The sequence below is a fragment of the Lycium barbarum genome, chromosome 5 (assembly GCF_019175385.1).
Source record: "Lycium barbarum isolate Lr01 chromosome 5, ASM1917538v2, whole genome shotgun sequence".
Lineage (NCBI taxonomy): Eukaryota > Viridiplantae > Streptophyta > Magnoliopsida > Solanales > Solanaceae > Lycium > Lycium barbarum.
The window spans coordinates 3,355,893-3,500,071 of NC_083341.1; the positions used below are offsets into that span (position 1 = coordinate 3,355,893).

At 34.5% G+C, this 144,179-nt stretch overlaps 6 protein-coding genes, 7 non-coding genes and 3 pseudogenes across 16 annotated transcripts; 15 read left to right on the top strand and 1 right to left on the bottom strand.

The window, feature by feature from the left end:
- Positions 1–4,418: 4,418 nt before the first annotated feature.
- LOC132642127 (NAD(P)H-quinone oxidoreductase subunit H, chloroplastic-like) lies at positions 4,419–5,027 on the bottom strand. Its single transcript, XM_060359396.1, has one exon. The coding sequence runs from the start codon at positions 5,025–5,027 to the stop codon at positions 4,419–4,421; it is 609 nt and encodes a 202-aa protein (XP_060215379.1).
- Positions 5,028–8,365: 3,338 nt separating this feature from the next.
- Positions 8,366–11,444, top strand: LOC132640169 (F-box/FBD/LRR-repeat protein At1g13570-like). Of its 2 annotated transcripts, XM_060356644.1 has the most exons (4): positions 8,366–8,583; positions 9,410–10,188; positions 10,265–10,423; positions 10,510–11,444. In XM_060356644.1, exons 2-4 carry the CDS (start codon positions 9,418–9,420, stop codon positions 10,834–10,836), a joined length of 1,257 nt encoding a protein of 418 aa, XP_060212627.1. In that variant the 5' UTR covers positions 8,366–8,583; positions 9,410–9,417; the 3' UTR covers positions 10,837–11,444. The 2 variants fall into 2 exon arrangements, with proteins under 2 accessions (XP_060212627.1, XP_060212626.1); XM_060356643.1 differs by having other exon boundaries at positions 8,366–10,188; positions 10,510–11,443.
- A 2,060-nt stretch (positions 11,445–13,504) lies between these two features.
- On the top strand, positions 13,505–16,428 carry LOC132642201 (putative FBD-associated F-box protein At5g56390). The gene is made up of 4 exons (XM_060359458.1): positions 13,505–13,631; positions 14,846–15,677; positions 15,748–15,897; positions 15,982–16,428. The coding sequence occupies exons 2-4, from the start codon at positions 15,186–15,188 to the stop codon at positions 16,300–16,302; spliced, it is 963 nt and encodes a 320-aa protein (XP_060215441.1). The 5' UTR covers positions 13,505–13,631; positions 14,846–15,185; the 3' UTR covers positions 16,303–16,428.
- A 21,196-nt stretch (positions 16,429–37,624) lies between these two features.
- On the top strand, positions 37,625–47,970 carry LOC132640170 (beta-hexosaminidase 1). The gene is made up of 15 exons (XM_060356645.1): positions 37,625–38,019; positions 39,336–39,419; positions 40,228–40,263; positions 40,390–40,501; positions 40,621–40,691; positions 40,775–40,905; positions 41,861–41,877; positions 42,031–42,079; positions 42,823–42,923; positions 43,005–43,064; positions 44,687–44,720; positions 45,273–45,371; positions 46,405–46,464; positions 46,550–46,800; positions 47,536–47,970. The coding sequence occupies exons 1-15, from the start codon at positions 37,660–37,662 to the stop codon at positions 47,709–47,711; spliced, it is 1,641 nt and encodes a 546-aa protein (XP_060212628.1). The 5' UTR covers positions 37,625–37,659; the 3' UTR covers positions 47,712–47,970.
- Positions 47,971–57,932: 9,962 nt separating this feature from the next.
- Positions 57,933–64,297, top strand: LOC132640171 (protein-tyrosine-phosphatase MKP1). 3 transcript variants are annotated; one of them, XM_060356649.1, is made up of 4 exons: positions 57,933–58,062; positions 59,087–61,569; positions 62,908–63,095; positions 63,963–64,297. In XM_060356649.1, exons 2-3 carry the CDS (start codon positions 59,269–59,271, stop codon positions 62,956–62,958), a joined length of 2,352 nt encoding a protein of 783 aa, XP_060212632.1. In that variant the 5' UTR covers positions 57,933–58,062; positions 59,087–59,268; the 3' UTR covers positions 62,959–63,095; positions 63,963–64,297. The 3 variants fall into 3 exon arrangements, with proteins under 3 accessions (XP_060212632.1, XP_060212629.1, XP_060212631.1); XM_060356646.1 differs by having other exon boundaries at positions 57,936–58,085; XM_060356648.1 differs by having other exon boundaries at positions 58,012–58,147.
- A 1,426-nt stretch (positions 64,298–65,723) lies between these two features.
- On the top strand, positions 65,724–65,883 carry LOC132642933 (U1 spliceosomal RNA). Its single transcript, XR_009583410.1, has one exon. It is a non-coding gene; the product is annotated as a U1 spliceosomal RNA (small nuclear RNA).
- A 291-nt stretch (positions 65,884–66,174) lies between these two features.
- On the top strand, positions 66,175–66,391 carry LOC132643128 (small nucleolar RNA U3). Its single transcript, XR_009583572.1, has one exon. It is a non-coding gene; the product is annotated as a small nucleolar RNA U3 (small nucleolar RNA).
- Positions 66,392–68,057: 1,666 nt separating this feature from the next.
- Positions 68,058–68,217, top strand: LOC132642938 (U1 spliceosomal RNA). Its single transcript, XR_009583415.1, has one exon. It is a non-coding gene; the product is annotated as a U1 spliceosomal RNA (small nuclear RNA).
- Positions 68,218–68,462: 245 nt separating this feature from the next.
- Positions 68,463–68,675, top strand: LOC132643127 (small nucleolar RNA U3). Its single transcript, XR_009583571.1, has one exon. It is a non-coding gene; the product is annotated as a small nucleolar RNA U3 (small nucleolar RNA).
- Positions 68,676–69,477: 802 nt separating this feature from the next.
- Positions 69,478–69,638, top strand: LOC132642934 (U1 spliceosomal RNA). The gene has a single exon (XR_009583411.1). It is a non-coding gene; the product is annotated as a U1 spliceosomal RNA (small nuclear RNA).
- A 2,176-nt stretch (positions 69,639–71,814) lies between these two features.
- On the top strand, positions 71,815–72,030 carry LOC132643130 (small nucleolar RNA U3). The gene has a single exon (XR_009583573.1). It is a non-coding gene; the product is annotated as a small nucleolar RNA U3 (small nucleolar RNA).
- Positions 72,031–72,087: 57 nt separating this feature from the next.
- Positions 72,088–72,215, top strand: LOC132642940 (U1 spliceosomal RNA; annotated as a pseudogene).
- A 14,214-nt stretch (positions 72,216–86,429) lies between these two features.
- On the top strand, positions 86,430–86,570 carry LOC132642939 (U1 spliceosomal RNA; annotated as a pseudogene).
- A 997-nt stretch (positions 86,571–87,567) lies between these two features.
- Positions 87,568–87,728, top strand: LOC132642932 (U1 spliceosomal RNA). Its single transcript, XR_009583409.1, has one exon. It is a non-coding gene; the product is annotated as a U1 spliceosomal RNA (small nuclear RNA).
- Positions 87,729–88,371: 643 nt separating this feature from the next.
- Positions 88,372–94,919, top strand: LOC132642128 (large ribosomal subunit protein uL23-like; annotated as a pseudogene).
- Positions 94,920–99,707: 4,788 nt separating this feature from the next.
- On the top strand, positions 99,708–102,991 carry LOC132640172 (receptor-like protein kinase THESEUS 1). The gene has a single exon (XM_060356650.1). It carries the CDS (start codon positions 100,189–100,191, stop codon positions 102,754–102,756), a length of 2,568 nt encoding a protein of 855 aa, XP_060212633.1. The 5' UTR covers positions 99,708–100,188; the 3' UTR covers positions 102,757–102,991.
- Positions 102,992–144,179: the final 41,188 nt, after the last annotated feature.

Genomic DNA, 144,179 nt, shown 5'->3' on the forward strand with positions numbered 1-144,179 from the left:
AAATTACAGAAGTATAACTTTCCCGAAGTCATTCCGAGTGTCAAATAATTTATAATATTTAACAGAATATTTAAAATAATATTCGTTAAGCGATTAGTAGGGTAATTAAAACATTTCTTTCAAAAATCGCTTAAAAAGGAAGCTTTAACACATTAGGGGCAAAACCGTAAATAGTGGGCCCGCCTCCGAACAAATAAGGCGGCGGGCTCAAATTGTGCCCTCTAAACATATAATATCATCTACGAAGGTTATACAGACATTCTATGACTTTCTGAGTAACTTAGAGCACAATTGCATAATTTCAGAAAAAAAATAGCGTATCAAAATGGTTCAATTCTACTGAAGGAAAAACTGAAATTTTGTCTTGCGGATTCCGAGGGCCAAGAGGTCCTTCGAGGCCCGGATTCGACCCTAATACACTAAGGGCATGCCAAGGGAAGAATTGGGTTTACTTTACATACCTTTCACGCTCCTTAAGCCTTTCCAATCTCACTTCCCGTTTCGTCGAAAAACTGCAATTGGTCAAGTTTACCAATTGTGAATTATTAATGCCATTATTTCAACTTTAAGCATATTTGGCTACCGAAATTTCGGCAGCACTTCCCCTATACATATGACACCCCGAGAATTCAACTCGGCTATAAATCATCAACAACAACCCAAACGACAACAACAATATCAACAATGAACATTAAAAACACAAATATCCTTCAACTAGTCATTTTTCTCACAAGTTAACGTAATCTTCAATTCAACCCAACTTTCAACTAAGATCAATAATTTCATATTCAACAACCATCATGATCATCACCATATAAATCTAAAGACATCTCATACCATTTCCCTTAGGATATACACTTGATATACATGATATACACTTTTCCGCCAAAAGCATAACTTATGCAAAACATCAAATCTTTGGCATATAATTTCATAACAAGTTTCCAACTTCCAAATTCATCAACCATAATCATAATTCACATCTTAACAACTTCATTTCCATAATATCACAAAATTATTCTAAAGTGACATAATCATCTACATTCCAACTTCAACCAAAATTCATTCAACTTTCATTCCCAATATAATTTCCATCATAACCACAACTAGAATGCAACATAAAATTCAACTCATATATGTATACAACATATATACACCCATGGCTACATATATATATACATACCCACTTTGCAAACTTCCTTATTTCCATAATTTCTACTCATTTCCACATACCACAACATAAACAAACCTTCATAACATAAGAAAAAGGAATTGATTCTTACCTTTTTCTACAAACTTCTTCACTTGAACAAGTTGTCAACTTGAAGAAATAAGTGCTCCTTCTTCCAAAACAATTACACCAAGTTGTAGAGGACACTTAATTTAGTAGGAATTCAACAAGAAAATAATTTTAGAGGCAAAATTTTGAGGGGTGATTTTTCTATGGCCAAACCCGAAATGCCCTCTTTTTGTTCTTGTTTTTCTCTTGTTTTTCCTCCTATGCTTTCTCTTGAAAGTTCTATGGAATTTGGATGATTAAGTGGTCTTTTATTCATTGACCACATGACTTAATTCCATGGGCTTGGATCCTTTTTATGGACCATGGCCGAATGGCTCCTCACTTGGGCCTGAATTTTTTTTCATTTGTTTTTGGGCCAACTCGGTTGGTCCCGAGTTGGGCCTAGCCCACTGACCTTTCGACCTTAAAACGTTCATATCTCCTTGTACCGACGTCACCTGGGAACCCACGACCTATGGATGGAAAGCTAATTCAATTATCTACAACTTCTAATTCAAGGTATTTTCGAAATTCCAAACTTACAATACAGTTTTTGCCCCCCAAAGTCAGGTCACCCGAAAACGTTTTCTTAAAAAATATTCGTTTGGAGGGTTTCCACTTTGATTTGGTCCAAAGGTACTTCATGAGTTGTGTTTAACTTTACATATGTGATTCATATGACTTTTCAGATGTTCCAAAAAAAATCTCGGTATGTGGGCCCCACCCCAGCAGATGCTCCGAGGTTCAAAAATACGGGATATAACAATATCTCCTTAATGTACTTCCCACCAAGGTCCTTGGGTATAAATCACCAACGCAAATTCTCTATCAACGAACCCCCTCCTATTCTCATTTCCGGGTTTTTGGGTGTCTATGTTATCCTCTTTTCCCATCTACAACTATTAATAAGTTGCAAGCAAGGTCCACCCCGTGTGTATTTTTGGGATATCCGTTGAACCATAGGGGATATAAATGTTATGATTTATCAAGCAACAAAATCATAATATCAAGGCATGTCATCTTTGAGGAAACTCAATTTCCCTTCTCAAACTTACACAAACCAACACCAACTTCTTATGTTTTTTTGGACCATGGAATTTCTCCATACACTTTGCACTTTCTGTCACGGCCCAATCCACCAATTGAGCCCACGGCCCACCCGACAGCATCCCCAAACCACCCGTCTAGTAGCACGCCAGCTACGGACCCGTCACCTCTGGCCCATTCCCCTGCGGTCCAGTCCAATCCTTTGTCCATACCAAGTCCAGCGTCCCTTCCCCCCAATGCCGGCCCAATGCCATCCGGTCCAATCCCTGCACCTGCTACCACTGCCCAGCAGCCCACCCGCATGGTCACTAGAAGCCAACATGGGATTTATAAGCCCAAACGACCATTCAACTTAAACACTTCCACCACTACTTCCATTTCGCCCATCCCGCGAAATCCGGTGAGTGCTTTAAATGACCCCAATTGGAAAGCTGCCATGGTTGATGAATATGATGCTCTAATTAAAAATAAGACGTGGGAGTTGGTACCCCGTCCTATTGATGTGAATCTTATTCGTTCTATGTGAATTTTTCGTCATAAAAAGATATCTGATGGTTCTTTTGAGAGGCACAAAGCTCTTCTTGTAGGTGATGGCAGGTCTCAACAGGTTGGAGTTGACTGCGACGAGACTTTCAGTCCGGTTGTCAAACCGGCTACTATTCGTGTTGTATTGACCATTGCACTTGCACACTCTTGGCCCATTCATCAGTTGGATGTCAAGAATGTTTTTCTACACGGTAATCTTAATAAGACTGTTTATATGCATCAGCCTGTTGGATTTAATGATCTAAAACATCCTCATCATGTCTGTCTCTTGAAGAAATCGTTATATGGGCTTAAGCAAGCTCCTCGTGCATGGTACTAACATTTTGCAGACTATGTCTCCACTATTGGCTTTTTACATAGCCGATCTGATCACTCTCTCTTTATTTATTGTCGAGGTTCTGACATTGCTTACATTCTGCTATATGTTGATGATATTATTCTCATAGCTTCTTCAGATGCTCTCAGAAAATCCATCATGTCTCTGCTTAGTGCCGAATTTGCTATGAAGGATTTGGGCCCTTTAAGCTATTTTCTAGGTATTGCTGTTACCCGTACTTCACATGGCATGTTTCTCTCTCAGCAAAATTATGCAGCAGATATTATAGAGCGTGCAGGCATGACTGCCTGTAAGCCAAGTCAGACACCGGTCGACATCAAAGCCAAACTTGGCGCCACTGCCGGGCCTTCTTGCGATGATCCCACTCAATATCGTAAGTTGGCCGGCGCGTTGCAGTACTTTACGTTCACAAGACCAGACATCTCCTATGCAGTTCAACAAGTATGCCTTCACATGCACGATCCAAAAGTTGAACATATGAATGCTCTTAAACTTATAGTACGATACATTCAGGGTACTATTGAGTTTGGTCTCCATCTGTACAAATCCTCCATTGCCTCTCTTGTTTCTTAGACAGATGCAGATTGGGGTGGGTGTCCAGACACTCGCCGATCCACATCCAGTCACTGTGTTTTCCTTGGCGATAATCTACTCTCATGGTCATCCAAACGGCAACCCACTATGTCTAAGTCGAGTGCCGAGGCCGAATACCGTGGTGTGGCTAATGTCGTTTCTGAGTCTTGTTGGCTAAGAAACCTTCTTTTGGAGCTCTATTGTCCCATCCGGACAGCTACATTGGTTTATTGTGATAATGTTAATGCCATATACCTATCAGGTAACCCAGTCCAGCACCAACACACTAAACATATTGAGATGGACATACATTTCGTACGTGAAAAAGTTGCCCGTGGAGAAGTTCGTGTTCTTCACGTCCCATCCCGTTACCAGATTGCAGATATTTTCACTAAAGGTTTTCCGCGCGTACTTTTTGATGATTTCAGGGACAGTCTAAGCGTACGACAACCTCCCGCTTCGACTGCGGGGGTGTGATAGACTATGAAATAGTCAACGTAAATATTGGCATAATCTTTTCATAATTAGCAAATGTATATTATGCGTGATCTCTTCCTTATGTATAGCTAATTAGGTCCTCTAATTTAGCCTAGTATTATGCTGACAGTTAGATACCTACTTTGTATATATTGACTATCATACATCAATACAACGATCAACTTCTCCCATAATGATATCTATGCTACCTAGTATTGTCATAATATCAGCCAATTTCATTCTTTTAACTAACTGAGGAAGAATTTGCAAATTGATAAAACTTGGTGGGCGAATTTTCCATCTCCAAGGAAAAACGCTCTGATCTCCTATGAGAAAAATTCCCAATTCTCCTTTTGGGGCTTCAACTCTCACATAAAGTTCTTGTTTCGACAATTCAAAAGTTGGAGAGGGTTTTTTACTAATAAACCAATATTCAAAATCATTCCATTCAGGATCTTTTAATCTGTCAAAACGTCGGATTTCTAAATTTTCGTAAGGCCCTTCTGGAATTCCTTCCAGAGCCTGTTGAATAATCTTTATGGATTCTGTCATTTCACCAATTCGTACTAAATAACGAGCTAATAAATCCCCTTCTCGTTGCCATTGAACCTGCCAATCAAATTCGTCGTAAGACTCATAATGATCAACTTTACGAAGATCCCATTCTATTCCGGAAGCTCGTAGCATTGGTCCCGATAAACCCCAATTTAATGCTTCGTCTCCCCCAATAATGCCATTACGAATGGATAACATAAGAATCAGATCCATGCTTTAGTAAAAATCAGCTTTCTCAAGCTATAGAACAACAGCCTGCTGACCTCATTAAGAAACCAAATATCAATCTAGTTAAGTTGCATTCATGCATATGATAAACAACCATTTCAATAATGTGTTTATTTTAATTCACAAGTAAAGAATAAAAGTAACGACATGAAAAAAGGATCACCAACAACACTTCATACACACCTTTAGAGCAAGATGCTGGATACTAATGAGGTGCAGGTGAACGTCTAACACATGCGACTATAACCTTTGAAAGCAGCAGAGAGATGCATGATGATGAAGATCCGTAGGACTTGGAGCTATACGCCTTGTCAGGTTTACAAATACCCCCAGAACTCAAGGTGTATCCATTTAGGATCATATTCAAGCCCTTCCAGAAGATCTAAAAAGAAGAAAAGCACATAGCACCGTAAATGCACTGGAATGCGGGTTAAAGACCAAGGGGATGAAAATGGAAGGGTCTCCATAAACTCTCCAAAGAACAATCTGCACCAAACATTTCTGTGTAAATTTGAAGCACCATTGTCTAGCACACACAAAACCAACAAAAAGCAATATCAACAACCCGATTGAATTGAAATAGCAATTTATAATCAATTGCAAGGAGCCCTATGAATGTTATGAGAAACTAACTGATAATTTTCAAATGGAAAAAAAAAATGAAATCAAAATGTGAACTTTTCTTATTCTTTTTTTATGATAAGGGAACCCGTAGTCGCTACCCTTTGGGTGCGCACAGGGTAAACCCGCTCCTATGCAATAGCCCGCAAATCACACAGGAGGGATAACCTACACTAGGCAAGCCTCGTGTGACGAACTTGACTAGAAGGCAAATCCCTGTTGTCGTAGGCAAGAGGTTTCGAACCTGAGACATCTATTAGAAAAAAACCTGAATTTAAACCCATAGATATTCAAATGACAGATTCAACAATATTACTTATAACTATCAGTTTTTTCATGATTGGCATCTCATCATTACAACCCGTATATTTCAGAGTTACAATCTGGGAGCCAACAAATAGTTTTTTTTGAGAAACAACCAATGGTGTGGCCTAGTGGTCAATAAAGTGATTGTGAACCATGAGGTATCGAGTCTAATTCCTAGCAAAGGAAAAAAATACTAAGTGATTTCTTCTTATCTATCCAAATCTTGGTGGACAGAATAACAAGTGCTTCATGAATTTGATCAATGATTTGAGATCGGATCTTCGGACCTTTATGTCATTTTTAACAATTAAACCAGGTTATTACCATCTAAGACATTAATATTCAAATCTTTGAACTGAGAGAAGACATTATAAAATTCATCTTCTTCCTTGTTGCTTTTACTAAAACAGGGCTGTCCTATTTGACAAGGAACACATTCTCCTGATACCTTTGTTTAGAGGTACCCATGAAATTAGTCGAGGTTCCTCAACGTTCTGCTGTCTTAATGTACCAACACCCTTTGTGGGATCTAGGTTAGCGTGCCGTTGACTTCTGGTCCATCACGCGTGGCCAGTTTTGAGCTGACTCTAACACCACAGTTATACTAGTTTTTTTGAGAAGGAAGCCGACAAATAGTTGTAAAGGCGAAAACTATAAAGTCATCACAAAATATTGTTAACACTATGTTATTGAGGAACAAAATTCAATAATAACATTAACAATGCACCCATTTATGCTTCAAAAAGGCCCTCCTTCCTCAAAAAAAAAAAAAAAAAAAAAAAAAAAGAAGGAATAGATACCTAACTGAAGGGCATAAAGAAAATGTAACAGAGAGGTATGTACAAGTGTAGAGTTTTTATCTGCTCAGCTAAGGATTTCATGGGCCCCCATTAGTTTTAAGAGACTTTTACATTGTATAGCGAGCGGCCCTCCAAAAAGGTAACCGACAAATGTTTACTTTTTTGTATATTTTTGATGTAATATATACATATAATATACATATGTATACATATAACAACATATTCAGTGAAATCCGACAAAGTGAGGTCAGGGTAGGGTGTACGCAGACCCTACCCTTATCTTGGCAGGTATATTTTATACATAATCAGTAGTATATATATATATATATATATTTTGTATATTTGACTAGTAGATGTAATTATTTTGGCCGAATGGCCAATGTGTTAAAATCCCGAGTTTTAAATGGGAAAAATTGGTAAATAGCCACTATGAACACCTGAAATAAATTCGGCTCAATTAGATTTTCAGTTTGGGCATTATTAAATGTAACAATTGGGCTTTCGAATTTGTTGATTTTTTTTTTGTGGAATTTTATAAAATTAAAGAAAATGAAGCATATTCATATCATAAATCATAAAATAAATAAGAAATCAAACTTCAAAGGCAAACTGGAATAAATGAAGAGTGAAGTCCAAATAGCATCTTTAATCTATAGAAAATTAAGAACGTAAAATGTTTTTTCTTATCTTAGTTTTTTGATATATCCTATGCGAGAAAATAATAAATATGACCCTAATGTTTGAGGGTAGTTCAAAATGATCCCTAAAGTATGCACTAAAGAATTTTTGGTTCTAGCCGATTGGGATCTTGGGCGTTGGGTTGGGCCTAGTTTGTTACTTTGTCTTGTCTCAATTTATGGGATATCACGTAGATTAGGCGTAAAGTTTTAGAAAAAGGATTTTTTTTTTTAAAATTTGTAATATAAAACAAACCTTAGATACTTGTGTTTTCATAAATCATTTATTAAATGTAAAAGAATAATTTTAAAGTTACGTTGCTCCTAAGTAATATTCGTGTTGTAACATATTAGAAAGGAAAGACTGTCACATTCGTAAAAGAAGAATTTTAAAGTTAAGTTATTTCTCGTTGAAAAAAACTAAAAAGAAAGGAATGCAACATAAATTAAGACGGGAAAGTATTACTTATATATGATATTGAGTTTACACAATTAAGAACAAGTACACCACCATCTATCAAGCCGGGGTTTTCAAGTTATAATTCAAGTAATATAAACAAGACATCGTTTAAATATGAAACTTGCAAAAAGATGTGAAAGTTGAAAAGGCTTTTAACAATCAACTCAAATAATAATTTTAACTTTATATATACATTTTAATTTTAATTTGATACCGCCGTCGAAAAATGATACAGGGAAATTTTAAAAAATATACAACTTTTGAGAATTATTACGCCACGTAGCTCAATATACTACGTTATACACGGAGAAAGCATTATACATAATATATCAACCTTTTATAAAAGTAAATAATTATGCATAAAAGATGTTAATACACAAATATGAGCTACATCAGGTAACAAACTCAAAGTATAGGCTACGTGGCCTAAAATTTTTTAAAAATAGACATAGAGCCTAATTTTCCAATATAATATAAGTGACACAACACAATTAGAACAAAACAAAAATTTCCACGCGTGTGGGGAAACCAAATCCAATCCCTAATCAAATCGGAAAGTCACAGGTTGTCGGTTCCATGTCTATAAAACCTTTATTGTTATTCATACTTAATTTCTTGTTCTATAATAAAACATCAAAGGATTCTCCTAAACTGTTTTGCTGCCAACTCTTCAAATTGTATGTTCTCCTTTTTCTTTTTGTCTCACTAGTGTCTCTTTTTGTTAATCCCATCCCCAGACCAACTTTAATGTTAAAATATGATTATTCACTGCATAGGTATCTATTTATGGGTTGTGGTAGAGTTCCCACTTGTAGTTATAAAGTTTAAATTCTGAATCTGCCTCTAGTTATAGTTGCATTACCTGGATTATGATTTCTAAAGCTTAACATGTGTAACATTTTATGTGTTCCCAAAGTTATAGTTGTACTTCTTGTCCAAACATGTCTTTCTTCAGGCATACTTAGTAATTGGTACTTAGTTTGTACAAATGAATGTGTGTAGTGATGAATACCACCAAAGGTTACGGTGGACTGGTAAGTACTCTTGTATCCTAAACCAGAGCTTTCGAGTTCAAGCCTCGAGTATAGAGTCGCCTTTGGTAGAGAGCGCTTTTACTCCCAAAGTGAAACTTCCGGATGCGAATTTGAATTTTTTCGGGCCCCAAATGTGTCGTGATTAAACGTTTAGGGAGAAAGTGAATCAGAATGGTCCTTAATGCATAATGGCTGCTTTATTTTGCTCCTTGATGTATACCCGTTGACATATATAGTCCTTAATGAGGTAAAAAGGTGGCTAATTTGGTCCGGAAATTTAAGTTTAGCAGAATTTTTAGAACAAACTGTTAGGGTCAAACCTAAAGTAAATCTCCAACATACATTCAACATCTTAAAGTACGACATTACTTTCTTGACTAGAATTTAAAGTTGGATTTGTTTTGTGCAGCATATTGAAACATGTTCTCACTTATGTTTAAGTTCCTCTTTTTTTTTTGCCAATGATCAGAAGTCAGAATGGCGATGACAGATAGCGGTAACATACTTGCAGTTGGAGGGGACGAACTAGATAGACTTACGGATCTTCCTATTAATGTCATACACCAGATTCAGGATCACATGTCCATTGAGGACGCTGCAAGAATGAGTGTTTTGTCGAGAACGTGTAGATATATTTGGGCTTCAAACCCGAAGCTCGTATTTGATACAAAGTTTTGCACAAAGAGAACGTCATCAAATACAATAGACATGATTAACACAATTCTATTGCAGCACCATGGAGCCATTAAGATATTCCTCCTGGATATTCCAAGTATTCATTCTTCTCAGCATTCAGTTGTTGACCGATGGATGCTATTTTTGTCAAGAAACGGCCTCGTGGATCTAGTTATTAAAAATCGAAACAATGTCGATGCTCCTTACAAATTGCCTTCCTATGTGTACAGTATGGCACTAGAATGTTTGTCCTTGTTAAACTGCATTTTCAAGCCGCCATGCCGTTTTCAGGGTTTCCACAAGCTCAAATGGCTTGACCTTAGACGAGTTACCTTTGAATTAGATGCTGCAACTTCTTCCCTCTGGATGCCAAACCTTGAGAAACTGGGTTTTATATTCTGCAGCGGGGTTCATTTCTTGAATATATATGCCCCAAAACTTCATATTTTGTGTCTCTATGGCTGTGGCGCCGACACCCTAAACAGACAAGATAAAGCAATGAAATTGACAGATCTCATCATCAGCAGCTCGCCTAACCTTAGTAGTCTTACACTGGGCAGATACTTCCTCAAGGTATGCAAAAAATTGGATATATTTGCATGTATTTGTAGTGTTTAACCTTATTCTTTTGTGGTTGTTTGTTGTCTAGTTTTTTGCTTCTGGTACTAAAGCAGAGAGTCTTCCCACTCGCCTCACCAGATTGAGATGTCTCTTTATTTGGGATTATGATTTTGACAGTGATGATCAATTATTTGCCCTTCTAAGCATTCTTAGAAGTTCTCCCAATTTAAAGACACTTCATTTTCGTGTAAGTAGTTGACTTCATGAGTTCTTACTCATTTTTCCGGGTAAAGAGTTAAAACGCTACTTATTTTACTTGTAATCTACTTATAGACTTTGCTCCAGTGGAAGGAAGGTGACATGGAAGTGGATGTAAATAATTTTCAAGGACTAGACTACGGTTCTCAACGACTCAATAACTTTCAAACATTGCAAATAAACAAATTCCGTGGTTCAAGAGCTGAATTGCTTTTTGTGAGGTTTATACTAGCCTCTGCCCCTTTACTCCGGAAGGCCATCCTTTTGGTAGATACAAGTTTGAATGAAAGCCAATCCTTGAAGATCTCACAAGAGTTGATGCGGTTCCCTCGGGCATCTCCTAAATCAGAAATAATATTCGAACCATGGTCAATAGAACGAGCCAGGCTATCAGTAGCGTAGAGCAGAGGCGGATCCAGGATTTGAAGTTTCCGGGTGCCATGCGTCATTCAATCAATTTGGGCTTCGGGTCGGATTATTCGTCTTTTCGAACTTTGATTCGGGTTATTCGCCTTTTCCGATGAAACATTTATTTATAGCAATATACAGAAGAGAAAAGCATAAAACTTTCAATAATATTACTAATATCATAAATATCCATCATTCATTTACAATTGTCCTCGACGAGGTTTCATCTTCTGAAAATGATCAATGACGACATCATTACTTACATTTGTGAATACATCACGCTCTATGTAACAAACTGAAGTAAAGCACCGCAAATTTAAGTAGCCAACAAAAAACACACAAAGCAATATGTCAACTTCTTTACAAAAATGTACATACCTACAAACAAAATTACACTTTTATACATAACTCTACAAAAAGCACAAGCAAGATTACAACTTTTCTATAAAACAGTACACACCCACAAGAAATTACAACTTTTATACATAAATGTACAAAACCCACAATCAAGATTACAACTTTTATATGTAAATGTACAAAACCCACAAGCAAAATGACAACTTTTATACATAAATATACAAAACTCACAAGCAAGATTGCAATTTTAACACAAAAAAGCATTTTTGTAAGAAACAAAACTCAAAAGAAATCAAGAAAGAAAGACGAAAAGATCCTTACAATAGGTTAATGGAGGAAGCAGCCGAATGGGATTTTGACTTTGGAGCAATGAAGAGGGTTTGTTTAGTTGATGAGAATTGAGAAGAGAGAGAGGGTTTGTGTCTTTTTTTTAATGAGAAGGAAGAGGGAAAGTTCTATTTTTAACTTTAAGAAATAAACAAGTCAAAGATTAATAAATTAAATTAAGTCAACAAAGATTGCTACTGCTCATTATTATCTGTTGAGCAGCACTGCAGCAAGGGTTAAAAAAATAAAAACATTTATGCAATCGCTGGGGCTCGATCCCGCGATCAGAGAGCAGAAATCAAAGCCACTATCCACTGGCACCAGCAGGTTACTTTGTAGTGGGGGTGCCACTTTAAATATTTGTACATAGCTTCTGTATATATACATATATATACACAGGGTTTCGGGTGAGGCTTGCGGGTGGCGTGGCACCCTCCCGACCCTTAATAGATCCGCCCCTGGCGTAGAGGATCCTTTATTTTGTGTCATGTACTGCCTATCAGCGTTGGATAATTATACTTTTGGTTCCTTAGTTGTCCAGAAATTCTAATATTGGTTCTTGTGGCGTCCTACTTGCATAGCTTGAAGGATTTTGTGTTGTTTATACTGAGATTAATTAAAACACTCGGTGCAACTGTTGAATGACTGCATTTCTCTGAAGAATATACCAAGCTGATGCATGAAGATATATGCACATAGATATATAACTAAATATGCACGCTAGTACTTTGTTTGTACACCATCAAGTTGTGTGTTGATCCCAGTGGCGGAGCCACCCTCGTCCAGTGGGCGTCAATTGTTATTCCTTCGCTGGAAAATTACAGTGTAGATAGGTTATTTTCTTTTAAGTATATATACTATATGTTGAAGAGCTCGCCAATCGAATAAACCTTGTGCCTTGCCAAGAACACATAGAATCCAATGAGCACATCATTGCTGCATATCTATACAATAACAGAAACAAAGGAAAAAGAGTTAACCTCTCAGACATGAGAAATTTATTGCATGTGTTGTATTGTGTGTCTTATTCCTTACGTATTTATTGTCTCTCTTGTAAGATAGATATATCCTAGGCGAGAAACAACAAAAATGACCCTTATATTTGAGCGTAAGTTCAAAATAGTCCCTTGAATATGCACTTAACAAATTTGGTTCTAGACCGGTTGGGATTTTGTACATTGGCTTGGGACCTAGTTTGTTACTCCCTCAGTCTCAATTTATGTAACACTGTTTTACTAGGCATAAAGTCTAAGCCAGAAAGAAAAACTTTTATATTTGTAGTTTAAATAACCCTTAAACATTTGTGCGGCCATGAATCGTTTAATTAAGAATAAAGGGGAAATTTTAAATTTAAGTTGTTCTTAATTATAGAAAGGTAATGTGTTTTTTGGAACAGACTTAAAAAAAAAAAGGAGTGCCACATAAATTGAGATTGAGCGTTTATTACTTATATATGATATTGTATTTACTTTAACGCAAAATGCAAAAAAAATGTACCTCTAAGAACAAACACTTCGCCATCTATTAATGACAAAAACAAAAAATAGTTCAAATATGAAACTTACGAAAATATATTGTAATAGTTTAAAGGGGCTTTTAATAATTCTCAAATAATAATTGTAACCTTATATATGCACTATAATTTTGATCACCACCATTAATGATCGAGTGACATTATTTCTTCGGCCCGAATCGAGGAATCCCTTAGATATGATGCAAAAGGGTTCTTGTTCTATCCTTGATCAGAGATTTCTCTATGAAAAAATATGAATCGGAATTTGAAGAAGGAGAGGGAGAAGGAGCCCTTGACACGCGCAGGAGGATTTATTCAATTATATAGTTTGGACTAAATAAAAATAAAAAAAGAAGTGACACTGACACAATTAGAATAAAATAAAAACCCCCATGCGTGTGAGGAAAACCAAATCCAATCCTTAATCAAATCAGATAATCACAAGTTGTCGGTTCTCATGTCTATAAAACCTTTGTTATACTTTCTTGTGTTAAATTAGTATAAAACCTTTGTTATTTGTACTTTCTTGTGTTCTATTATGAAAAAGAACATCAAAGGATTCTCTTAAATTATTCTGGTGCCAACTCCAATTGTATGTTCTCGTTTTTCTTTTTGTCTCACTGGTTATGTCTCTTTTGATAATTATCCCCCCAACACCGCCCCCCACCCCCCCACCCCCACTTAATGGTAAAATATGATTCACTACATAGTTACATAATAGATTTTGAACCCAGTAAATTGAATGAGTTCCGGTAGCTAGAGTTCCGAACTAGTAGCCTTGCAGTTCAAATTCTGAATTTGCCTCTGGTTATAGTTGTAGCTCTTGGATTATGATTTCTGAAGCTTAACATGTGTAACATTTTATGTACTCCCAGATTTATAGTTGTACTTCTTGTCCAAACATGTCTGTCTTCATGGCATACTTTGTAATTGGTACTTGGTAGAGTAGTTTGTATAAATGAATGTTAGAGTAGTTTGTATAAATGAATGTGTGCATAGTGATTGCCACCCAAAGCTGTGGTGGACTGATAAATAATCCTACATCCTTAATTAGAAGTTTCGAGTTCGAGCCCTGTTCATAGAATCACCTTTGATAGGGTGCGCTTTTACCCCCAAAATGAAACTTCCAGATGCGAATATGAATTAGTCACGCCCCAAATTTTTAGTGATTAAACTTTTGGAGGGAAAGTGATCAGAATGGTCCTTAATGAATAAGGGCTGCTTTATTTTTGTGCTTGATGTATACCCCTTGACATATATAGTCCTTAATGATGTAAAAAGGTTACTAATTTGGTTCGGAAACTTAAGTTTAACAGAATTTTCAAAACAAAACTGTTAGGGGCCAACCTAACGTAAATTGAGCATTGGTCTAACAGCTATTCTGGCTGATGCCTGACAAGTTTTACTCTGACATACATTCAGCATACGACTTTACTTTCTTGACTAGAATTTAAAGATGGATTTGTGTATGCAGCATGTAGAGGTGAATCTAGAATTTCTAGAGGATGAGTTTACCTTAGAATTTAAAAAAAAAAAAAAAATGCATTTAGTAGGGTTCGATCCCACAACCTTAAGAGATTAAACCCAACACTTAACTAGTGCTCCACTCAGTCTAGTTTGACCATGTATTCTTTCAGTTAATATTAGATATATTTTAAGGATTATATATATAATATACCGAGTTTAGTCGGGTGACCATGTGTTCACGTGACCCATTTTTAATGCATAGATTTGCCCCTGGCAGCATGTTTCAACATATTTTCACTTATATTAAAGTTCCTTTTTTTTATTTTGGCCAATGATCAGAAGTCAGAATGGCGATGACTGATAGCGGTAACATACTTGCATTTGGAGGGGATGAACTCGATAGACTTACGGATCTTCCTATTAATGTCATACACCAGATTCAGGATCACATGTCTATTGAGGATGCTGCAAGAATGAGTGTTCTGTCCAGAACGTGGAGATATATTTGGGCTTCAAACCCGAAGCTCGTATTAGATACACAGTTTTTCACAAAGAGAACACCATCAGACATAATAGACATCATTAGTACAATTCTGTTGCAGCACCAAGGAGCCATTAAGTCATTCCTCGTGGATATTTCAAAAATACATTCTTCGCAGCACTCAGTGTCGATGAATGGATGCTACCGTTGTCAAGAAACGGTCTCATGGATCTCTCTATTGAGAATCAGAACAGTGGCAATGCCCCTTATAAATTGCCTTCCTATGTGTACGGTGTGGGACTAGAAAGTTTGGTCCTGTCGAACTGCATTTTCAGGCCGCCGTGCAGTTTTAGGGGTTTCCACAAGCTCAAACGGCTTCACCTTATGCAGGTTTCCTTTGAATTAGACGTTGCAACTTCTTCCCTCTGGATGCCAAACCTTGAGAGACTAAGCTTAACACTCTGTAGTGGTCTTCGTTTCTTGAATATATATGCACCAAAACTTCTTTCGTTAACTCTCCTTGCATGTGGCACCGACCCACTAAACATGGGTCCTTGCATGGACTCTGAGAAGTTGCAAATATTTTCCATTGTATCACTAAATAGACAAGATAAAGCAGTGAAATTGACAGATCTTCTCAGCAGCTGGCCTAACCTTAGTTTACTTATATTGGGCAGATACTTCCTCAAGGTAAGTTGTAAAAAATGGATATATTTGCAATGTTTAACCTTAATAATGTTAGTCATCTCATATTGGGCAGATACATCCTCAAGCAGAGAGTCTTCCCACGCGCCTCACTAGATTGAGATATCTCTATCTTTGGGATTATGATTTTGACAGTAAAGATCAATTATTTGCCCTTCTAAGCATTCTTAGAAGTTCTCCCAATTTGAAGACACTTCAATTTCTTGTAAGTAGTGATTTCATGCGTTGTTATTCAGTTTCCGAGTAAATAGTTGAAATGCTACTTATTTTACTTCTAATCTTCTTATAGATGTGGGGCCAGATGAAGAAAGGTGACATGGAAGTGGATGTAAATAATTTTCAAGAACCAGACTACGGGACTCAACGACTCAATAACTTTCAAACATTGCAAATAAATAGCTTCTGTGGTTCAAGAGCTGAATTGCTTTTTATAAGGTTTATACTTGCCTCCGCCCCTCTACTCCGGAAGGCCGTCCTTTTGATAGATACAAGTGTTAGTGAAAGCCAATCCTTGAAGATCTCCAAAGAGTTGATGCAGTTCCCTCGGGCATCTCCTAAACCAGAAATAATATTCGAACCATGGTCAATAGAACGAGCCAGGCTAGTATAACGGTAGAGGATCCTTTATTTTGAGTCATGTACTGCATATTAGCGTTGGATAATTATATTTTTGGTTCCTTAGTTATCCAGAAATTCTAATTTTGGTTCTTGTTGCGTCCTACTTGCATATATCATTAGAAGGATTTTGCTTTGCTTATACTGAGATTAATTGAAGCACTCGGTGCAACTGTTGAATGACTACATTTTTCTGAAAAATATACCAAGCGGATGCATGAAGATATATGCGCATAGATATATAACTAAATATGTACAGTAGTACTTTGTTTGTACTCCATCAGTTGTATGTTGATCCCAGTGGCGGAGCCACCCTCGTCCAATGGGCGTCAATTGATATGAAAATTACAGTGTAAATAGGTTATTTTCTTTTACATATATACATTATATGTTGAGCTCGCTGATTGAATGAACCTTGTGCCTTGCCAAGAACACACAGAATCCAATGAGCAAAACATTGCTGCATATATCAATAAAACAACAGAAAACAAAGGCAAAAGAGCTAACCTTTTATCTGCATGTGTTGTATTTTTTGTCTTATTCCTTATTTATTCTCTCTTGTAAGTTTCAAACCGGCTAAATGATGTTCTCTTTTTTAGCATTTTGACAAAAGGAGCAGGAGCTGTTATTAAAGTTTTGGGAGGTGCATGAGTGTAGGCACGGAATCCCATTAGCGTTCTCTAAAAATAAAAAGAAATGGACCTTGGGCCTAGCTCCTCGGGCCAAGACAATATAAAGAAGTTTTACTTGGCATAACTTCCATTATTATCTATTTATAGAACATAACTAAACTTTTCAATAATTATATTTAGTAGCTAAAATATAACATATTTACTTCATATAGCTACCAGTTTTTTACTACTTATCTGATAACTTCCCACACCCCTAAATTTAAGCCAACAAAAACGTCTCTCTCTCCTATCCCCCTAAATACACGCCATTATTCACAATATCCCTTAATTTCCTCCAATTTCAAATCAGTTTTACAATACTTCAACTTCCTTTTTTATCTCTAATTAACTACTCATTAATTTCACTCATGATTCAAATCTAATTCCCAAAAAAAAGTAAGATTCTATACTGATTTTTAATTTTCACCGTGTATTTAATCTATATTTTCGGGGGGGGGGGGGGGGGGGGGGTTCGTTTGAATCAGGAATGCAACTCTAAATAATTAATTATCAGTGTTTGTTCTTGGTTGTTTTTTCTTAGATTCAAGTGAAATGGCTAAGAAAGCTTCTACTCCGATGAGAAATAGAGGTATAGAACCCGAATTTGAGATTCCTAATTTTTCTTTGGAAATTTCTCAACATGAAACTGCCATTGCAAGCTCTTATGCTGAGAATCGTTCAAAAAGAATTAACGATCCTAGGCGTTCTGCTGATTATGTTGAGTCGAAGAGTAAACAACAAGAAAAAGTGAAAAAGGTTTCTCAAATGGAGAAACAAAAGAAGAGAAAGGCTGGTGACAATGTTGCTAATGTTAAGGGCAAAAAAATTGCTAAAACCAAACATAATGTGGATGAGGATGATGATGCAGAGGTATATTTATGTTGTATTTTCAGTGTATTTAGTTCGTTTTTTTTTAGTTCAGTTATTACAGATCTGTGAATTAACCAGATCTATATTTTATGTGCATTTTAAGTATATTTTCTATTGTTATTTTTTTCACATGTTTCTTCAGTTAACTCGTGTTTATTGTTCTTCACCATAACTGTAATTTTTAAGATTTTTAAGTATATTTGTGTATATTTTGTTGACAGTTATTACAGATCTGTAATTTACATATTCAGCCAATATATGTCATTATATTTTCAGTATATTCATATATATTTATTGTTGAATTACATTATATTTTTTCATTGTCAATCACTGTTTTGTTTTATATTTGTATATATTTTTGGTTGATCCCTTTTTTACCTGATTGTGTTCACTGTTTTTTGTCAATCATATGTGTTTTTTGGCATGTTGTTTCAGGTATCTAAATTTTTGGTTACCAAGCACCCTGTTGTGGCACCATCTATGTGTAGATACACGAATGTTAATGTAATGCAAGATATTCGAGGCAAACTAACAGACCCACAGATGGATATGTTTAGGAATTCTTGTTTTGGTAAATATCTCAGAATGCAGCAATTGGATGTACAAGCACAGATTTTTTGGTGCTTTATGGTCAAAGAACTTAGGGGCAGCACATATAGGTGCTTTACATTTGAAATAAATGGTAAAGTTCTGCGTTTCGGCCTTAGAGAATTTGCACTGATCACTGGGCTAGATTGTGTCTCTGATGAAAACGATTTTGTTTATGATAACTCAAAACCGAATAGGCTTATGGTTGAATATTTTGGTAGAAATGAGGAGAACCAACTGCCAGTTAAAAGACACGAGCTTATTGAGCGTTTCAACAAGACAGTTTGGGATGATAAAGGGGATGACGCAGTCAAGATGACAATATTGTATTTCATAAATACGTGGGTACATTGTGGTGAGCCAAACTCAACAAACATACCAAGGATCCATTTTGATGTTGTAGAGGACGGGAGATATAATGAGTATCCTTGAGGTAAAGATTCGTTTAGAGAGTTGGTTGTAAGCATCGGGCAGAAATATGCTGGTTTTAAGAAATATTATAGGATTCATGGGTTGCCACTTGCTATGCAAGTCTGGTTGTATGAATGTTGCTCAAAAGTCCCGTCCACCATTGCAGTTAAGACGGGAAATTTAGTTCCTAGAATTTTGAACTGGCGGACTACGGAAGGAAAACCAGAATTCAAGAGATTGATGGATGGCATGTTCAGAGACGACAAAAACCCGGTAAACCAGTTTTTTAACAAACTGAACAATTATATTTGTTTGTGTCCTTTACCATTTAACTGTTTTAATATGTTTGTTTTTCATAGTATATTTTGATTATATTTTGACTATATTTATGAAGTAAGTCATTTGTGATCAATATATTTTGACTATATTTTCCTCATATTTTAGTATGTTACCAATGCAGATATATATGGTAATGTAGTTTCTATATTTTGTTGTTCACAGTCTTGTAGATTTGAGGAAGTTGTGCCAACACCCCATGAGTTGAAAATTCTTAATTTGCCTCCTGTTGCACATGATATACCAGACGTCAAACATGGAGTTGATGGTGTACATGGTACTGATTTGGTAGACGATGATTACGATAATTTTAGTACCACACCATCGCATCTGTCCAGTGGCAAACAACAACAAAGGAGTGCCAATTCTGATTCCCCGCGATGCAAGAAACGGACACAGTTTCCCGTTTCTGTTTCTCTTTCCAGGAAACAACCATCACGGAAGGAATCTCGGATAAAAGGGACAAGGAAACCAGATGCACCTACAAGACCCGGAACAAATGAGTTTAAACTGATAAGGGAAGAGATTCATATTTTCAAGAAAGAAGTAGGCGTTTTGTTTTCAATATGTTTTTTTTTTTTACTTCATATTGCTTGTGTCAAGTAATTAACAATTCTAATTCTATTTTTTGTGTTTCAAAACTGTAGGTGTTTGACTACACGGATAACAACTTCAAAAAGTTGTTAGATGCAATAAAGGGCAATCAAACACCAGATAAGGTAAAAATCAAAACTAAAAATTATGTTCATTAAATACATTACAGGCATTAACAAGCCGATTTACTTTTTTATTAATAAGATATTTTTTTTGAAGCTCGCTGATAGTAAAGCCCCGTCACATCAACATGATGTTGGCATACAACACTCACATGAGAAAAGCCAACGTCATCGTTCTGATAAAGGCACACCAACTGTCAATGATGTAGTCGAAGACAACACGGTAAAAATGGAAATTATTAACTTTTTAAGTTATTTTGATATATTTATTGGAAGACTTTATATTTTTTTTTTGGAAAATTTTAAAGGTCAGAGACACAATGTTGCAAGCTGACTTACATACTGATGGTGGGATTTCTCAAGGCAATCAAAGTGGCGGTGCAGTAAAGTTTTCAACCAAAGAGAATCAAGGTGGTGGTGCAACTTCCGCGCAGAGGAGTCATCCAGTGGTACTCATTTTTTCTCTCACTTTGCTATATTTGCAGTATATTTTTAAAAGTAAAAATCTTGCAATTTATTTGTGTTTAGTATTAACTATAGTGTATTTACATATATATTTTTCACATAGTCATTTGTTAGTGTGTCCTATTTGTTGTATCTATTTGTGCTATATTTGTTATGATTGTGTTTATATATAATAGTAGTGCTATATTTGTTTTGGATTGATATTATAATAGTTTTTTTTCATATATATTTTGGCTATATTTTAATTGTATTTTGATTATTATGTTCAAGGTTACTTATTCTGGTTTCTGTTGACTATATTTCAGATATATTTTTCATATATTTTGTCTATATTTATATGAAACTTTTAACTTTTATAGCAGTGTTATATATGTGTATATGTGTATTTGTTTTACTGATGCCTTTAAATTTATTTGAACCATGTTTTTATTGTTTTAGGTTGAGGCAGTTGGGTTGCCAATTAATGATTCGGTTTCTGTTGTTGATGTGGATAAAGAAACCGGAGTTAAAAGTGATGCACAAACAGATGGAGTGCCCATAACACCAATCCATTTAAAATTTGATGTAAGTACTGAAATGTGGCTTTTAAGTGCTAATCACATATCGTTTTGATAAGTAATAATTGACAAACACCAGTCGTTTTTGTTTGTTTTTTTATTTCACGAATCTCAGCAAACTGGTGATATGGAGAATACTAATGTTGAATTTATCGCATCAGAGGAAATGATAGCGGACTTGCTAGTCAACTGTCCTTTAGCATTTGTTATTCCTCTCGGTCCTCCTCCAGTACCACGCGATGATCAAGCTGATTTGTCAAGTTAAGGACCCCTCAGAATCCGGACGATAACCCGGTAACGATCTCTCAGTGGATGATTCCTGATTCTCAGTTACCAATCCAACTTGGAGTACAACCAACAACTGGACAAAGTTCAACTAATGAAACTGAACAACAAGTTGGAGTACAACCGATCGTTGGCCACAGTTCAAGTGATGAAACTGGACAACAAGTTCATGTACAACCAAATGCGGGTCAAAGCTCAAGTGGTGAGACTGAACAGCTTTCAAACCCTGAAAAACAGATCATTGTCCATCCAGGGGCTGCCCGAGAAAGGAAACCAAGCAAATATAACCTGTCCCCTTACTGTCCCAATTTCAGCTCAGAGGGTTCTTCTGCCAAAAATATCAGTACTTGCATTTATCAGAAAAAACACTCATTTGTTGAGCGCCCTATCAATGCCCCGTTAGATACTTCGTTTCTTCAAGAATATCAAAAGTGTCTTGAGAAGGATCTGTTGAAATCGCACGACAAAAAGTAATTATTTTCACAACTTATTTTTTTAGTTTTCCAGAAATCAATTCTTAATAAACTTAACGTATGTTCTTTCCATTGTTGATATACAGGAAACCAAAGGAAAATCATTACAGAAAGAACAAGGAAGGACTGGATCCTGCGGATGCCGAACTTCGGTTACATTTAGGCGTTACAGCCGTATCCGACAAAAACTGGTTCTACTTGTTATCTATGGATGGGCAAATTTGGACTGATGAGGTTTGATGTCTTTCTGCTTGTTATCTAAGTTTTTTATGTTTTATAATAGAATTACAGTGTGATGTATCTAGAGTATATTTTTTACTATATTTGACATATATATATAGATCACAATTTTGTACTTACATTAAGACGGTATTGTATTTTAAAAATATTTTCATCATTATATTTGCACTATATTTAATATAGTGACATTAATTTATTAGTTGAGCATAGTACTGATTAAGTATACAGAATTGTATTTTTGCTATATTTAAGAGTAATTTCACTATATTTAATATATATACATCAATAGTTTTATTGAACATAGTATTGATTATAGTCACTGAATTGATGCTTTTACAGCATATTGACGCTATTTTCTACTACCTACGCAAGAAGGGCAAGTATCACAATAACAACAATTATAGATTCACCACTATCAGTTGTATTTTTCACACTTTAGTTGCTGAAATTTACACATCTTGGGAAAACCCCGATTCATCCACATGTGTCGCCAGTAAGGAAGATGAACTTTGTGAGTACATTAACGGGCACAGGCTGTTAGCTAATGTACCATGGTATACTGTTGACAACGTACTAATTCCTGTCAACGTAAAAGGGGAAAATCACTGGATTTTGGTTTTGATATCATTCACTGACGGGTGTGCTCTCATCCTTTGAAAAAATCATTCATTTTTCTACAAAATTTATATGTTTGTTGTTTTCGTATTTTTTCTTTTTACAAACAGGTGCATCTACGTATACAACTCATACCGAGTTGCAGGGCATGATGCTGTCATTAGAGCCGGAATGAAAATGTTGGCTACTTTTGTGACACACAGTCTACAAATGATTGATTTCTATGAGAAGAATGCGGATATAGATTTTGCCACACATCCTTCTTACAGAAACAGAGAACAGGCCGACAACTCTGACATTGTGAATGTAGACAATCTCCCGCAACAAGCTTCCGCTAGCATGTAAGAATCTCTTCCAACAAAAAACACAATAAATACATCTATTTTTTCTTGGGTTTTGATCAGTAAATTTTTTGATCATTTTTTTCAGGGATTGTGGTATGTATGTGGCAGCCTTTGCTGAATACTTGAGCTCAAGTGAAGTCATCCCAACCGAATTCGATGCAAGGTTACTCCATATGAGATACGGTGCCCTTTTATGCGACTATGCATGGGATAAGTTAAACAACAATGGATCAAGTGATAACGAGCAGCCTCCAAGACCAATTAGACCGGCAGTTGATTACGATGCAGTTGATAAAGAGGATCTTGATTAGGCCACCAAGTCTTTTGTGTTTTTGATTTTCATGTCGAACAATAGCATAGTTGGTTGCGACTTTTGTTGCTGTTTTTTCATTTTGGACATATCGTTTCATGTGCAGTAATGTTTTTTAGGATGATTAAAGTTGAACACCACCTTATGATTTTTATATGGTTGTTTCTTTTCAAGTATATTATTTTTTCAATGTATAAATTCCATTTTCATTTTCTGTGAAATTTATTCATTTAACAAAGTAGTATATCTAACCATTTAAATACAGTCGAAATATACAGAAAATATAACTTAGATATATTCCATAAGTCCACTTTTAATGTACAGTGTGTTACAAAAATTAAAATTTCATCTAAATACACTTCAAATATATGTAAAATATATATATATGAAATATAGTTAACAGTAAACCAGAATAAGTATTATCTACCAGATCAGACAAAATGCAACTAAAATATAGCCAAAATATATACGAAATACAACTATTAAAGCATAAATCTAAAACAAAAGGTCAAATCAGTTTACATAGAGTAGACTTTTCAAATCCCATTAAACCACCAATATAGCATAACATCGAAAAACATCGGATGTTCAACCATGTGAAATACAATCATACTAGAATAATATGAATTCAAGATGAATTCATTTTTTATTTTTAACAGAAATTTAAAGTAGAATTTTCTTAACAAATAAAATCAAAATGGACTAATTTATTCTTCTTATTGAGTGGCGGATTATCACACGAACGCCTGTTATGACCAAGACGTCCACATTTACCGCAAGCATTCCTGCGTTTACCAATCATCAACTCCTGTAATGGTTTGTCCCTCTTCTTTTTTGGCCTCCCAGGGGGTCTCTTATAGATCGGTGGCATAATAACTTCATCTGATATACTTTTAGGAACATTCCACTCGGTCTCATCGGGAGGAGGATCAACCGGCACATCATATGTGTTCACAATTGTTTCTGGCTTGAATAATTCCGAACAATATACATCAGCAGTCAAATTTTTATTCTTCAATACTGCCCATGCATGAGAACACGGTATCTCGTCCAGTTGGAACATCCTGCAGCTGCAAGTTTTCTTCTTCAAATCGATTATGAAACGCCTCGGTCCAGTAAACATATTCAGTTGATGCTTCAACCTGAGAACCATTTAACCAATAAACAAACATTAACCTGAGCAGTTTTACCATATTGGGAATATAGATTAGATATAGTAAAATATAGATTAAAATTTTGTGTTGCAAACAAAGATACCCTCATTCGTATTAATTTGTACTCGTTGATCGACAACATCTCTTGATACCGCCTCATCAGTGTTGTGAAAGTGTAGGTACCATTTTTTCTATTTGTGCAATTCAATCTACCAAACATCTTCCTCACTTCTTCAAGGAAATCAAAAATATGTAACTCTCTTGCAGCAACCAGTTTTCCATTAATACATTCGGCTATATTTGAAATCATTGTCCATCCTCTGTTAACAGGTGAATAAAGCCTAGACTATTTATCCCTTCCAGCATCTTCTAGGTATCGTTTTACCCGAATATCAACATTCCCAATCTTCTCCATCAATTTATCGAACTCATCCTGGTTGTATGCCTTCGCCAGTGAATAAAATATAGGACTCAACACCTCACTGTTTGTTGTGTATTGCTTTGTCACATTTTTCCACAAATGCCATATACAAGCCAAATGAGGACAGTAGGATACACCTTAGAAACTGCGTGTATTATGCTTTCATGTCTGTCGGACACGACACACATATTTTGCCTAACACCATAAGCTTGCTTGAGCAGTTCAAAGAACCACTTCCAGGACTTTTATTATTCTCAAAATCTATCACACCATACGCTAGTGGTAGGATATTACCTACAAAAATCAGTATATATTTATAATATATTCAACACATATTTTGACTGAATTGATCTCACACTGTGTTTTTAGCAACAGTATTTATAAAACAACAGTATATATTTACAATATATTCACCACATATTTACAGTGTATTTCAGCATATATTATTCTCAAATTAACACCAGCAATATATCCAGAGTATGTTTTTAGCAGCTTTATTTGCAAATCAATAGCACATTGTTGTATTTATATATATAAAAAAAAACATTCATAGAATAGAATTACACATACCTGCTCCATCTAAAGTACTTGCCGACACAAATGTACCATTATATGTTGATCTAAGGTGTGCACCATCCACTACAACTATTGGTCTACAACACTCGAATCCCTTTATGAATGCTTTGAGTGCTACAAACAAATACATAAACTCATTTTCTGGTGATTTATGCATTTTAACAAGCAATCCAGGATACGTTTTATCAAGGATGTATATATATGCCGGCAAGTTCTTGTATGAATCAGCTGGGTCACCTCTGAAATATTTTATAGCCTTCTCTCTAGCTCTCCATGCCATCATATAAGAAACATCTACGCCGAATTCATTTTTGACATCGTCTATTATATCCCCAGGTGTGACCTTCCTTTTATGGTTAGTTATTTTCGCCTTGACAACTGTTTCTCCAATAAACCAACTTGTTGGTTGTCTTTGTGAATACACCTTGTCCTTCAACAGACATGTATGTTCGTCATCAAAAAATCTAACCCTGAACATTTCAGAATCCCCAATTCTCGACGCTCTGAACTTCCATTTACATTCCGGCGACCAACATGCTAGAGTATAGCTACATAATACAATGCAAATAGTACATACTAAATCAATTAAATACAATAGAAATATACAAAAAATATATCAGAAATATATTGCATCAAACATTTTTTAATAAACAGTGTGATAAACAAGTTAATAAATCATCTCAATATAGTACAAATATAACAAAAGTACATCTGCACTTTCAGTTACCAGAATACATTTAGAAAGTCATACCTTATAGCATTTGATCTTTCTGTTTTGAAATTGAATCTTTCACGAATTGCATATTTTGTCATCACAATTTTCAAAGTTTCCTTATCTTGGTAAATTTGATCGACAAAAACTCCTTTCGCTTCCGGTTTCGAAATTACCAAATTGTTATCATTCTCAAACAAAACAACAGCCTTTCCTGTAGAATCACAAACTTCCATACCATCTCGATTCTCGTTATATCCAATTTTCAGCACATCATCTCTAATAATACGATTACCAGTTGCATCATCCTCAACATCAAAATCATGAATACTAGCGCACATTGGATACATCCCCAAAACTCTATTTTCTCTCTTAGGCTCAACATACACACGAACTCCCATATTGTTGTGTATTTCAATTGGTTGAAAATCGCCTTCAACAGTATATTTTATTGAAATAGTTTTTCTGACAGTATCCACGCCTAATTGATTTGTAATCGTAGAAACTAACTCATCGTAATTGCAATTATCAGTGAATACAACATCATCAATTTTGTAATTCACAAAACAATTCTGATCGTTCCAAAAACCAGAATGACGGATCAACGCAGTTACGCTTGTCATTATCCTGTTGTTTTCGAATACAGCAATGTGTTATATTCAATTTAGCTGAAACAATAATTTTTTGAATCTATGAATCTGAGTTTTCGTATATTCAAAATTTCAGAAAAGGCGAAAAAATAAAAAGGTTGCAGTGAAAACGTTGTTACCTCAATTATGAACTCAACTTGAATTCGATATTTCAACAGATGAAATAAACTATACATTCATCGTTCTAATCGAGCTCTGTTCACTGGTTTGATATTGTTATTTTTCACAGATTTTTGATGAACTAGTTTTTGAACCTTTTTATTTTTGGTTAAAAATATGAATGTACTTTTTTGAATTCAATTTTTTTTGAATTTTTTAGCTTTTTGAATGCGATATGGGATCAGATATGGAATGAGAGGATATTTGCGTGAATCAGGGAACAATAAAACTGATTATAATTTAAATTGGAACAGATTTTGTTTCCATAAATATAGCACTTTCAGTTAGCCCAGTGTGTGTATTTCCGTTATATTTATACTATATTTTAGTATACCCATCTACTAGCTAAATATAGAGTCATCTATCTACGAATTGTAAATATAGTACATGTAGTTATAGGTTGTTAGAAAGAGCTAAAAGGTAGTTGTTTGTGAAAAAATTTCTATAAAGAAACTTTCTCATCCTTCCGTCGTCAATGTGGGACAAACTCAACACTCCACCCCTTCCCCCCCCCCCCCCCCCAACCCCAACACCCAAAGGCGGAGACATCATACTGTTACCAGGTTCATCTGAACTCAGTACTTTTGACGCGGAGCATAAATTTTTATATAAAAAATCACTAAAATTGCAATAAATAGTAGATATAAACTCATAACTTTAAAATATAATTTGTTCAATACTAAGAACCTTCGATTTTGAACTTATAAAGCTTAAATCGTGAATTTGCCTCTAACCCACTGTCACGCCCCGAACTATGGCCTGGGCGTAACACGGCACTCGGTGCCTGACTGCATGTGACCGAGCGAACCACATGGCTTGCTGAACCATCATGAGGCATACATGAGCGGAAATATAACGTGAAGTGCATGTTGACACCTAATTTTGCCCCTCCTTTATTCTAATTTATTTTCTTGGGCTTCTAAATTTATTAACGAGCTAAGTATTTTATTTTCACTACTACTTCTATTACTATTGCTATCGTTACTTTCATCTTCACTATTCTACTATTAACATTACTATTATTACTTTATCACAAACTTTTAAATGGTTCGTCATCGTTTCATTTTAGGATTTGTATTCGTTAAATCAATTTTACTTTATTAAATCCTTTACTTTCTACATACTAGTTATTAATTATCTTCACATAATATATATTGTACTAATCTAAGTTAAAGGCCCAAAGGAATTAAATTGAAGGAGAAAAGGCTATCATTTTAAATTCGGCCAGCCCAACTCAAAATGAGCAGCCCATGTTTAATTTTATCTGGTCCAGCCCAACTCCATTACCCGACCCTAATCCCTATCTTCCTCTCTCTTTCTTCAACCCACACCAGCCGCACCTTCTCCTTCTCCTTCTCTCTCATACGCTCCTCTTCAACCACCCCCTCTCTCTCTCTTCCTTTTCCAGCAAGAATCCAAACCCCTTTAGCCATGGCAGATATGCGCCACTCCATTTTTCGTGCAATACGCACAGCTCACCTTGTCGTCTTCTCCTCTTTCCCCTTTTTTACAAAGATCTGTTTCCTCTTTCACCATCACAGACTGTGAAACCCCATTTTAGTGCAAATGTTCTCTTCTTTCATCTTCACGAGCTAGTCAACACAAATGGCCAAAATACTTTCCAAATTTTCTGAGAAAATCAAAGATTCGACTGTGGGATTCAAACGGCTCTTTTAGCTTTTTGTTTGGAGCCAAAAAACGAATTCAAAAAACCAAAAACCTAGTTCTTCATCTACTATAAAAAGGGCTTTAAGTCCTCAGCCGAAAAAAAAAGGAAAAAAAAGGATCCCTACTCTCTGTTTTGTTAGTATCTGATTCGATTCATCAAGAAAAAAAAAACGTTTTTTTATCTTTCCATTACTACTTTAAAGTTGGGAGTTGTTCGAATTCCGTTCTGTTCAGTTCGTTTCACTCTACTGTTAATTTAAGATCGAGGGTAGATCGGAGACCTTGACGTCCCCAGTTCACTGTACATCAAAAGGTAATTTCTTCCTCGTCTCAACTTTATTTATTTATTTATTTTAAAAAAAGGGTTCTGTGTGTTTTCAATGTTATGGTAGATTAGATTATTATTTTCGAAATCCTGTTAGAACCAGATAAATAAATTTCCTTCATTTTAGTTTTGTTATAATTAATTTAGTCGATAGTCTGTTTCTGGTTCAGTTTCCTGTTTAATGTAGCTAAATACGGCTTAAAATTAGTCTGAACTCTATGAATAGGTTGATTCTCCCCTTTTACATTCTGAGTTGTTTGAAATAGTATCAATATTAGCATATGGTAATCTGTCTCTTTTTTGGTATTTTATAGTTTTTGTTTCACATTGTGGGCTTCCTTATTGTTTGTTGTGGTTTTCTTTTTTTGATTGTTGTTTCTTGCTTAGTTAGCTGTATCCTGTTAGTTATAGTGCTTAAATTCTTGTTTCATGTTTAGTTAGTATCGTGTTCAGCATTAGTGTTTAATTTCCTTTTCTCGTTTGGTTAGCCATACCCTGTTGGCTGTAACATGAATATTGACGTATTTCACGGGCTGTTATGATCCTCATGGTTGCTTATTATTTTTTGCTCGATATCGACAAGAATACTTACTCCCCTGTTCTAAACCTGCCGCTGCTGTTTGTATTCTGTGTATGAAGAAGGATGATTCCTGCCCAGATTTCATATTCGCCAACACTTGTTTTTACCTCGCTTATTCTATTGGGAGTTGGGTTTAGTTTATAGTTAATAATCTGAGTTGGTTAACTAATCGTTTAGTTCAAACTAGAGCCTCCCTTTTCTTCTTTCCTTCCTTTCCTTTCCTCATCTATCCCTCACAGGTTTCCAAATCTTTACTTCATCATTTATCAGCTTTCTTGATTTCCCTTTCTTGATGTGTATGTTTGTTTTAATGTTTTCTCATAGATCCCCCTAACCTCTGTTTCAAACAAATGCATTTAAGATGAAAGACAATTGAAAAGATTTCCAAGAAATCGTAATCAAAGGGAAAGCATAAAAGACGTGTACTGTTTTACAAGAAATTTATACGTTTGAATGATGCATACTGTTTGGCGTGCTTAGATTGTATGAGCTTAGTTTCTAGCTAGAACTTCTTGTCCTTCTGTGTTTAGTAGCTTATCTTGGTTTTGCGTTTTTGTTGGCTGTGAGTATGTGCCAAAATTTTGACTTACGAACTCCACAATTTTCATGTGTACATCTCGTGAGTGATATGTTGAGCAGCCTAACAGTTAGTCCATCAAACAACATTGTCTCCATGAGGTTGGCTTTGAAATAAAAATCATCACTTTTAGTTAGGAATGGTTTAGCTAACGTCTTCGTTAACATGATATGTAAAGTTATTTTCTTTAGTATAAGTTCTTCAATTTTCTTCTTTATCCTCTATAATTGTTTTTATCGGGTTTTCTTTCTAATCCTTTTATTCTCTTTGTTTTCTTTGCATGAACACCGGAGCCGAAGAGTCCCACTTTGAGACTCAACGACACCGCTACCACATGGAATCCACAGCAATATATTAAACTCGCTGGGCCGAAACTCATCAGCCCATCCGCAACAATCTGCTAAACAATTTCGTTGGGCCAAAGCCCAACAACAAATAGTCGCAGCAGTCCTCTAAAATGGGCTGGGCCCATTTAGTTTATTTGTTTCTTTGCTTTATTTTGTGCATCTTAATTTGTATTGTGCAACTAGTATTTTATTTGGTTAGTCTGCCTCTATTTGCTTGTGTGGTATTTATTGATCAAAAGACTAGTGATTGGTTTTATTTTAGTCATACTATTTTCATCTATAACTAGTAATATCAGGGAGCCTAAGTTTAGTGGGATGCAGAAGTGTTAAAATAGACGCTGCTAGTTTTTGAAGCAAGAGAAGAAGAAATTAAATGTTTGGCTATTATTCGTAGGAACTAGAGGGATTATTAGGAAGAAGCTTCAACGGTCTGAAAGAGGTTTGATGTTGTCAGCAAAGAGTTAAAACCCCCACAACATTTTAATAACGTCAATTGGCTTCAAATGTAAAGCTAGTCACAACTTTTCACCTTTAACTACTAATTTCCTCTTGTTTTATAATTAACCAATTAGTTTATACATTATTACATCACTTTAGCCCTCTTTCAAAACTTGAAATATGTACTTGTTAAAACAACCTTTGCATAGTCTATAAAATCTTTCATAAACCCCACTTTTGAATAGCATTTAGAGCCTTCTTTCATGCATATGATTATACTTTCCTACAAGTCTTATTTTTAATAACATTATTACATTTTCCTTTAAAACTTTAGCAATACTTACAAAACTATTTTCTTTTCTATAATATTACATTTACACTTAGCCTAATTAATTATAAGTCCGATCGGTTAACCGTCTTTTAACGAATCTTAAAGGGTGCTTAATAAACGTTTGATGTTCCTTTTTTGAAGAAGCCTAAAGGTTTTCCTGTCTTGTTTAGGACTGGACAACTTTTAGGTTATTACGCCTCTTGGGACCACAATAAATAAGGGGAAGTCAACTATTGCCTCTAAAAGGGCCCGGATACCGCCTAAACCAGTGCAAGGTAGTATTCCCAAGGAAGCTAGCATAGCAATAGGGAATCCATCTAGTATTTACTAAGGAAAGATGGTGCTGGGGGGTCCCACTAAGGTGAATGTTATTGAACCCAAACGTTAAAAGCCATGCAAAGAATTCCTTCTACGTCCATTGCTACTGTAAGACCACCAACAGGGGGAAATGTTCCCTTTAGATTAATAGAATCCTTACCTAGAATTTTGGTTTCGTAGACTTTAAAATAGAGTGAACTTTAGATAACTACTTTAATAAACTTTAGGTGCCCTAATTCACCGTAAATAATTAGGTGGCGACTCTTAACTTTAAATAACCCCGGAATTACCGGAATGTTATAAACTATTTTGACCCCGGTTAAAATAGGGTATAACAGTGCATGATGAGCTTTTATAAAATATAGTAAGTCATAATATTAAACATAAATACTTGATTAAGTCATGAATGCGGACAATATCATAAGTGAGCCAAACCGGCTAACCAACTCTGGAAGTCTAACATGACACTTGTCTTGTCTATGAAACCTCTAACATGAGTCTAAAAAACACGTAACATACTTGCTGGGACAAGACCCCCAGCATACCTTTAGATGCAAAACTAGATAAAGAAAGATAATGCCTAAACCCCGAATGAGATGGGGCTCACCAATAAGCTGGTACGTGCAGATCCTAATGAGCAGAGGCGTCGTCCTGTAAATCCATACCTGCATCGTGAAATGCAGGCTCCCGGGCAATAAAAGGGGACGTCAGTACATTGAATGTACTGGTATGTAAAGCAACTGAAAGAAATAACACGGGACATGGAATAACATGATAAGAACTGAAACTGAAAACCTGGACATGAACATGAGCACGAGCATGAGCATGGGTATATATATATATATATATATATATATATATATATGATATAAGTAAAACATGATAAGTAGGGAGAGCATTTCATAAACCGACATGTGATGTCACCACGTGGGTACATGGAGTCTGGTACCTCGCCGGACCAGCAGAGCCTCATACCTTGCTAGGGTATAAGGTGGTAACGTGCCTGATGGATCCATTCAGTGTAAAATTAAGGTATCGTCCTATCTGGGCGGAGCGATCCTTGTCCTACGGTGGCTACATAGTTTCAGGCTATCTGAGCCTTCTCGGTAATTCGTGCAACTCCCAAAAACATGAACATAATATAGTTGGCTAAGAAGCCCATGATTTTCGTGAATTAACTTGTACTTGTCTTACAATCATGATTTCACGAAATAACTTGTAAACATGGTTTCATGAAATAACTTGTAAATATAGTTTCATGAAATAACTTGTAAATATGGTTTCATGAAATAACTTGTATTTAGTATGTATGTATCTTGTATCATAGCATGAAAGTAATTATATAATATAGTTGCATGAAAACTTGTAGACATGTAGGATATTCATGAAATAATCATTTTTATTTAAAAACATGTATGCAAGAACCCATGAAATACGAGACATGGGTTTTCATGGATTACGGACGGATTCTCAATAATCATAAAGAAATATTAAGAATTCAATGATGGAATTATAATAATTCATACATAATATAATCATGGACATGGACCTAGGGTTATCATGAGCATGGTATAGAAATCCTAGTTTTAGTAGAGAATCATAATTTATGGATTATGAGGCGTGGGGAAGAACAATGATGTTCCCACACGTAGATAGTAACTTTATATACTTGGTAATGCTCCAAACTTGAATTAAAGACTTTAACTTTGAAGAAGATTTCCAAAATCTTGAACCTTGAGATGGGTTTTCTTGAAAACCCTAGGTTAGGAATGATGATTCTTGTTTAGATTACAAGGATATATATTAGAATTGACTTGAAATGATTAGAATAGGCTTACCTTAGTGTTCTTGATGATGGGAGAGAATAGAAGATCGTTCTAGGGCTTGGGGGTGTGAAGAATGAAGTGAAAAAGCCTTAAAATGAAGTTTTAAAATTGCTGTCGGACCCATTTTACGCCCTATTTTACGGCCCATAAAAGTTTTACGGACCGTATATCCCACCGTAAATCAATTACAGTGATTTGGGATTTCTGGACCAATTTTAAGGCCTAAATATACGGCTCGTATAATTTTCACGGCCCGTATATTCCACCGTAAATCGGCAGAACAATATTTTAGTAAAACGGGCATAACCTTTTGTACAGATGTTTGTTTGACCTCCACAATATACCGTTGGAAAGGTATTTCAAAGATCTACAACTTTCAAGAAGGAAATTTTCCCAAATTCCTTACAGATATTTCCGTATACTCATTTTAATTTAGACATGGTGCAAACTCACTTGAAAACACGTTCCGTAGGGTAGCTTTCGACTTTCCCTTGCTCAAGGACTCTTCTCATGTCTTGATTGGGTTTCAAACACTATATATACACTACTCAAATTGGGTTCATTATACCCCCGTCTTATGAGTCAAATTTTAGCCCGAATGCACGAGGTGTTACACCCACCCCCACGACACCTGCCTAGACCTGCCAACTGGAGCATGGATTTTTTTTTCTTTTAAAAAAACTATGAGCAATATTAAGAAAGGAAAATTGTTTTAGATACTAATATGAAATTTGTGGATTTCAAATTTATGTCAATCGATAGAGAGTTTAGACTGCATCCAATGTTCTTTTATAGTGTTGATTGTGAGCTGTATATTGATAGTTAAACATGTCCTTTCTATGTTACACTGATCGTTCGCTATTTTCAGTTTGTATTTGTCCCTTCAAATTTTATGTTACCACTTACATTCATGTTTCAATACTATAATTTATATTATTTGTATTCTATGCACGTGCAATGCATATGTTTAAAGACTAGTCAGGGGCGGCTCAACACCATTGGTGGCCTAAAGCCAAACATCGATGAGAGGCCTTAATAATTTTATTTAAAGAAAAAATATATAATATATAGTTTTTATTTGAAATTTATTTTCTAGCTTTATGAGGTGCAAAGCTATGAATAACCATCTTATAATCGATTTCTTCTAATAATTATTTTTCAATGAATAGCATACGTAATCCAGAGTAACTTGTTCATCTAGAGAACGCTCTCCTATAATTTTTTATTTTTTATCACTGTATTTGTTAAAATTTTATCAATAGCTCCTTTTTGGATTGTATCAAACTATTTTCCTTTTTCTTTTAAGTTTTGAATAACCCGATTCATATTTTTTAGTTGACATATTTAAATTTCAATACTAATAAAAGATAAATATATGCCTATGTAATAGAAATATCAATCACAATAAACTTTAATTGAAAAAATAATACTAAAAAATGAAAAAACAGAACCTGATTCAAGTGTTGTTTCATACACTTTCAATAATGCTTGATATCTAAGAAAATGCAGATCAATAATTATTTTGCCACACACTTTTGCTCTTGGTTGTTTCAAGAATAATATAGCTAAAGAGGAATCTTTTGAAGCTTGAAGAAACAAAAAAAAATATAGATAAAGAGAAAATTTATGTTGATGTTTAAGAAAATGAGTGAGTTTTGCATAGCCCAAGAAAGGAAATGAAAAGTCTTACTTTCATTGAAAAGGTAAAAATAAAAATTTAAGATTACTTTTTCATTTTCCTTTTATAACTTCTTTGTTTTACACCTTATCAGCTTATTTTGAGGCCCCCTTTATATCAAATCAAAGTAGAAAAGACACATTCCTTTTTTTAGTAAAAATCTACAATTTTTTTTTTTTGTTTTTAAAAAAACTTAAATAACTATAGTGGCAGTTTTACCCAAAGGCCACCGCTGAAACTAGTACACGAGTAAAAAGAATATAGCCAATTTCTTTTAACCAAGTTGCAGGTTTTAGGTTGATAACAACTAACAAGTAGGGAGATGTAGCTTTAGGTGTCAAGTTCATCTGAATCTAGTATTTTTAATGTGAAATATAAATTTGTATGTAAAAGTTTATTAAAATTATAATAAATAGTATATATAGTTCATAATTTTAGAAGTATTGTAGATTTAATGTTAAGAACCTTAAATATTGAAATTTTGTAAAAGAAAAAATTATGCGACGTGTCAAACATTTAGATTCTATTTACGAGACGTAGCTATAGTCTAAAAATAGTTATGAAACGTAGCTACTGTATTTACGAAACGTAACTATGATACATTACATGCTGATACAGCTCTTTCGCTCGATTTCAGCTAATACAATATGCGTTGATACCCCCCCCCCCCCCCCCCCGAGGTAGGCCGAAGAAGTACTGGGGAGAGATGATTCGACACGACATGGCGTTTGTCCAGCTTACCGAGGACATGACTTTAGATAGGAGATTATGAAGGACACAAATTAGGGTAGAAGGTTAATAGTAGTTGAGTGTTGTCTTGTTTATCATTTCATACTAATAGTTGTAGTATTATCCTTGTAGGTCCTTGTCTTTGGATTCCTGATACTATTTGTTATTGTTTGTACTTCGAATATCAAATTGTTTTTACTTTCTATAGTATTTTTCGCCATTCCTTTTATACTGCTTTAAATTGCTTGTTCTTATCGCTAGTATTATTTGATTGCTTCTTTTACTATGTTAGTTATCATATTATCATTGAGCATTTATTATATAATTAAATTAAACGCATAAAGTCATTTCCTTTAATTACACACATCAACCTCAAATGAAACAACATGAGATTTTATGGCTTAATAAAGTTAATTGTTATAATTAATGAATGTGATATATTTTAAGTGATTAACTTATCTACATAAAGAATATAAGAAAACACGCGCAAAATTTATCTAAAATTTAAATCGTAATTAGCTAATAAAAATAATTTATTAAGTGTCCAGGTGCTCAATTGAAATAACTACAGTATATTAAGCCAAAAAAAGGGAAAAATGAACATCATTATGCTTCCACAATACACCAAATTGTTTTTTTCCATCAATTATTGACCCCATTGCAATCATATCATATATACCCAAAATTTCCGATAAGCATTCCTTTTCATCCTCCAAAAAAATGTCCTCAATTTCTACTCAAAACCCTTTTCTTCTTCACATTAATTTTCCAATTAGTCAACTCTCGTTCATTAAAGTCAACGCATCAAACTACAAAGCTTGATGAATCACTCACACATCTATGGCCTTAATTCACTTCCGGTAACAATACACTCACCATTAATCCCAATTTATCACTTATTATAAGTGGAAATTGTGTGTCATTAAACATCTATTAGATAGTTAAAAATAAATTAAACACATAAAATATGTCAATCTCCTTAATTACACAACATCACCCTCAAATGGAACAACAAAAGGTTTTTACGGCTTATTGAGATTAATGCGTATAATTAATGAGTGCGACATATTTTAAGTAGTTAACTTATCTACAATGATAAAACATACGCGCAAATTTTATCTCAAATTTGAATGTAAATGACTAATAAAAATACTTTATCACGTGTTCATATGCTTAATTGAGACAAGTACTACTATATTAAGAAAAAGAAAAAAAACAAAGGAATATGATCATCATTATGCTTCCACAAAACACCATTTTTTATTTTTTTATGTTTTTGCATCAAATTATTGACCCCATCACAATCATATCATGTATACCCAAAATTTCAAGTAATCATTCCTTCAATGCCTCCAAAAAAAAGTCCTCAAATTCATCAAATACTTCTCAATTTCAACTCAAACTCCTTTTCTTCTTCACCTAAAATTTTCCAATTAGTCAACTCTAATTCATTAAAGTCAACCCATCACACCACAAAGCTAGATGAATCATTCACATATATATGGCATTTACCTTCTAAATTCATTTCCGGTAACAATACACTCTCCATTAATCCCAATTTATCACTTGTTTGTCGTTAAGGATTTATTAGATAATTAAATAAATTAGACACATAAAATATGTCATTTTCTTTAGTTACTCATAACAGCTTCAAATAAAGGTTTTATGACTTATTAAGGTTAATGCATATAATTAACATCTGTGACATATTTTAAATGGTTAACTTCTCTACCTGAAGAGCACTAGAAAATATACAAAATTTATCTAAAATTTTAAATTGTAAGTATCTAATAAAAATAAGTTATTATATATTCAGATGTTTAATTAAAACAGATGTTGTGTATTAAGCAAAAGAAAAGAAAAAAGAAATAATCTTTTTTTTTTCCCATCAAATTATTGACCCCATCACAATCATATCATATATACTCCCAAAATTTCCAATAATCATTTCTTCAATTTCTATCATCCAAAAAAAAAAAAAAATGTCCTCAAATTCTTCCCAAAATTCACTAAAAACCCTTTGCTTCTTCACATTAATTTTCCAATTAGTCAACTCTAATTCATTAAAGTCAACCCATCAAACTACAAAGCTAGATGAATCACTCACATATATATGGCCTTTACCTTCTAAATTCACTTCCGGTAACAATACAATTACCGTTAATCCAAATTTAACACTTGATTTTACCGGTAATACCGGTAGTGGGTCAGGTGTTATTGAAGAAGCATTTGAGAGATATAAGAAGATTATTTTTAAACATGGTTCTAATAAGTTATCTAAAACTGGTGATTATTTTGATGTTAATAAAGTTACTGTCATTGTTCATTCCGATAACCACGAGGTAATTTTTTTTTAAAAAAGTTTTTTATAATAATTATTTGTTTCAATTTGCTTATCTTATTGTTGGGATTCATACTGTGTTGAATTGTATAATACTCCCTCCGTCCCAATTTATGTAATGGTGTTTGACTGGTGCTAAAATAAGTAAAAGATATTTGGGTGGCTATACATAATTTCATTAAGGGTATAATGGACATTCTAAAGTTCTAAGTATTTTAGTTTGATTGGCCACAGAGTTTAAAGAATGGAAAATGCTCAAATATGCCATTGAACTATTGGAAATGGCTCATTCATGCCATTCGTCAATAGTTTGGCTTATTTATGCCGTCGTCATTACAAAATGGCTCATCCATGTCATTTTTCCATGTATGTGTCGGATTTATTTTATTAATTTGGGATTAAAAATTGGGCTGGTTTAATTAAACAACGTTGACCTCTAATTGGAGACCACGTGTCATAGCTGGTATTATAAAATCGATGTTAATGAAAAATGGCATGAATGAGCCGTTTTGGTAATGACGATGGCATTGATGAGCCATTTTGTAACGGTGATGGCATAAATGAGCCAAACTATTGACAAGTGGCATAAATGAGCCATTTCCAATAGTTTGATGGCATATTTGAGCCTTTTCCGTTTAAAGAATAAAAGGTAACTTTTGAATGTTGTGGTTCTAAATTGAAGATGTGTCTAATGTACTAAAATGTCCTTTGAATCTTGTCGTTTTGAGCTTGTCATGTAGTATGTTTGAATTGTCAACTTACTAAATATAGAAAAAGACACTTTTTTTGGGACAGACCAAACAGGAAAGTGAGACAGTTAAATTGGGATGGAGGGAGAATTTGTTTTGTTTTTTCTTTATCTCATTGTTGGGATTAATATTGTGTTGAATTGTCTAGTCTAAAGATATGATTTTTTTTTATTTAAGGATTTAAGTTATATAAACTGACAATAGGTCAATTTTAGTTACCCACCAATATATTTTAGTTAATGGTCGTATAGTAGATATACCAAGTTATGGCTACAAAACCCGAGATATATGGCTCTAAGTTATCTAAAGCTGATGAATAGTTTGATGTCAATTTTAGTTACCCACCAATAGTTTATCTATTTATGATTGCGACATGACATTTCGTATGGCCTAATTCTGGACCTTTGATCACATATCGTATTGAGTTGTGTGAACTACCTTAATTAAACGTTTCTGCTGATAGAGAGGGGGCATATTTATTTATGTTTGCAACAACTTGAACCTTTTGACACTTAATGGATAAATTAGGAATTGGTGTGTTGAATCGTGCTTTTTTTTTTCTTCTCAGTTGCAACTTGGTGTTGATGAGAGCTATTCGTTATTGGTGTCAAAGAGCAATGAACATTCAATTATCGGGGAGGTCTCTATTGAGGTAAAGTTACAATTGAGTAATGTTATCAACATTGACGTGGTGTAACTTTTCTTTATTTCTTGTTCTAAGTGATTTGATCTCTATTCGTGAATCCTTTTTCTGCCCACACGCTCTCAGTTTGAGAAGCTATGTTTTGTACCATACAATAGGATGGTGGTTGATGAAAGTGATATAAAACGTAACCAAATAGGAAATAGAACTAGAACTAAATCTCCATGGAAGTTAAAGAATACGTATAATGCTTAGGATGTAGAGAATGATTCGCCCATTCTACTTCAGAACATAAGTTGATCTCCAACGTATCTGGAGAATCTAAAGAAAAAGTTTATGCTGATAGAAAATTAGTAGGGAATTTAAGGAGTCAGAGGAATGTCGAGTAATGGTTCCTAATAAATTGTTTTTCATCCCAAGTGAAAGGTAAAACACTATGCTTTATATAAACTTTCCAGTATTTTTTTTCCTTTCCTATCGATGTTTTCTTCTATTGCTACTCTTTTCCATATATGTGGAGAATTTTGGTCATAACTATTGCTCTAGCTCTTGATAGTAACCTTTGCCTATTTTATCATCTCTTTTGTTTCTCTCTGATAGCTGGATTAACTAGCTAGTCTAACTTTATCATAGTGACTTAACTTCTCCAATCCATATTGTTAACCCACTTATAAAATAAAAAATTAACAGAAAAGTCTTGTCCTGTAATCTCTTCGTCTGACTTTGCCTGTTACATGATGAGGTGCTAGATTGTGCATTCTTTAGTTGGAGTTCTATAACTAAGAGTACATAAATAATTTTTTCGTCAACTTTGCAGGCAAATTCTGTTTATGGTGCACTAAGAGGACTTGAGGTACGTATGTCGAATGAATATGTTACAGGGGTTTATGCCACTATGATTTATCTTAGTGGAATTTGGGATTTATGACTGGTAATTTTGTATGCTTACTTATAACAAAAAGCAAACCCTTTTATGCAGACCATGAGTCAGTTATGTACCTTTGATTATGGGGTTAAAACAGTACAAATTCACAAGGCTCCGTGGTTTATTCAAGACGAGCCTAGATTTGCATATCGCGGGCTTATGTTAGGTAAGACCCAATCTTTCGTGCTTTAAGCTGATCCGGCTAAATTCTTGGGATTCAGTTGGATATTGCCTTCTGTAGAAAACTAACTGATCTACATGCTGTATTGCTGAATTGTTTTGCAGATACGTCACGGCACTATTTGCCAATTGAAATTATCAAGCAAATTATTGAATCCATGTCCTATGCTAAACTTGTAAGTTGTTGAATCTTATTTTACTAATCAAGTTTTGTAATAGGTGATTCCTTATTTCTGATATTGATGATTGGAATCAGTAGAATGTTCTTCATTGGCACATCATAGATGAACAGTCATTTCCTCTAGAAGTGCCTTCATACCCAAACTTGTGGAAAGGGGCATATACAAAGTGGGAACGCTACACCGTCGAGGATGCTATTGAAATTGTTGAGTAAGAACTTTTCCCCCAACCCGGATAATTTGAAGTCTTTTTGGTATGAAGGATTTCCCCCTAACTTCTTCAATAACCTTGAGCACAGAAAGTGATTTTTCCTTTTGTTGCCTATGAGTTTTGAATAAAGGCCCCAAAGTGAATCAAATACTTTGAGCATTTTCTCCATATTTCTGAGAGAAGAAAGTAAAAAAATCAAAGGGTGGTGGCTGGAGGTGTTAAAATCTTCAGCTCAAGTGGCTGTTAGAAAACCATATGTAGTAATCTAAACAATTGGTTATATGGTTTAGTGAAGAAATGGACATATGAGCGATCGATTATGAGAGCTCGACCGATCAGACCAGGAAGAAGAGAAAGAAAGGTCAATCGCTGAAATTAATGAATTGCTCCACATTCTAGTTGCTTGATCATCTCTGGCTGAAAGATTAGAAAGGTCTCGAGTTCTTCGCTTTTGGTTAGTCGTATTATGTGCCATTTTGGCCAAACCAAATATTGGATCCCATTATAACACTTACATTTAGTCAAAAAGTGTATTATGAGAATTAGTTCAACACATTAACTGGATCATATTTTACGGGGAACTTTCAAAGAGAGCCTTCTTCTGTGTTGTCTTGAACAAATGCTATGAATTTAAAGTTACAATTTTAATGATTGAGTCAAATAAATTGAAAAGGAAGATTGCGGCAGAGAGATTGTGGAGGTGTGTAAGGTAAAAGAGCTAGCGACTTTGGTTATTTAATTCTAATATCTAGGCTTCCATTCAATTAATTGTTCTGGATATTATTAAAGTTTCCAGAAAAAAATGATACAAAGAAATATAATGTTCTTTTACGTTATTATTTGTTTCAGTTGTTTGTTCTGTTTTTGGCTTCTCCTCAGATGTTCCTATATTATAAACTGACGCTGACAGAGTTCTCCTTGTTTCCTTGTCTTCATGATGTCACTTCAATTGAAGCTTTGCAAAGATGAGAGGTAAGTGGCATCTTTGAAGTCTATGCAAATGTTTTGTTACCTCATCTAAAGCTTTTTGGTTGTTGGTTAATGCAATGCAGCTAAACTTTTCTTGTTAAGTAAATAAAAAGAATGTTTTGTCCTTTTCTAATTCCGAAAGTGTTACCTACACAGGTATCAATGTTATGGCAGAAGTTGATGTTCCCGGTCATGCAGAATCATGGTAAGTGCTTTAGAGTATTGGTTTATTCCTCATACTGTTTTGGGTCTATAGAGCGTCTTTTAGAAAACTATGGATCTTTGGATTTTGAATTGCTGCTGGTTTGCCTTAATTGCTCTTCTCTCTTGTCTGACTAAATTTCCGGCAGGCTTTAAACTAATTCCATTAGTGTGGTACTTTTTTGGTATTGCAATAAGATATCAATGCTTTGGCAAAAAGCACAAAAACTTTGAGAGCTGTACTTTTGAGGTGATAATTGGAAGAGTTTTTTTGTGCATATTGAGTTCTTTTACTTTTCAGATTGGTCTTATTTGGTCACCATTCCAACCATCAAATTATGATTTCTGAAATAAAGGAAGAGTCCTACTTATTTTGAAAGCAAAATGTTAAAAGACAAAAACAGAAAGAAATATGGAAGCATATGATATTTGCATGGCGAAAGTAATTATTCTACTTAGCCTAATTCTTTTGAATCTCTGCCCTCCCTCCTAACTAATAAGCTTAGAAGCATTGAAATTTCAACAAACTTGGTTTATTGTGTGTGTGTTTTGGGGGTGGGTGGGAGTGGTAATAATGCTCCAGATAAACTTTTTCTAATTGGTTCTGCTTGACTCCTTACCAGTGTAATTAATTTAGTTTCAACATTATCTTATTCTTCAACTTTCTTATTCACGCTAGGTCGTCACTCCCTTCAGTTTGTTATAAATTTATGTTAATGTCTCAGTTTGGCTTTATTCACTCTACAGGGGTGCAGGGTACCCTGATCTTTGGCCTTCTCCATCTTGTAAAGAGCCCTTAGATGTTTCAAAAAACTATACTTTTGATGTGATATCTGGCATCCTGTCAGGTTAGTTTGGAAGGTTCTCCTGAAGAAATCTACCATTTTTTCTGGAATGGGATGTTGAATTTTTCATTTTCTTTTTTGCAGACATGAGAAAGATTTTTCCATTTGAGCTCTTCCACTTAGGTGGTGACGAGGTCAACACATGTTAGTATTATTTTTCTATTTTTGCAGTAATTCCATACATTTGTTGCATTTCTAACTTAGTTAATATCCTTTGACCAAAAGAATAGAAAACAATTATGTGTATATCCGCTAATGTCAAGTTAACGCAACTTGTTGCTTTAGAATCAAAACTGTGAAGATTAAGGAATCATTAGCTCTAGAAGTATACTAATTCAAGATACCAAAACTCCAGAAAAACCAATAGCAAAAGGACAAAGTGTCTTAGAATTGAATTCTTTTGTATTTTAGTTCCTGCATCTTTGATTATGCAGTTTACTCTTGTTTTCTTTGTAAGGTTTAAGTTACTATCTTCTTCAGTTCTTCTCTTAGATAAAGCAATTGCAAAATAGATTGACTATTTTAATCAGTTTTGTTTTTCTATGTAGTCTTTTTATTTGTTGAGAGGCAAAAGAACTGATAACTTAGGATTTCTTCTTCCGTTATTGCACTGCAAATATTTCTTTCGCTTTCTTCTCGGCTTCTATCGAACAGTTGATAGTGATATTCTCTTATAATGGTTGTTAAAATCAGTGTTTTAAAAGGCGGGGGCGTAAGGCGAGGCGTTTTATGTCTGCCTCAGCGAGGCGTAAGCCCCGAGGCACGAGGCGTAAGCCTCATGGGACTTTAATTTTTAGTATTTTATAAAATGATATAATTATAATAAATACTTTTAAATTGGTTAAATAACGTAAAAAATTGAAGAAAACAATAAATAAGTGATATATATATATATATATATATATATATATATACACATATACATACTCCACCCCCACAAAAAAATTAATTAGAACAATCTATTATATGTACTTACAAGTATAAGTGACTGCTCGTTACTTTTTTGAGATAGTAGAAGACAAGTTAAATAATTGGAAAAGAACATATATTAGGCATTCTAGCAATAAAAAAAGGTCTTGACTTTTAAATTTAATGTTTCAGTTCCTTTTTAAAATATTTGAGTAATTACATGTTGACTTTTGAAAATTTGGGCATTATACTAAGGACTTATTTAACAAATTTCGTTTTAGTTTGAAGAAGTTTTCTGAGCTTACGCCCCAACAAAAAAAAACTCGCCCCAAACGCCTAGGCTTACGCCCCAACAAAAAAAAAAATCGCCCCAAACGCCTGGGCGTACGCCCCAAATTGCTGGGCGTACGCCTTTGGGGACTTGCGCCCCGACCCATCGCCCCGAGGCATTTTTGGTACGCCCCGCCTCGGGGCTCGCCCCGAGGCTCGCCTCAAAAACGCCTTTTAAAACACTGGTTAAAATAGACATCGATCATTTTTTCTTCTGATGTCACTTTTGTCCTTTCCTCTTTTTCAACAGAACTCTCATTATATGCTAATCTGGTTGTTAAAATAGACATCGATCATTTTTTCTTCTGATGTCACTTTTGTCCTTTCCTCTTTTTCAACAGAACTCTCATATATGCTAATCTTTCTCACCATGCATGCACTTACACATCAAAAGAAAATGATGGTTATTGGATCTTTTTGTGGTTGAGCGTCATTACCGCTGCCCCCTGTCCACAGCTCCCCACCTCCCCCAGAAAAATATGGGAGGAACAATTGAAAATAAGTACTGAATATTGTTAATTTTGCAGCTTGTTGGACAACTACGCCACACATCAAGCAATGGTAACCTCCCTCTTCATATGTCCTTTCTGTTTTTGAAGTTCCATATTTATGTTGATGAAACTGCACTAGCTTGTTTTTCAAACAAAAAAAAAAATGTGCAGTTAGTATTTCAGTCATGGAAATATCGCTCAGGCCAATATTGCACGATGCCTATGAAGAATAGTGGCAACTATATCTTGATGACTTATATCAAGGATGCTGAAAATCACTAGCGATCCTACGTTTACCAATATGGATCTTATGTTTCACACATTTACATAAACCAATTCGTGCTTCAGTTAGTGCAGGAGATACTTTGTTTGAAAATATATCCCAGGCAGTACTTGAAATGCCATCTGTGTTTTATTTATATCAATAAAGGACTGTGGAAGTAATTATTCATTATGTATGTAGTGCTATTTATGGCATTTTATATTTTAGATTTAGTTGGATATTGGATGGTAAACTTCTTTCTAATTTGCTGACAACATGCCCAGATTCATCTCTTTAATTATGTCTCCTATCTTTATTTTTTCCTCTGCAGTGCTGTTCATCAACTCGTTCTGTTTGCAGGCTTCAAGATAATAACATGACTTCGAAGGATGCATATCAGTATTTTGTACTCAGAGCTCAAGAAATAGCTATATCACAAAACTGGACACCTGTTAACTGGTAATTTTTCTTATAAATGCTCTCCTCTATCACAAAGAAAGGGCCCAGTTATACTTGTAGGTTCATGCTGTTCTTCCTTGTAATCAGTTATAATAGGAATTATGAAGATACACTAAATAATACTCCCTCTGTCCCAATTTATGTGATATATTTTCCTTTTTAGTCTTCGAAAAAGAATGATATATTTCTATTTTTAGAAATAATTTAACTTAAAGCTTCCCTTTTTATATACCCTTAATGAAATGATTTACAACCACACAAATATCTATGACTTGTTCTAGACTACAAGTTTCAAAAGTGTTCCATTCTTTCTTAAACTCCGTGCCTAGTCAAACTATATCACATAAATTGGGACGGAGGGAGTAGATAAAAAATTAAGCAGATTCAAATCAGAGTGATGATTCCGTTGGACTGTGGTTCCTTTGAACTCGTGGGGCTAGATGTTTTCTTTTCTATTTTCCTATTTTTTTTCTGTGACTTGGCAAAGGTATTAAAATTAGAATTAAAAAGGTGTTGCAAAAAATGTAATTGGAGGACATGACATAATGAATTTAAAAAAAAAAGTAATTGGAGGACATGTCTGGCGCTTTATTTAGTTTCTTGTACTTTAGAAATCATTAGGAGAAGTTGTTCTATGACAATAAATAAAAACAAACCGATGCGCCTCTTTTGTTTTATAATTTTTACTCCCCCTGTCTAATTTTTGTGACACTCTCTCCTACACCTTTCTATATTTAGTAACAATTTAAGTTAAAATGTCCATTTTACGCTTAATGGGATGATTTATAGCCACACAAGCATCTATGACTTATTCTAGATCGCAAATTTCAAGTCTTTATTTCTTTCTTAAACTCCGTGCCCAGTCGAACATCGTCGCATATTTATGGGACGGAGGGAGTAATAAAAGCTTGTTTTCTAGAAAAGGTGATAGACTTTTGCATATGCAAAAGCAACCGTGAGCATTTATTTGGGTTGAGTGCAGCCATTTGTTTTTATCTAATGTATGACGTGGTCTGTGAATTTGCTATTGTAGGGAGGAAACCTTCAACACATTTCCGTCTAAACTTAACCCACGGACTGTGGTGCATAACTGGTGAGGATCGGGTCTGACTGGATTTATGCTCAGTGATATGATAGGTTTTTTAGTTAACAACACCATCTGAATCTTGTTGGTGTAGGTTAGGTGGTGGTGTTTGTCCAAAGGCAGTCGCTAGTGGTTTTAGATGCATTTATAGCAATCAGGGTTTTTGGTATCTGGACCACTTAGATGTCCCTTGGGAGGAAGTCTATTATGCGGAGCCACTGGAAGGAATAAAGAGTATTTCCAAGCAAAAACTTGTACTTGGAGGTGAAGTATGCATGTGGGGAGAAACCGCAGATGCCTCTGATGTTCAACAAACCATATGGCCACGGGCTGCAGCTGCAGCAGGTATTTATTCTCTTGGATATGTTGGATTACACAACACTTAGGGTGTGTTCGGTATAGAGGAAAATTGTTTTCCGATTTTCCTATGTTTGGTTGGTCAAAGTTTTGGAAAATATGCTCTAGGAAAACAAGTTCCTTAAAAATGAGGAAAATGAGTTCTCTAGTTGATGTAGGGAAAATAAGTTCCACAAGTACATTCCACGTTCATTGTGTCCTCCCACCCTCTAACACACCTCATCTTCAACCACACCCCCGTAGCCCTCGCTCCCACCATCCTACACCCCTACCCTCCCGCTCCCACCTCCCATAGTATTTGTCTAGATTATATACAAATGTTTTTAGGATAATATTTTTTGCTTACGCACCAAACATAAGAAAATAAGTAGGAAACCCACTTATTCTCCTGAAAACATTTTCATTTTCCAGCAGGTATTTATTCTCTTGGATGTGTTGTATATCACAATTATATCTTGTCCTCCTCTTTAGTTATGATGGAATTTATCACAGGAGCGTTTGGCCAAAGTGGCAGAATGACAACTTTTTCTGAAACCAAGATATTTATTTATTTTTCATTTTGGTATTGACGTCTTTGTTTTACAAGACGTTTGATGAAACGGAGCTCAATCACTGCTGATATTGGATCTTTCACTCAGTCTTTTGCTGTCATATATTTGGTTTTTTTTCTCCAGAAGAAATTTCAAGCTTGCTAACGAAACTGCTCTTTTATTTACCTTCTAGAACGGTTGTGGAGCGACAAGGAGGCCACATCGTCAACAAATACTACTTCAGCTGCATTGCAGAGGCTGGAGTACTTTCGATGCCTCTTGACAAGACGTGGTGTTCCAGCTGCTCCGGTTACAAATTTTTATGCTCGACGTCCTCCATTGAGGCCAGGGTCATGTTATGAACAATAACTAGTGTTGTATCATCAAGTCCGATCTGTGTTCTGGAAGTGGTAAGTTTGAGAAGCTCGTGATCTAGTAAATCTTGTCAACTTGACGCTGCTGTATAGTCTTCTGGACTTATGATGGATCCCACTTTGAGATTGTCTGTCGTTTATTCGCTAGTTCTCGGGCTCTTCACTGTACTATTATGGTGTTTTGTTGGTGTGAATAAGAGAAAACTGGATTTTTATTGCAAGACTTCCATGCTTAAAGACTTTGGATTTGGCAATATTTCCCCTCAAGTATTACATTCAAACAAGTAATTTCATATATTAGTTCATTCCTTTCCTATTTTAATATTAGGCGAAAAGAAAATCCCCACAATGTTTTTTCATGACCAAGAAATGTGTCTCGTGCCAACTCTTTGGGCCAACCGCAACCTTCGAAATTCAGAGATGATGTGTCCGTCATTATACTGTTGTCACTTAAATACCTGACTTAGTTTGCTAGGCACTGGGCTCGAACTTAGTGACCTAAGACACAAGAAAACCTCCATAATTTTCTACCAACAACAACATATCCGGTGTAATCTCATAAGTGAGGAATAAGGGGAGACAAAAGGAGCTGCAAAAGAGGATTTTTTTTTTTTATAATGATGGCGTTTAATAAGTTTGCGCACATTTCAACTATTTTAGCTAGTATCTACCACGTGCAGAGATATTGGGTAACTAAAAGATATATAAATTTTAGCTCCCAAAATTTGAACATCTCTACTAGCCAACTAGCCAAGAAATTTTGGGGACAACGGGGTTTTCTAGCATTTGCAGTGATAGTGACCTTAGAGGACTGCATTGGGATTATAGCATAGAAAATGACAAGCATAAAAAAGACTAGAACTTGACTGAACTTTCTTATAGAATTCAATTAGAACACTAGTGGAGTTAAATCTGGAAAAGAGGCTTGGCTACGAGATAAATAGTCTATATTATTGACCTACAAGGTCATTAGATAAGACATTTGAATTGAATTTTCCAATTCCCCTCGTGACTTTAAACAGTTAAAACAAACAATCAAACACTACTCACTTGTATTCCAATATTTACATCAACCAAATGAATGCAAGACATGTACATTGTGTTTTGCTGCATATATAAATTTTAATTCTTTAATTATGATACGCATTCTCACGATAATTTGCGCCCTTATAGTGCAAATGACTTGATTTGGTATAAACACCATGTACAAATAAATTTATCGCGACATATGCATCATATGACCGCATCTATTATCTTTCGTTCTGTATTATATACATTCAGGGGCAATTTACCTTGTTCCAAGTGATGTCAATATGTCATGGGACACCACTTCGGCAATCTTTTTATTAAATGTTAAGTAAAACAAAAATATTGAGTATAAATATAAAAAATGCCACTATCGGAACAAAAGGGTTTATTGGTTCCTTGGTGAGGCATCCTATATTTCTTTTGAGAGGTTGATGGTTTGAGATTTGCTATGTTTTATAAAAAAAAAAATAAAAAAATTGAGCCTTTTTCTCTTAAAATATTAGATGTCAGCAAGATTTGAACCGTTAATCTTCAACCAAATAGGGAGCAAAAAGACAAAAAAACAATGGAGACAAAATAGGCAAATTGACATATATTTAACATCAATACGCATTAGTTATATCTTTTTGTCTTTAGTCGAATGATTCCGCCATCCCAACGCTTACACTGGGTATGTTGTTGATCGAATGTTCCCGTCAAAAAAGTTGTGTATTTGAAGTCGTCTGAAATGGTAATATTGAAGTACCCTCAAAATTTTAAGTTTAAAAAACTACTCAATATTAACACCCCTTACGAGAAATTCGGTAAGCACCATTATAAAACCTTTAGATGTTAAATAAATTTGAAAAATTGCATTTTTTATACTAAATGAGTAAATGTTAAGTTTGAATCCATTATAAATGAATAGTGGATGCAATAATAATAATAATAATAATAAATATCCATTGTCAAAAAAATATTAAATCTTTACTAGTTAACTTTTTCAGCAAGTGGTCTTCCCTAATTCCTGAAATAAGCCAGTTTAAAGGGTCTTCTCCACTCAATGAATAAATTTGAGTGAAAAGGAACCACTACTTGATTGTGAAGTTTGAAATATGACTCACATTTGCATTATTATTGCAAACTCAAATTATTCTACACGGCATTCACATTTTTCTTGTGCTTTCTCTTTTTTTTTTTTTTTTTTTGTAAGTGTTACAGGATCAGATTCTTCTAAAATTGATTATCAATAGGAAGAACCAAGCTATTTGCTAGGGCTACAAGATATTCCACTTTCCTTATTTTGGGGAAGGAGTGGTGGTGGTGGGGAATGATCTTAGGCTAAATACATATATTGCTATCATGTTTATATCAAATCAAATCAATTAATTTAATTATAACAGTTAAGAATTAATGTGAGAATGCATATCATTCAATCATGGTGAAGTCATTACAGATATTTATATGAAAGACACCTCTTGTATTTATACAGATGTAAAATCATAATCTTGAGTTAGGATTAAGGAAGTGTACCGTTAAACTCCATTGAAACAAGAATAACATTTGACGGAATCGGAGGAATTGGTACACAACACGTATTCAACAACAGAAAATGTTTATTGGGTATTGTTTATCCACACACATAAATAAATTAATATCATACTTTCTAATTTATCCACCACTTGGACCATGTTATTATTCTTTTCAAGCTATAAACCAATTAAGTCTAAATTCCAGCACTTCAAGTAACTAGCCTAACTAGTCTAATTAAAATTGAAGATTTTTTTTACGGAAAGTGCCAAAAATACCCTTGTACTATCAAAAAAATATACCCCTCGTTATATTTTGGGTTCAAATATACCTTTGTCATTATACTTTCGGTTCAAATATATTCCTCCTCCATTATGTCCAAGGTGGACACCAAATGTGACTTGACACTGACAACTCGATGAGGTGGAGACAACGTGACATGCCACCTATTTGGCTTCCTCCTTGGACAAGTTTAATGGAGGAGGAGTATATTTGGACCCAAAGTATAACGACAGTGGTATATTGGAACCCAAAGTATAACGAGGGGTAAATTTATCCCTTTTTCGATAGTACAAGGGTATATTTGGCCCTTTTAAGTTTTTATTTTTATTTTTATGATTTGCGCATTCTCAATTATTTTATTGGGTAAATTTTAGCTGCTTCCAATATATATATATATATATATATATATATATATATATATATATATATATATATATATATATATATATATATATATATTGTGAATATCAGTAAAAATTATGTTCATCCGATAAGTAGGTATTTGGACATGCGATTTCCTCTCATAAGATGAAATCAGCATCTGGACATGCGATTTCATCTCATGAGATGAAATCTCAAATCATCCAGAAAGACATAATTTGATATTGGAAATCATGATTTCAAAAAATATAAATGTAAAATTTACCCCATACGTTTATATTTTGTAAACAAAGACTCATAAATTGATAGATATATCTACCAATCATGTTTACCAACTATAAGTTGGTAAATATATTGTTCTTACCATATGGGAGGATTATATTAAAGAGTAGTTACATTACTATTTATGTTAAAAAAAAATTTTTATTGAATTAAAGTTTGATCAATTGATGTTGTATTTTTTTAGAAAAGCCTTCTAGTAGCGTATTAATTTTATTATAAACTATGATTTACTAATTTGATAAGATTATATACGAATTGAGAAAATTTTGATGATTTTCATAACTTTAAATTTTCATATTTATAAAAAAAAATTATAACTTAAAAAATTTAAATTATATATCCTATATAATCTCATCTTAGGATTTCATCATGTCTAATCGGCTCCTTATACCAAGTCAGTAAATGCTTGGATGTGTGTTGAAAAGAAAAGGACAGTCAAATATTAGGAGCTTGACCGTTCTTTACATTGTCGATTAGTGAACATCACATCATCTCATTATTCTTTTCTGATCACTTGCTTTTCTAACCATCAAATCAAAGGGATACTATTTTATTTTATTTTACTACCTGTGAGACATATTGTCCTTCTAAGCTTAGTAGCATCAAATGTTAACAAAATAAACTACATATACTGTGTAAATATATTAATTATTATGTACTATAAACATTTTTTTATGACATAGGAATCCGAAGACAAAATACCATACTGTCGTAGGCAGAGGATTACGACAGAGGATTTGAAACCTGAGACCTCCATTATGAAAGTCTTATGCTCAACCAACTGAGCTACCCTTGCGGATATATTATAGACATATATTACCCTTAATATATAGATTATATGAATTCGAACATTCTTGATAAAATTTCTAGCTCTGCCATTATTTCCTGTGCTACAAGAAAACAAATGTTTAGTTAATTAGACGCGTATTTTAGAAAGAAAAAAAAGATTTTAACATTTCATTTTCACTTCATATGCACCTCATACTTTAAAACAAAATATAAAACCAATTCAATTATCACTATTAAATGCAAATACAAATTTCGTACCAATATGTAGCAGAAAAGTCTTATCATATCACTAACGTGAGTCCTTTAAATTCAACGATATTTAATAAGCAAGATACTTGTGACATTCAAACTTCTTGTCCTCTCACTTCCCTTTATTGGAAAGAGGAGAATTGGAGAATATATAACTGTTGATCTTGTAAATTTTGAATGAAAAAGGTTTTACTATTACTGGATAAAATTGTTAATCCTACTGGATAAAATTGCTAATCCATAAAAGGTTTAAATATGACTGGATAAAATTGTTAATCCTACTGGATAAAATTGTTAATCCATAATTGTTAATCACAGTATGACTAGTAATAGTAATAGGATATATATTTAACTGTTTTATGAGATTTTCAATTTGCTCAAAAGGAATTTTTAGACCGTGGTCAAAAAGATTTATAAATTGCAAGGTAAATAAAAACAGGGCGATTTACTAAGTGACTATCTCAAAAAGGGACAACGATTAAAATTGTCACTTTTCTGATTAATTTTGACTACCACCAAAAATTGTGTTGGGGCTGTAAGTATATGTTTATTCTCAACTAAAGATCTTGGGTTCGAGTTTAGAAAATGAAATTGCCTCTGATAAGGAGTGTTTTACCCCAAAAACGAGACTTCTCGGCGCGAATTCATATTCGAGGCTCCAAGCGTATATCAATTATCAGATATCGAGTGAGGAGAAAATAAAAGAATAGAAGATCAAAACTGGGTATTTGCTAAACTATGCCTTGTTGATGTAAAATGTGACAGCTAAACTATTCAAAAAACACACTTGTTGATGTAAAATGTGACAACTAAACTATTAAAAAACACACTATAACATCTTTTACAAAGTCACAAGTAAATAATGGTAAATCATAAGAACAACGAAAGCTACTTCATTGAAATATTTACTTTTCACATGACTTGGCCTGGGGAATTACCTTTATTCCCACCATTATCAGTACTAGTTTTCCAGCACTATCAACATTATTAAATAAAAAATCTCTGAGTTTATAAATAATTATACATGAAAGAATGACATACAATTTTATGTGAATGATCAATATGTATCGTCATGTTGTAACTTATTTATCGGGGTCAAAATAATTGGATATTGTCTAAACTTATGAATTTATGGTCAAAATAATTGGATATTGTCTAAACTTATGAATTTAGGATCACCCCTTTATTTTGATATATTTATCATGGTTGTATATATGTTTGAAGAGGCATGTCACATTGAGAGTGTGTTGTATGACCTCTTGGTAATACTACAACTGTTACACTGTTGGAATAATTATACAAGAAAGAATAACAAACAATTTTCTGTGAATGATCAATATGGATAGTCATATAGTGATTGATTATCGAGGTTAAAACGATTGGGTATCGTCTAAACTTATGAACTTAGCATTACCACTTTATTTTGATAATATTTATCATGATTGTATATATGTTTGAAGAGGCATGTCAAATCTAAAGCGAGTCATATGGCCTCTTGCTAATATTACAATTGTTACGCTGTCATACCTCTTGATAGTAGTGGACGATGTGAGAATGTTTTCCAGATCTCTTAGGTCCATCTATAAAAAAGCAATCATCTTGTTCAAGAGTCGAAAGTGTGCAATATGGTCTTGAATTTTTGTGCTTGTTCAAGATTTAACATTGATTGTGCATGGAAATCTTCCACAGGCATCTTCACATGTACATACATTTCTTCGATTGTTTCTCTATATTCTCAAAGAATATTTGGACGCGATTGTTGATTGATTTTAGATATATCACATGCATTTTTCAGCACTCTTATCCACACTCTTCAAAACATAATAGTTTTTAGTGCGCTTTAGGCCTGAGCATTAGGGGAGCTATGTATCCTTCTAAAGTCTTCTGACATATCGTAATATGTTTCCAAGAGTATTCTAACAATTGTTAGATTATGATGAATTGAATAGTGTCGTTGCAGAAAAACATATAACAGGTTTCTAATTAAACTTTCATTGGTCGTCTACATAAGTTCGAGCGAACAAGTGACAATATGACCATCCACATTCAACATTCACAGAAGGATCTCCTATATTCTCTCATGTAAAACTAGTTACTCAAAATTTTGCTTAAAGAATAGCGATACTATTTTACGACAATATGTATTTTCTGACATGGCATATACGTGCAACACAGGTGCGGAGAAATTAGTTACATCTACTAATAAAAAAATTAAACAGTTTTAAGTATGCCTCTGCTCCAATTGGTATGGATAGCCATTTTTAGATATTTAGAAATCTTGGCAGATTATTGATTCAATTCAACTTTCGTGATTAGTAAAGTTTGTAAAGCGGTTGCTTTTATTTATGAAACGGTCAACAAAACAATACATGTAAGCATATTCAATAACTTATAACGGAATAACTCATTTATGATATAACCTTTTTTTTCACTTGAATCTGATACCCCTATAGTAATAATAAATCCGAGGGTGGCTCCAAAGCGGAATTGACCACTAGGTCTTGTTTGAAACTCCAGTAATTAATTTCTCCATTAGAGAATCATATTTGATTATTTTTTTTATTCAATTCAACATTCGTGATTAATGAAGTTTGAAAATCAGTTATTCTTATTTATGAAAAGGTCATTCGAGTAACATTTAAGCGCTAAAGTATAAATGTATAACTCATTTACTGCTTTGATCTTTTCTTGACTCAAATCCTATGCCCTGATATAAATGGTATAGTCGAGGACGACTCCATAGCAAAATTGATCAATGAGGTTTTATATCCTGACTTGGTATGCACGTGCAACACATGTGTGGAGAACTAGTTACTTCAACTAATAAAAAAATTAAACAATTTTAAGTATGCTTTCCAATTTATATCAATACCCACTTTTAGATATTTAAAAATCATGGTAGATTATTCGATTCTATTCAACTTTTGTGATTAATGAAGTTTGTAAACCTGTTGTTCCTATTTATGGTTTGTCAACGAAACAATATATGTAAGCTTATCCAATAAATTATAACAGAAAAACTCATTTAATGTTATAATCTTTTTTTTTAACTCAAAACTGATACCCCTATAGTAATAATAAAGTCGAGGGTGGCTTCGAAGCGAAATTGGTCAGTAGGCCTTGGTCGAAACTCGAGTATATTAGTTTCTCGATTAAAGAATCATATTTGAGATTTTATTTTTTTGATTCAATTCATCGTTCGTTGTTAATGAAGTTTGAAAATCAATTATTCTTATTTATGAAAAGGCCATCCGAATAACATATAAGCATATCCAATAAATTATAAATTGGAAGTTTATTGTTTTATGTTTTGTGTGAGACTATTTCATTTTTGTTGGATTTTGATAAATCATAAAATAGTCACTGGGACCCACCCAGTGACCTTGCTTTAAAAAAAATTATAGCTTTGATCTTTTCTTGACTCGAATCCTATACCCTTTTATAAATGGCATAGTCGAGAACGACTCCAAAGCAGGATTGATTAATGAGGTTTCATTTCCTGACTTGGCATGCACGTGCGACGCAAGTGCGGAGAAACTAGTTATTTCTACGAATAAAAAACTTAAACAATTTAAAGAATGCCTTCTACTCCAATTAATATGAATATCTACTTTTAGACGTTTAAATTTCTTAAAAGCTAAAAAAAAAAAAAGATGTTTAAAATTTTTGGTAGATTATTCGATTCAATACAACTTTCATGATTCATGAAGTTTGAAAACGGTCGACAAAACGATATATGTAAGCATATCCAATAAATTATAACGGAATAACTCATTTAATGCTATAATTTTTTTTTTAAACTCGATTTAATACCCTATTGTAATAATAAAGTAGAGGGTGACTCCAAAGCGAAATTGACCAAAAGGGAACCTCTAATCGACCTGGATATATAAAGAATTCTCGATGTCGAGAGAGATTTGAGATTCCGTAAGTAACTCAGTGAGTACCTTCTAAGAAGGATTTGGAAGAAGAAAATGAAATAGGAACAACCGCACTAGTCGTAATAGATCGACTTTCATGCTAGTTCTTGCCCCAACATGGCGGAGGAGTAAAAAGCAACTTTCGATTCAAATTAGAGAAATGACTTGGTCGAAACTCTAGTAATTGATCTCCTTTAGAGAATCACATTTGAGACTTCGTTTTTTTTTTATTATTTAATTCAACGTTCGTGGTTAATGAAATTTGAAAATCAGTAATTTTTATTTACGAAAAGGTCATCCGAATAACATATAAGCATATCCGATAAAGTATAAATGCATAACTCATTTACTGCTTTGATCATTTTTTTTACTTGAATCCTATACCCTTATATAAATGGCATAGTCGAGAACGACTCCAAAGCATAATTGATCAATGGGGTTGTATTTCCTGACTTTGCATGCTCGTGCAGCGCACGTGAGGAGAAACTAGTTACTTCTACTAGTTAAAAAAAAATAAAAATTTAAGTATGCCTTCTCCTCCAATTGATATGAATATCCACTCTTAGATATTTAAAAATTATGGCAGATTATTTGATTCAATTCAACTTTCGTGATTAATGAAGTTTGTACACCGGTTGTTCTCATTTATGAAACGGCAACAAAACAATATATGTAAGCATATCCAATATAATTATAACGGAATAGCTCATTTATTGCTATAATCTTTGTTTTTATTTTTTTTTACTTGAATCTGATACCCCTATAGTAACAATAAAGTCGAGGGTGGTTCCAAAGCAGAATTGACAAACAAGACTTGGTCGAAACTCCAGTAATTATCTTCTCCATTAGGGAATCATATTTGAGATTTTTTTTAAACCCATTCAACATTCGTGGTTAATAAAGTTTGAAAATCAGTTATTTTTATTTATGAAGAGATCATCCACATATAAGCATATCCAATAAAGTATAAACATACAAGTCATTTACTGCTTGTGATCTTTTCTTGACTCAACTCCTATATCCTTATATAAATGGCATAGTCGAGAACAACTCCAAAGCAAAATTGATCAGTGAGGCTGGGTCGAAATTCCAGTAGGTAATTTCTCCCTTGTTATAGAACCATACTTGATCTTTTGATAATTTGAAAACTTATGAGTCAATCTCAGATTCTAGATATACATATATATTTTTTTCTATTAATATGATTACTTTGACATTTTTTCTTTACTATTACTACAAAATATCGTAGTAACACTAGCAAATAACTTAGTGTTAAATATCAAATAACTTAAACTTGAGTATGAATTAGGACTTAAATTCTCCAAATATTTGAAATTAACTTTACTCATAATATAAAAAAAGAAAAAAACATATACTACTAGTATATGTTATAATAGGTCTAAGCCGAAGGTTTATCGAAAACAATTTCTCTATCCTATAACACAGGGATACGATCTGCTTACGTTGTACGCTCCTCAGACCTCACTTATGAGATTACATTGAGTATGTTTTTTTTTTCTTTTTGTTCCATCCGGTGTCCGGTATTCACATTGGAGTCTCACTAATCCGGATTCGCGCCGCGTAGAGCCTATTCAGGGAAAGCGCTCCTTACCAAACTTTTTTATGCTTAAAGCTTAAACCCAAAATCTCTGATTAAGAGATGAGCGATCTCATTCATTGCACCACATCCTCTGCTCGTTGTGTTGTACTTGAGAAATATTTGAAAAGTTTTTGTAAATGGACTTTCGAATACCAATGAAGTAAAAATACAATAAAAGAAAAGAAAAAAAAAGGCCCGCTACATTGCCCTCATTTTTTGTCCTCTTTCTATCATTTCATTGAAACTACAGTCTTTATACCTCTTTAACACTCCCTTTTGCAAAATTTGTTCTTCTCTCAATGATGGTAACTTTTATTTTTTCTCTTCAGTAAGTTACAAATCCAAGATTTCCCCTTTTTTATGTCTCTCTTTATACATAGCATAAATTAGGTGTGTATTTTTTTTATTCACTTATAGACTGTACACTTACTTTATACAACTTGGGGTTTTTGAATCTTTTAAAGATTTTGTGTTTTCTTGAAATTTTATATCTTTTTGAGTGTGGGGTTTTTTAGATCTTGATTAGTTACTGTTTATAGGCTATGCTTGCTATATTCTGAATCTCAAACTTGTTGTAATAGATTTGCTTTTTTTTTTTTTTTTGTGTGTGTCTTTAATTGAAATGTGTTCAAATAAAGCAAAATGGTTACATAAAGATTTAGTGTTTTTTTGTTTGTTGTTTTGTTTTGTTCCTCTAATTGTGTAAAGTAAGATGGGTAAATAAAGATTAATATAGCTGACCCAACTAGTTTGTTTGTTGAAGTTTAGTTGATTGATTGAGTATTTTTACTTTGTTTGTCTTGATGGTTGTTTGAAACTATTGCAGGTGAAATTTGTTGTATGTAAGTTGGCTTTTTTAGCTTTAGTTGGTTGTTTGAAACTATTGCAGGTGAAATTTGTTGTATGAAATTTGGCTGTTTTAGCTTTAGTTTTTCTCTGTACATAGCATAAATGGGGTGTGTTTTTTTATTCACTTAAAAATTGTACACTTACTGTTAACAACTTTGGATTTTTGAATCCTTTAAAGATTTTGTGTTTTCTTGAATTTTTATGTATTTTTGAGTGTGGGTTTTTTAGATCTTGGTTAGTTATTGTTTATAGGTTATGAATCTCAGATTTGTGAAAGATTTGTTTTTTTTTTTTTTTGCTTGTAATTGAGTAGTTATGTTGGAGTGAAATGATTGAGTAAAGTAGAATGGGTATATAAAGATTAATATAGCTGACCCAACTACTTTGTTGTTGAAGTTTAGTTGATTTTTTGGTTGATATTCAGTTGTGTGGAGTATTTTGACTTTGTTTGACTTATTGTTTGTTTTAACACTTTTGCAGGTGAAATTTGTTGTATGAAAGTTGGGTTTCTTACGTTTAGTTTAGTTCTGTTTGCTGTGGTGGGTTTGAATTTTTGAGTTTTGGGGTTAGTTTTTACTGGATGTGAACTTCAAAATCAGAACTTTGAAAGATTTTAGGATTTTTGGGTTAGTGTTACGTTGCCCGTAGTTGTGATTGTTGGAATGCCGGGAAAGGAAGATGCATCGGGTGGTGGGGCTGATGGTTCTCAGGACCCGTGCCAGCTGGCAAATGGTCGGAGAATGTACTGGCGGTCAGCATCATGGTCGTCTTCGAGGACTTCATTGCCTCCGCTTAACCCAGATATCGAAAAAGATGGGTTGGATCCAAATGGAAGTAGTAATTGTTCTCAGGGTAGGAGGCAGCCTTTAACCCCTAGGTCGAGTTTCAAGGCTAGGTCGTGTCTGCCACCGTTGCAGCCATTAGCAATTGCTCGTAGAAGTCTGGATGAGTGGCCGAGAGCAGGATCCGATGATATTGGAGAGTGGGGGCCACTTCCTTCTACCCCCAGTAGTGAGAGGCTTAAGTTGGATTTGTCAAACATACATAAAAATCCACCAGAGACTAACGGTGGGCTTGTGAGAAGAGAAAAGATTGCTTTTTTCGATAAAGAGTGTTCGAAGGTGGCCGAGCATGTTTATCTAGGCGGGGATGCGGTTGCAAGAGATAAAGATATACTAAAGCAAAATGGAATCACACATGTTCTTAACTGTGTAGGGTTCGTATGCCCTGAGTATTTCAAGTCCGATTTCGTATACCGGACTTTGTGGTTGCAAGATAGCCCGTCGGAAGATATTACTAGCATTCTTTATGATGTTTTCGACTACTTTGAAGATGTCAGGGTGCAAAATGGAAGAGTTTTCGTTCATTGCTGCCAAGGGGTTTCCCGGTCGACCTCGTTAGTTATTGCTTATCTTATGTGGAGAGAAGGACAAAGTTTCGACGATGCATTTGAGTATGTAAAGGCAGCGAGGGGTATTGCGGATCCCAATATGGGTTTCGCTTGTCAGTTGCTACAATGCCAAAAAAGGGTTCATGCTTTTCCTTTGAGCCCGAGTTCGTTATTAAGGATGTATAGAGTTGCGCCTCATTCGCCGTATGATCCCTTGCATCTCGTCCCGAAAATGTTAAACGATCCCTCTCCATCGGGATTAGATTCCAGAGGTGCATTTATTATACATATACCTTCTGCGATCTATGTTTGGATTGGTAAGAAATGTGAAGCAATCATGGAAAGAGACGCCAGAGGGGCTGTGTGCCAGATTGTTCGTTATGAGAAAGTGCAGGGCCCGATCATAACTGTTACGGAAGGTGAGGAACCTTTGTACTTCTGGGATGCTTTTTCCAATTTCCTTCCGTTGATGGACAAATTAAAGAACGGAAGGGACGTTGTTGAGTCGTCGAGTAAAGTTTGCCCAGGGGAAAGAAAGGTGGATATGTATAATGTTGACTTTGAGATTTTCCAAAAAGCTACTTCGGGTGGCTTTGTGCCTCCTGTTTCTTCATGCGAGACTGAACATGAAATTGAAACCCGCCTTCCTGTTAGAGAAAGTTCTTGGAGTATGCTAAGGCGAAAGTTTGTTTCCGGGAATATGAAGGATTTTGTCTTTTCAACAAAGTCTGGTATCTCTAGAATCTATCCTGATGATTCTATGTTTGCATCTAAACAGCTAAATTCTTCTTCAATGTTGTCTTCATCGTCTTCATGTTCATCTTCTTCGTCATCAGCCTCACCTTATCTCTCTCCGGACTCGATCTCGTCTGATTCGAGCATCAATTCGAAATGTCTTTCTGATTCTCCACTTGTATCACCTTCAATCATCCCTTCCAAGATTTCTCCACAGTCCATATCTAAGACTTCAAAGTATATCGATGTCAACTTCACTTCCCCAAAGACTTCTTCACAATCGGCTCCTGCGCTATCTAAAAAGTTTCCCCTTTCTATCGCCGAGCGGAGAGGCAGCTTGTCGAAGTGTCTCAGGCTGCCAATGCTGACTGAAGTGAAAAATGAGTCTTTAAATGAAGCAGCGATTGGAGGCGAGATTTTACAGTCCCCACAAGAGATAAAGGGGAGTAAAATCGATGAACTGCAAGGGTCTTTAGAGATTCTAAGCATTGTTAATCCATCTGATAAAGAAGCTTCTGTTTTTAGTGGCTTTCATGAGTCATGGGAGGAAAAACCTGTTGTATATCGGTGGCCCAGCTTGGAGAAACTTGCTACTTGTAGCATTGATGATTTGGATTCTAAGGGTGCATATATTTTCATTGTTCCAACTTCAGGTTTTGGAAAAGAGGCATGTAAAGCTGTGTATGTTTGGGTAGGAAGGTCTTTTAGTTGTGAGATTAGCAAGATTCGGCAAGTAAACCGCAAAGGGCTTGTTGGTGATCCAGGGGAGATTGACTGGAAACAGGCTGCTATAGATGTTCTTCATCAAATGGTTCTGCCAATTGACACTAACATTAAGGTATATCACTATTTCATATTCTTGTACTATTGTTGCTTTTCGTGATCTAAGTTCTAGAGCCGCTACTACCCCTACATAGTTTTCATATATGATTTTTTCAGCCGCTCATATCAAAGATACTCCCTCTGCCCCTATGTGATACTTTTTGATTTTCGAGATTGAAACTTCTTAATTTTTACCATGTGTTTGAACATAGAATTTTAATTATTTGGAAATAAAATATACATAGTTGGAAACTAAGGAGCCGTTTGGACATGATTTCATCTCATGCGATGAAGTCATGAGATGAAATCATGTTTGGACATGCAATTTGGATTTCTTAAGTTGCAGTTTTTTTTATAAACATAAAAACCCCACTAGTTGTGAAAACCATCAAAATGTTCACAATTCTTATACAATCTTACCAAATGAGTAAATCATAGTTCATAATAAAACTAATATGCTACTAGAAGGCCTTTCTAAAAAATACAACATCAATTGATCAAACTTTAGTTCAATAAAAAGAAAAATTTAACATGAATAGTAATGTAACTACTCTTTAATAATCCTCCCACATGGTAAACATGATTGGTAAATATATTTTACCGACTTGCAGATTAATATTTAATACAAATGGTTGGTAAATATATCTACCAACTTATGAGTCTTTTTTTACAAAATATAAACGTACGGGTCAAATTTTTTACAAAATCCCAAATCATGCATTTTTGGATGATTTGGGATTTCATCTCATGAGATGAAATCAGAGATGAAATCGCATGTCCAAACGCTGATTTCGTCTCATCATCTCATGAGATGAAATCGCATGTCCAAACGCCTACCAAGTAAAAAGTACTACTCCCTCCGTTACCTAACACCCTACATGACATATTTAAGACCACAAGATTCAAAGGGCATTTTGGTACATTACATACATCTTTACTTTAAGACCACAACATTCAAGTCTTGTTTATTTTCTTGAACTCCGTGCCCAGTCAAAACCAAGACAAACAAATTGAAACAACGAGAGTATGTAGTATGTGGCTAGAATCAGGAAAGTGCCTTCATCCTTCACCTTTGAGCTACTCTTAGTTTTAGTTAATTTAGCACAAGATATGATTTCTCGTGTGATGCTGTTCAAGGTTTTGGAGTATAGTGCTGTCGTCGTGCTGGGACGTCGTTCTAACCCCAGCACCACCGTTATAAAAAAAATCATTTTGCACTTGGCTTTGATTATTTTTTATTGAGCATATTTGGCACTCACGAGTCACAAGTTGCAGGATGATGTGTACTTTGTATTGTTGTATGATGTGTTTTATCTCAATGCTCACTTTATCTAAACATGCCATTGACAACTAGGTTGTGAAAGAAAATGAAGAGCCTGCTGAGTTCCTAGCATTATTGAGTTAGCCGTAAAGCTAACATGATTGAGGACGCATCACGAATCCCAGTAGATGACTTCCTCTTCCGTACAGTTTCAGCTTCCAAAATTTTCCTGCAACAATTTTCTAGCTTTTGAGTGATGTCCACCTGGCTATAATGTGTAGGTATGTGTCCAAAATTCTACTGTGAATATAGTACCTGCAACATCTAGCTTGGCTTGAGATGTTTGGGAAGGAATTCTTCATGGTTGTCATCTAAAAAGAAAATTCTCTAGACTTGGGGAGTTAAAAACCACTCCATCTATTTCAATTTGTATCTTACTTTTCTTTTATTCTTTTTAAAAAAGCAATGCCACTTTCTGGTAGCTTTTTAATTCCAAATCCCGCATGGCATGTTTAAGACCGCAAGATTGTAAGTGCATTTTGGTACATTGTACATATGTTTAGTATAACACCACAAAATCCAAGTCTCCCTTATTTTCTGAATTTTGTGCCCAGTCAAACTAAGACAAAATAAAATGGAGGGAGTGGTATGTTTTGATTGGTAAAACATCGTCTTTACGAATTTCTTTACGTAGTATCAGAATCAGTCTCATTCCTGTTCTTGATTTTTCCTATGTGAGCCCCATGTTATATTGTCTATGCTTCAAATGACTTGTCTTGAGCATGGGAAGGGGAGAGGGTGTTCATTTTCTCACATTGGTTGAATGAACGAGTTGTTGTCTCCTTATATGGTCTTTGGGCACTCCTGATCTTGTGAGCTTTGTGGTTAAGTTAGCTCAAAGTCCATTTTCTTTACGGTGAGCTCCCGTGATATTGTCTATGCTTCGTCCTTGCCATGGTTGGGGGTGGGGGGGAGGGGGGGCTGGTTGTGAAGTTTCCTAGATTGGTTGAGGGAACGAGCTGTTGTCGCCTTATATGGTCTTGAGCACTCCTCATCTCATGAGCTAGCTTTAGGATTGAGTCAGGCTCAATGTCGCCCGTTTTTCTGTACGGTTACGGTAATTGACTGTTATGCTGTTTCTTGCGCAGGGGGCTGCTTTTAGAAGTTGTCAGAGGTGGTTAACCTGAATGTACATGTACAGTGCTGCAACACCCGATGACCCTTAGAGGCAATTTGCTGACTTAACTACTTTTCATTGTAAATTTGCCATGACTTAGAAATTAGAAATTTCACTGCCAGTTTAGTCTCTTAATTCAATAGTTACGTCTTCCTTTCATTCTGTACATTGCCTTTGCGCCAATGATTTTCAAAACTGCTGTTGGTTCCAAGCCATTCTTAACGATTAGATGGTACTTAATACTTTACAATTATGTTTACTCATTCCAAACTTAATGATTTAGATAAACTATTCTTCTATGTTGCAGTTGGTGATTGTGTTTGATCAACATTTTTGTTTAGTGGTAAAAGCATAGTTTGAACCTTTGCACACATCAATGCACATCATGGTTCGAACCTTTGCACACTTCAGTGAGTGTTATGGGGCGAAACCTTTTTACGTACAAAAGAATGGTATTTGGAGAAGAGTTGAGAGGTGGATCTATTATCCATTGAATTTCGAAAGCCACTAACCTTCAAACTTTGTTATAGACAAAAGAATGATGTTCGGATAAGAGCGTCAGGGTGGACGTATTATTCATCGAGTTTTGAATGCCAGACATAGGTAGAATACGTATCTAAAGGAAGTAATTCTAATATAATAGGAGTAACATATATATTGTGCTAGTTTTTGGATTAATGACTATCTACGCTTGTAGTTGCAGTTCCCAAATGCACCTAAGAAATTGCATTGATGCTTTTCTTTTTTAAAACTCAATCTATAAAATTGATTTCGTAATATCACTAAAATTTAGAAACAACTTTTGGATTCAAAACCAAATTAAGTCGCATATGAAGGTTTGACTGAGTTTAAGGCACTTAGTATAAAACGTTGATATATGTATAATAGCAAGTCACATATATATAATGCAGTCAAACTTTTTTATGATGGCGTCATATCTTCACACATTTTTTGACTGCTTTAGTGAAATGTTTTAATAGAAACATATAATATAATATCGATTTCAAAGAAACTAGGCTGTTATAAAGGATAGTTATTTTAGAGAGATTGACTGTACATTACAAAAAGAAATTAAGCTATTCATCATCTACATTTATTTGGTAAACGAGAGGACCCAAGGTATATCAAAGCTCTTGATCAAGCCTTTTCCTGCTTTCTTCTCGATTATCATAACTCTATGAATTTAAGTTCCGTGCTCTGATAATATATAAATCTTTTTATACCATTAGGTTAAATTATGAATATTTCAAGGAGACTTCTAGAAAAGTTAAAAGTTCTTGCGACTATTGTTTAAGTTCAAGCGAGAAGGGAGAGTCTAGTAACATATAACTTTGGTTCAAACTCTGTATTTGTCTTAAATATTCATTAAACATTTATAGATTATTAATTCAGAACCCACTAACTTAAAGAGATTAAAATTTGATCAGAACCTATAAGATTCAAATCATGACTCCGCCTTTGTTTACGCTATCCTCCAAATAAAATTTTAGAAGGACTACTGAGAAACAATTGCATTCTCATATGTTAGTTTTCGACTTAAATTGAATTGCGTGATACCTGCTTCACAGTTAAACTAGCATTGTTAAAATTAATGTTGCACTTTATATTAAGCTAATTAGATGCAGGACTTGGAGAAAGATTAACCTAGTTCCACATCGTTAAGTGAAGAAGATATAATAGTAGTAACTAGTAAGGTTATACTATAAAATAGGGCCAAGTAAAACGAAGAGACATACTTACCTGGACGGGGTCAATGGGCGATCACTAAGGCCCATGGCCTAGGCTGGTGACCTCCATTGCACTTTGGAGGGGTGCCCGCCTAAGGTCGGCCCAAGTGGTCGAGCCTACGTCATAATTTGTGGCAGCGGGGGCCTGCGTTCGCGCGGCCCCTATCCAGTTCCTAGTCTAATTATTTTCTTGCCGGTCTCATTTACAGGCTTATTTATGAATTTTGCTTGAGCAGCACATTTTCAATAGTATATACCTTTTCCAGTTGCAAATTGTTGTTCTGCTCAAGTTCTAGTCAGACTCATGGTTGTGTATCAACTCATAAAAACAGTAAGGAAATAAATATTCCTTCGTGTATCAAACTCATAAAAACAGTAAGTAATTAAATTTTCCTTTCTTTTCTCGCTTTGCCTCCGACATCGATCAGCTAGCGATTTGCAGCAACATGGAAGGACATGACCTTACTTGAACAGGATCTGTTCTATAGGCTCGTACCACCTTATCCTTGAGTTCTAAGGAGACAGGAAACTAAGTCTGGTGGATGAACTGTCTCCATGAGACTAGAGCGTGATTAATAGCCACCATTGCCCGTTGGGTGATGGTTGATAGTAGAGGATCGTTCTCAGCCTCGTTCGCTGGGCTTGAGATGGTCTCGTGGCTGTCTTGTTTACCTCGAACTTGGGAAATCAATTGAATTTGTATGCGGGTATAGGATATGTGCTTGGATCTTGATATATGTTTGATAGTGGAAAATAAGCGTGTGAGTATTTAGTAATAAAACGGCTAATAACGATAATTTGCTTGATTTGCTATGGACATGAACATTTAGAAGCTCCGTTCAATACTTAATGGAAGAGGCACAATATAAATGGAAATAAATGGCCTTGGCCGGATCAAATATTGAGGGAGAGAGATTGTGTATATGAGCTCTTTTATTATAAATGTTCTTGGAGAGTAAAGGAGCCAACCCCCAAAGGAGGGGGATGTGCTCTTATTTATAGTGGTGCCTCTATGGGCCTCTTCCCATACAAATGATTAGAATAATAATAAAAAGGACAACTCTGAGCAGATTTTGTGGGATTAGGTTGGCCGTACGATCTGACACACGCATGGTTGGTGGTTGACCATGGCAGGACGCTACCGACACGTGGCAACCGCGTAACGGATCTCCCGGATCAACGGCCATGACCAAAACGGACTAACGGCCAGGATTTCCCGGACTAACGGCCACGATTTCCCGGACCAACGGCCACAATCAATTCGGACCAACGGCTATGATCAAACGGACCAACGACCACGATCAATTCGGACCAACGGCCACGATCAATTCGGACCAATGACCACGATCAATTCGGACCAACGGCTATGATCAAACGGACCAACGGCCACGATCAATTCGGACCAACGGCCACGATCAATTCGGACCAACGACCACGATCAATTCGGCTATGGAGAAATCGGACCAGATGACGATCTTCCCTCTTTTCCTTCGATCTCTGGTCTTACCGGTTCTAACATATGTCCGATTTTTACCGTATACATGTCTGACAAACTTCTTACCTCTTTTTTTTTTTTGGCTGATACTATGTGTTATAATGTTTTTCCAATTAGGAAAAGTTAACAACCTTATGACTTATGAGACTACGAATAAGTTTGCAATGATTTTACTTGATAGACTGAGGTAGCGGTCGTTGTACACTCAAAACTAGAGGGCTATTGCACCGCGTTCAACCAAACACATTGCTTCCAACTTGGACCATGTAAACGTATACAGAGAAAATCTTAATTAAAATTACCTAGCTCTGGATTTAGCCTAGCTCAGAGAACTTGTAATGTAGATAAGTTTTCTGATCATTTTTGGTAGTGCTGATTATTGTGGCATTTGATTATAATACTACATTCTGCATTTTACATGCAAGTTTTTAGCCGATGTATACTTGTCACATTAATCTAGTGATGTGTTAGTCTTAGGAATCAAGTAATCTTCAGTTTTACAATAAAGAGAAGCCAGTTGATGTTTTTTTTTTTTCATCTATCAAAAAGCGGAGTTACGTTATTCTACATTTAAAGCCATCCAAATTTTCTTGGTCTTGAAATGTAACAAACCAATAGAGCAAAAATCTGAATTACTCCCAAATTCGTTCTGTAGTGAAAGGAAGATGCAGTCTGGATTGAATACATTACATAGCAAATGGAGCAACTGTGGGAAGTCTTTCTGCAAAAACTGAAGTCAAATGATTTGAAGATCAAAGTGTGATCACTTAGACCCACATCGCCAATAGAATAAGAAAAGTAGTGAGGAGACATTATAAAAAAGGGCGAAGGACAACAAAGAAACATACTTACCTGGACGGGTCAATGGGCGATCAATAAGATCTATGGCTTAGGTTGGTGACCTCCATTGCACTTTGGAGGGGTGCCCGCCTAAGGTCGGCCCAAGTGGTTGAGCTTATGTCATAATTTGTGGCAGCGGAGGCCTGCGTTCGCGCGGCCCCTACCCAATCCAGAGTCCAATTATTTTCTCATATCTCATTAATTGGCGTATGAGCTGTGAATTGCTTATACTACATACCCAATAGTAATTTATATCTTTTCCAGTTGCAAATCACCTCGTTCTTATAAACTTTAAAACACAAATCCTAATTTTGAGATTAGAATTTACAATTGTACCAATAACCAACGTAAACGATAAGTTATCCATGCAACCAAGTCGTTATATTATGTTGTAACGACGCGAATTTCTACAGCCTTACTTGAACAGGATCTGTTCTATAGGCTCGTACCACTGTATCTTGAATTCCAAGGAGACCGGAAACTGAGTCTAGTGGATGAACTCTAGCCATTAGACCAGTGCGTGATTAACAGCCTCCTGGCCTTCAGGTCATGGGTGGCGTAGAGGATCGTTCTCAGATCAAACCATGTGTGCTGGGATGGTCTATTGTCTGTCTGATAGACTCTTTTTTGCTGGTTTCACTCATTTTGTGTCGGCGCGGGAAGGGGCGTGTGGCCCAGTGTATTTCCATCAGTTTCCCCTCAGGACTCATTCGGTTTAAACCATTAACCAAAAGAATGAACAGTTCCTCTAATGAGAGCTGAAACAATGAATATAGATTTCAACTAATATTGTATTCTTTTATATGCTGTTACTACATTGTTTGAAATTATATCTTATTGGTCTATGAACAAAATTCTGCTCGTACAATATAAGGAGTGACTTAGAGAATCTTAATAATAGAAACAGATGCAAGCTTGCAATGAACGCTGAGGCAGCTGTTTTGGTCGTTCTGGAAGTTCTTTGAGGGATTACGTATTGGTGGTTGACTTAGCCATGATTCCAAACGTGTGCGATTTCCTGTGTTACCTTCAGGAAAACGCGGTGTCAAGGACTTAAATTATGCTCGTGATATGTGGGGAATGTCGGTGAATTTGACACAGGAGATCCGTGGTACAAAATATACGACTTACTAGTTAGTTTAATGAACACTATATTGGCGCATCATTCTCAACGTCATCTCATGTTTCTTACTGAAGTAATTATGCAAAGAGGAGGTTGCTTTTAGCTTTCAGGAGTAATCAATTGTATAAAAGCAGCAGCATGTATTGGTCCTTTTTTTGGAAATTGAGGATGTTAGTATTTTTCCTCATGAATTAGCATTCTGTTGTTGATAAATAATACTATAGTCCCACATAGCCAAGTGAAGAAGGCAGAAGACTAGTGAGGAGATACTATAAAAGAAGGCCAAGCGCAACAAAGAAACATACTTACCTGGACGGGGTCAATGGGCAATCATGAAGACCCATGGCCTAGGTTGGTGACCTCCATTGCACTTTGGAGGGGTGCCTGCCTAAGGTCGGCCCAAGTGGTCGAGCCTACGTCATAATTTGTGGCAGTGGGGGCCTGCGTTCGCGCGGCCCCTACCCAATTTTAAGTCTAATTATTTTCTAGATAGTGTCTCATTTACATGCTTATGAATTACTTGAGCAACACATTCTCAATAGTTTATACGTTAGTTTTAGTCATAGTTGTGTGTCAACTCATAAAAATAGTAAGGAATTAAATATTCCTTTGTGTATCAACTCATAAAACAGTAAGGAGATAAATATTCCTTTCTTTTCTCGCCTCCCACAACGATAAGCTAGAGCCAGGGAAGTCTTTATAGTATTTTGCACTAACATGCATGGGTACGACCTTACTTGAACAAGATCCGTTTTAGGGTTTTGCGGCACCTAAAGAGTGGTATGAAAATAGGAAGTCTTTGTATGGGTTAGCAAGCAACTTAAAGAGTAGTATGAAAAGTTTAATGTCTTTGTATGGGCTAAAGCACAGGTACTTAATGTTAATCTTGGCCCTAATGTGAATGTTGTTAATGAGACTAAGAATTTTTTATAGTTTGAAATGAAAGACCTTGGAGAAGCATATGTGATTTTAGGGATTAAAATCAAAAGAACTATTAATAACTTTTCTTTGCGTCAGTCTCATTATATCGAAAAGAAGTTGAAAAAGCTTGATTGTTTTGATGTTGTGCCAATGAGAAAACTTAGCATACACTTGAGAAAGAATAAAGAATCTAGTGTTTCTCAAATTGAATATGCTAAAATAATTGGGAGTGTAATGTTTCCAATGAACTATACTCGGCCTGTATAGCTTATGCTGTTAGCGGATTAAGTAGATATACTCATATGGCCAAACAGACTTGTATAGCATGTTCTACCATGGAATCTGAATTCATTGCGCTCGAGTTGACAGGGCAAGAAACTGAGTGGTTGAGAAACCTTTTGGCAGATGTGCCGTTGTGGGGAAGACAAGCTACACCAATCTCTTTACATTGTGACTCACAGGCGGCAATTGGGATTGCCAAAAATAGTGTTTACAATGGAAAAAGAAGACATATTCACATCAAACATGGTGCAGTTAAACAATTGTTGAAACATGGTGTTATTTTCTTGGAATATGTAAGGTCCGAAAGAAATTTGGCGAATCCTTTAACCAAGGGTTTAGCAAGGAAAATGATCTTTGATAAGTCGAGAGGGATGGGACTAAAGCCCATTGATTGAGGTAATATGGTGGTTACCCGTTTGTGGTCAAACGAAGCCATATATGCTGTCAATATACACTATATTTCCTATCCCTACGGCGTGTGGTAGTGTTTCATAAGGTTGAGCTTAGTTTGCTCTAATGATTCCATAGCCTAAGGTAGTCTATGTTGAGATAGACTCGATGGAATCACCTACGTAAGTGTAAAGGTGTGGTCGCCTTTTATGAAAGACTTGGGTCGTCTTTTTAGAGCACTCATGAGACCCAAGGTGTGTGCATGACCATAAAAGCACTTTGTTAGTATCGCGGAGGTTACACAAAATTAAGGATATCGTAGGTGTTATGGGGGTCTCAACGTATGTCCATTCAGTTCAAAAGTACTTCACTTTGTGGATATTAGTTATTGCCTCATTTCACTATGTGTTAATTCAAATCGAAAGATATTGACACTTAAGTACATGTTCCTTCCTTTCACCTAGAGTCCGTTCTTATTCTTTATCTTTGCATTAGTGGGGGGACTGTTGAAATCATTCCTAGCGTTTGTGATTTTGTGTGATGCAAAAGATACAGATACGTTACAAGGAGAATAACCTATTCATTCCAAATGCATGAATTCTCTACAAACACGTTACGAGGACTTGAAACAAATTCATCCAAATGAATTATGTACCATTTGATGTAATGGTCAATTAATTCCATTAATTTCATTCATCTCCTCTTCTGTAAACTCTCCTAATTGCAAACGTAAAACTCTTGAAAATTTCCTATATAAGAAGAGACATTGGTGAACATAAATACACGAAACCAAAAAAAAAAAACACTCTTCTTCTCTCCTCAAGTTAGTTTCTGGGCAATTATTTTGGGCAACCTCCAATTTCCAGCCACGAGTGCACGTGTTTGGAAGAGCTTTGGAACCTTGGGGAGTGACCGGCCTTAACGATTTGCACCGGAATCTGACCGAAATTGCTTTCAAGGCAGTGACTTGCCACGACACACTGTTTGTGATAATTTGGTTACTATTTTTAATTCCAAGTTCAATATTAATATTATGCTATTTTTCCTAACATTACTTGAACATGATATGTTCTATAGGCCCGTACTACTGTATCCTTGAGCTCTAGGGAGACAAGTAAACCATGTCCGGTGGATGAATTGTGGCCATGAGACTAGAGTGTGATTAACAGCCCCCATTGTCCGCTGGGTGATGGACTAGTAGAGGATCGTTCTCAGCATGGTTCGCCGGGCTAGAGATGGTCTCATATCTATCTGACAGATTCCTCTGCATTCTTCTTTTTTGCTGGTATTATGTGTTATAATGTTTTTCCAATTAGGAAAAGTTAACGACCTTATGACTTATGACCTCCATTGCACTTTGGAGGGGTGCCCGCCTAAGGTCGGCCCAAGTGGTCGAGCCTACGTCATAATTTGTGCTAGTGGGGGCCTGCGTTCGCGCGGCCCCTATCCAATTCTACGTCTAATTGTTTTTGAGTGTCTAATTTATAGTCTTAAGAATTGCTTGCAATCGCCTCGTTCAAATCCCAATTCTGTCAAATAAGAATTCACATGAATTAATTGTGCAAAAAGCATCACTCGGAAGTTGCAAAATTTCATAAGCCACTAATGTCCAAAAAGATAAAAAGAAAAGAAGCATAGTTCGAATAAACAATAAGGTAGTTTGGAGCTTTGGTCATAGTTGCCAGCTCATAAAAATAATAAAATAATTGTGTAATTTTTTCTAAGCCGCGACTTTTATAGCATAAAAAAAAAAGTTAAACCAAATTAGCACAAAAAAAAAAAACATTAGTAGGTTTCACGCACTAAATTAGTGCGTGAAAGGACCAAACTGCAAAGTTGCAGCTTGGGCCTTTCACGCACCAATTTCGTGCGTGAAGGAGGCATCCAAAACCCTCATCATTCTTCCCACGATTCTGTTCTTTCTCTTCCTAAAGGGTATTTTTTTTGTCTTTTTTTGTTTTTGGGAGTGATAGAAACCACAAAAGACGGGTAATCCTTTTTGTTTTTGTTTTTGGGAGTGATAGAAACCACAAAAGATTTCTATCCTGCTTCATGTTGTGCATGCATCGTGACTTCACTCCCTTATGCATTTTAGTTGCTAATATTCTTGTTCATAGATTTCTATCCTGCGTCCTTCCGCTGCTTCTCATCTTTCTTACTGAACAGTGTTTTTAGCTAATTTTTTTTCTTTGCAATACATGGTCAGGGGATATCCATGGTCAGTATTCAGATCTACTTAGGCTGTTTGAGTATGGTGGATTACCTCCAACATCCAATTACCTATTCTTAGGTGGCTATGTTGATCGGGGGAAGCAAAGTTTGGAAACAATATGCATTTCTTCTTGCATATAAAATAAATTATCCTGAGAACTTTTTTCTTTTGAGGGGAAACCATGAATGTGCTGCTGTGAATTGTATATACGGAAGAGAAAGAACAGAAATCGTGATTTCTATCACTCCCAAAAACAAAAAAAGATACCCTTTAGGAAGAGAAAGAATAGAAATCGTGGGAAGAATGATGAGGGTTTTGGATGCCTCCTTCACGCACGAAATTGGTGCGTGAAACTTACTAATGTTTTTTTTTTTTTTTTTTTTTGTGTTAGTTTGGTTCAACTTTTTTTTTGTGCTACAAAAGTCGCGGATTCTTTGTTCCATGTCCCAATGAGTGGTCCTGCCGTGGCCATGAGACTAGAGCATGACTAATAGCGCCACCATTGCCCGCTCGGTGATGGAGTTGTAGAGGATCGTTCTCTGCCTGGTTCGCAGGGCTTGAGATGGTTTCATGGCTGTCTGACAGACTCTTTACCTTTTTTCCCTTATATGTTTTTCCAATTAGGAAATGGTATTCCTCTAAAGCCATTGTCAAGTTTATTCCACCATATGGTTTAAAAAAACAATGGAAAATATAAGTGTAGTATAAACATGCTCTGTTGTTTGTAAAGCTTTTGAGAGAGCTCGATTCCCAGATTTAGTGAATTTTTTTTCTTGGGACAAAGTTGAGCTAATGGCGCATTTGTTATTTAGAACCGCATTTTCACCACTTGGAAATAACTATTGAAAGATCCAATTTTCTGGGAATTTATGCCTAGGCGCGTTCCTATATTCTTATTTCGATGAGCTTGTATAAAGTCCCAATTTAAGTGTCTTACTTTTCCTTTTGGTTTGTCCCAAAAAGAGTGCATTTTTCTATATTTAGTAAGTTTTCTCATTCCAACATTCTACATAGTAAGTTTAAGACCAAAAGATCTAAAGGACTATACACATTTTTATTTTAAGATCTCAAATTAAAAAGTCTTCCTTTATTTCTTAAATTTCGTGCTCAGGCAAACTAAAACACCTAAATTGGGATGGAGGGAGTAGCTTTTTGACTATTTTTTATGTTATCTTCTAGAAAAAAAATAATGACAGGTCTATCGAAAACCAAATGCATTTATACATGTTAGTTTTAATAAATACACAAAAAAGAAAGATTCACAAGGAAGATGCAAGTCTGGACAAGTGCACAAAGGTTGATGTACATAGCAAATGCAGCAACTATGAGAAATATGCAAAAAATGAAATTCAATGATATGAAAATCTGAGGACATTCACTTTCCCACATCGCCAAGTGAAGAAGATAGAATAGTAGTAACGAAATACTATAAGAAAGGGCAAAGGACGATGGAGAAACATGCTTACCTGGATGGGGTCAATGGGCGATCAATAAGGCCCATGGCCTAGGTTAGTGACCAGCCTACGTCATAATTTGTTGGGCAATTCGCAGAATTGCCTTTCTTTTCGGGTGGTTTTTAAATTTTGTTCTTCATATTTGAAATTTTTAAATTTTGTCCTTAGCTAAATTTCATGGGCAGAGTTTAAATTTCGCTATGTCCCCATCGGCATACACTTGTGAAGGAATTAACAAAAGTTATGTTGGACCTGATATATTTATGCCTTATGGGCAGACTTGGCATAAGTATGCTGGTTCTGGCATAACTTTGATAATTCCTTTACAAGTTTATGCCGGATCCGACATAAAAGTTTGTCTATTAAAAGTATGCCCCTATTGGTTGCCAAGTATGCCGGTTCCGGCATAACTTTGATAATTTCTTTACAAGTTTATGCCGGATCCGGCATAAAAGTTTGCTCATTATGGGGGCATACTTATGCCTTATGGGCAAACTTTGCCTTAAGCATATATATGTATTTTTTTTTAACTTTTCAAGATAAACCTTTAGTAATGCCTTAATTAAAAGTGTGCCCATAAAATATAACTAAAAGTATGCCCCATAAACTGTAAGTTTTTTTTCCTTAAGGCATAACTAAAAGTTTGCTTTATATAGCAAAGTTTAAATTTTGAAGTTTGCCCATTAAAAGTATGCCCATCGGCATAAACTTGTTCACGAATTACCAAACTTATGCCGATGGGGGCATACTTATGCCTTATGGGCAAACTTTGTCTTGAAGCATATATATGTATTTTTTTAAACTTTTCAAGGTAAACCTTTAGTAATGCCTTAAATAAAAGTGTGCCCATAAAACATAACTAAAAGTATGCCCATAAGGCGTAAGTTTTCCTTAAGGCATAACTAAAAGTTTGTCTTACAAGGCAAAGTTTAAATTTTGTATGCCCCTCCGGCAGACTTTGCCTTGAGGGGCAGACTTTTAGTTATGCCGGATCCGGCATAACTTTAACTTTTTCTTAAAGATTGTATGCTGGATCCGGCATACAATCTCGCAGTCCTGCCTTGCGAAATTATTTTTTTATTTTATGTCTGAGCGGGGGTTCGAACCCAGAACTTCATGTATTCGCTCATCTTTCCAAGCAAAGGGCAAAATTTAAAGACCACAAATTTGAGGGGCAAAATTTAAAGACCACCCCAAACGAAGGGCAATCCGTGCAAAAAAATGTAATTTGTTGCAGTGGGGGCCTGCGTTCGCGCGGCCCGTATCTCGTTTATAGGCTTACGAATTGCTTGAGCACCCACATACTCAATAGTAAATTATATCTTTTCCAGTTGCAAATCACCTCGTTCTTTTAAACTATAATATACAAATCCTTTAATCTCTAGATTAGAATTTAAAATTGTACCAATGATTACTCTGAAGTTGCAGAACATCTGTAATAACCAACTAAAAAAATTGATAAATTACAAAAGAAGCATAAACAAAGAGGTTGATAGACTTGAATACATTTTTTTTCGCGCCTCGTCTCCTACATCGATAAGTTATCTATGCAGCCAAGTACTTATATTACGTTGTAAGGAGATGAACGGACACGGCCTAACTTGAACAGGATCTGTTTTACAGGCTAGTGCTACTCAACTTCAACCATGGGTGCTGGATGGTCTATTGGTTGTCTGACAGGCTAACTCTTTTTTGCTAGTTTCACTCAGTTGGGTGGGAGGCGGGAAGGGGCAATGAATATAGGTTGCAACTAATATTGTATTCTTTTAAATGCTGTTTGCTACATTGTTTTGAAATTATATTTATTGATCTATTAATAAAAGGGAAAATTAAGCTAGGTGTTCATTTACACTAACTAGAATAGGAAAAGTCCAATAGCAATAGCCTCTCAGTTCAAAATCTCACTTCACTGAACAATCTCCGTCCTTTTGAATTGGAAAAATTCATCAAAGGTTAGTTATACTCCGATCTTGCTTTCCCTCATAAAGACCAAATTTCATTGTTTTTATTTATTTTTCCAATTGGGTTCTCATTCTTTTTCTAATTTTCCAAGTGGGTTCTCATTCTTTTTCGATTTATGCAACTTGATTCTAATTTTTTATTATCAGATTTTTTGAGGCGGTGCAGTTTTCACTGAGAATTAGAGGTAGTAGTCACGGCAGCATAAGCGGTGGAAGTGCGGCTGGGGACTTCGGAGTTGGAAGGAGGCGGAGAAGATTTCTGGCCGGTGGATTTGGTTACTTCTAGAGTGGATTTTCTGGCGGTCGATTTAAAATTTTATTACTCAAGGGAATACGTTGTTTATACATAGTTATACAATGTATATGCATTGTTATACAACACATATAAATTATTTATACATTATATATAGTGTATAAGGATGTATATGTAAAGTTACAAAAGAAGTTGAACAACTTATACAGTCAAACCTCTCTTTAGTGGCAGCGTTTGTCCGGAAATTTCATGGCTGCTATAGTGAGGTGATGTTATGCATGTATACTGACATTCGATATTTAGATCTCATTTAGCTGTTATAAACAAAAGTACGCAAACAATTAACTTTTTGTACTTTTTATATTATAAACGAAAACAATATACTTGTAAATTTTAAAATCTCAATTGATTTTCATATCTCATTAATTAAAAATTAAAAAGACTAATAAATTACTACTCAATCCATTAGTTGTACCACACAGATAAAGAATTAAATTCTATGGAACATATGCATTTAAAATTAATTGAGAATTTTAATATTTCAAGTTTGACTTAAGAACTCTACAATTGTAGGTTTTTTCGTAAATTCTATTTTCTTAATGATAATATAACGCTTGAATTGATGAAGAATTTTGTCCAAACTTTTAGCAAAAGGGAATTCAATAGCTTTCCCTTGAAGGCTGTCTAAGAGCTTAACAGTTGACTCTTCTATCTCACCCTAAGTAGCAGTAGATTGAGGCTCTTTATCAACACTTTCGTTGTCACCATCTGCATCCGATGTCTCTTGTTCTTCCACTCCAATCACTTGTGCAATAATCTCTTCATCAGTATAAGTTTTAAGGATTGAAAGTGTTGCGTCAAACTCCATATAAGTAGTAGCATCCATTACTTGATTGGTGTTATGAGATGGGATTTGGCCTATAAGTGATGGCACACTACCAACATCATCAACAAGTTCTAAGTTTTCACTATTAACATTAGGGTTGACATCTGTAGGTAGAATTCCGGTATTTCTCCAACAGTTGAGAATGGTAGAGGTCTTAACATCATTCCATTCTTCTACAAGAATGTTAATTGCTTAACGTATGTTGAACTTGCTGTCATTAGATAATGGGTGACTTCCACTGCGCTCATATTCATCAATCAAATGCTTGATAAAAATACTTTTATACTTGACCTTAAAATTTGCAATTATGCCAGCATCCGCGGGCTGAAGATGTGATGTCGTATTAGGCGGAAGATAATGAACTTGACTAAATAAATGTTAGCACAAAATTATCATTAAAAAGGATATGATTAAAGCTACATAAATCACCTTAATATGTGTTAGCCGATCTTCGTATTTTTCGATGTCATGAGGAGTAGCATTGTCCATCAATAACAGAATCTTATGATTTTCATCTTCAAATTTAGCATTGAGACCAAGCATGTATTGTTTGAAAATGTCACGAGTCATCCATGCTTTCTTGTTAAAGAAATAATTGATGTGTGGGAGAGAGTCCATATCAACATGTTTATAACAACGAGGTTTAGCAACACATCCAATAACCAAAGGTTTTATTTTTTCTGTCCCTGCGAATAAAGTGTGCATAAGAAAATTTAGTTTGAGCCTTTTTGAAAAAAAGAACAATCAACTAAAAAAAAACATTTAATCTTTAAAAAATTTCAACAAATAAAATATGTCGCAGGAAAATGATATCTTACCCAAAGCATTGCATGTTATCATCACAGTAATTCTAGATTTATCTTTCTTACGTCCACTCTCTGGCATTTGAGCAAGAGTCTTATTTGGAGACATACGAAAAAAAAGTCCAGTCTCATCCATTAAAGACATCCCTAAGAGCATAATCTTTTATTACTTCTTCAAGTTTAGTGCATAAAGTCGGAAGGTCTTGGATGGGAGCACTCTCAGCCTCACCATGAAAACGGTAATACTTGATGCCATGTCGTTGTTTGAGCCGCAAGAGCCACCCATTAGAGGCAGAGAAGTTTTTTTTCCTACCGTGTTAATACCTAGAGATTCTTCAAAAGTAAGAGCTTTGGCGGTGATAATTGCATCTGTCAAGATGACATGATTTGCCCTTGCTTGAGTAAACCAAATCTTTACTACTTTGTCAATCTAAATAATATTGAGGGGTTAGTTTATTAATAAAAAATATTACGGAAATTCTTTTCGATACGTACCTCAGGATGCACACATTCACGCAATTTCTTGCTTTTAACAGGCTTTTGAATAGCTTCAGCTTGCTTAGCTGCCTCAATGTACTTGTTCTTCTTGCTAAGAATGTCCCCGGCAGCTTGACGACTACCAATTGAAAATTTCTGTTTCAGTTGTTCATGTGTGATTTTTGGATTGTCCTCTTTGTATTGACACTGCTATTTTTGTTTCTAGAGAAATAGCTTGACGTTTAGACCCCATATTGCGTGAATAAAGGATATGTGATGAACATTGTTATTTTTGACTAGAAATATAATTGTATTTATAGTTACAAAATTCACAATTAATTCAAATTATAAAAGGAAGATATCAAAATTAAAGTTCCACAAATATTCATAGATATTATCCTACCAATTGAGTTAATTAAATCGATACTACATTAAATCGTAAGATTTGATTGTTTGCATATATTAAAAGGAAAAAATATGTATTTCACATAATAATCAGATTTGGTCTTGCAAAATTTCAAACTTAAAATAGTCTAGTTACAACTACCAAAATCAAGGAAATAAGTATCAAATATATACAAAATCGGTAGATAGAAAATAGGTGATTTTGAAAATATTCAAGACTAAATCAGATTTATGAGAAATATATTTGTTTCCTTTAGATATTTTTACTTCAAATTTACTATGTATATGACGATCACCAGAAATATTTTAATGTTTATTTTTATACATAACTAGTATTTGTACCCGCGCGATGCGTGGACAAAATTAAAGAATATTAATCATATGAAAATGTGATTTATGAGATACTTTTCACTTTTCGAGAATCAATTTGATTAAACTTTGAAGCTAAATTGGAATAGATTAACTCAATATTTGAAAATTAATATTTTATTTGAAAACAACATGAAAAATAAGTTATAACTTTTATCATATCAATTTGGTAAAAAAAAATATCTCAAGATGATGATCAAAATTCATGCAGTTTGAATGTTAGAAAGCGAAAAATATACATAAATTGGGACAGATGAAGTATAAACTTTTGTATCCAAATCAAGCATTCACCAAACTTACCAACTATCAACACTATGAATAATTCAAATCATTCGCGACAAATAATTTTCTTGTTCCAAACATACATTGTGAATTCAACGTTCAACCTTCATTAGCTCTTATTTTGAATTAGTGATGTCCTTGAGAAAACTTCTCATCAACATGTTTGATCTCGTACTCTACCAAAACCTAATGTTGAAAGGATAAAAAAGAAAAAGATCAAGAAAGTCAATCACCTTTATATCATAATTATGCAAAACAACATAAAATCAAGAAACTACACATGTAATACAGATTATAAACACTAAAAATTTTAAGCAATGAAAAGCAAAAGCAAGGAGGATGTTTGGAGAGCTGGTTGATGGCATAAATAGAACGACTCCAGAAATTTATCACCCTTTTTTTACTTAATAATTTGCACAAAAATAAATATACCATAAATATGTATCATTATTGATTGATATTCTATTATTTCATACCTTATTTAGGTGCCCCCTTCATCATTTTTTAACTTCCACTCAAATCTTTCTTAATGAAGTTCTCCTTAAATCTCTCTTAATTTTATGTTTTGATAATATGTAACTGATTACTTAATTATATCCACAAATTTCGGGAAAATTTTCTGGACTCATATAAGGCATCAGTTGTTTTTTCTAATTAGTGATTGTTTTTTTTTTTCAAATTATTTATTTAAATAAGATATAGCAGATTAATAAGAGAGAATGCAAAATAAAAAAATATAAATAGAGAAAAGCCGAAAAAGGAGATAATTTTTTAACCATTTTTCCACAAATATATATGCCCAACTACTTCAAATTCAGAATTTGAATTAAACATTTTAGAATTTATAATCAGTTACCTAAATTTTAGGGGGTATAATCAATTTTAAATTTTTATTGCATTATAAATTCATTACAAATAAAACCCAAACTACGGGAAAAAAAATTCTAATATTCCTTATAAGATGATATTTAAATTGCACACGTTTTACCTTTTAATTCAAATTCAATTTTTTTATTTCAGTTCAAATATTTGTATTAGAATATTTTCTCTACATAGAAAGAGAAATATAGAAAAGGAAATCGATATTTATTTATAAAATTTAGTTCATCAGATCCATAAAAGTTGTCGATTTTGATTCTGTTAGCACCTACCTTGAAAGAAAATCTTCTTCTTAAAAGGAAGCACCAAAAACACTTAGATGTGTTCCATATTTTTTATTTTTAGGAAGGATAGTCATTTGATTAGTTTAAAAAAAGGTAACTGTCTTTCAATTTAATTCAAATTCTATTTTTTATTTATTTATTTTAAGTTTAAATTTTTTTACATCTATATATAATATCAACTTGGTTTAAAATTCAAAGTAGCATTATATTTTTTCCCCCTGCTAATTACGCTTCTACTATTTAATAAAAAAGGTGATAAAATCTAATGTTTGATATCTCAATTTCGTTTAGACTTATCATTTTCTATATTCCTAATAGATTACTTACTCGGTAACATTTTAAAGTGAAAATATTAAACAAATGACTTTTAATCATGATTTTTTGATACATTTTAATTTTGATATTGCATTCAATTTAATCGGACGGGTGCTCTTCATATGGGCTTGAATTTATCTTAATTGCAGAAAGTAATAAAGGACAATATTATATCTTACCATTTAAAGGAGCATTGTTGACTATAAATTAGAATCCAAGAATATCAATTAATAATTTTCTCCAATCAATACACCAAATTAGGTGAGTTCATTTAATAATATCAATTAATTTATTGTTAGAATTAATACAAATAGAATTTGTTGCCAAGTGGCTTATTCATATTACGTATTAAGCTATACTGCCATCCTTTTATTATAATATAGATATAGATATTATTATTATTATTATTATTATTATTATTATTATTATTATTATTATTATTATATTAACAACTCTACTACTATGTGTTGATAATATCTAATGAGTATATTACGTGAGTTCATTATTATTTTCTTTATTATTATTAACAACTACTACTACAATGTGTTGATAATATCGTATGAGTGTATTACGTGAGTTTATTATTATTATTATTATTATTATTATTATTATTATTATTATTATTATTATTATTATTATTATTATTATTATTATTATTATTATTGTTGTTGTAGACACGTAATTTTGACCCTCTCCGTGTGTTTCATCATATAGTTTTAAATATTTCTTATAATTTTAATTTTTGACGTGTTAGTTTTATTCTATTTCATTTTTATTAGGTTTGTTTGTGAAAATGAAAAAAAGGACAACAAATATTCGCTATTTTCAGAGTATAAATTTTGTGTTTTAAAGAAAGAAAAATTACAAAAATATGCTTTATAGCTTTTAATTTTGCTTAGCCAGTTATTTATTTTAAGAGTATTTTTTTTTAGTTATCTAGAAATAGTTATTAAATATTTTTTGTTTTTACACTTTTAAAATAAAAAAAATAATAAAAAAATGAGCAAATAGGATTATACCACCTCACCACAAAATGACAAAGTTTCATAACAAATTTTATTAAAATGGGAAAGGGTCACGTTTTTTGGAAATATTATTGTTAGGGGGTGGGGCCCACACAATTAAAAGAAAAATGAGAGAAAGAAAAGAAGAGGACAACAGATAAGGGGAATTTTGTTTAGGTGGTCCAGTTGATTTTGTTCCATATAGAAAGGGTCACGTTATTTTGGGGATATATTGTTGGGCGTGGGACCCGTAGGAAAAAATGAAAAATGAAAAAAAAGATTAATAGGGATATGGGAGGAAAATTTTATTTTTGTGGATCCTATAATTTAGCACATGCACCCTTTGTAAAAATAACAATAAAAGAAAAAAAAAAGAAAAATTTCCTTTACATTATAAAAATTCGTCTACATCACTCCAAAGCCCATGGACCCAAAAAGTCTTTTCATCATTTTTCAAACCCTACATATATAAAGACTATACCCTAAACCTAAAATACCTACACTATAGAAGATAGTGAATAGAAAAAAAAAATCAGAGCCGCCATCATCATCCTAAACACACTACACATTAATCATTCCCAAGCCATAATACACATACATCAGCCATACGTAGCTAGCCATTGAAAAAACCCAAGCAGCTAAGAAGCTTCATCATAGTATTATTCTTACACTAAAGCCATGGTTGAACATTAGAGTTTTAATCTCCATAAACATCAAGCTTCACCCAAACGAATACTGCTTGAAACCATCTCTTTACCACCATATCTCGCCTTGAAAACTCAGCTCTTCTTTCTGAAAAAAGATTCAATTTTTTCGGCGAGGTTTGTTGAGCTCCGGTGAACAGTTCCGTTTTTTAGTTCGATCAGCAGTTTTTTTTGTTTTTGTTTTCTGTAGTCCAAAGTTTGGAGATTTAATACAACGAAGGTTTAGTTTTACGACGAAAGCACTGAGTTGGTGATACCGCTTCGAGGTTCCGTTCGAGTTCGGTTCAAAGCTTCGGTTCGGGTCCCGTCAAATAATTTTGTGGAATTAAAGCTAATTGAGGTCCAATTCTTCCTTTGTTCGTTCGTTTCTTTCTAGTTAATATGTTATTTTATGGTGACGTGATTTTGTGTTGATGATTCTCGCGCTTAATCCTACTGATTGGTGGATGATTGCCGACGTTTGTTTATTATTTTAACGAAATTGATTAAGGAGGGTTTAATTAAAGTTAATGAGAATTAAAGAAATAAAGGGTGGATTTTGATTCATTTTGACAATATTAACGGACGATTAGGCTAAAATTTAAAGAGTTTCTGCTTATGTCATTTTGTATTTTTATTATATAGATTGGATCGGGTAGGCAAACGTTAGGTTCGTTTAAATTGTTTGTGTGTTTTTCTTTTACTTGCTTTCAATATTGTATATTCATTCCCGGGTGGGATGTCCCGGAAGAAAATAAAAATGTAAAAATGGAGGCCTCGGTTACAGTGATAAAATTAGGGGTAGTGTCGTTTTCTTTATACTCTTATCTGTTTGGATATTCTGCTTTGTTGTAATTAATGAAGGTCTTTGTTAATTTAATTATTCGGTCGTATATTTGCTCAATATATTTCTTAAACAAAAGAATCAGGCCAAGACCAACGGTTAAGGCCATACTTATTAATTAATTGTGAGATGAGCGAGACGAGATGCAAATTATTTCAAATCTCGTTGTCAAAGGAAAAGAAAAGAGCGGAAAAACCAAATTTTAAGGGAGCGAGATGGGTTGCGAATTTATTCAAAACCCGTTGTCAAAAGAGTGAAAATTAATAATAACCAATAATAATAAGTCTCGGATTTTAGAGACAAATAATTGCCTTTAACGCTAGACGAGCTTTAGGCACGTTTTCAGACGTTTGTTTCGATTAAGAATGCGGTTACGCATCTTATTTCGAGACCATTTTTTATAACTCAAGGATGCGGTTATGCACCTTGGCTAAACTCGTTTTAATAATTAATCTTGTTTCGAGTAAGAATGCAGTTATGCATCTTATTTTGAGACGCTTAAAAGATCTGGAATGCGGTTACGCATCCAAGTTAGAAACCAATAAAAAATGTTCAACAATAAAAGTACGAGCAAATCAAGGCTCAGATACATAATATATTCAAAGATTAATTTAAGCTAAGTATAAGTTGATAAAGTGACCGTGCTAGAACCACGGGACTCGGGGAATGCCTAACACCTTCTCCCCGGTCAACAGAATTCCTTACCCGGTCTTCTGTTTTCGCGGACCATAATAAAAGAGTCATTTCCTTTTGATTAGGGATTCATTAGGTGACTTGGAACACCAAAACTCAATTTCAAGTGGCGATTCTGAGTAAATAAATAATCCCTTTTCAAAACCGTCACTTCAAATGGAAAAACCCTGTAATAATAAAACTTGCGCATTTATAGCGCGGGGGCGCAAAAAAGGGGTGTGACAATTATTATTATTATTATTAAATTAGGTAATATTTTGAACTACAATTAATAACTTCTTTAATAATTAATGCAAATAGAATTTGTTGCCAAGTGACTTGTTCATATTACGCCATTTAGCTTAATATTAAGCCAAACTACTCTCCTTTTATATATATAATACAAATATAGACTATTAAATTAGGTAATATTTTGAACTACAATTAATAACTTCTTTAATAATTAATGCAAATAGAATTTGTTGTCAAGTGGCTTGTCCATATTACGCCACTTGGCTTAATATTAAGCTAGACTACTCTCCTTATATATAGATTATTAAACTCGGCAATATTTTGAACTACAATTAATAACTTCTTTAATAATTAGTGCAAATAGAATTTGTTGCCTAGTGACTTGTTCATATTACGCCACTTGACTTAATATTAAGCTAGACTACTCTCCTTATATATATATATATATATATATATATATATATATATATATATATATATATATATATACATATATTTCTGACAAAATATTATTGCACAATATTTGAGTATGACTGTTATAGAGAGATAATTTTACAAAGAGTGTATCACTATAATGAATACCATTGCTGTTATAAGTAGAATGCTGTTATAGAGAAGTAAAATATAACATGAAAAATTGGTTCCGGAGAAAATCAGGTCATTATAGTGAAATGTTGTTATAACGAATGACAATTATAGAGAGGTTTGACTGTATATAGCTATACAAATACCACTGCAATTTGAGTTGATTTCATGTGTTTATACATGATTATACAAAGCATATACATTATATATATACAGAGTATATGCAATGTTATATATAGTTATACAGAACACCCATTATCTATACACTGATACCACAAGACTTTGTCCTATGAAAAAATAATGTAGTACATATTTATTACTACTATTTTTAAAAATCTCAATGGACCTTGTACTTTGAAAAAAGAAGAAATCTTTATTGAATTCCAGTGTACTTCAGTTCTTTGAGGGATTACATATTCGTGGTTGACTCAGCCGTGATTCCAAATGTGTGCAATATCTTGTGTTACTCGCAGGCAAACTCGGTGTCAAGGATTCAACATATGCGTGTGATATGTGGTCAATTTGACACAGGATATCTGTGGTACAAAATTTACGACTTATAGTGCCAGCTAGTTTAATGAACATTATATTGGCGCGTCATTCTCAACGTGATCTCACGTTTCTTACTGATTATGCAAAGAGGAGGTCGCTTTTAGGAGTAATCAGTTGTATAAAGCAGCATGTATTAGTAATTTTGGAAAATAATAGTACCACCATAGTCCCACATCGCCAAGTGAAGAAGGCAGAAGACGAGTAAGGAGATACTATAAATTAGGGGTGGGCGTTCGGTTCTTCGGTTCGGTTTTATCAAACTTCGGTTCGGCTTTTTTGGTTTCGATTTTTTGAGGGTGAACACCGAACCCAACTAGTTCGGTTCGGTTCTTTCGGTTTCGGTTTTTTGAAGGTGGACACCGAACCCAACTAGTTCGGTTCAGTTCTTTCGGTTTCGGTTTCTTGAAGTTCGGTTCGGTTCGATTTTTCGGTTTTCGGTATTCATGCCCAGCCCTACTATAAATTAAGGCCAAGGACAACAAAGAAACATACTTACCTGGACGGGGTCAATGGGCGATCATGAAGACCCATGGCCTAGGTTGGTGACCTCCACTGCACTTTGGAGGGGTGCCCGCCTAAGGTCGGCCCAAGTTGCCGAGCTTACGTCATAATTTGTGGCAGGCCCCTGCCCAATTCTAAGTCTTAAGTGTTGAAAACATCTAATCCTAGATAATTTGCCTTGTTGTAAAAGAAACTCATCCAGAGGATGAACATTTCATCAATTGCAATTTATCAAGTAAGTCAATTAACTAGCTCAATATTGTTTTGATTGAATAACTGTGATAAGATTTTTCAACAAGATAAAAAAAATAAAAAATTATTCTTATAATACTTAGTCTCTTTACTGCCAAATTATTGGAATCTGGCAGGATTCTGTTTAGAATCATAATTTTGTTTATCTTGCAAACATAATTATTCGACGAACTAAATGTCTTGTGTGATTCTTTTCGGAAAATAAAAGGAGAGGAAAAAAAAAAAACCTTTTGCTTTTTGTCCACAGGTACAAACGTCAGTTTTTTTGTATTTATGCCGAAGAAGAAAAGAAACTAGAGGAATTTATCCATTAGTAATTTCTGCTAACCATTGCAGAGAAGTCCATGCTTTGTTTATTTATTTATTTTTCTTTCTCCTAGCTGGGTCGGGTTAGCTCACATGGCAACCCGCGATCTAATATTTAACCGTTGTCCACGGAAGTGGATTCGAAAGTTGAACTTTATGGTTTCGAATTCGGGATTTCACCACGTCTCATTTAATTTATTAGTTTCTAAATAAAGTACGCATACTTATTTGGTAAAAAAATTCAACACATACATATAAAGTCTGCGCCAAAGCTACGTTCGGATGCACCTGTAACATTAACACTACATACGCCCCTTGACTTGTTCATAGCTGTTCTGGAGTTTAAAGCATGCATTTGTATTATTTGAAGATGTAATTACTTTCTTGACATAAACTCATGAATGATTATATAACAGGCTAGCACTGAGAAGGAAATGAACAAAAAGAGCTTCTCATAGACAGCAAAAGTTGTCTGTTGAAGAAGGATCACTTAGTCCCACATCACTAAGTGAAGACGATAGTAAGCATGGACATACTATAAAATAGGGCCAAGGGCAACAGAGAAACATACTTACCTGGACGGGGTCAATGGACGATCAAGAAGGTCCATGGCCTAGGTTGGTGACCTCCATTGCACTTTGGAGGGGTGCTCGCCTAAGGTCGGCCCAAGTGGTCGAGCCTACGTCATAATTTGTGACAGCGGGGGCCTGCGTTCGCGCGGCCCCTACCCAATCGTAAGTCTAATGTTTGCCATTGTTTCACCTGATGTGTATGATACAAGGTACAAAACATACTGTTTTTGGCTCTTAACTGCCTATGAAAAAAAATATGAACCTAATCTCCTTGAAAACATAATAATGTACCTAGTTAATGCAAAAGACAATGAACTGAGGTAACATAAAAACCATGCACCTAGGTATCCTAAAAGTCATTTGAATCTAGACACTTAAACATTTAAGTTTACTATAAAGCCCAAGAATTTCAAAAATTATCAGACCAGTGTAATAGTGAAGTATATCACTGTCACTTACAACCTTACGAACTCCCTCGATTCCATGTATATTCCTCTGTCACACTTTATGTGGCACAATTTTGATTTCGAGAGTCAAACAGTTTAATTTTAACCTTAAATTCAAGCATGGAATTTTAAAGTTTTTGAAGTAAAATATACATATTTGAAAACTAATGTATTATAAGTCACAATAATTGTCAATTTAAAGTTGTCACATAAATTGGAACAGAGGAAGTATGTATGTATGTATGCATGCATGCATATATCTAATATATATATATTTTTTTGGAATCGGTTTTGTATACTTATAAGAATTGTATGCTTTGGGTTCGGTAAGGCTCGCGTTGCAGTAATCATCAATGGCTCCAGCAAAAGGTATTTAGCTTCAATGAGCTTTATGTATTTTTTTACTACTGAATTATGCGAAATTAGAGAATTGCTAGTTTTAGAGAGCTCCTATTGCCTTAAAAGAAGAATTACTTATAATTGAAATCAATAGTGGAAGGGATGTAGTGGAAGTACTAATTTTGATTTAGTTGTAGTTGGTTGATTGATTGATTTGTCTGTCTTCTAATTATACTGTATTTTGATAAGCTGAAAGATTCGTATTTGTGTGAACCGTGGACCTTCATTAGTCCAAAATTCGGTGGACAAATGGGCTTGAACTGCGATATGATTGATCTTCGTGTTATTTAGTACTGAATTATGTGAATTTAGGGAACTGCTAGTTTTAGAGAGCCTCTAATTTGCATTAAAAGAAGAATTATTTAGAATTGGAATGGATAGAGTTCATTTAGCTGAGTTACTAACTTTGATTGAATCGTGTTGGTTGATTGATTGTACAGCAGTTTGATAAGCTAAAGAAGTTGTATTTGCATGAACTTTGGACCTTCATTACCATTTTTGGCAGACAAATGGACTTAACTGCGAATTAATTGCTTGATCATCGTGTTGTGCTGGTCTTTTTCATAGTTTTTTTTTTTTTCCTATTTAATGGAGGTCGAAATGGATATAGTGGATTTATTTAGCTGAACTTGACGAATTTTGATTGAGTTGTAGTTGGTTGCTTGATTGATTTGTCAGTCTTCTAATTATACTGTATTTTGATAAACTATAGAAGTTTTATTTGCGTGAACTAAGGACCTATTGGGATTTTATTTAAATATAAATATTTATTTATGAAAGGGTTTTACTTGAGAAGGTGTCCTTATGAAAGGAAGTGTCCTTTCAAAATTACATAACCACTCATCTATTTAAAAGAATTATCTTGCCTTTTGAAGTGAGATTTTTAAAGTTACTCTGTTCTTCCTCCCAAAAACTCTTTTTCTTCTACAAAAATCTTGCACTTAAAAATAAGAAAAGTTATTGCTTTCCTAAGACGGATTTTCTCACTGTTTGCTCAGTGTAGATTTTCACAGGCTTGTCATATCCACTAAAACTATTTGCGTACAATCTCATAGCAATCTCGTAGAGGAGAGGGAGCAAATATCATTTTTACGACAACGTTTCGCATGTGTTTGAAGCCTCCAATTCTGTGTTTATTGTTCATTGTCAAGCCTTCATCTTTGTATTCTTCTTCATACATTTTTTGTGTCCTTGGTATATATTTTTCAACAGGACCTTCAGTAATTCACAAATTTTGGTGGGTAAATGGGCTTGAACTGCGATTTGATTGATCTTCCTGTTGTGCTGTTCAGTTCATTGTTCTTTTTTTTCTATTTATGGAGGTTGGAAGTTGGGAGGACTTTTGATTGTTCAAATTGCCTGGTAATGTCCAGTAATAAGTTCCTCACTTGGCATCCACTTCTTCAAACAAATCCTAATAAGACGTGGTAATTCTTAAAATTGGTCCTTTTATTAGTAGAACGAACTAGAAGTTTTATTTGGAATGGCACTACTGTACAAACAGTGATATGCATCACTATTAGTTTTTCTTTGAATGAAATATGGGCAAGGTACTTGGACTAGCCTACAATTGTAGATAATTTTACTTTTCCCGACATTTTCCGTTGGTATTCTTATCTAATAGCCAAACGAAGTGGTGGTTTAACTGGAATTACTGTAGGATAGGAAATTATCTGTGCTATGAAGTAGAAGTCATATTTTTGGATATGCATGTCTATTCTTTTGAGCTGGTGACAGCGTCATTGGAGTTCACAACTTATTCCTTGATGTCATTGCATTACATCGATTCTGTTCTATCTTTTGGGTCACAGCTGATAGCACAAAAAAGGGGGACCCTAAAGCTCAGGCTGCAAAGGTTGCCAAGGCTGTGAAATCTGGCTCAACCTTCAAGAAGGCGGCAAAGAAGATACGTACAAAAGTCACCTTTCATAGTGTTTACCCCGGATTCGGATAATCAATTAAATTTGTAAATGGGTATAGGATACGTGCTTTGTTCTTGATGTGTGTTGGATAAAGAAAGTGAATATTTGAGAGCACCTTAGTAAAACGGCTAAAGATGATAGTTGGCTAGTAACACAAATGTCTGTGTATAATGTATGACACTTGATGGATGGAATGCAATAACAACAATAACGAATAATGAGAGAGATCGTATATATGAATTCTTCTATTACAAGTGTTCTTGGAAAGTAAAAGGAGCCAACCCTTACAAAGGAGGGGAATGTGCTCTATTTATAGTGTGACCTCCATGGGTCTCATATGATGTGAACTAATAAAATAATAGCAACAAGGAAAGCTCTGCACGGATTTGGTGGGATTGGACTGACGGCGCCGTCTGACACACGCATGGTGGGTAGTTGACCAGGACAGGACGTTACTGGCGCGTGACCCGCGTGCAACGGCCACACGGACCAACGGCTACTCGGACCAACGGCCACACGGACCAACGGCTACTCGGACCAACAGCCGTACGGACCAACGGCTATACGGACCAACGGCCACGAATGCTCGGGTCACCGGACTTGGTCGTTCCAATGACAAAGAAGGCAGATCAGTCGGTCCCCTCGCTCCACCGGTTTGCCTCGCATCCGGTTTTTACCGTATACAGATAGCCCCACACTTCCTGGATCTCCGATCTATCGGAGTAACGGGGAGTGGATAACTTCCGAAACCGGTGGCCCTGTCAGCTCGTCGTTACCTTCTTGTTTCTTCGTTTTGAATGTTTGCCATTATTTTGGTCATGATCGTTGGTCCGTTTTAGGACAGGTCGACTCATAGTCGTTAATTCACCGTGCCCGTAGGACTTATCCGATGCTTCATAAGTTCAGATGTCTCCGAATTACGATAGGCATTTTCTTCAGGGTCGGTATTTTTTCAACCTCGGCAAAGTTTTTGATGTAGCAGTCCCCATTTTGGGGGAATTTGCCGAGCTTTGGCTTGGGTCATTGTGACCTTGTCGCCTTTGTCGAATTTCGGGCACAATCCTCGATATAGAGTATGTGAGTGGGGCAGTGCCGGAATACGGCAGTTACCATCGGGGCGAAGTCCTTTTAACAGAAAGACACCCAAGATTTTGTTATACCAGCTTTTGGTAACTTTGAGTTTGCAAAATGCTTGTACATATGAGAATTTTAATTCTTCCTTCCTTAGCCGTAGCAAATGAAAAAATGGGACACGATTCATTATGATCGTTTGGTCCTTACATCGGAGGCTATGACCGGTGGTCGGGCCTTAGTTTTGCCGTAGCAAATGTTGAATGGGACACGATTCATTATGATCGTTTAGTCCTTACATCGGAGGCTATGGCCGGTGGCCGGGCCTTAGTTTTGCCGTAGCAAATGTTGAATGGGACACGATTCATTATGATCGTTTGGTCCTTACATCGGAGGCTGTGGCCGGTGGCTGGGCCTTAGCTTTGCGGTAGCAAATGCTAAATGGGACACGATTTATTATGATCGTTTGGTCCTTACACCGAAACCTAATGCAGAAGGTCCGGTCTTGATTTGTTGAGCTCCTCCGTTTTCCACTAACCGGGGTAAACCTCGATGTGGGTATAAGTCCCCTAGTGTTTATCCCAGCTGCAAGATCAGGCGAGCGCTATCAAGTCCCCACTCGTAGGCCGTGACCCCGAGTTCCTGGTCGTTTGTCCTTATTTTTGTTAAGTAACACGTTGTGCTTGTTGCCTCATTAAAAACCTTGTCGAAAAACCCATTTTGGGACAAAACTATACTAAGGAAAAGAGTGCAACACGCGTTTTCAGACCTAGATCCTAACTTTATTTGGTACTTGACTTCCTGCAAAAAGAAAAAGGTTAAACATGAGGTGTCCATACCTTAGCAGTAATATCCCTTCAAATGAGCCACGTTCCGGTTGTTGCACAATCGCTGCCCGTCCACGGATTCCAGCTGATATGATCCTTTGCCCGTTACCTCGGTTATCTTGTACGGTCTTTCCCAGTTTGGACCCAGTTTTCCTCCGTTGGGATTCTTGGTGCTCAAGGTATCTTTCCGAAGCACCAAGTCCCCAACTTAGAATTATCAAAAATTGGCTCTCCGATTGTAGTACCTTTCCATTCTGTGCTTCTGGGTTGCAATACGGACCAACGCGTTTTTGCGAAGTTCATCCGTGAGATCGAGTTTCACAGCCGTGGCCTCCTCGTTTGACTCCTCGGTGGTATACCTGAACCGGGGACTCGGCCCGTTTATCACCCCCGCCCGGAGAAATGACTCGGGCCATCCCTTGATTTTTCCGACCTGAAGCTTGGTTTTCGAGAGTATGGCCGATACCTTTCCCTCGATGGTCCGGCCTCCGGTTCGTAATTCTTTCGTGATCTCTCCGAGCTTTTGTTCATTTTTACGGGCCCCGGGGGAAGCTCGAGTTAGTCATCCTCTATCCGAATTTTTGACTCGTATCGGTTATGGACATCCGCCCAGGTCACAGCCTCGTATTCCAGCAAGCTTTCCTTTAATTTGAACGAAGCCGTCGAGCTCTGAACATTGAGCCCCTTTGTGAAAGCTTGTGCGGCCCATTCCTCTGGAACCGGGGGGAGCTCCATTCGTTCCCTTTGGAACCGGTTGACAAATTCACGCAATAGCTCCTCGTCTCTTTGGGCTACACGGAAAATATCCGTCTTTCGAGCCTGCACCTTTTTGGCTCCGGCGTGTGCTTTTATGAAGGCATCGGCGAGCATTTCGAAAGAAGTGATTAAATGCTCGGGTAGATGATCGTACCAAGTCAATGCTCCTGTTGACAGAGTTTCCCCGAACTTTTTCAGCAACACAGATTCGATTTCATCATCTTCCATATCATTGCCTTTTATAGCACAGGCGTATGAGGTCACGTGTTCTTGAGGGTCCGTTGTGCTGTCATATTTTTGGATATCCGGCATTTTGAACCTCTTCGGGATCAATTTCGGAGCTGCACTCGGAGGAAAAGGCCTTTGGATGTACCTCGTTGAATCCGGCCCTTTCAAAATAGGCGGAGCCCCCGGGATTTGATCCACCCGAGAGTTGTATGTCTCCACCCTTTTTTCGGTCGAGTCCACCCGCTTCACCAACGTTTCGAGCATTCTCAGAACCTCGGTGGATGGACCAGCTCCGGAGCCATTGCTTTCAACCATCCGTGCCTCATCTCTTCTGGGTTCAGCAACACTCTTCGCCTTTTCCGGGGTCGTTTTATCTCCTCCGTTTTGCAGCTGGGTTATTGCGATTCCTTGTTCGGCAATCGCCGCTCTCTGTTCCTTCAACATTTCAAAAATTAAACGCAAGTCAATATTATCATTCGGGGTATCCGGTTCTTTTCGAACTTGTGTCCCGGACAAAGTAATTGAATTGTTAGTATTTAAAGGGTCAGTGGGGTTTGGCAATCCTCGTGGCCCGCTGCCTTCATTTTCGGCCACGATCTCGTTGTTGTTGACGTGACCAGATTGCCCACTGTTAGCCATTTGGTCCGTTTTTTCAGAGACGGACGACAGATGTTTCTGATATTGATGGGTAAGATAGAGATCAAGATCAAAGACCACTATTATCCTAGCCCCACGGTGGGCGCCAAACTGTTTACCCCGGATTCGGATAATCAATTAAATTTGTAAATGGGTATAGGATACGTGCTTTGTTCTTGATGTGTATTGGATAAAGAAAGTGAATATTTGAGAGCACCTTAGTAAAACGGCTAAAGATGATAGTTGGCTAGTAACACAAATGTCTGTGTATAATGTATGACACTTGATGGATGGAATGCAATAACAACAATAACGAGTGGCCTTGGCCGAATCAAATAATGAGAGAGACCGTATATATGCATTCTTCTATTACAAGTGTTCTTGGAAAGTAAAAGGAGCCAACCCTTACAAAGGAGGGGGATGTGCTCTATTTATAGTGTGACCTCCATGGGTCTCATATGATGTGAACTAATAAAATAATAGCAACAAGGACAACTCTGCACGGATTTGGTGGGATTGGACTGACAGCGCCGTCTGACACACGCATGGTGGGTAGTTGACCAGGACAGGACGTTACTGGCGCGTGACCCGCGTGCAACGGCCACACGGACCAACGGCTACTCGGACCAACGGCCACACGGACCAACGGCTACTCGGACCAACAGCCGTACGGACCAACGGCTATACGGACCAACGACCACGAATGCTCGGGTCACCGGGCTTGGTCGTTCCAATAACGAAGAAGGCAGATCAGTCGGTCCCCTCGCTCCACCGGTTTGCCTCGCATCCGGTTTTTACCGTATACACACAGGCCCAGGACATTGAAGAAGGATAGGAACCCAAAGTATCCCCGTATTAGTGCACCTACAAGAAACAAGTTGGATCATTACGCAATTCTCAAGTATCCTTTAACCACCGAGTCTGCAATGAAGAAGATTGAGGATAATAACACCTTGGTTTTCATTGTTGATATCCATGCTGACAAGAAGAAGATTAATTAAGGATGCTGTAAAGAAGATGTATGATATTCAGACCAAGAAAGTGAACACATTGATCAGGTAAATGTCAAAATATCTGATTAATATTAGTTGGTTTCGGGGCTCGGTAATTTGCAATGTAGTATAATAAGTATTAGATAGTTGGTTTTTGTCGATCACCATCATCATTCTCTGCATATACCGTGTGAAATAAATACCTCAGTACTTGCGACATAGAATTCCATTTTCGTGCCAGCGTTCGCATTCTATGCATGCCCATTTTGACAATTTTGTTAGCTGTTTTAGTGTCAAATAGTTTGAGTGGTCCACCCCTAGTTGCAACTATTAATTAGAGAGGTCAAAATATTCCTACACTTGAGAACAGCATTGTTACCTTTTGCTTACATTTTCTGTTGGAGTGTGTACTGCTTTGCTCAATACATATCTATGTATTTTACAGTAGCAGTTTTAGTTCTCATAGTATATTTATTCTTTTCTTGCTTGTGGTTGCTGTCCGTTTTGCTCCCTCTCCTCTTTGGAGCATGCAAGTATGGAAAATTGTATGCTAGACGTACAAAGTTGTGTTTTGAAAATTTTTAATGGGAAAATTCTATAAATGGGTCCAAGTGGGTAATTCATTTACCCCACCTAGCTAGTCATGTAGAAGTCCCCAAATTTTATGGGTGATAGGTTCTTTTGATATATTTTGGACTAAAACCAAATTTTGGTTGGATACTCTGTGTCCAAGACTAATTCACTTAATCGATTTTGATGGTAGGACTTAAAAATCTTATATAATAAGCTTTAACCATTGACAGTAATTCCATTTAGCTTTAAACTGTGACAGTAATTCCATTTAGCTTTAAACTAAATGATTGCTATTACTCTCAAGTTTTATTTCTTTTAAGGGAAAAGTATTCAAAACACACTCAAACTATGGCCAAAATTGTCATAGCACACCTCAACTTTGCGGGGGTCCTATGACCCCTCTGGACTTATTTTTTGTGTATTATTTACCCTTTCAAACGGTGACTTGGACTAGCAAGTGAAGCTACTCTCCTTCAGCGCGTAAAAGATGATAAAAACTATATGGACCAGTGTATATTTGCCACATGGCCGTCCAAATAACGTTTTTAATTCCCCAAATCCAATATCAAATCCCCTCAAACGGCTAGATCTTGTTCTCTTCTTCCACATTGATTTCTTCCCCAAATTTTGTGGTAAATTTCTTCTCTTTATGTTTCAATTCTTACCCAAGATTGGATTCTTACAATTTCTTTCCCCAAATTTCTGATTAAAAATTCGGGTTAGCTATGGAAGAAACAAGATTGGATTTGAATAAGCTTTGTATGGACAATGAAGATCTAATGTTGAATGCGGAGGTGCGATGCAGTCATGGTGTGTTGCTCCCATTGAAGACTTCCTGGTCCGACAACAATCCCAGAAGAAGATATTGGTCTTGCCCCTACTATGGTTCGAAGAAGTGTAAAATTTTTCAATGGAGGGATCTTTCCAAAGTTGATGAAAGATCGAAATACATTATTCCAAAGTTGGTGAACAAAATGAAGGAGATGCATGGAGAATTAGCTTCAAAAGAGAAGAAAATTAAGGAAATGGAAGAAGGATGTGGAAGTTCCGAAATTGCTGAGATGTTGAAAGAGATTGAAATGGAAGAACAATCTGTCTCAAGTCATATGAAAATGAAGGAGATGGAAGAACAATCAAGTGTGATTAATCTGGGCGAAATTGAAAATGCAAAAGAGATAAAATCGAAAAAGAAGGGGATCAACAACTTTAGCTCTAATTTGATTTTCACATTTTGTATCTTGTTTTGTTTTGCTAGTTGGATCAGTTGGTTAATGCGAGGAAATGCTTCAACTTGTCATGACCAATTGCCTTAGTGTTTCTTGTATTTTTGAAGTTCTGGGTTTAGTTTTGTGCTTGATGTTAGGTAGGCAGTGCTTGAGAAAATGTCTTTTGTGTTGTGGTTAATGCTAGTTAGGAACTACTTTTCCCTTTTCTTTTGTCTTGTGGTTAATGTATGTTAGGAAATCCTTTCTAGTTTTCTTTTGTTTTGTGTTTAATGTAAGTTCGCAATTGATGAATGAAATCCCTTTAATTTAGAAAGCAAAGGTGTTACATGTGCTTCAACATAAACCTTGCTTAAATTGAAAACACGGAGACCAGTCTAATCTATTTCTATGATCTCCTGTTTTTTTTCAACAAGGAAGTGTATCCGATCCCTAGCAGCGTCACAGGCCTTGAAACACAATACATCCCCTGTCCTGAATCCGTTAGCATCTATAAATTCTTTCCATCCTTGATAGAGCCGCGTATGAGCACCAACTTTGTATTTCATTATGTACACACCTCTTTCAGAAATTACAACAGCTTCACGGTCATCGTCTGGGAGAAATTCAAGAATGCTACTTGGAAGGATCTGCGGAAAAACATGTGATTACTAAAAGTAAAATAACAATTGAAAATAACAAATAAATTAGATGAACACTTACGAAATCATCCTTGTCGTCGTATGATTTGGTCAATTTTTTCTCAAAATAAGCTACCATTTTCGAATTAAGGCTCATGTTAGAGGCTGTGTAGAATGCTATTTCATAGTATTAGAGTGTGAGTGAAAGACTATCAGTTTGGATTTCTACAACACTGTCACTATTAGGTCTCCTAACACAAAATGAACAACTTGTACTATACCCTAGTTCTTTAATATAATCCCTTAGTTCAAAAAAGGATATTCTATCCACATCAATATCCAAAAACTCTGTTATTTGTCCACCCTCATACTTTGGTTGCCCACTACTGACATCCAAAACCCCATCATGATACCATCTCAATGTTACTAATACAAACCCACTCATACCTGAAATTACAATTCAATAATAGTACAAACAATCAGTACCACACATATACAATAACAATATATGGTCAACAACAATCACAACCCCACACACATCAAATAACAACAATTAAATTCAGACTTCTGACAATACAAGGCCAAACAGACCCCAAAATCACATTTTGGGGTGAAAATAAATTGGACGCACTTACAACAGTAATACTACACGACATAAGATTACACATCTCTTAACCCCAATTTAAACTAGGAAAAACCCATAATTTTTTAACAAACCCCAGAAATTCATACGACAATGTCACAAATCCTATATAATATAGAAAAAAAATAAACTTTACGCGTACAATACTAACGAAGAACACGACTAACCTGGTATTTTTTTAGTTCTCTAAAAGCTTGACACTACCTTGAAGATAAATCGACGATTTCGGGTCAAAATCCACCGCGATGTTACCACCTAAACTTAGTTTAACTATGATTCACACTGATTTGCAGAATAAAATGGTATTTGAGTGATTAAAATGGTAGAAATCGAGTGGAAGGTGAGTAAGAATTTTGGATTTCAAATTTTGGAAAGCAAAATAATGAAAATGACCCGTCTGGTTTTAACTTTATGAACGCGTGCATACACTCGATGTCGTTTGAGTGACTTTGTCCGGTTGAAAGCGTAAATAATACACAAAAAATAAAGTTGAGGTGTGTTATGACAATTTTGACCATAGTTTGAATGTGTTTTGAATACTTTTTCCTTCTTTAAAGTCAAAACCCTCTAAACGTTGATGGATTTTTCTTAATACGCAAAATAATTTAGATTACTTAAGATGTGGTTGATGAAGTAGGAGAAAAGAAAACCAAAAATTGCCAATAGGACGAATTACTTGAAATTTTAAAATAGTGGAAGGAAAAGAAAAAGCAAAAGGTTAGAAAAGTCAAGTAACTTGTACTATACTTTTCCCTTTATCTTTTTGATCAAAAGTTCTTTCTTTAAAACAATTCCACTTCCTCGAAAAGAAAGAGAGAGTAATTATTTCAAAAAAGAAATTATATGTTCTTAGTGGGGTAATCTGGGAAACATTAGAGTGTTACTGACACAAACAATGATTTGATTAATTTGAGTTAATTTTTTTTATAAGTATCAATTAAAGAGCTAAACTGGATCTTAACAGGATGGATCACGTGATTACTTAATTGCGTGATGAAAACAAAGGCATGTTATTTGCACGTGCTCTCGTGCAGAAGCCGCAAATAACAAGATGATATAAAGGGTATTTCCTCATCCTCACCCTTTTTTTTTTTTTGGCTTTCTCTTTCAATTTTTAGTTTTATTTTTTATTTGAGTGAACAAACAAATACAAACTGGATAATGTATCAAGGATTTTTTTTTTAATAAATCTTGAAATATGACTAAAAGTAATTCTTAAAGCAAATAAAATTATTTTCGTATGACCTATATGTTATAAGTTCGAACCATGGAGCCAGTATTGACTCTTGCATCAGAGTAAACTGCCTAAATCATACCTCCTTAGAGTATGACCTTTCTCCGAATTCTGCGTGAATGCGGAATACTTTGTGCAGCGCAATATTTTTTATCATGAAATAATTGGAAGAGATTTAGCTAGCATTTGGCCATAAATTTTGGATCAGATTTTGAAAATTTATCTTCAAAATATTCTCAAGTTCCAAAAACTGAACCAGTTTAACTTCAAATTTTTTTTCAAATAAAATGCATGTTCAAACACAACTTCAAATTCTAAAAGGCACACTTCAAAAACTCAAATTTTTAAATTTCAATTTCAAAATTTATGGCCTAACGGGAGCTTAAATATCTCAATCAACATCAACAAAAATATAAGGTGTGCTAATTATCATGATAAAAATCTATTTTCAGCCCCAAAAAGGGACAAAAAAATGGTTTTATATATAGCATTATAAAATAAGAAAAGAAGTTGGTCAACTCATGAATCTAGAGATGGCAGACAGTTATTAAGATATAACAAGACTGACAGTTGTATACTGCCTGCCTGTTTGTGTTAGTTAGCTAGCTATTTCAATTCCCTAAGCTTCCAACTTTAATGTCATCACACAACTTGCTTCAAAAATTCTCATTACTACACTCTCACTCCCCCACCGACCCAAAAGTTCCAAATTCTTGGAATACACAAAAACCCCATCTTCAAACTCACACTTCTCATTCACCTTTTCCCAATTTTACACTTTTTTTTTTCTCTCAAACACATCAGGTATGTTATTTTTTTTTTCATTTTTTTCAGCTAAATTTGACAAGAAAATGAGTTTATCCTATATGGGGTTTTTGTTTTCAGTCTTGTAATTTTGTATCTTTGATTAAAAATGCTTTCTTTAAAAGGGGTTTTCCTGTTTTTGTTTTCAGTCTTGTAATGTTATTGTACTTTTTATTAAACATGATTTCTTTGAAAAGGTTGTTCTTGTTCTCAGTCTTGTGATGTTGTATCTTTGAATAAAAATGGAATCTTTAAAAGGGTTGTTGGTGTTTTCTGCTAGCATTTTGTGTTTCCTCAGTTTTTCATCATTGAGTTTTGCTTCTTTTACCCCAATAGATTGTTTCTTGATTAGCTGTGGGAGTAGTAAATCTATACAAGTTCAAGATGGAAGGGTGTTTGAACCTGATTTTGGTGATACTGATGTGGGGTTGTCTACAAATTCACTTATCACTGTCTCAAATAATGAAAAAAACAGTTTGCTGTCTGAAATTCACAATTCTGCTAGAGTGTTTACTAAGAGTTCCGTATATACCATTAGTACAAAGCAGATTGGTAGACATTGGTTAAGGTTGCATTTTTACCCTGTTAAGAGTAATCAGCACAATCTAAAATCAGCTGTTTTTTCTGTTGTGGCAAATGGGATTACACTGCTTCATGAGTTTTCCTTTTCAAGATTGGGGAAAAAGGAACCTTTGTTAAAGGAATACGTAGTCGAAATAGGCGGATCGAGTAGTAAGTCGGAGAATTTAGTACTTACATTGTCTCCAGTTGGTAGCTCAGTTGCATTTATCAATGGGATAGAAGTTGTTTCTATGCCTGAGGGTCAATTTGATTTCAGTGTTATCCCAATTCCAATGGGGCCTGGTTTTGTTATTCCATCCTCGGTTGCTTTAGAGACAGCTTATAGAGTGAATATGGGAGGTCCAAGATTGACACCAAGAAATGACACTTTGTGGAGGACGTGGAATTCGGATCATACGTTTCTTTTTAACCCTAGTAGTGCTCGGAATGTGGCCAAGGATCCGAAATCAGTTAAGTATCCAGCGGATGGAGAGTCGGTTGACATTGCCCCGAATTACATTTACGCAACTGCCCAAGAAATGGCAGATGCTAAAGTAATGGATCAGAAGTTTAACATTACATGGGCATTTCAAGTTGAAAAGGGATTCACTTACTTTATTAGGATGCATTTCTGTGACATTGTTAGTGTTTCTCTTAACAATTTGATATTTGATGTGTACATCAATAACCAAACCGCGGTGGAATCGTTCGATATCTCAACCAAGACAATGGCATTATCAGCTGCTTACTTTATGGATTTTGTAGTAAATATGTCTACGGGCTCAGACAAAATTTTCATTCAAGTCGGTCCTTCTAATTTAAGGACTACTCAAGCCAATGCAATTCTAAACGGTTTGGAGATAATGAAAATGAGCAATCCTAGTAACAGCCTCGACGGAAAAGTTGCCATATATTCCATCAATTCCATAAGATCAGATGCTAAGAAACATGTCAAGCTAGCAATTTTTGCTACCTTAGGAGGATTAGCCGGTTTATTGCTCGTCTCAGCGTCCTGTTTTCTCTGTTTCGTTTGTTTCCGTAAGCCAAAGATGGTGAAACAAAAATCTATGACATGGCTAATGGTGAAACAAAAATCTATGTCTTGGCTATCTTTTCCGAATCAAGTTGGAATTTCGGAAACAAAAATCTCGGCGGGTAGTTTTGCATCAATGACACCTTCACGGACTTTTGGGCGGATTTTCGCCTTCGCCGAGATTCGTGAAGCTACTAAGGACTTTGACGAGAGCTTGGTCATTGGCGTTGGCGGCTTTGGCAAAGTTTATAAAGGAGTGCTCGAAGACGGGGTTATGGTTGCTGTAAAACGGGGAAATGGAAAATCTCAACAAGGGCTCGTGGAGTTCAGAACAGAAATCGAGATGCTATCCAAGCTACGCCATAGACACCTTGTTTCTTTAATCGGTTATTGTGAGGAGCTTAATGAGATGATCCTTGTATATGAATTCATGGCAGGCGGGCCCCTCAGAAAGCACTTATACGGATCGGATTTTCCTCATCTTTCTTGGAAACAAAGACTAGAAATATGCATTGGAGCTGCGAAAGGATTGCATTATCTTCACACGGGGGCATCCGAGTGCATCATCCACCGGGATGTCAAGACTACTAACATTTTGTTAGATGAGAATCTCACTGCAAAAGTGGCTGATTTTGGTTTATCGAAATTTGGCCCCGCATTAGATCAAACTCACGTGAGCACTGCCGTGAAGGGAAGTTTTGGTTACCTCGATCCGGAGTATTATCGTAGGCAGCAACTGACAGAGAAGTCTGATGTGTACTCTTTCGGAGTAGTACTCATGGAAGTTCTATGTGCTCGGTCAGCAATCAATCCTTCTCTCCCACGAGAACAAGTAAACATAGCAGAGTGGGCAATGCATTGGCAAAAGAAAGGCCAGTTGGAGCAGATAATCGATCCATATCTTGTAGGAAAAGTGAGCATCGATTCACTTAGGAAATATGGTGAAACCGCGGAGAAGTGTTTGGCTGAATACGGTTGTGAGAGGCCATCGATGGGAGACGTTCTTTGGAATCTTGAATACGTTCTTCATTTGCAAGCGGCTGCCAGACAATCTTTAGAGGAAGAGAACAGCAATATCATACCGGATATACCTTACTCAATTCCCCGTGTTGAGTCGGGTGAGGCTGACGAAATCGACATTGTTAGCCATGGAGAATCAGATGTAACAACTTCATCTGGAGTTTTCTCTCAGCTAATGAATCCAAAGGGAAGATAAAGAAGAAGAAGCTTGTGTTTGTGCAAGAAAGAAATTGTGGTTATAGTTTTCTTTTTCATACTATAAGTAGATTTATACCTTACATTATCAATCTCAGGATGAACATTCCTTTGATGCATTTTTAGGTATGGCTTACACAGCTTACATTATGAATCAATTGTAGTACAGTAATGTTTTTATTGTAATTGTAATTTGATATTTTAGTTTTCTTCTTCAAGATTGTTCAGTTGTGATTCTTTTTTCTTTTTGATGACTGTGGTATCTGGCCAGCTTGCGCGCACCTCAACTAATTCCACGAGATACATGTTGCCTCTCACAAGGTAGAAAATACTTTTGATGAGTCACACCAAAGACAACTACTGTTCATTTTAGTATATGTTTCCTGGGAAGATGGGGTCTTAAAACTTAAAGATGGGGTCTTAAAACTTTAAAATACATAAATTTTCTTTAGTTTATTTTTCTTGGAAAGATGAGGTCTTACCATTAAAAACTACATATATTTTCTTTGGATTTAAGTTATATATATTGACAGGATAAAGCAAGGCGCCAAGAGACCGTTGTTTTATTGTATAGTACATCTTGCAGTTTTCCTTGTGTTTGCTTACGAATCGCATTTTGCAGACATGCTTAGAACTACTTTTGAACGACAAATTTCTGATAGTTCTAGTGACTTTGTAACTAATGGTTACTTAGCTTGACTACAACTTACTTAGTCCGCTCGGACCTTGTATTTTGTTATGATGCATAATATTTATATATAATTAAAATTATCAGTTTCGACCAACCAAAAAAAAAAGAAGGATAGTGAAACGTTTTTTACTAGATTTTAACTTGTGATAGCATGCTAGTTATCATCTATACCAGATTACCAATTAACATTAAGAGATTCAACTTTAATCACCTAATAAGTAACTTGATTATGTAATTTTTTTCACTGTATAACTTAAACTCATTTTCTTTTGTTTGAAATTTTGTTCGATTAATCAGTGTATCTCACTTTGGATGGATGAGGTTTAAATGATTAATCTTGGAGTTCCATTCTTTTTTCTTGAAACTGATGATTCCAACTATTTCCAAGATCAATATAATTGTTTATACATTTTCTTGAAGATAATAATTTGCTATAAATAATGAACATGGATCGCAGCAGGTGATCAATAATAATGGGAGCAGCTGGTCCTCAGATTAAAATATATATATATATTTATATAATTTTATTTTTAACTTTTATATATAACTTTTTTTAATGTGATAAACGTGTTTAATTGTAGAGGCATTAGCAACAGAATGCAGTTCTAACACTAATTATGAATATATAAATAAAATATGGGGAAACGATCTAATTTGCCCCTTAATTATTAACTATTGCTTAACTATATCATCTTTTTAGAAGTTGGCATGGACAACAAGAATATCCTCGCCTTTAATCGTTTTAAAATATTTGTTTTTATTTTCCAACTTAATAAACGAAATCCTATATTGGCTGGCTCTTAAGTGCCACATAAATGATTATAATATGATTTAAAAAATGTAATAGATGAATGGAAACTACAATTGAGTTTAGCCCAAATAGTGGTCTACTGTTGGACTTGCTATTATCGGAAAATATTAAAGATGGAAGTACTATTGAAAAGAATGCTAAATAATAAATAAGATCTAGGAGTAACAATTAGTAACCATTTAAACAGAAGTTCCAGAAAACTCTTAAATCTCTCGAAATATTTGGAATCAAAACAGTGAAGAAAACGAACTCTTGAAAACAGTGAAAAGATGATGTGCCAAAAGATGAATTATTCATGGAAACTCAAGATCTTATATTCTGGCTGGTGGGATATGTATATGGTAAAATTTTACCTGCACCTATGTTAACACCAAGTTAATAGATGCATGGTTATTTACATGCATTCTCACCTCAATAAAATACTTAACTATAATAAATTTACATGATTTGATATAAACACCTGGAATATTACCTATAATATGTATATATAGAAATTCAACAAGATAACTAACATATCTTTTCAAGAAAGGATATACATTTAATAATTGAAGTGATCGTTTTTGCAAGGAATATATGTGTATCCTTTAAAGAATTAGTCGCATATTTTCACAGAATATTGTGTTTTATCCAAAAAGTATATTGTTGAAGTCTGAATTACGTAATAGCAACAACTATTTCATGTTGATATTGTCCAACAACTATTCTCCAAATCATGTTGATATTGTGCACGCTTCATTCACAGATGTGATGATTGGTTACTATAAATAGAATTCAAAGGAGATTAAAAAAAAATGAAAAAGGCAAAAACATGGAAAACTTGGGCTCAACAAGCTTGAAGCCCCACCTGATCAACATTATTCTCAAGTTCTCTTTTTCGATTGGGATGATGTCAGTAAACACGTTTTTTGAGGGATTAATTTGAGAATTTGAGCACTTGCTAAGGGCATATAGAAGAATTTTAGTTACAATATTAAAATAAAATTTATATATTTCCATAGTAGTAATTTAAATCATATAAGAAAAAGACTTTGCCTAAAAGTTCGTAATGTTAGCCACATAGAATAAGGAGGAAATGATCATTTTTATGATCACTTACAAATTTGTCCTCATAGCTAATGAATATCTGGTTGACCAAATCATCAAATTAAACTTTGCATAACTAATATAATAGCCATAACATTATTGTAGCGGCAAGTGAAATAGGATTTGCATATACCATTAAAATAAACTTCTGAGAGCAATACAAGCATCGTGCCAATAGGTGAAACAAAGAGCTGTGAGTTATGAGGGGTAATAGCCATAACATTATTGTAGCGGCAAGTGAAATAGGATTTGCATATACCATTAAAATAAACTTCTGAGAGCAATACAAGCATCGTGCCAATAGGTGAAACAAAGAGCTGTGAGTTATGAGGGGTTAACTAGCTATATGGCAGGACAATTCTCGTGATTGGGCATAGAGCTTTCTAAGATTGCAGTACAATATCAAATTCAAGCGATGTTAAAATGTGCAGCATCTGATTGGAGGTATTAAACTCCATTTTGGTAATAATTTCGTAAGTTATATGAATATTTTTCTTTTGGTTTCCCAATTGGTGTCTGGTACCCGCATTGAAGTCCAGCTGTATCCGGATTCGCGCCGAATAGGGCCCATTTATGGGAAAGGTGCTCGCTACCAATAAGTTTTGTGTATTTCTTATGCGGGATTAATTGTAGAATAAAAATACATCAATTAGAAATACATGAATAAGATTAACTAAAAACAAAATACCTTTAAAATCAATCCCAACGGAACAATCTCTATAGATTACTTATTATATAACATTTCCACATTATTATTCACTCCACAACCACCACCACATGTTACTCACTATATAAATTCTTATATTATATTTCTTGCTTAATATGTCCGCGAACCAGACAACCTCTATTATTTAAATTTTATACACTAACAATATATATGTTTCACTAGTTAAGTTCTTATATAGATTGTAATTTTTTTTACAATATCCATGTAGTTTAATCAGTACAAGAAGTTAATTACCTACTAGTATGTTTTTTCACTTTACAATAAACTTTTATCATACACATAACTTTTACACAACTCAAAGAGTTCTTATACTATCAATATAATTGAACTAATTGCAGCAAATTACACAACACTTTTTCTAATTACAAATATATCTTTGGAATTGACTTTTAAGGGATCTCATCTCTGCACGATTTAAGATGTTTTTCGATAAATAGAAGTTATACCTGTCACATTTAATAAGAAGTTACGAGTTCGAAATATAGGTATAAAAAAGTCCTGGAAGAAAACGTTTTTCTCCATGACATAAATCTGAAGTAATCGAGACTCCAAGATGGATATCAGACGCCAAGTAAGAAACCAAAAAAAGTGTATATAAAAGTTAAACTGCGCCATTAGTATCTTTTACTTTCATTTTTTCATATGTAGTGTCTCTTTTAAACTAGTTTTCACCTACGTGCATTGCACGTGCCAATAAATTGAAAATTCTATATAAAAAGAACAAATTATGTAAAATAGCAATGACATTAAAATAGATGAAACATTCATATATATCCTTGTAAGTGACTTTTAAGGAATCTCATCTCTGCACGATTTAGGATGTTTGTCAATATATAGAAGTTATACCTGTCACATTTATAAAAGGTTAAGGGTTCGAACTATAAGTATAAAAAAAATCCTGACAAAAAGCATATTTACCTGTGACATAAATACGAATTAATCGAGACTCCTAGATAGAGATCGGATGCCAAAAAATTGTATATAAAATTTAAACTACACCATTAGTATCTTTTTATTTTCATTTTTTCATATGTAGTGTCTTTTTTACTAGTTTTAACCTATGTGCATTGCACGTGCCAATAAATTGGAAATTCTGTATAGAAAAGACATACTATGGTGTAGAGAGAGAGAGAGAATTCAGGCGACAATTTGTCGGCCATGCTTTAACACCCATTTCCGATCGATCTTTCTATTCTCTTCTTGTTTTTCTCCAATCCCCGACCTCGTTTTCTTCCTTCATAGATCTGTGCATTGCAACCTTTCTGGTGTGTACGTACTTCAACCCATTTCATTTTTCACAAGTTTTTTTCTATTATTGCTGGTGATTTTTCTACTTCTTGGTTTTTTGAATTTAATAGCGCAAATGTAGAAAATTATACTTTCTAAGTCACAGGTACGTCAAAGCGAAGCAAATCGTAGCTAGAACAAGAGCAAACACCTTTTTTAACATTAGATATGGTGGATAAGTTTCTAGGGTTAGATGGGTGAGGCGTGGAAGTGGAGGAGCTGAAATTGCTACCTTATTTGTACTTTGAATCTTTTTTCAACATCTAAGTTCTCACCTTCATTTTCATTGTTAACTGTTGTGCCTCTATGAATTTTTGGCCGCAGTTCTTGCACTTTTTTCCCCCTCTTTATTTCTCTGTTTTGCTTGATGCTTTCCCCATTGAAGTTCTCTCTATGCTCATTTGGATTTATTTGGGCTAGTTGATTTCCTTCTTATTTGAACAAAACTGCTGTTGAAATGACCCTATTGTTGTTGAAAACATGTATAATATATGTATAATAATTGTATAATATGTGTATGATCAATGAGTATACGTCCATTATGCACAAATTGTATAATAAATGTACATTTTCTATACATATGCTGTAGGGATACATATTCTATACAATAATAATACAATTTTATGATACATTTTTCTATACTTATACTGTTGGGATACATATTCTATACAATAATGATACAGTTTCTATATGTATGATATATTTTCTGTAGATACACAGTAGTGATACATAAACAACAATGATACAGTTTATATTCTTATGCTGGAATTGGTTGAAAAATGGCTAGAAAATGGAATTATTTTGAAAAGGCTAAAAAATGTCTTTTAAGATTTCTGGGCCATCGGATGTCAATAGTTTCATCCAAATGGCCATTTGTGTCATTTTTTTCCCTTAACTTTACGCGTGTTTATATACCCCTATTCTAGTCTGAAATGAAATTAGTACCCCCTTCTCAAAACAATTCCAGATTAATATCATTATACACGTGTTTTATTCATTTATTTCAAAGATTTTCCCTCCTTTCCCTACTTTCTTTTCATTCCCCATATTCATGGCAGCTTAGAGCTGCACTTTCACTAGAATTCTCACAGTGAGAAGAACACCATTAACAGAATTGACATTGATCAATGATAAGGGAATATTCATCCAGAGAATATCTCCATTAGTAGGGTCCTTGAGAAGCCTTCAACACCATGATTTTAATTTTTGAAGAAAGAACTGAATAAAAAATTATATCTGTGGACCAAAATCGAGTCAACTCATCCACAAACCAAGGGCGGACCCACATGTAGTATGCCGAGCACTCGAGCACCCATTAATCCCGATGGAAATTTCGTATACATATATAGAAAATATGGGAAAATGATTATAACATATTACATTAGCACTCACTAACCAAATACTGAGGTAGGTGCTTTGGTTTTGAGGCTGAATCTTCAGCGCCCAAGCCTTTTGGCGAGGGTTCGAATCTGGCTGCTGCACTTCTTCTTTTCCTATTTTATTGAAAAAGCTTTTTTACCTTCACTCTTCTTTTATGGAGTATACTTTTTGCTTACCTTTTCTTTATTGTTTTTTATACTTTCCAATCTTTCATTTCACTAAAATTACTTTATACTTCCAGTAACCCTTATTGGCTTCTCTTTCTTGATCGTAAGAAAGAACCTGGAAAGAAAAAAAAAATGAAAAAGGGACGACGCTACACAACAACTAGCAAGTTTTATTGTCCTCCCCAAAAATCTCAAAATGAAAATACAAGAAACAAGGTAATAAGATTTAGCATTTTGATTAAAGCTAGAGAATTTGGGTATAAATATAACACACAATAGATTAGGATTTTGGGTTTTTTGCAATTCTTATTGTTGGAATGGGTTAATGGGTTTCCACAATGCCTATTGCTTATGCTTTATAAAACAAATTCGTTGAATTATCTTTGTTATTTCTTTGTTTAGTTTGTTATGAAGAACCTAAAGTACTCGCAACTATTAGCCATGATGCTATAATTCATCGTTTTCAACATATAAAAACTCGGCGAGAATAATTGTGACTTGTGATTAGAAGGTATTTGTTTTTTTTGTTTTTTTTTTTGTGGTAATCATGATATTATTAGTGTTTCATTTGTGATTAGAAGTATTTTCCTAGTAATGATAATATTAATCATAGTTTTTCATTAATTTCTTTTCATTGTCGCGTTCGAAGAGTTGTGCACTTCGACTATGTGATTGATAGCAACTTTATGTGAAAGAAAATGAGCACCCACGATCTTAGAATCCTAGATCCGCCACTAGATCCGCTATTAGATTACCTAATTTCCACGGCCAGAAAAAAAATCTAATTCTTATCAAATACCCATTAAGAAAGAAAGGAAACCTAAAAGGAAAATAAAATATATATAAAAAAAGTATAATTAAGTATAATAAATTGTCATTCAATTAGAAGATGACATATAATCATTTTTAGTGTTACTAGTTTTCGAACACGTGCGTTGCACGTGTGTATTCCATGTTTATTAGTACAAATTTCTTCATATAGTTGAAATAACGTTATAATAAGTGTGTGATGAGTTGCACACATTTTGAAAGGGAAGACGTGTTTTGTGCGAGCATACAACATCAAATCAGACAAAATAAATTCAAATCTTTTTGTGATCATTACGTTTCTTTATACCGAAATCTTAAAATTTGACGGGATAGATTTTAAAATTTTTACCAACGAGATCATACTTTTTCTTTTCAGGCTTGATTGTATTAGTTCTAGGTATAAATAACAGAATTTTAAATTGAATTAGTCATACAATGGAAATAAATGAGGAAACTCTAGAATTGACAATATATTATTGTGTCATCAACGTAAAACGTCTTTGATAAACTATAGAGCAATGGATTATTAAATATGGTTAACCGTACCAGTTAGTATTTTGAGTTATTAAAAAGGATACTTTTCATAACTATCTTGTTAAATTGTCGATCGAGATTCAAATAGAATCTCTAAAAATTAAGCATCTCATTCCTATCAATTAGAATCACCAAATGCCCTAAAATTTTGGGTTTTATTCTCAACTTCATCTTCTCTACTAAGTCCGTCCACCAATATTTTAGTCCATTTTTTTTTTATCCTTCGCTCCCTTTAATTTGTTGATTCCACCTAAAAGAAATTTCCTCTCGTTATCGTATTCGTCTCAATTCATAAACATAGCGAAAGATATACTAATTCTAATTCAGTACAATAAGTTATATATAATATTTTTGTCGTACATCAACTATATAGAGGAAATAAGATATTTTAGCCTCTTACAATTTGAGTAGAAGAAAATGTCTCTTATGTGTTTTTTTTTCTTTTTCAAATCTCTTATGTGTAAATAATGAAGATCTCTTGTAAAAATGTCATAAAACTAAAAAAAAGTTTGTAAAGGGCCAAAAATCCCCAACTATATTTATATATAGAATTGTTATGTACTGAGCCAACCAAACTGATTGACACAAACTACACGAACACTAAAAGAAAGGAAAATGAATGAAGAAATCGAGCGGATGCCAGAATTTCAAAAGATAACCAGGCAAAATAAGTCAGGTAATATAGAACAAAATATGAAGATTGAAAACACAAACAATCAACAACAAAGAGCACAAGAGAACGAAAATTAAGAGCAAAACGAAGGGCTCAGCAGCTTTACAAAAGCTGGTTATATGTGCTAAATTAAAGGAACGCTAACAAACTAACATTAAAATAGTATACCTTTGTTGCAGAAAGGGTTGAGAATACACCAAACATTGAGTATATACTAAAGACAAAAACATTTAAAAATCTGATAATGGACCAAAGGCTAAAGCTACTGATTTAAAGTGGCCCGTGGAATTTATAGAAGGTAAAAAGATTTGAATTTTTTTTTAACTGATGGAAGCTTAAAAGAAGTAGAAAATAGTAATTAAAAAGAAAAGGACAAACTGATGGAAGCTAAACAAGCAGAAAATGAACAAACGGACAACTTATATTAAATTAAGATGATTCCACCTAACCACGTTCTCTATTGCTAACATTTATGTGTTTTTGGTGAACTGAATGAGTATCATTAAAGTACTACGGTTGTATTTCTAATTCCCCCCTTATGTAATTAAAATATTAGTAGTAATTAATTGAATACTTAATTAGATTTTGATTTACTGAATTAAAATATTATTATTTGATTAGAAATTTATTTAGATTTTAATTTACTGTAGGGGTAAAATTGTAATCTAACTTTTAAGATAAGAGCTTCCCATTTTTAATTTACTTAATTAAAATATTAGTAGTAATTAATTGAATACTTAATTAGATTTTGATTTACTGAATTAAAATATTATTATTTGATTAGAAATTTATTTAGATTTTAATTTACTGTAGGTGTAAAATTGTAATCTAACTTTTAAGATAGGAGCTTCCCATTTTTAATATACACTCGCTTTTGAGAAAGTGATAACACTTTCTTGCTACGTCACCAGTTAAGGGGTATTAATTTCACTTCAGACTAGAACCGCGGGGGGGGGGGGGGGGGGGGGGGGAGGAGGGGGTATATAAACACTCTTATAGTTAAATTGCAAAAATAAGTTTTGGGCGCAAATTATGAGGAATTTATGCATTTTGTTAAAATAGATTCAACATTCATATATATCCTTGTAATTGACTTTTGAGGGATCCCATCTCTGCACGATTTACGATGTTTTCAATATAAAGAAGTTAGACCTATCACATTTAATAAGAGGTTAAAGAGTTCAAACTATAAGTATAAAAAAAATCCTGATAGAAAGTGTTTTTTTTTCCTGTGACATAAATGTGAAGTAATCAAGCATTGAAGTGCACCTTTGATTTCCTTGGACCACGTAAGAATTCGTCGTCCAATTGAATATGCGCTACTAACTCTTCTTGACGATCAATTAAAGTAGGTCTTTTACTTAAATTTAGAAGCTCAAATTATCTCTTTCATTCAGCCCATATTTTAATTCATCTAACCCAAATCCAAGCCCAATCAACAACAATATTTTTCGGACCAGCCCACATTTTAATTCAACCTACCCCGACCCAACCCACCATTCGTCATAATCTACCACCCCAAATCAGCTATACCCGGCCCTCACCCGCTAACCTACCTGACCCGACCCGAGTCATTAAACTCAAATGGACCATTAGGTTTTTCACCCTAATAGATCCGCCGCTCGCCTCCTCGCTCTCCTCCTCCCTCCCTCCCTCTCTCTCTCTCTTCCCCTTCAACGAAAATAGCAAAATCACAGAACCCCTTTCACTCCCACAGTCCTTGCATGGCTGATTTGGGAAAAGGAATTAATGTTTGTACCCCCCCCCCCCCCCCCCCCGGTCAGTTTTCAAACATTGAAGGTTTGTCTTCTTCGTTCCTTCTCCGCTTGCGATCTGAAAGCTTTAATGGGTTTCGTCCCTTTGTGAAGGTAAACCTGTTTTCTTCATCAGCCCTTTTCATTTTTTCGGGTACGAAGTCTTAATGGTTTTTTGTCTATTTCCCTTTTTCTGATCTTGGGTAGGTCAAAATACCTGCAAATCTGAACGTTGAGCCACAAAAACCCCGCCTAAATTTTCAAACCCTAGCAAAACCCTAGAAATTCCCTATAAATAATCCTTTTGGGGAGTCATTTGGAAAGAGTTCTTCAGCCGCAAAAATCCCCCTAAAAAAATATAAGTTTTAGTCGCCTAGAATACCCTAAAATATCAGTCATTTTAGCAGTCGTAATCTTGTTTTAATATCGAGTAAAAATACTAAATCAATTTTTGTTTTCGTTTGCCTTGGTACTGCTTCGAATCCGAGCATCGCAAGCTTGGATTTGATAGTGTTCAAGTGAATCAGAGACCTCGTACCCACTTCGCTGCAACCGAAGAAGGTAAATTTCCTTCATTTAAGTTATTTTAGTATTTGTTTGAGCGTTTGAAACTGTTTATGTGATTTGTTTGCTTAGTTGTATTTCAGTTTTGTTTGTAGTTATTCTAGTTATATTAAGCACGTTTAGTCCTGTTTAGTTTAGTTTTTGTGACTGCTTTAGCTTCATATACAAGTTTAGATTAACCTTATGCTTTAAATTTACCTTTGTTTGCTTGTATGCCATTAGATTAATCATATGTTAGTTTAGATTAGGTGACCTGTTAATCGTGTGCATTAGCCTTTTTCTATGGTTAGTTAGTCTGAATCTCATCTGATTAGGATCTAATAAGGACCGTTATCATGCCTATTCTGTTTGCTTCTATGAACTGTTTAGAAGAATGATGTTAATCCTTGCTTGTTCTCTAAAACCTGGGTTTGATTCACTGTTATGACATTTAATGAGTTTTTATGTTCAGTTATGATCTAGAAGTCTACTAATCATGCTAATATGGTTAAAAATTTGTTATGATTGGTCATCCTATTAATTGTTTATGTCAAATCTGGATTAATGGGTGTTGAATTTGATCAATCTGGTTAAATATACGTTAGATAATGCATAAGTTTTCCTGCTTGACACCATGATTAGTGTACTCAACTCTTGTCTGTTTTCTTTTAACTAAACTAGTGTGTAAATGGATTTTGAATGTCTGAGATATGTCTGTATCTGTTCAAGTTAAGTTTAAAATCATTTGTGACCTATGTATTTGATATACTAGAATGGTTTTTCTCTGTGGTGTGTTGCTTGGGTCGAGTATTATTCTCGAATTATATTACTGGTGGTAAAATGGAACCCCTATGTCTACTGGACTTGAAATTATATCCATTGAAGCTAGAAATGACATTTACTTGACTTAATAAAGGAATCAGACCATTCTCATGCTCCCTTAAGGAAATATGTTTCAAATATGAGGCCTATGCCAACTGGTTTGTTGTAGATAGTATCACAAATCTCAGAATGTGCTCTAAAGAGATATAAAGGATCATCCTATTTTTGAAAGCAGTTTTCTCCTCTGTACGATTCCCTGTATGCAAGCACTTCTCTAAAACATGATCAACCCCTTTTAAATGGTATAATTTCAGTCGGGCTGGTGGGATTAGATGCTGTCTAGGCTTTAATGGATGCTGAAATGATGTTTTCTGGAAACAACTAAAATGTGAATTGAAACGCGATGATATTTTGCTATAGCTTTTAGTATTATAAGTTGCTGGCAGTGATGATATTTTGCTATAAATACTAGTATGTTGCTTTGCCAATATGGAAATGGAAACTGGACAGCGTGCCTGAATACTATAAACGTCCCTCCTGAATTTAGTAGGTGTCTTGTAATATGCCATGCTTAGATTTGGTAGGTGTTGTATGTTGTCAGTATACTTAGTCTATATTATGTGCATCTTCGTATGAGTAAACATGTATTAGCAAGTCACGTGTATAGTTTGTTATCAGTTTGGTTTTGTTTAAATTTTGTGCGTTGTTGCGAGCATATCTCAGTTGAATGTATACACGGTGTATACTCAAACATACATAGTATGTATACAAGTCGCTAATTTGCTTGTTTTGAATTTACATTATATATAGTCTTATTTATTGTTTATACACTAATCCTTTTCTTTTATTTTCACGCATGACCATCGCATACGAGTCCGAGGGACTCGTTCTTCTTCCGCATTCGGTGTTGGGCTAAAAGCCCAATGCAATCTTCTCGGGTCATCCCCCATCAGTCCTGTCCGCAACAAAGAAAAAAAATAGAAAACTAAAATTCTGGGCCAAAGCCCAATAGACAGGAACAGACCGCAGCAGCAATATAAAAATTTACTGGGCCGAAGCCCAATAGTAGGCAGATCCGCAGCAGTCCTAGAAAAATGGGCTGAGCCCATTTAATTTTATTTATGCCTCTACTTTATTTTTGTGTAGTTAATTTGTATTATACGACTAACCCTTTATTTTGTTTTGTTTTTCTTAATTTAGATGAACCTTAGCGAAATTAGTGGGGTTTAGTTTTAGTAATGGGTAGTTAATTTAAGGAAAACCAGCAATTAATTCCATAAGTTTCATTTTCTTCTTTTATTAAAGTTATTTATAGTATCTATAATATTTACTTTTAGAATAATTGATTTTCAATAGCGTAAATTCATATTTTTGAGTTAAAGGAATCATATTTTATTCTTATTATCTTAGAAATTTTAAAACGCCACTAACACGCAAATATGAACTAAATAATATTTTGTAAACATTTTTTAAGGTTTATCCAAATTATGCATATTTTCAGCCGAATGTAGTTAATAAAAAATAATAAAGGGAGAAAGAAAACTCACATCTTGTTTATACTCCTAAATCGCAAAAATCAATTAATACCTCGCCACTTGAGTTATCTCAAATATTTATTAAAATGCTGCACAAACTCACATTTTCTTCTACTTATATATTTTATGCAAATCTTATTTTAAATAGCATTTTTATTTAAAGCCTTAGCAACATTTATAAGTTTTATTTTAAATGGCATTTGAAGTTTCCTTTTATGCAAATTATTATATTTTCTGTAAAGTCTTATTCTAAATAGCATTTTTCATTTAAAGCCTTAGCAATATTTATAAGTATTATTTTGAATAGCATTATTACATTTTCCTTTAAAACCTTAGCAATATTTACAAGTCATTTTCTTAAATTTTAAATATTATATTTGCATCTTTAGCCCTAATTAATTAACCTAAGTTTGGACGGTAACCATAATTAATGGATTTTAAAGGATGCCTAACCCCTTCCCTTTAGGATAATCTAGAACCCTTACCTAGAATCACGCTAATTAAGCAGACCATTAATGGAGGTTTAGTTAGCTTTACCTTAGTTAATAATTAGGTGCCCTAATTCACCATTAAATTAATTAAGTGACGACTCCTTAAAATAAACAAAAATAGGAATCACCAGTATGTTGTACTCCTACTTTGACCCGTTTAAATGGGGTATAACACATCGGTGGAAAGGGCGAGAAGGCACCTAAAAATATCTTTAGAAGCCAGATTAGGAAAGTGTTTCTCGAGTTCGAGCAAATGCAATGCGCATCCAGTATGAAACATCCTGTTAAAGACATGTTTTCTAGTTCATATGTCAAGGGTTGGTAAGGTTTTGTGCGTTGATCAAATTAAACCACATGCTCTACCGTTTGTGCAGGCCCCCGTCAATTCCTTTGAGTTTAGGTGTTGCGACCGTACTCCCCAGGCGGAGTGTTTCATGCGTTAGCTGGGACCCTGATCCGTGCAGACCAAGGACGAACACTCATCATTTATGGCATGGACTACCAGGATATCTAATCCCGTTCGCTCCCCATGTTTTCACACCTCAGCGTCGGTAGGGACCCAGAGAGCCTGCATTCACTTTTGGTGTTCCTTATCGGACGCCAAGTAAGAAACAAAAAAAAAAGTGTATATACAAGTTGAACTGCACCATTAGTATCTTTTTTATTTTCATTTTTTTATATGTAATGTCTTTTTTAAACTAGTTTTAACCTACGTGCGATGCACGTGCCAAATTCAAAATTTTATATACAAAGAACAAATATATAGAATTTATACCTGTCACACTTAATAATAGGTTAAGGGTTCGAGCTATAAGTATAAAAAAAATCAAGCATTTTTCCCCGTGACATAGATTTGAAGTAATCGAGAATCCAATGTAAGTATTGGACGTCAAGTAAGATTTTTTTTTTAAAGTGTATATAAAAGTTAAACTACACCATTAGTACTTTTTTATTTTCATTTTTCCATTTATAGTGTATGTTTTAACTAGTTTTAGCCTACGTGCATTGCACATGCTAATAAATTGAAAATACCATATGAAAAGAACAAAATATGTAAAATAGCAATGAATTTTAAAATAGATGCAACATTCATATATATCCTAATAATTGAAATTTAAGGAATGTCATCTCTGCACGGTTTATGATGTTTCTTGATACACAAGTTATCTGTCACATTTAATACGAAGTTAAGGTTCAAGCTATAAGTATGGAAAAATCCTGACAAAGCATTTTCTACGTAACATAAATCTGAAGTAATCAAAACTCCAGTATAAGCATCGGATGCCAAGTAAGAAACAAAAAAAAAAAAAGAGTATATAAAAGTTAAACTATTAGTATCTTTTTATTTTCATTTTTCCATTTGTAATGTCTTTTTTTTTTTAACTCATTTTAGCCTGCGTGCATTGCACGTGCCAATAAATTAAAAAATCTATATAAAACAGAGGTATATATAAAACTACACTCTAGTACTATTAAAATATTTACTCCCCATAGGTTATACTTTGTGTATAAACACCCGATTTACCTAATATTCATGTATATACACCGTTTACACACTATTATACACTTTATACAAGGTTGATATATTATGTATAATATTTTTTCCCCGGGTATGATGTTGTATAATATTATTGGGCTATATGGCGTAAACATTTTTAAAAGCTTTGTATTTTTGAAAATTTCCCTATATATATTACTCCAATATATATTTCTTCATGCTTCTTTACAAAATGAAAAACAATTTCTGACGATTGGCCCCTTTAAGCCTCTCCTCATTCTCTTATCCACTCTGCGCTATAGGACTCTGCATTTAAGCATACCCATTTTCTCATCTGTGGAATTGAGGCTACTTTTAACAAATTGTCGAAGTGGGTTCTATATTAACAAGCCGGAAACTAGCAGTTTGTGTTTGATTTAGGGTGCGTTCGGTATGGAGATATTTTCCACCAAATGTTTTTCAATTTTTTCATGTTTGGTTGGTCAAACTGTTTAAAAACATTTTTTTTTTTGGAAAACAAATTCCTTAAAAATGTGAAAAATGGCTTCCACGTGGAAGTAGGGAAAACAAGTTACATAAGTAACATTTCAAGTTCATTGTCTCCTCCCCACCCACTCAACGCCCCATATCCCTACCTCTCGACCATCCCAAATCCCAGCATTCTTCGAGCAAATCCCTGCACACATTCACCATTGATTTCCGCTAGTTAGGGCTAAAAATACAAATGGAATTGACTCGACTAACAAGCGATGATTTGCAATTCAGTTATTATTCCTTTTTTTCCTTATTTGGAATTCAGTATTTGTGGAATTGAGGCTACTTTTAAAAAATTGTTGAAGTGGGTCTATATTTTCCCGTTATAGGTGCACCAGCCAGGAACCTTGTTTTTCATCTTTTTCTTCATATATATAACTTTCCAAAATGATCCATTAATATTCCTTCATTTAACCATACCCATTTTCTCAAGTTCTTTTCTTTTGGGTCTATAAAGAAAATCTTTAACTTTTGAATCAAGTGGGTATTTGAGGTTTTCAATAAGCAGAGAAAGATGTTGACCAATATACCCCTTTACGTTCTTCGTTATCTCCACTTTGTCCTTCAGATTGGTGGGTCGACTTCTCCAAAAGGATTTCTGGTAACAAACTTTAGGTTATTCTTGTGCATGTTACTTTCTTGGTTTGTGTTGTTTGCTTCATGTTTATGTTTGGTGCTGCATTTATGTTATGTTTGGTGGTGGTTGGGTTTGCTTTGGATTTTCCTCATGTCTTAGCGGATATTTTGGACTTGGGTCAACTTTGAGTTATTGCTTTTTTAATAACTGTGGTGTCCGGCTAACCTTTAGACTAATTTTACAGGATACGTGTCACATCCCAATAACATAATTATTGGATAACTCTGTCCACTAAGACTTTAGCATTTTTCTCCGGTGAGATTTGAACCTGAGACCGTTATCAATCCACTTGGCCACACCTTTGGCTACAACTTCAAGTTATGTTAAATTGATTTCTACTATGTTTTCATATTTTGTGTTCCTTGGACAATGAAAATGGCTATTTTTGTATCTCTCATTTATCCGAGTAAAAAGAAGAAATGAGGAGTGTGTTGGAGTGCGTGACCGTCTCATGTCATGTGGAGGAAGGGTACCTTTTCCTGATTTATTCAGGTCCACAACACCTTCTTTTATGTGTGAGCCTGTTGGTTAAACATGTGAAAATATATGTTAGTTTAGTGGTGGCAGTGAAACTCGAACGTAAACAAATAGCACAAGATTTAAATTTAATAAGAAGTTAAGGGTTCGAACTATAAGTATAAAAACTCCCGACAAAAGTATTTTCCCCATGACATAAATATGAAGTAATCGAGACTCCAACATAAATATGGAATGCCAAGTAATAAACAAAAACAAAAAAAGTGTATATAAAAGTTAAACTGCACCATTAGTATCTTTTTATATTCATTTTTCCATATGTGGTGTCTTCTTTTAACTAGTTTTAGGCAACGTGTGTTGTACGTGCCAATAAAATAAAAATTCTATACAAAACGAACAAATTATGTAAAGTAACAATGAATGTTAAAATAGATGCAACATTCATATACACCCTTGTAATTGACTTTTAACGAATCTCACCTCTTCACGATTTACGATGTTCGTCTATATATAGAAGTCATATCTGTCACAATTAATAAGAGGTTAGGGTTCGAACTGTAAGTATAAAAAAATCCTAACAAAAAGCATTTTTTCCTCGCGACATAAATTTGAAGTAATCGAGACTCCAATATGAGTATCAGATGCTAAGTAAGAAAAAAAAAATACATAAAAGTTAAACTGCATCACTAGTATCTTTTTATTTTCATTTTTCCATACTTAGTGTCGTTTTTTAAACTAGCTTGATCCTACGTGCGTTGCAGGTGCCAATAAATTGAAAAATACATATAAAGAAAATAAGGTAGAGATAGGCATTTACAGTGCAGTTACTCAAATGAAAAAGATAGTCATGACCTAGTGAATGTATTTCAAGAAATCTAATTAAGAGATTCGTGATTCTAATGCAATTCTTTTGACCGTTGGTAGAAATAGGTGTTGACAGTGTAGTTACTCAAATAAATAAATAAAAAAGAATAGTCATATGTAAAATAGCAATATATATATATATATATATATATATATATATATATATATATATATATATATATATGTATGTATGTATATGTATATGTATAAATTTACAATGTTTGTCAATATAAACAGACACTCTAATGTTTCCTTTATTATTAATTTTTTTTTTCATTACATACGGGATAGGGGAAGGAGAAATGGGAGAAGGGATTACAACGTATGGATTCGAATCCTCACCAACTAGATGAAAAGTCCAAGTAGCCAACCAATTAAGCTACCAAGATCCCTACAGACTCTCTAATGTTGCAGAGGGTGATACAAGGGATTTAGAAACCACCATGGCAAATTCCGAGGTGGATTGAAGAGATTCAAAGTACAATGTCAAGGTTTCGAATGCAGATCACACACATTTTCAGGGAAGGAAACAAAATTCAAATTATTTAGCAAATATAGCTATTGACAGATGGAATGTGGAATATCATAGCTTTCAACGGCTGAAAATTGAAAGACGGAGACTAACCAATAGTGATAAGCTACAATGCCCATACACGAGATTGAAAACAGTTAAATAAAGGAAAAAATCACAAAAATAGGCAAAGAGGAACACAATTTTGACACAAAAATGTAAGCAAGAAATAGCATACAACAGCAACAACCAGAGGAGATCAAAGAAAACAGCAGCAACAAGAACAACAAACAACCACCATCAAGCTACAACACTCGATCTACAACAAAAATCATAGGAAAATATGAAGAAGAACTCACCTCGATTGAGCTCACAAAACACAAATGGAGGCGATACAACTTCAATTCAAGATCTTCAGCAGCATACACATGAAGTCATCACGCTGATGACCAGGAATGGGAAGATTGGAACACATTTGACGAATCTCATATCATAATTTCTACTTTCTAAACTAGGATTTTCTTTATTTTTTGCACTTTCCCTTTCTAGAGTAGATGTATTTTTCTTCGTTTCTTTCGTTTGTTTTGTTAAGCCTCTACTTATTGAATAAATAGGCCCACGTGGCTGATATTAAAAAAAAAATGTTTGTCAATATATAAAAGTTATACCTGTCACATTTAACAAAGGTTAAAGCTTCAAACTATAGGTACAGAAAAATTCTGGCAGAAAGCGTTTCCTCATGATAAAGTAATCGAGACTCCAATATAAGTATCGGGCGTCAAGTAAGAAACAAAAAAAAAAAAAAAGAGTAAAGATTATATAAAAGTTAAACTGCCCATTATTTTTATTTTTATTTTCATTTTTCCATACATAGTGTCTGTTTTAACTAGTTTTAGCCTACGTGTGTTGCGCCTGCTAATACATTGAAAATTTTATATAAAAAGAACAAATTATGTAAAATAGCAATGAACGTTAAAATAGATGCAATATTTTTAAGGAATCTCATCTCTACACAGTTTACGATGTTTCTTGATATACAAAAGTTATCTTTCACATTAAATAAGAAGTTATGGTTCAAACTTTAAGTATAGAAAAATCTTGACATAAAACATTTTCCAAATTTTTCATGTTTGGTTGGTCAAACTATTTAGAAAATATTGTCTTTAGGAAAACAAGTTCCTTAGAAATGTGAAAAATGACTTCCATGTGGAAGTAGGGAAAACAAGTTACATAAGTAATAGTTCAAATTCAATGTCTCCTCCCCACCCGCCTAATGCCCCATATCCCTACCTCTTGACCATCCCAAATCCCAGCATTCTTCAGGCAAATCCGTGCGCCCATTCGCCATTGACTTCCGCTAATTAGGGCTAAAAATAAAATTGGAATTGACTCGACTAACGAGCGAGGATTTGCAATTCAGTTATTATTCCTTTTTTTCTGTACTTGGAATTCAGTATTTGTGGTATTGAGGATACTTAGTGGGCCTATATTTTCCCGTTATAGGTGCACCAGCTCGGAATTGATGTTACAAAAATAAAGAAGCAAGAGCAGAAAAAAATTTAAAAAATATCTACAAATTCAATTTTAACGTTGGTTTAAGCCCCGGCCAAATGACACTAGTATATGTTACAAATATATATTTGTATATACATAAAGGACATTTAAATATATTCCGTGTCCCCGAAAGAAAAAAGTCCCCACTGGGCGCGCTGGTTCAGCAGACAGCCTAAAGAACCACCTCTGTGTTTGCTTTGGGTTCGAATTACTACATCATCTTTGCTATATTTTGATGAGTCGTGAAATTACGCGATATTCGACGCTAATTCCTTAAGCTTTTGTGACTCCTTAAGCACTTTTGTTGTTACTTTTTGTGTTTTTATGTTGTTTTGTAGGAAAAGATGCCCGGAGAGTAAAACGGACCAAAATAGAGCAAAAATAGAACAAATTCATACTTTCTGGCACCATATGCTACACGCAGAGTATAGCATATGGCGCAGCATGTGCAACATGCGAGCAACATGTGGTGTAGCATGTGGTGACAGAGAAAATTGTCACCACATGCTACGGTTTTGGCACCACATGCGATTAGCATGTTGAACATGCGAATAGCATGTGGTGCAACATGTTGTGCAAGAGGGTATTTTGGTCCAGATTTTGTTCCCGTTTTTTGGAATGATATAAATACTCTTTTAGGGTTTGTAATATTTATCTTTGGCAGTTTTTCATCAAGTTTGGAGACTAGTTTTTACACCACACTTTGGGGTTAAAGATTTGAAGATTTGGTTGAGTATTTCTTAAACCTTTAATTCATTTCTTCAATTCCTTGCTTTGTATTGTATATCTAAGTGTGTAGCTTTCTATTCCATAACTTGAATCTCGTTTATGAAAGTATTCTTGATTAAAGTTTGGTTTGAAACTCTTGTTATGCTTATGTATTGAATGATTCTTATTGCTATTGAAGTGGGTCTTTGTTGATTTAATTAATCTCGTTCTAGAATGTTTCCAAAGGGATTAGCTAACCCTAGGACTCACCCATTTACTTAGATTGAGCTTGGAAGAGGAAATCTAGGTTGGGAAAGATTAATTAACAAGAATTTGGGTCATTAAACTCATCTAATAACTTGAGCTCGGAAGAGGATAGTTACTTGAGGTTAAATTAATTGTACCTAATATCACACTCTAAGGCTTGGAAAAGCTTAGAGTGAAATTCATTGATTTGGTTGGAAGACTTTCAATGAGATTTTAGATATCATTATCTATCAACATAAACCCGTTCTTTGTTGTAAAATCGTGAAATACATTGGATCGTTACTTGAGTGTAATTTCCTTTGTACCCAAACTTGTGGCCATTGATCATTTTACTCGCTTTCTAGGTTAGTTTACATTTCCGCATTAGTTATAATCTTTCTCAAAAACCTAAATATTATCCATCGTTTGGCTTTAGCGTAGTTGGTGAAAGTTCCTTACTTGCTTAATCGCCTAGCATATTGTTCCCTGTGGGATCGACCCCGACTCATAGTTGGGTAAATATATTGCATACGACCGTGTACACTTTCTCTTTGAGGAGTGTATTTTGGACGTTATCATATTTTCCATTTTCTTTTTACTTAAACTCAACTGCAACTTTGCTATGTTTTTCATTTACTTTTTACTTTTCTGAATTCAACGTTAGTTTCCAGTCTTCACCTAGGGTCCATTAGTTTACTCTTTTTTTTCTTGCCTTTATATTATTAATTATAACTTGAGCCAAAATTATTTATACCTCCTCAAGTTTATTTTAAAATCAAGTGCTCCGATCGAATTTGAATAAGATATTTTCTCCATCTATCATGCAGTGACTATTTTTTTCAAAATTTCCATCCATGTAGTACCTTTATATATTAATTTTTTAAATTATTTTCTAGGTGTTTCACCTATAATCTCATCAATGTTATATTATCTTATTATAGATTTTAAGTTAAGTCCATTCATATTAATTCTATTTTTATAATTATTATGGTAATATAACGTGCATTAGGCATTACTTATGTGTCTATCTATGTGTGTTTGTGTTTGTCCTTCTCTTCTCCAACACTCTGCTCTCTACGACCTTCTTCTTCTTCATATATATAACTTTCCAAAAATAGCACCATCTATCAATATTCCTTCATTTAACCATACCCATTTTGTTAAGTTCTCTTCTTTTGGGTCTATAGAGAGAAATCTTTTAACTTTGAATCAAGTGGGTATTTGAGTTTTTCAATGGGACCCATAAGGGGGTTGAAGAGGAAGAAGAAGGCAGAAAAGGATGTTGACCAATATATACCTTTAAATTCTCCTTTATCTCCCTTCCCCTCATGTTGCTTTCTTGATTTGTGTTGTTCGCCTCATGTGTATGTTTGATGCTGCATTTTTGTTATGTTTGGTGTGGTGGTTGCGTTTGTTTTGGGATTTTCCTCGTCTCTTAGAGGATATTTTGGACCTGGGTCAACTTTGAGTAATTTTCTTTCGTAACCATGGTGTTTGGTTCAGCCTCGACTAATTTCACAATATACATGCCACATTGGATAGCACAGTTCAGCCTCATGTTGCTTTCTTGATTTGTGTTGTTCGCCTCATGTTTATGATTGATGCTGCATTTTTGTTATGTTTGGTGTGGTGGTTGCGTTTGTTTTGGGATTTTCCTCGTCTCTTAGAGTATATTTTGGACCTGGGTCAACTTTGAGTAATTTTCTTTCGTAACCATGGTGTTCGGTTCAGCCTCAACTAATTTCACAATATACATGTCACATTGGATAGCACAGTTATGAAGTAACTTTATCCATCAAGACTTGGACAGATGAAAGAATTTACTTAGTGTTTTTACCTCCCCTAAGATCTCATGGTTATGAGTCCACTTTATTAACTATTAGGTCACACCCTTGGCCACGAACTTCGAGTTATGTTCAATTAATTTCTGCTATCTTTACATATTCTGGGTGTTTTTTCATTCCTTGGACCTTGAAAATGGCCAGTTTTGAATCTCTCATTTGTGTGACCGTCTCATGTCAGGGGAAGGGAGAATTTTTTCTTATTCTCCAGGTCCACAATACATCCCTTTACGTGTGAGCCAAATTATTTTCTTTGGTTAAACAGGTGAATTTTTGTTTACATAAGTCAAAGAAACTTTACACTATTAATATAGCTGAACTGGTTATAGTGGATTACACAACACTTTTTTCAGTCACAAATATATCCTCATAATTATTTTAAATCTTATTTCTGCATGATTTACAATGTTTGTTGGTATATAGAAATTATACTATTGTCACATTTATTAAGAAGTTAAAGTTTAGAACTATTAAGTATAGAAAAATCCTAATAGAAAGTGTTTATCCCATGACATAAATCTGAAATAATCGAGACTCCGATATAAGTATCGAACACTAACTAGGGAAAAAAGGTATATATTATAAAAGTCAAATTTCACCATAGTATCTTTTTATTTTCATTTTTCCATATGTAGTATTTTTTGAACTATTTTAGCCTACGTGCATTGTACATGCCAATAAATTGAAACTTCTATATAAAAAGAACAAATTATGTAAAATAACAATGAACGATAAAATAGATGCAACATTCATACATATCCTTGTAATTGACTTTTGAGGAATCTCATCTTTGCACGATTTACGATGTTTGACAATAAATAGTAGTTATACATGTAACATTTAACAATATATTAAGGGTTTGAACTATGAGCATAAAAAAATCCTGACAGAAAGCTTTTTTCTCCGTAACATAAATCTGAAGTAATCGAGACTTCAAGAGGGATATCGGATGCCAAGTAAGAAACCAAAAAAAGTGTATATAAAATTTAAATTGTGCCATTAGTATCTTTTATATTCATTTTTTCACATGTAGTGTCTTTTTTTGAACTAGTTTGAGCCTACGTGCGTTGCAGGTGTCAATAAATTGAAAATTACATATAAAGAAAATAAGGTAGAGATAGGCATTTACAGTCCAGTTACTCAAATGAAAAAGATAATCGTGGCCTGATGAATTTGTTTTAAGAAATCTAATTAAGAGATTCGTGATACTAGTGCATTTCTTTTGACCGTTGGTAGAAATAGGTGTTGACAATGTCGCTACTCAAATAAATAAATAAAAAAGAATAGTCATATGTAAAATAGCAATGGACGTTAAAATAGATGCAAAATTATATATATATATATATATATATATATAGACACACACACACCTCGTAATTGACTTTTAAGAAATCTCAGCTATACACGATTTAGAATGTTTGTCAATATAAACAGACTCTCTAATGTTGCAGAAGGTTATAAGGGATTTGGAAATCACCATGGCAAATTCTGATGTGGATTGAAGAAATTCAAGGTACAATGTCAAGGTTTCAAATGCCGATCACACACATTTTCAAGGAAGGAAACAAAATTGCAAATTATCTAGCAAATATAGCTATGGACAGAGGGAATGTGGAATATCATAGCTTTCAATGGCTGGAAATTGAAGGACGGAAACTAGTCAACAGTGATAAGCTACAATGCCCATACACAAGATTGAAAACAATTAAATAAAGGGAAAAAATCACAAAAATCGGCAAAGAGGAACACAATTTTGACACAAAAATGGAAGCAAGCGATAGCATACAACAGCAACAACCATAGGAGATCAAAGAAAACAACAACAACAAGAACAACAAACAACCATCATCAAGCTACAACACTCGACCTATAACAAAAATCAAAGGAAAAGATGAAGAAGAACTCACCTCGACTGAGCTAACAAAACACAACTGGAGGCGATACAACTTCAATTCAAGATCTTCAGTAGCAGACACAGAAAGTCATCACGCCGATGACCAGGAATGGGAAGTTTGGAACACATTTGATGAATCTCATATCACAATTTCTACTTTCTAAACGAGGGCTTTTTTTTTGTTTTTATTTTGCACTTTCCCTTTCTAGAGTAGATGCATTTTTCTTCGTTTCTTTCATTTGCTTTGTTAAGACTCTACTTATTCAACAAATAGGCCCAATTGGCTGATATTCAAAAAAAAAAAAAAATGTTTGTCAATATATAAAAGTTGTAAGTGTCACATTTAACAAGAGGTTAAAGGTTCAAACTATAAGTATAGAAAAAATCCGGCGGAAATTGTTTCCCCATGACATAAATCTGAAGTAATCAAGACTCCAATATAAGTATCGGGCGTCAAGTAAGAAACAAAAAAAGTGTATATAAAAGTTAAGCTGCCCATTAGTATTTTTTTTATTTCATTATTCCATACAAAGTGTCTGATTTAATTAGTTTTAGCCTACGTGCGTTGCGCGTGCTAATAAACTGAAATTTTTATAGAAAAAGAACAAATTATGTAAATGGATATGAACGTTAAAATAGATGCAACATTCATATATATTCCCATAATTGACTTCTAAAGAATCTCATCTTTGCACGGTTTATGATGTTTCTTGATATGCAAAAGTTATCTTTATTGAGATTCAAACTATAAGTATAGAAAAATCCTGACAGAAAGCATTTTAAGTCCGCCGACTAAAAAAAATGACGTCGCTTCTTCCATAAGACACGTGTCCCCTCCCATCGACCTAATCCAATTTTTCATGTTTGGTTGATCAAACTATTTAGAAAATATTTTCTCTAGCAAAACAAATTCTTTAAAAATGTGAAAAATGACTTCTTTTGTAGAAGTAGGGAAAACAAGTTAGATAAGTAACTTTTCAAGTTTACTGTGTCCTCCTCACCCACTCAACGCCCCATATCCCTACCTCTTGACCATCCCAAATCCCAACATTCTTCAGGAAAATCCTGCGCCCATTCGTCACTAATTTCCACTAATTAGGGCTAAAAATACGAATCAAATTGACTCGACTAACGAACGATGATTTGCAATTCAGCTATTATTCCCTTTTGTTCCGTATTTGGAATTTAGTATCTGTGGAATTGACGCTAATTGTTGAAGTGGGGTCTATATTTTCCCGTTATAGGTGCACCAGCCTGGAACCTCCTTCTTCATGTTCATATATATAACTTTCCAAAAATAGCTATTTTCTGTTAGTATTCCTTCATTTAACCATACCCATTTTCTCAAGGTTTTTTTTTTTTTTTTTTTTTTTTTTTTGTGGGGGTCTGTAAAGAGAAATCTTTAACATTTGAATCAAGTGGGTATTTGAGTTTTTCAATAGGCAGAGAAAGATGTTGACCAATATACCCCTTTACATTCTTAGTTATCTCCACTTTGTCCTTCAGATTGGTGGGTCGACTTCTCCAAAAGGATTTCTGGTAATAAACTTTAGATTATTCTTGTGCACGTTACTTTCTTGATTTGTGTTGTTTGCTTATGTTTATGTTTGATGCTGCATTTTTGTTATGTTTGGTGGTGGTTAGGTTTGTTTTGGATTTTCCTCGTCTCTTAGAGGATATTTTGGACTTGGGTCAACTTTGAGTTATTGCTTTTTTTAATAGGGAAAAGGACATATATGGCCAGTCGGCCATAAATAATCCCACCTTCTAACCCAATTTTTCCCTAGCTCAAATTATACCTACTAAAATAATCTCATCCATTAGTCAAAACTTAAATAAAACAATTTTCAAATAAAAACCCAAACACAAAAATGTTTTAGGCGATTTTTATATATAATGTGTCATTTATGTATAAAATATGTATCAGTACATATCTATAATGTATAGAAACTTATAAAATATGAATCACTAAGGTATGTATCATTTTTGTATATAATATGTATCATTTGTGTATATAATGTGTATCAGCACAGTGCAACTGCCCTGTATAGAATAGAAAATTGTATCATTTTTGCATATAATATGTATCATTTTTTATATAGAAAGTGTATATATAATTCCAGCATGTGTATATAAACGGTATCACTCTTATATAGAAAGTGTACCATACGTATAAAAAATGTATAATAGAAACCGTATCATTGTGGTATATAATACTCCGTATGTATGTATATGTAAAAAAAATCATATCATTATTGCATAATATGTGTATAATAAATGTATAATTAACGTATAATTTATGTAAATAAATGTATGATTAATTCCAGCATATGTATATAAAATGTATAATTCTTGTATATAAAGTGTATATATAATCCAGCATATGTATATATGTTGTAGCAGCCTGGCTGTTGGGCCGGCCAGCCTTGGCATTATTTTGGGCCGAGAGGAATCCTGGGGGTATTAAGCCCAAATATTGGCCAAATGTGGCATTACCTTGGGCCACTGGACACATAATGTCCTTTTTCCTTTTTAATAACCGTGGTGTCCGGCCCAGTCTTTAGACTAATTTTACGGAATACGTGTCATTTCCCAATTACTATCTTATTGGGTAAATCTATCCACTAAAACTTTAGCATTTTTCTCTAATGGAATTTGAACCTAAGATTGTTATCAATCCACTTGGCCACAACCTTAGCTACAACTTTGAGTTATGTTAAATTGATTTCTGCTATGTTTTCATATTATGGGTTCCTTGGATAATGAAAATGGCAAGTTTTGTATCTCTCATTTATCCAAGTAAAAAGAATAAATGAGGAGTGTAATGGAGTGCGTGACCATCTCATGTCATGTGAGGACGGGTACCTTTTCCTGATTTATTCAGGTCCACAAGACCTTCTTTTATGTGTGAGTTTGATTACTTTCTTGGGTTAAACACGTAAAAATATATGTTAGTTGAGTGGTGGCAGTGAAACTCGAATGTAGACAAATAGTGAAAGATTTAAATTTAATAAGTTAAGGGTTCGAACTATAAGTATAAAAACTCCCGACAAAAGTGTTTTCCCCATGACATAAATCTGAAGTAATCGAGACTCTAATATAAGTATGGAACGCCAAGTAATAAACCAAAAAAAAGTGTACGTAAAAGTTACACTGCACCATTAGTATCTTTTTATTTTCATTTTTCCATATGTGGTATCTTCTTTTAACTAGTTTTAGCCTATGTGTGTTGGGCGTGCCAATAAAATGAAAATTCTATGCAAAAAGAACAAATTATGTAAAGTAGCAATGAATGTTAAAATAGATGCAGCATTCATATACACCCTTGTAATTGACTTTTAACGAATCTCACCTCTGCACGAATTACGATGTTCGTCTCTATATAGAAGTTATATCTGTCACAATTAATAAGAGGTGAAGGGTTCGAACTATAAGTATAAAAAAATCCTAACAAAAAGCATTTTTTTTCCTCGCGACTTAAATTTGAAGTAATCGAGACTCCAATATGAGTATCAGACACTAAGTAAGAAAAACAAATATATATAAAAGTTAAACTGGATCATTAGTATCTTTTTGGTTTAATTTTTCCATACGTAGTGTCTTTTTTTAAACTACCTTGAGCCTACGTGCGTTGCAGGTGCCAATAAATTGAAAATTACATATACCGAAAATAAGGTAGAGATAGGCATTTACAGAGCAGTTACTCAAATGAAAAAGATAGTCATGACCTAATGAATATGTTTCAAGAAATCTAATTAAGAGATTCGCGATTCTAATACATTTCTTTTGATCGTTGGTAGAAATAGGTGTTGACAGTGTAGTTACTCAAATAAATAAATAAAAAAGAATAGCATGCAAAGTAGCAATGAGATTGTTATCAATCCACTTGGCCACAACCTTGGCTACAACTTTGAGTTATGTTAAATTGATTTCTGCTATGTTTTCATATTCTGGGTTCCTTGGATAATGAAAATGGCAAGTTTTGTATCTCTCATTTATCCAAGTAAAAAGAATAAATGAGGAGTGTAATGGAGTGCGTGACCATCTCATGTCATGTGAGGACGGGTACCTTTTCCTGATTTATTCAGGTCCACAACACCTTCTTTTATGTGTGAGTTTGATTACTTTCTTGGGTTAAACACGTAAAAATATATGTTAGTTGAGTGGTGGCAGTGAAACTCGAATGTAGACAAATAGTGAAAGATTTAAATTTAATAAGTTAAGGGTTCGAACTATAAGTATAAAAACTCCCAACAAAAGTGTTTTCCCCATGACATAAATTTGAAGTAATCGAGACTCCAATAAGTATGAACGCCAAGTAATAAACCAAAAAAAAGTGTATATAAAAGTTAAACTACACCATTAGTACATATCTTTTTATTTCCATTTTTCCATATGTGGTATCTTCTTTTAACCAGTTTTAGCCTACGTGCGTTGCACGTGCCAATAAAATGAAAATTCTATACAAAAAACAAAAACAAATTATCCAAAGTAGCAATGAATGTTAAAATAGATGCAACATTCATATACACCCTTGTAATTGACTTTTAACGAATCTAACTTCTGCACGATTTACGATGTTCGTCTATATATAGAAGTTATATCTGTCACAATTAATAAGAGGTTAAGGGTTAGAACTATAAGTAAAAAAAAATTCCTAAAAAAAAATATTTTTTCCTCGCGACATAAATTTGAAGTAATCGAGACTCCAATATGAGTATTAGACGCTAAATAAGAAAAAAAATGTATATAAAAGTCAAACAACATCATTAGTATCTTTTTAGCTTAATTTTCCCATATGTAGTGCCTTTTTTTAAACAAACTTCTGTTGGGTTTTTTGATATTGGTGAATGGGAAATGATGGGATGAAAAGTGAAGGGAATATAAAAGGTCCCTTTTTTGTTTTGGGAAATGTAAAAGGTTCCTTGTGCTTTGGTTAAAACATCTGTCCCACATAGGAAAAAGAGAGAAAAAGAGAGGTGTACATATTACATTACACCTTCTCTAGTTGCTAAAAGGGTTGAGGGGGAAAGGACCCCACGCGCCGTCGTCGTCGCTCGCTCGGCTCGGCTTAAGGCAAGACTTGTAGTCAAAGGTTATAGACAAAAAGAAGGCCTTGATTATTTTGACACATACTCGCCTGTAACAAGAATAACGTCCATTCGGGTGTTAGTGGCTCTGGCAGCCGTGTATGGTCTTGAAATTCACCAAATGGATGTTAAAACAGCTTTCTTAAATGGTGATTTGGAGGAAGAAATTTACATGGAACAACCCGAGGGTTTTGTGGTTCCTGGTAAAGAAAAGAAAGTGTGCAAACTTGTAAAGTCGCTTTATGGACTTAAACAAGCACCCAAACAATGGCATGCTAAATTTGACCAAACCATGTTGGCAAATGGCTTTAAAATCAATGAGTGTGATAAATGTGTTTACATTAAAAACACTCCAGGTCACGAAGTCATTGTTTGTTTGTATGTTGATGACATGCTGATAATGAGCAAAGAAATGGCAGATATAAATGCTACAAAGCGCATGCTGGCTAGCAAATTTGATATGAAAGACTTAGGAGTTGCTGATGTAATCTTAGGAGTCAGAATTCATAGAACTCCACAAGGTATAGCATTATCACAGTCTCACTACATAGAGAAAGTACTTGACAAGTTCAAGTACTTGGATTTCAAGATTGCCAGAACTCCAATTGATGTGAGTTACGCACTTCAAAAGAATGAAGGTGAAAGTAAATCACAAGGGGACTATGCGAGAGTGTTGGGAAGTCTGATGTATATCATGAATTGTACACGACCAGATATAGCATGTGCCATTAGCAAACTGAGTCGGTTTACAAGTAATCCCAATTACACACATTGGATGGCAATGAAACGAGTTTTGGGGTATCTGAAACATACTCAAGACTATGCTTTGCATTATAATAAATATCCCGAAGTGATTGAGGGATATAGTGATGCAAATTGGATCACTGGATCGTCTGAAGTTAAATCCACGAATGGGTATGTTTTCACAATTGGGAGTGGAGCAGTGTCTTGGAAATCATCCAAACAGACTTGCATCGCCCGTTCCACTATGGAATCTGAATTCATAGCTTTAGACAAGGCCGGTGAAGAAGCTGAATGGCTCCGGAATTTCTTAGAAGATATTCCATTCTGGCCCAAACCTTTGGCTCCTATATGTATACATTGTGACAGTCAAGCAGCAATAGGAAGGGCAGGGAGCGTAATGTATAACGGAAAATCTCGTCACATACGACGAAGACACAATACCGTTAGACAACTCCTCTCTAGTGGCGTTATCACGATTGACTATGTAAAGTCAAGAGATAACGTAGCGGATCCGCTTACAAAAGGCTTATCTAGAGAGGGAGTTAGTAGATCATCAATGGGAATGGGGTTAAGGCCGAGGACAAGTCATCATGGCGGTAACTCTACCTAGCAGACTGGAGATCCCAAGAACTAGGTTCAAAGAGATCAAACAAAGTTATGACTGACGGTTCAACATTGTCAAACAAACTCAACCCATTCTCGGATGAAGACAATGTTCAGAAATAAGGATAAAACTTTATGGCTTGTTAATGAGTTAATAAAGCATTAAGATTTTTAATGATTATCTAAATCTGGCAGTGTATGACCAGATAATGTGGCTATAAGACCACATGTTTAGAAATCACCTATGTGAGTGTTAAGTGTAAGCCGCTTTAAAAAGGGAATGATAGTGAAGGCCCATTCTCTATGCACTCATGAAACCAGGCGGTGTTCATGGCTGAAACGAACACAACCGTGAGAACCATAAATGGTTGAAGGTTGATTGTGTGATTTATGTTGTCTAGGTATACAACAAAGTTCGACGGTTCAAAGATATCAAATCTACCGATTGATCGAGTATATCCGATGTAAGTTCACTACGGAAAGTTCAAAGGGAAACCTACTTATCCAGATGCAGTCAATCTTCGCTTGTATATCACACTTGTCCGCGCATTCTTTTATATTATGGCCATTCCCCATTCATGTGGGGGATTGTTGGGTTTTTTGATATTGGTGAATGGGAAATGATGGGATGAAAAGTGAAGGGAATATAAAAGGTCCCTTTTTTGCTTTGGGAAATGTAAAAGGTTCCTTGTGCTTTGGTTAAAGCATCTGTCCCACATAGGAAAAAGAGAGAAAAAGAGAGGTGTACATATTACATTACACCTTCTCTAGTTGCTAAAAGGGTTGAGGGGGAAAGGACCCCACGCGCCGTCGTCGTCGCTCGCTCGGCTTTGGCTTTGGCTTTGGCTTTGGCTTTGGCTTTGGCTTTGGCTTTGGCTTTGGCTTTGGCTTTGGCTTTGGTCAAATGATCTGATTGATTGATAATCTTTTTGGACCAAAATTCTTTTAAATTTTAATTTAATTATTTATTAATTAATTAATTATTTCCAGATTCTGACCCGCGACCCGTTTCTCCCCGGATTAATTTAAATTTCCCTCCGTTTTTTTTAAAAACGTACATTTTCTGAAAGGTTGCAAACCTTTCTGAAAAGGTGCAAACCTTTTCCCAACCAGTGCGTTAATGGCTATAAATTCCAGTTAATATTCAGATTATTACTAACGAATTTTTCTGAAATCCTCTATTCTTCTACTCTTCTTACAAGTTTTCTCTTCTGTGTGATATACTGCCATTGAGTGGTTCGCCGCTACCAGAATTTGGAGTACTACTATTTTGGTAAGATAATCGTTCTATCCTGGGAGGGGATATTCCATCAACCTCGAGTACTGTGAGGGGAATAATTTCCTTAAGGACACACTTTGAACTAAGTGGGCTCGATTATGTTCTGAATATATTTTTTTTTCTCTAACACTGTTTCTGTTCATTTGTCCATTTTCTGTAATTTACTGGTTTTTAGTTTTTACAGATTGTGTAATCTTCTTTTACTAAGTGTTTTATAGATTCAGAAACTTTATTTAGACTTATACAGATTATTTTTAAACAACAACTTCAACCTACGTGCGTTGCAGGTGCGAATAAATTGAAAATTACATATACAGAAAATAAGGTAGAGATAGGCATTTACAGTGCAGTTACTCAAATGAAAAAGATAGTCCTGACCTAATGAATATGTTTCACGAAATCTAATTGAGAGATTCGCGATTCTAATGCATTTCTTTTGACTGTTGGTAGAAATAGGTGTTGACAGTGTAGTTACTCAAATAAATAAATAAAAAAGAATAGCATATATATATATATATATATATGACTTTTAAGAAATCTCATCTATACACGATTTACAATGTTCGTCAATAAAAACCGACTCTCTAATGTTACAAGGTATTTGGAAACCACCATGGCAAATTCTGAGGTGGATTGTAGAAATTCAAAGTACAATGTCAAGGTTTCAAATGCAAATCACACACATTTTCAGGGAAGGATATAAAATTCAAATTATTTAGCAAATATAGCTATGGACAGAGGGAATGTGAAATATCATAGCTTTCAACTGCTGGAAATTGAAGGACATAGACTAATCAATAGTGATAAGCTGCAATGCCCATACACGAGATTGAAAACAGTTAAATAAAGGAAAAAATAAAAAAACATCGCCGATGAGGAACACAATTTTGACACAAAAATCAAAGCACGCAATAGAATACAACAACAACAACTAGAGGAGATCAAAGAAAACGGCAGCAACAAGAACAACAAACAACCATCATCAAGCTACAACACTCGGTCTACAACAAAAATCAAAGGAAAAGATAAAGAACAACTTACCTCGATTGAGCTCACAAAACACAAATGGAGGCGATACAACTTCAATTCAAGATCTTCAGCAGCAGACATAGGAAGTCATCATGCCGATGACTAGGAATGGGAAGATTAGAACACATTTGACGAATCTCATATCTCACTTTCTATTTTCTAAACTAGGATTTTCTTTATTTTTTGCACTTTCCCTTTCTAGAGTAGATGCAGTTTTCTTCGTTTCTTTCATTTGTTTTGTTAAGACTCTACTTATTCAACAAATAGGCCCATGCATGGCTGATATTTAAAAAAAACAATGTTTGTCAATATATAAAAGTTATACATGTCACGTTTAACAAGAGGTTAAAGGTTCAACCTATAAGTACAGAAAAATTCTGGTGGAAAGCGTTTTCTCGTGACATAAATCTGAAGTAATCGAGACTCCAATATAAGTATTAGTCATCAAGTAAGAAACAAAAACAAGTGTATATATAAGTTAAACTGCCCATTAGTATTTTTTTTTCATTTTTCCATACATAGTGTCTGTTTTAACTAGTTTTAGCCTACGTACGCTGCGCGTGCTAATAAATTGAAAATTTTATATAAAAAGAACAAATTATGTAAAATAGCAATGAACGTTAAAGTAGATGCAACATTCATATATATCTTTATAATTGACTTTTAAGGAATCTCATCTCTACACAATTTACGATGTTTCTTGATATACAGAAGTTATCTGTCGCATCAAATAAGAAGTTAAGGTTCACACTATAAGTATAGAAAAATCCTGACAAAAAGCATTTCTCCTCAGGTTGTTAATTTAATGGTAGAGTATTCAGTTTTTAAGTCCGCCGACTAAAAAAAATGACGTCACTTCTTCCATAAGACACATGTCCCCTCTCACCGACCTCATCTAATTTTTTCATGTCTGGTTAGTCAAACTATTTAGAAAATATTTTCTCTTGGAAAACAAGTTTCTTAAAAATGTGGAAAACGACTTCCTTCTGGAAGTAGGGGAAACAAGTTACATAAGTAACATTTCAAGTTCATTGTGTCCTCCTCACTCATCCAACGCCCCCCGTATCCCTATCTCTTGGCCATCTCAATTCCTAGCATTCTTCAGGCAAATCCTTGCGCCCATTTCCCATTGATTTCCGCTAATTCCGACAAAAAATACGAATGGGATTGACTCGACTAACGAGCGATGATTTGCAATTTAGTAGGGTCTATATTTTCCCGTTATAGGTGCACCAGTCCGGAACCTTCTTCTTCATCTTTTTCTTCATATATATAACTTTCCAAAAATAGCCATTTTCTGTTAATATTCCTTCATTTAACATTACCCATTTTCTCAAGTTCTTTTCTTTTGGGTCTATAAAGAGAAATCTTTAACTTTTGAATCAAGTGGGTATTTGAGTTTTTCAATAGGCAGAGAAAGATGTTGACCAATATATCCCTTTACATTCTTCATTTTTTCCGCTTTGTCCTTTGGATTGGTGGGTCGACTTCTCCCAAAGGATTTCTGGTAACAAACTTTAGATTATGCATGCTACTTTCTTGATTTTTGTTATGTTTGGTGGTGGTTGGGTTTGTTTTGGATTTTCCTCATGTCTTAGAGGATATTTTGGACTTGGTTCAGCTTTGAGTTATTGTTTTAATATAACCGTGGTGTCCGGACTAGACTTTAGACTAATTTTACGGGATACGTGCCACATCTCAATAACACAGTTATTGGGTAACTCTTCCATTAAGACTTTAGCATACCTCCGCTGTGATTTGAACCTGAGACCATTATCAATCCACTAGGCCGCACCCTTGGCTACAACTTCGAGTTATTTTAAATTGGATTATGCTATGTTTTCGTATTCTGGGTTCCTTGGACAATGAAAATGGCTAGTTTTTTATCTGTCATTTTTTCGAGTAAGAAGAAGAAATGAGGACTGTATTGGAGTGTGTGACTGTCTCATGTCATGTGAGGAAGGGTACCTTTTCCTGATATATTCAGGTCCACGATACCTTCTTTCATGTGCGAGCCTGATTACTTTCTTCGGTTAAACACGTGAAAATATATGTTAGTTGAGTGGAGGTAGCGAAACTCGAATGTAGATAAATAGTACAGAATTTAAATTTGATAAGAAGTTTAGGGTTCGAACTATAAGTATAAAAACTCCCGACAAAAGTGTTTTCCATGATAAATCTGAAGTACTCGAGACTCCAATATAAGTATGTAACGCCAAGTAAGAAACAAAAAAAAGTGTATATAAAAGTTAAACTGCACCATTAGTATCTTTTTATTTTCATTTTTCCATATGTGGTATCTTCTTTTAACTAGTTTTAGCCTACGTGCGTTGCACGTGCCAATAAAATGAAAATTCTATACAAAAAGAACAAATTATGTAAAGTAGCAATGAATGTTAATTAATATATATGCAACATTCATATACGCCCTTGTAATTGACTTTTGACGAATCTCACCTCTGCACGATTTACGCTGTTCGTCTATGTATAGAAGTTATACATGTCACATTTAACAAGATGTTAATGGTTCAAAACATAATTACAGAAAAATTCTGGGAGAAAGTGTTTTTCCTGTGACATAAATCTAAAGTAATAGAGATTTCCAATAAAAGTATCAGACGCCAAGTAAGAAACAAAAAAAAATTGTATATAAAAGTCAAACTGCACCATCAGTATCTTTTTATTTACATTTTCCCATATGCATTGTCTTTTTTTAAACTAGTTTTAGCCTACGTGCGTTGCACGTGCCAATAAATTGAAAATTCTATAAAAAATAAAAAAAAAGACAATTTATGTACAATAGTAATTGCCGTCAAAATAGATGCAACATTCATATAAATCCTTGTAATTAACTTTTAAGGAATCTCATTTTTGCATAATTTACGATGTTTGTCAATATATAGAAGTTGTATATGTCACATTTAACAAGAGGCTAAAAGTTCGAATTATAAGTATAAAAAAATCCTGACAGAAAGCGTTTTCCTTGTGACATAAATTTGAAGTAGTCGAGACACCATTGTGAGCATCAGATGTCAAATAAGAAAAAAAAAAAAGTGTATGGTGTCTTTTTTTACTAGTTTTAGCCTACGTGCATTGCAAGTGCCAATAATTGAAAATTCTACTCCATATAAAAAGAACAAATTATGTTAAATAGCAATGGACGTTAAAATAGATGCAATAATTGAGCTTTCTTGCTTGCTATGCGCCAGCTAGCAGAATGCTTTACCGAATGCACCAACCAACCTCTGGTGTCGGGCCTACGTGTGCCAACTCCAATTAGGAAATTACTACCGCTTGGGCCTGAGCTCCTGAACCGCAGGAAGAAAAAGTACCCCCCCCCCCCCTTCTTACTACCCTTTAGGAAAGCGATTTTCCTGTTATATAAATCTAAAGTAATCAAGAATTCAATATGAGTATCAGACGCAAAGTAAGAAACAAAAATAAGTGTATATAAAGTAAAACTGCGCCATTAGTATCTTGTCATTTTTATTTTTCCATATATAGTGTCTCTTTTTAATTAAAATAGAGGTACGATATATTACGGCATGCTTCTTTAGCAAACCAGAAACAATTTTTTATAATTGGCCATTTTAAGCCCCTCCTCTTTCTCTTCTCCAACACTCTGCTCTCTACTACCTTCTTCTTCTTCTTCTTAATCATTTTCTTCATATATACTACAACTTTCCAAAAATGGCACCATCTGTTAATATTCCTTCATTTAACCACACCTATTTTCTCAAGTTCTTTTCTTCTGTATTTATAGAGAGAAATCTTTGACTTTGAATTAATCAAGTGGGTCTTTGAGTTTTTCAATGGGACCCATAAGGGGGTTAAAGAGAAAGAAAAAGCCAGAAAGCGTTTTTTTTTTTCTTTTTCTGTGACATAAATCTGAATTAATCGAGACTCCAATATAAGTATCATATGACAAGCAAGAAACAAAAAAACAAGTATATACAAAAGTTAAACTGCACCTTTAGTATCTTTTTATTTTCATTTTTTCCATGTGTAGTGTCTTTTTTCTTAGGGTAAAGGGTCAAAAATATCCTCTACTTTGTTTTATTAGCTAAGTTTGTCCTCCGTTGCAAGTTGAGGCTATTTATGCTCCTGCCGTTATGAAAGTTAACAAATATATCCCTCATATGACGAAAATTCCCAAATTGACTCAAATAACTCGATGTCACAAAGAATAACTCACTCCCTTATTTATCCGCTCCGATCCACCTCCTAAAATAACAAATATACCCCTCAGATTTGGATAAACTAGGAACATCCATGTAGATAATGTACTCTTTTTGGGTATCACGAACGTTCGCCGGAATGCTACCCCTGTTTTCACTGCTCTCATTTGACTGAAACGTAAGGGTGGCAAATGGGTCATTTGGGCTAAAGTTGGGCTAATCAAGATGGCTGAATAGATAGATGGGCTAATGTCCAACCCTGCCCAAAGTGTATTTGGACCAAAATGGGCTAAATAATGGGCCGTAACCCAACCCGCCCAAGTTGATTCAATTCTTTACAATATTCATAACTTTTAAACAAATCAAAAATCAATATTTTTTAAAAACAAATTATAAATTTATTTTTTCAAGCTATACTCAAATTTTGACACAATGCATCCTCAATTTTTCATATAAAAATTTTCACAGATTTTTTTAAGCATTGAGCAAAAAAAATTTAAAAAAAATTAAAATAATTTGTTTTTTTTTAAAATAAAAAATAAAAAATTAAATTTTAAAAAAATAAAATAAAAAATAATTAAAAAAAATGATAAATGAAGATTCTTATATTTTGTAGTGTTAGGTTTTGTAAATAAGAAAAAGTATAGTTATGTTTTGTAATAAAGAGTCTTAAGTAGGTAGTTTATGTTATTTTCTCAATAATGAATAGGTCAATTTGGGCTAAAGTAATGGGCTGCTTTGGGCTACCTTGGACAAATGGGTTAAGTTGGGCTAGCCCATCATTATTGTATGTCATGCCCAAACCCATGAAAATCTGGACGAGTTGAGCGAGTCAATTGGGTATGGGCCAAAATTGCCACCCCTATTAAAACACAAGCCTCTCAATGGATTCTGGGAAGTGGATGCTCACCGCATCCACAATTGTACTCATTTTTTTCCAAAAAGTCTTTACAAAGTACACATTAATCATTAAATTATATCCATCAGTACTTAATTTATATTTAGCTTAACTCCACAAAGAAAGGACATAATTATGAAAATTACCTTACAAGCTTCAACCTACGTGCGTTCCAGGTGCGAATAAATTGAAAATTACATATACAGAAAATAAGGTAGAGATAGGCATTTACAGTGCAGTTACTCAAATGAAAAAGATAGTCCTGACCTAATGAATATGTTTCAAGAAATCTAATTGAGAGATTCACAATTCTAATGCATTTCTTTTGACTGTTGGTAGAAATAGGTGTTGACAGTGTAGTTACTCAAATAAATAAATAAAATAGAATAGCATATATATATATATATACACACACATATATAATATACCGCGTAATTGACTTTTAAGAAATATCATCTACACACGATTTACAATGTTCGTCAATATAAACCAACCCTCTAATGTTACAGAGGGTTATACAAGGTATTTGGAAACCACCATGGCAAATTCTGAGGTGGATTGAAGAAATTCAAAGTACAATGTCAAGGTTTCAAATGCAAATCACACACATTTTCAGGGAAGGATATAAAATTCAAATTATTTAGCAAATATAGCTATGGAAAGAGGGAATGTGAAATATCATAGCTTTCAACTGCTAGAAATTGAAGGACATAGACTAATCAATAGTGATAAGCTGCAATGCCCATACACGAGATTGAAAACAGTTAAATAAAGGAAAAAATCAAAAAAATCGCCGAAGAGGAACACAATTTTGACACATAAATGAAAGCACGCAACAGAATACAACAACAACAACCAGAGGAGATCAAAGAAAATGGCAGCAACAAGAACAACAAACAACCATCATCAAGCCACAACACTCGATCTACAACAAAAATCAAAGGAAAAGATAAAGAAGAACTCACCTCGATTGAGCTCACAAAACACAAACGGAGGCGATACAACTTCAATTCAAGATCTTCAGAAGCAGACACAGGAAGTCATCACGCCGATGACCAGGAATGATAATATTGGAACACATTTGACGAATCTCAAATCACACTTTCTACTTTCTAAACTAGGGTTTTCTTTATTTTTGCACTTTCTCTTTCTAGAGTAGATGCATTTTTCTTTGTTTCTTTCATTTGTTTTGTTAAGACTCTACTTATTCAATGAATAGGCCCACACATGGCTTGTATTTTAAAAAAAAACAATGTTTGTCAATATATAAAAGTTATACGTGTCACATTTAACAAGAGGTTAAGGTTCAAACTATAAGTACAGAAAAATTCTGGCGGACAGCGTTTTCCCGTGACATAAATCTGAAGTAATTGAGACTCCAATATAAGTATCAGGCATCAAGTAAGAAACAAAAAAAAAGTTTATATAAAAGTTAAACTGCCCATTAGTATTTTTTTTTTTTCATTTTTCCATTCCTAGTGTCTGTTTTAACTAGTTTTAGCCTACGTGCGTTGCGCGTGCTAATAAATTGAAAATTTTATATAAAAAGAACAAATTATGTAAAATAGCAATGAACGTTAAAATAGATGCAATATTTTTAAGGAATCTCATCTCTACACAGTTTACGATGTTTCTTGATATACAAAAGTTATCTTTCACATTAAATAAGAAGTTATGGTTCAAACTTTAAGTACAGAAAAATCTTGACATAAAGCATTTTCCAATTTTTTCATATTTGGTTGGTCAAACTATTTAGAAAATATTGTCTCTAGAAAAAGAAGTTCCTTAGAAATGTGAAAAATGACTTCCATGTGGAAGTAGGGAAAACAAGTTACATAAGTAATAGTTCAATTCATTGTCTCCTCCCCACCCGCCCAATGCCCCATATCCCTACCTCTTGACCATCCCAAATCCCAGCATTCTTCAGGCAAATCCTTGCGCCCATTCGCCATTGATTTCCGCTAATTAGGGCTAAAAATACAATTGGAATTTGACTCAACTAAAGAGCGAGGATTTGCAATTCAGTTATTATTCCTTTTTTTCTGTACTTGGAATTCAGTATTTGTGCAATTGAGGATACTTAGTGGGCCTATATTTTCCCGTTATAGGTGCACCAGCTCGGAATTGATGTTACAAAAATAAAGAAACAAGAGCAGAATTTTTTTAAAAAAATATCTACAAATTCAATTTTAACGTTGGTTTAAGCCCCGGCCAAATGACACTAGTATATGTTATAAATATATATATTTGTATATACATAAAGGACCTTTAAATATATTCCGTGTCCCCAAAAGAACAATGTCCCCAGTGGGCGCGCTGGTTCAACAGACAGCCTAAAGAACCACCTCTGTGTTTGCTTGGGTTCGAATTATTACAGCATCTTTTCTATATTTTCCATTTTCTTTTTACTTTAAACTCAACTGCAACTTTGCTATGTTTTTCGTTTACATTTTACTTTTCTGAATTCAACGTTAGTTTCCAGTCTTCACCTAGGGGTCCATTAGTTTACTTCTTCTTTTTTTCTTGCTTTTATATTATTAATTATAACTTGAGTCAAAATTATTTATACCTCTTCAAGTTTATTTTAAAATCAAGTGCTCCGATCGAATTTGAATAAGATATTTTCTCCTTCTATCATGCAGTGACTATTTTTTTCAAAATTTCCATCCATGTAGTACCTTTATATATTAATTTTTTAAATTATTTTTCTAGGTGTTTCACCTATAATGTCATCAATGTTATATTATCTTATTATAGATTTTAAGTTAAGTCCATTCATATTAATTCTATTTTTATAATTATTATGGTAATATAACGTGCATTAGGCATTACTTATGTGTCTATCTATGTGTGTTTGTGTTTGTCTATATCTATCATGTATATAATTTTTTGAGTTTTGATTATCATTAATCAAATATTTTTAAAATTAAAATTCAAAATTTATTTAAACTATAAATAGATAATCTTTTAGACAATTATTATAAACAATACATCTATTTATAATAATAATTTTTATTGCCGGCATTGAATTGATTTTTGCGAAATGACCAGTGACTCATTAAGTTTTGCTGATAAATTAATTATAATCATTAAGTTTTTAAATAGTGGTAAATTGGCATGTTTCAAGGCAAAGGTGTCCAGTTCCGCTCAAATCCTGGATCCGCCTCTGCTTACCACTCTTTCAGAAGGAAAGCGGTTTTCCCGTAACATAAATCTGAAGTAATCGAGACTCCAATATAAGTATTGGACGCCAAGTAAGAAAAAAAAAGTGTATATAAAAGTTAAACTGTATCATTACTGTCCTTTTATTTTTATTTTTCCATATATAGTCTCTTTTTTTAATTAAAATAGAGGTATATATATATTACTGCATGCTTCTTTAGAAAACCTGAAACAAAATTTTCAATAGCCCATTTTAAGGCCCTCCTCCTTCTCTTCTCCAACACTCTGCTCTCTACGACCTTCTTCTTCTTCATATATATAACTTTCCAAAAATAGCACCATCTATCAATATTCCTTCATTTAACCATA

What these genes read in the sequence shown, in the direction of transcription:
- LOC132642127 (XM_060359396.1), bottom strand. Translation starts at nt 5,027, where the DNA reads ATGGATCTGATTCTTATGTTATCCATTCGTAATGGCATTATTGGGGGA.
- LOC132640169 (XM_060356644.1), top strand. Translation starts at nt 9,418, where the DNA reads ATGGCGATGACAGATAGCGGTAACATACTTGCAGTTGGAGGGGACGAA. An exon ending in TGGGCAGATACTTCCTCAAG is followed by an intron (nt 10,189 to 10,264) that starts GTATGCAAAAAA and finishes TTTGTTGTCTAG; the next exon opens with TTTTTTGCTTCTGGTACTAA. An exon ending in TAAAGACACTTCATTTTCGT is followed by an intron (nt 10,424 to 10,509) that starts GTAAGTAGTTGA and finishes ATCTACTTATAG; the next exon opens with ACTTTGCTCCAGTGGAAGGA.
- LOC132642201 (XM_060359458.1), top strand. Translation starts at nt 15,186, where the DNA reads ATGCTACCGTTGTCAAGAAACGGTCTCATGGATCTCTCTATTGAGAAT. An exon ending in TGGGCAGATACTTCCTCAAG is followed by an intron (nt 15,678 to 15,747) that starts GTAAGTTGTAAA and finishes CATATTGGGCAG; the next exon opens with ATACATCCTCAAGCAGAGAG. An exon ending in TGAAGACACTTCAATTTCTT is followed by an intron (nt 15,898 to 15,981) that starts GTAAGTAGTGAT and finishes ATCTTCTTATAG; the next exon opens with ATGTGGGGCCAGATGAAGAA.
- LOC132640170 (XM_060356645.1), top strand. Translation starts at nt 37,660, where the DNA reads ATGTCCTCAAATTCTTCCCAAAATTCACTAAAAACCCTTTGCTTCTTC. An exon ending in GATATCTGGCATCCTGTCAG is followed by an intron (nt 42,924 to 43,004) that starts GTTAGTTTGGAA and finishes TCTTTTTTGCAG; the next exon opens with ACATGAGAAAGATTTTTCCA. An exon ending in CGGACTGTGGTGCATAACTG is followed by an intron (nt 46,465 to 46,549) that starts GTGAGGATCGGG and finishes TTGTTGGTGTAG; the next exon opens with GTTAGGTGGTGGTGTTTGTC.
- LOC132640171 (XM_060356649.1), top strand. Translation starts at nt 59,269, where the DNA reads ATGCCGGGAAAGGAAGATGCATCGGGTGGTGGGGCTGATGGTTCTCAG. An exon ending in CAATTGACACTAACATTAAG is followed by an intron (nt 61,570 to 62,907) that starts GTATATCACTAT and finishes ATTGACAACTAG; the next exon opens with GTTGTGAAAGAAAATGAAGA.
- LOC132640172 (XM_060356650.1), top strand. Translation starts at nt 100,189, where the DNA reads ATGGAATCTTTAAAAGGGTTGTTGGTGTTTTCTGCTAGCATTTTGTGT.